The 144179-nt window shown below is 46.2% G+C and overlaps 1 protein-coding gene across 1 annotated transcript; it reads left to right on the top strand.

Moving 5' to 3' along the window:
- Nucleotides 1-62747: 62747 nt before the first annotated feature.
- On the top strand, nt 62748-132201 carry LOC143990279 (serotriflin-like). The gene is made up of 7 exons (XM_077490340.1): nt 62748-62819; nt 66059-66175; nt 76648-76738; nt 116414-116559; nt 118688-118782; nt 130247-130338; nt 132005-132201. Exons 1-7 carry the CDS (start codon nt 62748-62750, stop codon nt 132148-132150), a joined length of 759 nt encoding a protein of 252 aa, XP_077346466.1. The 3' UTR covers nt 132151-132201.
- The last annotated feature ends 11978 nt before the right edge of the window (nt 132202-144179 follow it).

Genomic DNA, 144179 nt, shown 5'->3' with positions numbered 1-144179 from the left:
GAGCAGGAGCTGTGGCCTTAAATAGTCTATTGGGCACCAGGATTGGTCGTACGGCCCGTTTGCGTACCCCCGCAGGTGGCCGTGGTTACGCTCGTGACCCCGCGCACGTCCGTACGGTGCGAACGCCCGCTTGTGTCGACGCGCACCTGCGAACGTCTGTTGGGACCTGCGTGCACCCGCGCGTGTTCGTTCGCGTCAACCCGCGTCCGAGGGCGTCGGAGATCCCGTCGTACAGGAACCCTGCAGGTACGTCTCTTCTGTACGATCGGGGTAGTGGAACGACCGTGACATTGCCCCCCCCCAAAGGGCAACCTCCGGATGCCCAACTGCATCATCCTATCAGGATGGGACCTCTTAAAGGCTTGGACTAGTTTTGCAGCATGCAGGTTGGACTCTGGTTCCCACGAGTTCTCCTCAGGGCCGTAGCCCTTCCACTTAACCAAGAACTGGATCTGGTTCCGTCTCTTCCTGCAGTCCAGGATGGACTCGACCTCGTACTCCAGTTCCCCATCAATTGTCACGGGCTCAGGAGGATTGGTATTCCGGTCAACAAAGGGATCAGGAACTGCAGGCTTCAGTAGCGAGACATGAAAGACCGGGTGTATCCTAAATGACTCCGGGAGTTTCAGCTCGACGGCCACGTCATTTAGTTTCCTTACGATGGGAAATGGACCCACAAACCTCGGGCCCAGCTTCTTGGATGGGCAGGCTAGCTTCAAATTTAGTGTAGACAACCAGACCTGGTCCCCGACCTGGAGGTCAAGTTCCCCTCTTCTCCTCTTGTCAAAGGCCTCTTTATAGCATTTCTGGGTCTTCGCCAGGGTCTCTTGAAGAAGCTTGTTATTGTTCAAAAAAAAATTAAGGTCCTCCAGGACTGCAGGTACAGAGCATTCGGGGAGACTACCGGACAAAAAGGACAGATGGAAACCAAAATTTGCAAAAAATGGTGACTGTTTAGTGGCAGAATGAGTAGAATTATTATAAGCAAACTCTGCAAGCGGTAAAAGTGATGCCCAATCATCCTGAGAGAAAGAGGAGAAACAACGCAGGTATTGCTCTAACGTCTGGTTGGTTTGCTCGGTCTGGCCATTGGTTTGAGGGTGATAGGCCGAGGAGAGACGAAGCTCAATCTTCAGGGCTTCACAGAGAGCTTTCCAGAACCTGGACGTAAATTGTACTCCTCTGTCAGAGGTAATGTCAGCAGGAACACCGTGGAGCCTTACTACTTCCTTAATAAGGGCCCTGGCCGTTTCTGTGGCCGACGGGGTCCCCCTCATCGGTACGAAGTGGGCCATCTTGGTAAACCTGTCTACCACTACCAGGATAGAGGAGAAGCCTTCAGAGAGGGGCAGATCCACTATAAAGTCCATAGATATCATCTTCCATGGTCTGTCCGGGATGGGTAAAGGTCTCAACAAGCCCCAAGCCCCTAATTTGCTACCTTTATTCCTGATGCAGGTGGTGCATGCCTCCACATATTCCCTGCAATGCTTCCTCATCTGGGGCCACCAGAACGTGCGCTGGAGCAAGTCCGTGGTCTTGAACACCCCAAAATGACCGGCCAATGGATGGTCGTGACAGGAACTGAGGACCGCCGTGCGGATCGCTTGGGGGACGAAGATTCGGTCCAGATGCCAGAGAAGTCCGTCCTTGGAGGTTAAGGAGATGTCCGGTGGGATGGCTGGATCGCTGGAAGCCTGTTTAATTTGGGATAGGAGGCCTTCCTGGAGCAGAAGGAAGTTTCCTGGAGGCAGGATGGTGTCGGGGGTATGAGGTTCCACAGCTTCGTTGTACATCCGGGAAAGAGCATCAGGCTTCACATTCTTTGACCCGGGCCGGTATGTGATGTGGAACACAAATCTGGAAAAGAAAAGTGCCCACCGGGCCTGCCGAGGTTTCAGTCGCTTGGCTGCTTTCAAATATTCGAGATTTTTATGGTCGGTATAGACCAGGACTGGATGAGAGGCGCCTTCAAGGAGATAGCGCCATTCCTCCAATGCTGCCTTGATCGCTAGGAGCTCCCGGTCACCGACATCGTAGTTGCGCTCGGCTTCTGAGAGTTTGCGGGAGAAGAAAGCCACCGGGTACAGAAGTGACTTAGGTCCCTGTCTCTGGGAAAGTACTGCCCCGACGGCCACTTCCGAAGCATCCACCTCCAGGATATAAGGCAGCGAGGCGTCGGGGTGTTTGAGAATTGAGGCAGAGATAAACAGGTTCTTCAGAGTTTCGAAGGCCTCCTGAGCCCTAGGGGTCCACTGAAATTTCTGGTTCTGTTTGGTCAGCTCAGTGATGGGGGAAATAATGGAAGAAAATCCCCTGATGAATTTCCTGTAAAAGTTCGCGAATCCCACGAAGCGTTGGACCCCTTTCTTGTCCGAGGGAGCGGGCCAGTTTACGATGGCTGAAATCTTCTGTGGGTCCATTTCTATGCCGTTTACGGAGATGATCAAGCCCAGGAATTGGATACTCTGCTGTTCAAAAACGCACTTCTCCGGTTTGGCGTAAAGGCCATGGAGGCGGAGACGGGCTAGGACACTCCTCACATGCTCCCGGTGTTCAGCTAAAGAGGAAGAGAAGATTAAGATGTCATCGAGATATATAACAACAAACAAATCAAGGTACTCTCTAAAGACATCGTTAACAAAGTGTTGAAATGTAGCGGGAGCGTTACAAAGTCCAAAGGGCATAACTCGGTACTCATAATGTCCGAAGCGGGTACGGAAGGCGGTCTTCCATTCGTCGCCTTTGCGAATGCGAATGAGGTTGTACGCGCCCCGTAAGTCCAACTTGGAGAACACCTTGGCCGACCCCAGTCTCTGAAATAATTCGGGCACTAATGGAATGGTCCTTCTTCTGAACAAAGAAAATCCCTGCGCCTGCTGGGGAAGTGGATGGTCGTATGAAACCCTTCTTCAGGTTGTCGTCCAGGTAGGTTTTTAAAGCACCCAGCTCGGTTTCAGATAAGGGGAAGATCCTCCCGAACGGGATCTCCGCTCCAGGGAGTAGGTCAATAGGGCAATCGTATTGCCTGTGGGGAGGTAAAGTCTCTGCGCCCTTTTTACTGAATACATCTAGAAACTGGTGGTAGGCTTCGGGCACAACCTGTCGGAGCTCGGTGTCTGTCTCCATGCAGAGCAGAGAAGAAGAGGCAGGGTCCGTGTTGGTGGCTGGGAAGCAGTTTTGATGACAATATGCAGACGGGAACTCTACTTCTCCAGTGAACCAGTTAATCAGAGGGTTGTGGGCCTTCAACCAGGGCATGCCCAGGATCACGGGAAACAGGGAGGATTTGATGATGTCCAGACTCAGGAATTCCTGGTGAGTTCCGGCTATGGTGACAAAAAGCGGGGACGTCTCCTGAGTAACGGGTCCGGATTTAAGGGAGGAGCCGTCGGCCAGAAAGATTGAAAGTCCCTTTACCCTAGGCCGAAGAGGGATGTTATTCTTCAGGGCAAAAGACAGGTCCATGAAGCCGCTGCAAGCTCCAGAGTCTATGATGGCGTCAACGCTGAGAGTCTCTCCGGAAAACTGTAGGAGAAGAGGTACAACCAGGTGAGAGGTGGTGTTGGTGCTGGGCAGAATGGCAGGAGAAGCAGAAGGTGCAAGAAGGCACTTACGTGACTTGGCGGGGCAGGTGCGAACGTAATGTCCAGATTCCCCACAATAAAGGCAAAGGTTGCCAGTTCTCCGGCGTTGGCGCTCCTCGGGCGTCAAGGAAGGGTGAAGTAGACCCAGTTGCATAGGCTCCGAAGAATCCAGAGCAGGTGGAGCAGGAAGGACCGGAGGGTTGGGACTTGGAACCCGCGGCATCATCCAGACTGGGCGAGAAGTGGAAGTTGAGCGCTCTAAACGACGTTCCCTCAAACGCCTGTCAATCTGAATCGAGAGATCGATGAGGGCTTCGAGGGTTTCAGGGGTTCCCACGCGAGCCAATTCATCCTTTAATGCCTCCGAAAGTCCCATGCGGAACTGGTAGCGAAGGGCTGAGTTATTCCACTCTGTGTCGGCACTCCAACGCCTGAACTCAGACACATAGTCCTCTACTGGCCTGCGACCCTGCTGGAGTACATGCAAAGCTGCTTCTGCAGTGGCGGCAAGTTGCGGGTCCTCGTACAGTCGGGACATGGCCAGGAAGAAATCGTTCAAAGAGTCCAAAGAGGGGTCCTTACGTTCGAGGAGACGATGTGCCCAGGTCTGAGGTTCGTCGGTTAATAGAGAAATGACGAACCCCACTTTTGTTGCCTCGAGAGAAAAAGTCCGGGGTTGGAGGGCGAAAAAGAGCTCGCAGGAGTTCCGGAAGGCCCTGAACTTATTCCGGTTACCGGAGAAGCGGTCTGGTGTAGGTACCCTTGGTTCTGGCGGCAACATGACCACTGACGGTGGGCCTGGAGACCCAGAGGCAGCCGGGGCTGCGGCAGATAGGGCCTGGACCTGTTCCTCCAAACGTCCGTAGCCTTCTTGTAGGCTCTTCACGGCCTGGGTGAGGCCGGCTAGATGATGGCAGAGTTCATCCATGGGAGACGCTCCCTGCGAGGGCTCAGACATCCTGGCTGTTCGGTACTGTCACGTACCTGGTTAGAGAGCCCCAACGTGCAGGGAGCGGCGCCTCGTAAACCACCGGCTCTCGAGCCCCTGGTGATGGAGACAGGGGTTCAGGAGCCCGGGGGACACAAGTGCCTAGCCGGATAGCAGATAGCGGGTACAGCTGGAACAGATGGTAACTGGAACGGCAGGTGCACCTGGCGCTGGATGTCGGTCAAGGACTGCTGGACGGCTGGCACAAGTGGACCGGCAAGGTGGCAGAGTCAACGGGTGCCGGACTTCGGGCAGACAGGCGTAGTCAATCAGGCTGGGTCGGTAACTATCTGGCAGCGGAGGTACAGAAGCGGGAGGCAGAGGCGTAGTCAGTCAGGCTGGGTCGGCAACTATCTGGCAGCGGAGGTACAAAGGCGGAAGGCAGAGGCGTAGTCAATCAGGCAAAAGGTCAAGGGCAGGCAGAATACAGGCAGAGTCCAGGAACAGGTCGGGTATAATATCAGGAACACAATCACAAACAAACAGCAGAAGTCTCAGGAACGCTGTAGACCGAACAGCGCCGAGGAGCAGGAGCTGTGGCCTTAAATAGTCTATTGGGCACCAGGATTGGTCGTACGGCCCGTTTGCGTACCCCCGCAGGTGGCCGTGGTTACGCTCGTGACCCCGCGCACGTCCGTACGGTGCGAACGCCCGCTTGTGTCGACGCGCACCTGCGAACGTCTGTTGGGACCTGCGTGCACCCGCGCGTGTTCGTTCGCGTCAACCCGCGTCCGAGGGCGTCGGAGATCCCGTCGTACAGGAACCCTGCAGGTACGTCTCTTCTGTACGATCGGGGTAGTGGAACGACCGTGACAAACACCCACAAACTCCTACAGCTGACTGAAAGCTGAATTACAGAAGAGCAATAAAGCTAGCTATATAGGTGGATAACGGTGTATATTGTGGTCAGGGCATGCAGACAACACCCACAAACTCCTACAGCTGACTGAAAGCTGAATTACAGAAGAGTAATATAGCTAGCTATATAGGTGGATAATGGTGTATACTGCGGTCAGGGCACACAGACAACACCCACAAACTCCTACAGCTGACTGAAAGCTCAATTACAGAAGAGCAAGAACGCTAAATCGGTGGATAATGGTGTATACTGCGCTCAGGGCACACAGACAACACCCACAAACTCCTGCAGATTGCTAAAAGCTCAATTACAGAAGAGCAAGAACGCTAAATCGGTCGATAACGAACGGTGTATACTGTGTTGAAGGTACACAGAGAACACCCACTAACTCCTACAGACACAACACACTACACAAGGCCGCCATGCTGGCAGCCTTATATAGTGTGGGGTGTGTACTACACAGCCTGAGCTATGATTGGCCACAGGCAACCTGCCTGTGGCCAATCATGGCTCTCCTCGCTGCCGGGGCTGTGATTGGCCAAGCATGCGGGGTCACAGTGCATGCTTGGCCAATCATAAACCAGCAATGCACTGCGATGGCGCAGTGCATTGTGGGCGGTGAGCACCACGTGAATTTGGCGTGAAAGGCCCATAACGTTCGTTATTCGCCGAACGTGCGAACAGCCGATGTTCGAGATAAACGTATGTTTGACTCGAACACCAAGCTCATCCCTAGTGACAAGGCTGCAAATGACTGACATTGATGGGCATTTAAATGTAAGTTTCTTGATCATACATCACGGGACACAGGAGCTCATTACATAGTGGGTTATATAGTCACCTCTGGTGATTGGACACTGGTTAACCCCAATTAAGGAGAACTCCTCCCCTATATAACCCCTCCCATATGGGAGGCACCTCAGTTTTTTCGCCAGTGTCTATGGTGGTTGGTCACGTAAAAAATGTGTGCTATGAAGAAAGCTCTGTGCAGGTCCCTGCGGGGGCCTAAGGGCTACAACAAACCAGATCCATATCTTGGGCCGATGTTTGACTCCCAAGATGGTATGGTACCCGGGCCTCGTCAGCCGAAGAAAGGAGGTTTGGCCTGTAAGTCCTCTCCTGGAAGACTGGGCTCTGGGAAAACCAGACTTGGTGTACTGTTTACACAGAGCGCACAAAAGTTTCTGGCAGAGTCTTTTACAAAGTCCAGGTAGAATGCTCTTCTGAGAAAGAGCCCCAGATAAACCTGAAGGTCGGCTAACACTGCCCACCATGATGGGTGAAGGCTGTAATCTGTCTGTTTCAGCAATTCCTGCAGCGAGGACAGGTAAGGGAAGTTAATCCTATATATAATTATATGATGGATTTCTTCATTTTGAGTAGTTGTATGTCTTACCTGGTTTCCACCACTAGAGGGAGTGAGAGCAGCCTGATGCATACTTACATGCCTTTCAGTACACACGCTCAGTGAAGCCTGGTTCTCCAGAGGTCTCACGTCTCCACTGCAGTCCCTGCCACAACAAGGTAATACAGGGGTCCCTCGTAGTCTGGGGGTCCCACGCAGCTCTGATGAGACTCCTTCCCCCCCCTGGATTCCGGCGGTCCTCGTGCATGCGCGCCGCGTGTGCTCCCGGGCTAATGGAGGAGGGGGGGTGTGGTTGTGAGCCGTGCACGTTGGTGTTCACAGCGCTGTACTGCACAGGCGCCAGGCGGCAGTTTTAAAAGCCCAGAGCGTCAGGGGACTGTAAGTGAGAGACACAGGAGCTGTGGGCAGTAAGCATCCCAGGGGATTGGATCCAGGCAAAGCTTAGACACCTACTCAGCATCAGGTTGTGCCGTATTAACCACTTGCTTACTGGGCACTTAAACACCCTTCCTGACCAGACCGATTTTCAGCTTTTGGTGCTCTCACACTTTGAATGACAATTACTCAGTCATGCAACACTGTACCCAAATGAATTTTGTGTCCTTTTTTTCCCACAAATAGAGATTTCTTTTGGTGGTATTTGATCACCTCTGGGGTTTTTATTTTTTGCGCTATAAATGAAAAAAGACCAAAAATTTTGAAAAAAAACGCATATTTCTTTGTTTCTGTGATAAAATTTTGCAAATTATATTTTTTTTTCATAAATTTTGGTTACAATTTATACTGCTACATATCTTTGGTAAAAATAACCCAAATTAGTGGATATTATTTGGTCTTTGTGAAAGTTAGAGAGTCTACAAGCTGTGGTGCGAATCGCACAAAATTGATCACACCTGATGTACTGGTGGCCTATCTCATTTCTTGCGACCCGAACAAGTCAGGAAAGTACAAATACCCCCCAAATTACCCCTTTTTTGAAAGTAGACATTCCAAGGTATTTACTAAGATGCATGGTGAGGTTTTTGATGTTCTTTGCAAAATGAAGATTTTTTTTTTTTTTTCTCACAAAATTTTCAATGTAATAGGTTATTTCTCTCACATGGCATGTGTATACCACAAATGACACCCCAAAATACGTTCTGCTACTCCTTCTGAGTATTACGGTACCAAATGTGTGAGACTTTTACACAGCCTGGCCAAATACAGAGGCCCAATATTGAAATAGCACCATCAGGCGTTCTAGGAGCATAAATTACACATTTCATTTCTTAACCACCTATTACATTTTTGAAGGCCCTGGAGCACCAGAACAATGGAAATGCCCACAAAGTGACCCCATTTTGGAAAGCTAACACCCCAACATATAATCTAAGAGGCATAATGAGTCGTTTGAATGGTTCATTTTTTTTCCAGAAGTTTTGGGAAAATGTGGAAAAAAAATGAAAACGCATTTTTTTTTTACGCAAAGTTGTCCATTTATAAGATATTTCCAACACATAGCATGTACATAGCAAAAATGACACCCCAAAATACGTTCTACTACTCCTCCTGAGTATAACGATACCAAATGTGTGAGACTTTTACACAGCCTGACCACATACAGAGGCCCAATATTGAAATAGCACCATCAGGCGTTCTAGGAGCATAAATTACACATCTTATTTCTCAACCACCTATTACAGTTTTGAAGGCCCTGGAGCACCAGGACAATGGAAATGCCCACAAAGTGACCCCACGTGGCACTGACGACACGTGGCACTGACAGATGGCACTGGAGACAGATGGCACTGGAGGTAGATGGGGCTGACAGATGGGGCTGACAGATGGGGCTGGCAGATGGGGCTGGCAGATGGGGCTGACAGATGGGGCTGACAGATGGGGCTGGCAGATGGGGCTGACAGATGGGGCTGGCAGATGGGGCTTGCAGATGGGGCTGGCAGATGGGGCTGGCAGATGTCGCTGGCAGATGGGGCTGGGGCTAGCACTGGGGCTGGCACTGGCAGATGGCACTGGCAGATGGTGCTGGCTATTTGCTCTGGCTAATTGCTCTGGAAAATGGGGCTGGCAGATGGCACTGCGGCTGGCAGATGGCACTGGCGCTGGCAGGTGGCGCTGGCAGGTGGCACTGTCAGGTGGCACTGGCACTGGCGGCACTGGGGCTGACGGCACTGGGGCTGACAGCACTGGGGCTGACGGATGGCACTGACGCTGGCAGGTGGCACTGGCGCTGGCAGGTGGCACTGGCGCTGGCAGGTGGCACTGGCACGTGGCACTGGCACGTGGAACTGGGGCTGGCGGCACTGGGGCTGGCGGCACTGGGGCTGACGGATGGCACTGGCGCTGGCAGGTGGCACTGGCAGGTGGCACTGGCGCTGGCAGGTGGCACTGGCAGGTGGCACTGGCGCTGGCAGGTGGCACTGGCAGGTGGCACTGGCAGGTGGCACTGGCACTGGCGGCACTGATGGCACTGGGGCTGACGGCACTGGGGCTGACGGCACTGGCACTGGCGGCACTGATGGCACTGGGGCTGACGGCACTGGGGCTGACGGCACTGGGGCTGACGGCACTGGGGCTGATGGATGGCACTGGCGCTGGCAGGTGGCACTGGTAGGTGGCACTGGTGCTGGCAGGTGGCACTGGCAGGTGGCACTGGCAGGTGGCACTGGGGCTGACGGCACTGGCGGCACTGGGGCTGACGGCACTGATGGCACTGAGGCTGACGGACGGCACTGGGGCTGACGGGCGGCACTGGGGCTGACGGGTGGCACTGGGGCTGGCAGGTGGCACTGGCGCTGGCAGGTGGCACTGGCGCTGGTGGCACTGGGGCTGACGGCACTGGGGCTGACGGCAGGCACTGGCAGGTGGCACTGGCGGCACTGGCACTACTGGCAGATGGCACTAGGCTGACAGATGGCACTGGGCTGACAGATGGCACTGGCACTGGGGCTGACAGATGGCACTGGGCTGACAGATGGCACTGGCACTGGGGCTGACACTGGCACTGGGGCTGACACTGGCACTGGGGCTGACACTGGCACTGGGGCTGACTCACAGATCGCTCTCCCTCCTCACACGCTGTCTCTGTGTGAGGAGGGAGAGACACTGCAATGGGAGATGATCTCATATGTTTACATATGAGATCATCTCCCATTGGCAGCTGCGATCTCGCTGTGAACGGCCGCTTTGATTGGCTGTTCACGGCGATCTGTATTTGCCTGTCTCCGGGAGACACGGCGAATACAATACTTCCGCGATGCGCGCCCCCGGCGGCGCGCATTGCGGAAGTAAACACCAGGCCGTCCAGGGACGGCCAGGCGAAGGAACCCGCCCGCTCTAAGGCTGTCATTCGGCTATAGGGCGGGTGGGAGGAGGTTAAGCATATATATGTTATTGTGAGACTTTTAGCACAACAGTGATTGCACTTTGTACTGGTACCTCTACTTTGTAGCTTAGGACTATGTCTCCTCGTAAGAGGGTCTCAGGGGGAGGTAACAAGGGCACTGGTAAATCACTGCCTAGGTCCAGGGGTTCTAAAAATGCCTGTAAGTTATATTCCCCCCTGCAAGACTGGAGCCAGCCTCACAGGACGAGTCAGTGCCCCTGCCAGGTTTTGAAGCCTCTCCTAATGTCCCAGCCCCGGTATATGTCACTGAGGACTCCCTTAGGGCTACATTGGAGGGTTTTGAAGGGAGAATCATGAATTTTATTTCTGCTTCCCTGAAAGGTAGCAGGAAAAGGGGTAGATCCCCTCCCTCTGCTGAGATTACTCTCTCAGACGATTCTTCTGACAATGAGGAGAGATCCCTATCTTGGGACAGGGACCTTGAGCAGTCGGAGGAATCAGAGGAAGAGGAGAGAGTCCCCTCCTCCCAGGCGCTCAGAAAGCAGGTGCAGTATTATACTGAATTGGTGCGTACTACATTTAGAATGCCTGCTGCTGAAGTGGCTACATCCTCTGTTTCTTCCCTAGGAGTCAGGAAAATCCCACAGACTGCTTTTTCCTTCCCAATTCATCCCTTAATGGATAAATTGATGTATGAGGATTGGGGACATCCCGATAAACTGTTTACTCCTCCTAAAAGGTTTTCTATGCTTTATCCTCTGGAGGAAAGTTTCACCAAGAAATGGGGGGTCCCATCTGTCGATGCGGCTGTTCCTTGTGTGAATAGAAACCTGACCTGTCTGTTGGATAATGCTCAGGTATTTAAGATCCAACTGATAAGAGGTTGGAAACACTATTAAAAGCCTCCTTTTCCATGACTGGCGCTGTAGTGCAACCTACAGTCGCAGCCGTGTGGTTGTGTCAGTTCCTCAAGGAACAGGTTAAGCAGATGCTTGGCCTCCTTCCCAGTGAGGAAGTGGAGAATTATGCAGAAATACCTCAAATTCTGTGTTTCATGATTGATGCGATTTTGGATTCTGTCCAACAAGCATCTCATCTATCTCTCCTGTTGGTACACATGCGAAGGGCCCTATGGCTAAAGAATTGGGCAGCTGAGCTATCGTGCAAGAAGCTTTTGATTGGGTTCCCGTTTAAAGGGGAACGTCTGTTTGGAGAAGAATTAGACAAATTCGTCCAAAAAATTTCAGGGGGTAAATCTACTCTCCTTCCAGTCAAAAAGAGCAAACGTCCATCATTTAGGCGTTCTCTCTCTCCCGGAGCATCAAGTTCTAAGCAGTGGCGACGGCCTTCTCAACCCTCCTCTACAGGAAAGGCTCAGGGCCGGGCCCAAGGGCAGAAAAAGACTTAGGGGCGGAAGCCTGCCAAGCAGAGCCCGAAAGCTTCCTTGTGAAGGGGCGCCCCCCTCGGCCGAGTGGGGGGAAGGCTTCGGCAGTTTGCGGAAGCCTGGCAGGAAGAGATCCGGGACAAGTGGGTGATCTCTTCGGTATCTCTGGGCTACAAGCTAGAGTTTCAGGAGATTCCACCTTCTCGCTTTCTAAGGTCAAGGATCCCCAGGGATCCAGTAAAGCAAAAACCGCTATTTCTGGCCTTGGATCACTTACTATCCCAAGGGGTTATAGTAGAAGTGGACCCAAAAGAACAGGGTTCAGGGTTTTACTTGAATCTCTTCACCGTTCCGAAGCCAAATGGAAGTGTCAGACCTATCCTGGATCTGAAGGATCTGAACCGTTTTTTACGCATCCGGTCCTTCCGAATGCAGTCAATTCGCACTGTGGTCTCCTCCCTGCAAGGGGGAGAGTTTATGGCATCAATAGACATCAAGGATGCATATCTCCATGTGCCAATTTTTCCCGCACACCAAAGGTATCTAAGGTTCGCGGTAGAACGGCACCATTTTCAATTTGTGGCCTTGCCGTTCGGGCTCGCTACGGCCCCTCGAGTCTTCACAAAGATTCTGGACCCTCTCTTGGCAAACCTAAGAACTCAGGGTATAGCCGTCATGGCTTATCTAGACGACTTGCTTCTCATGGAGAAAACAGTAGCGTTCCTGAACCACAGTGTTTCCAGAACACTAGAACACCTGGAACGCCTAGGTTGGATTATAAACCTAGAAAAGTCGTCCCTACAGCCTGCTACCAGGTTGGAATACCTGGGTATGTTTATCGACAAGGCTCAGGGCAAGGTGTTTCTTCCAAGGCCAAAAGCCTTGGCCATCGGGGATCTGGTGCGCCTAATTCTGGGCAGGAGATCTTCCCTCATTCGGTTATACATGAGACTGTTAGGGAAAATGGTCGCCTCCTTCGAGGCCGTTCCATTTGCCCAGTTCCACTCAAGGCCTCTGCAAAGATGCATCCTTGCGGCCTGGAACAGGAAGCCCCAATCCTTGGATCTTCCTATGTGTTTATCCCCAGGGACACGCAGGAGTCTCGTCTGGTGGTTACAAACCGAGAATTTGCTGAAAGGCAAAACCTTTCTTCCTCTTCCATGGAAGGTTATTATGACAGATGCCAGCCTGACAGGCTGGGGAGCAGTGTTAGAGGAGACATGCTCACAGGGGAAATGGTCTGCGATCGAGAGGCTATTGCCCATAAATGTCTTGGAGATCTGGGCAGTTTATATGGCTCTCATAAGGTGGTCTTCCAGACTACGGGGTCTCCCTGTTCGGGTTCAGTCCGACAATGCCACATCAGAGGCCTATAACAATCACCAGGGCGGTACCAGGAGTCTGGTAGCACAAAAAGAGGTGAATCGCATACTTGTCTGGGCAGGAAAGCATGTTCCATGCCTTTCTGCAGTCTTCATTCCAGGAGTGGAAAATTGGCCGGCGGTTTTTCTGAGACGCCAGCAGTTGTGCCCAGGAGAATGGGCTCTGCACCCCGACGTGTTTTTGGACATATGTCGCAGGTGGGGTACTCCAGACATAGATCTGTTTGCGTCCAGGTTCAACAGAAAACTGGACAAATTCGTGTCAAGAACAAGAGATACACTTGCTCAGGGGTCAGATGCTCTGACATTTCATCAGTACAATCCGATTTATGCCCTCCCCCCCGTGCCTGCTTCTGTCGTGTTCCTGGGAAGAGTCAAGAGGCAAACAAAGTCGGTCCTTTTGGTAGCCCCGGCTTGGCCCAGGCGACCGTGGTACGCAGAGATCATGAAGTTGGCCGTAGGCAGGCCATGGATCCTTCCTCTCCAGCCAGATCTGCTCTCACACGGTCCAATCTACCATCCTGCTTTACACAGTCTAAATTTGATGGTTTGGCTGCCGAGACTCACATTCTGAGAGACCGTGGGCTTTCGGGGCCAGTCATTTCTACTCTGGTTAATGCCAGAAAGCCAGCCTCCAGGCTTATTTACTACAAAGAACGGCATCCTAGAATGTATGTCATTAGCAGGATCTTGGCCTTTCTCCAGTCAGGCCTAGAAATGAATTTGGCCATAAGCACTATCAAGGTGAAGATTTCGACCTTGTCAGTATTTTTTCAGAAGCCACTTGCATCGCATTCCCTGGTACGGGCTTTCATCCAGGGGGCTATGCGGATAAGGCCGCCAGTCAAACCTCCGGTATGCCCATGGGATCTAAATTTGGTTCTCTCGGCTTTGCAGGGGCAACCTTTTGAACCTTTGCATCTGGCTTCATTAGTTCTTTTGACCAAAAAATTGGTTTTCTTGGTAGCCATTTCAATGGCTAGAAGAGTGTCAGAACTAGCAACTCTCTCCAGCAAAGAGCCATATCTAATTGTTCATAAGGGCCGGGTGGTCATGCGCCCCAACAGGTCCTTTCTACCTAAGGTGGTTTCGGGATTCCATTTGAATCAAGATGTAATCCTACCATCCTTTTTTCCGGACCCACAGTCCGCAGAAGAAGAATCCTTGCACACTTTGGATGTGGTTAGGGCAATCAGTATCTATCTTCAAGCAACTGCTCAGATAAGGAAAACTGATTGCTTCTTTATTTTGCCGGAGGGCCCTAGGAAGGGCCAGGCGGCATCAAAATCCACTCTCTCAAGGTGGATCAGATTATTTCTCAGGCCTATAGTGTTAGAGGGAAAATCCCTCCTTTTCAAGTGAAAGCGCACTCTACTAGGGCTGTAAGTGCTTCTTGGGCAGTGCATCACCAGGCCTCCCTGACTCAGATCTGCAAGGTTGCAACTTGGTCATCAGTCCACACATTCACCAGATTCTATCAGTTGGATGTCAGAGGGCAAGAGGATATCGCCTTTTGGCGCAGTGTACTGCAGGCTGCAGTTTAGGTCCTCCGGCCCATGGCGGTCTATAATTATGATCTGTGTCTCCCTCCCCTCAAACTGAGCATTGCTCTGGGACATCCCACTATGTAATGAAGCTCCTGTGTCCCGTGATGTATGATCAAGAAAATAGGATTTTTATATACAGCTTACCTGTAAAATCCTTTTCTTGAGAGTACATCACGGGTCACAGGGCTCCCGCCCCTCTTGGGTTTTACGTGGTTTCCTATTGCTTTGCTACAAAACTGAGGTGCCTCCCATATGGGAGGGGTTTTATAGGGGAGGAATTCTCCTTAATTGGGGTTAACCAGTGTCCAATCACCAGAGGTGACTATATAGCCCACTATGTAATGAGCTCCTGTGTCCCGTGATGTACTCTCAAGAAAAGGATTTTACAGGTAAGCTGTATATAAAAATCCTATTTTTTTTTCCTTAAACTTCCCTCTTAAAAGTTTTCTTCTTTTACATTTCCTCCTAAACTTGGGGTGCCTGTTATACGCCGGCGCGTGTTATATGCCGATAAATACGGTACGTATCTGTAATGGGGTAATTTTTCCCAATGACCACAAGTGTAAAGACCATTCTTCCCACTGACCATCACTCTAATGTATCACGAGTTGTAGATATAGGCATTTTTAGCAGGGGTTCTCTGAGACCGGAAAACTATTTCAAAGGTTCCTCTGTGTTGAAAGGACTGAGAAAGTCTACTCTAACTGAAATATTAGCTATGTTGACCCATCCATTTAGAAGGAAATTCTTATTGATGACACTTAATTCACATCCTCTCTGAAAAAGGGCACCTAAGACTTTGCGTAGCTGTGTTTGTTCCTTAAAAGAGTATAGATAAGTATTTTTTAATATTACTAGTCCAGAATTTTGCAGACAATTTAGATGAATTCATTAGTCATTATAAAGTAACTCTGAAGTGGTGAAATACTTAGGGGCTCAGCAGAGTTGTTGTTTTTTTAATAAATATTTTATTGGTGTTATAAAACGTATACAACATATAACAAACAAGGTTATAAAGGCGGCCCACACATGGGACAAATATGGTCATGGCAGTATAAAATCAACTTTGATAAAGTGTGTATCACCTTTGAGTAGAGAAGGTGCGGAACCCTTGTCCAAATAACCTAAATTTTAGTGGAGGTGTTGTCATTGCTGCTCTCACATGAACCCAGACCCCTGGTACCTCCAAATAGATGAGAGACTATTGTGATGAGGGGTGTATTATAGGAATGACTATCTTACAATCCCCTGTGGAGGTTTATATTATGCTGTGGACAGTTCTGTTAACCATTTAGACCACACTTTTTGGTATTTTTTGGGACATCCTCTGTTGAAGTATGTGTCTTTATATAGTGGTAGGATCTTACTATCTCTGGGTGGGAAATCCAGTGGGGCCCCAGTCTCCACAGAGTCGAAGTGTGGGAGCATGGCGAGCAAATAGTAAGTATCAGGGGGTTGTGGTTGGATAGGCCACTGGACAGGTAGGTGGCATCTAGTACATCCGACATTAAGAATGGATTGGCAAAGGCCAAATTTAGGCTGTTTTGTGGGTTGTGGAGAAGCAGGAGAATGATCTGTCTGTGGGATGTTTCCATATCCATACCTCCTCCATCCCCATCGCCAGAGCCCATGTCTTCAGCTCCATGGAGAAGTATTTGGGAGGACTGGGCCTGTCTAGATCTGGGGCCAGATTAGCATTAAAGTCGCCCATAAGGATTAATTTGGCGGAACAGTATGGGGCTATCTCCTCCATGATAATGTACAGTATTGCAGAAGAGAAGGGAGGATGTATGTATACATTTGTCACAATATAACGTTGTCCCCAAAATTTTAAAACAACTACCACATATTTGCCCTGGGGGTCCATGTGGACATGTTTTGCCTAAGGGATCCGACTCTGACACCAAAATATTGCATAAGTAGGAAAATAAAACATAAAGACCAACATAGAACTAAACTTTAAAACCAAAAACAAAACCCCAAAGGGCACTGAGGTGCCTACCCTACCCAGGACTGTGGCCATCTTTCAAACTAGACAAAGCACAGAGCGGGCCTATTCCCTGAAACCAAAACTTGTACTAGGCAAAAAGCAATATTTTGTCTAACAACTTGAGAAAATCCCCTGCAAATCTAGAAAATCTGCAGGGTAAAGGTCCAGTCTCGGGACTGAAGTGGGGAGGGGGGTCTGCCATAATCGGCAGAGGTTCCCACTGATACCAGAGAAAGGGATCAACTGGGGGAGGGAGGGGTAGTTCTCAGGCCAGAATCCAAAGAGAAAATTTGTGGTGGTTGCTGGAGCTCCTCAGGCAGGAGGAGTAGGTGGCAGACTAGCCAGCAATGGGCACAAGATAAAAAGTTGGATTATGGCTGGGTGCATCAATGAAGAGCGGAATGAGGGTACAAGGTGGGTAATACTGGGAGTCATCACGAGGCAAAGGGTAAGTGCGATACTTAGCTGATCCTAGCGTATTGTGATCAACAATGGTTCTTCAGTACCATGTAGTTAGCGAGTATCCAGCCATGCCGCAGCAGCTTTCAACATGTTAAAGAAGCGAGTCTTGTCGCCATCTGTAATTCTCAGTCTGCTGGGATATAGGAGGACAAAATGTATTCTCTTTTCTTGGAGTCAGCGTCTCACATTGGTAAAGGATTTGTGGCTTGGCTGTACTTCCTGGGAGAAATCTGGGAAAAAAGATGCGGTCTCGGTTGTGGTAATTTAATAATCGCAACAGGAAGGGATGTGCAGTGGCCCCAGTTCTTGGAGAGAGAGGTGGGACCCTGTGGGCTCTTTCCACTACAAATGTGGGAGGAAGGTTATCCAGATTAAACAGGGTGGACAATAACTGTTCAGTAAATTCAGCTGGTCTAGGGCCCTCTGCTCTCTCAGGTAATCCCAATATGCAAATGTTATTGCGCCTAAGGTGATTCTCAGTGTCTATAGCATGCTGTGGAAGTTCTTTCAGCTGGAGCTGCAGGGGCCTTACCTCCCTGGAATCCGATCGGACCATGACCTCCACCGTGGAGACTCTGTCCTCCATCTCTGTGACCCTGGACTGGAATTTATCCATGTCCTGACAGATGAGGCCAATATCAATGGTCAGGAATTCAATCTTGGGGGCTTCTTTACATGCTGTTATGACTGCTATAATCTCCCCTCCTGTGGGGGACCCAGCAGCTCCTGCCTCCGTGACTGTCTGTGTGCTCGCAGCCATCACAGCAGCAGGCTGCCTTGTGGGCAAGATGGTCGCCCGTGGAAAGGGACAGGGAGCCTTCAGTCCAGATTGTGTGCAACGGGTCTTAGGGGGACTCATCCGAAGTGGACCCTAATGTAGAGGAGGGTCTTGTAGGTCAATACCTGTGTCCAGGATTCAAAAATAAGTTGCTGACGAGGGTGAAGGTATAGCAAGATAGTCACCACACGTGGCTCTAGGTCAGGGCCACTGCTATCACAAATAGGAATGAGGACCCGCTGTTCTCCAAGTCAGGGCAGTGATCCGGCAGTCTAGGGTGCTCTGGTGGGTGGGCATGACCCAAACAGGCACAGGTATGATGTCTAGTGTCAGGGAGGCCTCAGGTGAATGATGGGTGTAGCAAGATGGCTGCTTCTAGCTCAGCAAAGTTCTGTGACTACCCCCGCCATCTGCTTACTGGAGTATAGGTTTTAGTGATGTAGGGGGCGACCGACAGGCTGGTTTCCTCCATTGATCCCGTAAGCAATGGTCCGGGTGTAGAAGAGGCAGGGAGGCCAGGAATTGGAGATAGCACCACTGCCAGGAGGAGCAAGATGGCTGCCACTGGAGCCGGAGCCCGAGCCGGTCCCTCGAGCAGCCACAGCACAGAGCGATGCCACAATATCAGCCCCAGGCAGCACGCTGACAAGCAGGAGAGATTCAAAGTTCAAGGTGGAGAGGACAAGATCTTTCAGTCAGGGAAAGGAAACCAAGGATGCAGGTCAGGATGTCAGGAGCTTTGCCAGCACACGTTTGCTCAGATTACCATCCGGAACCACCCCCTGACTCAGCTGAGTTTAATATAAAAATGTTGAAGCTATTCTTACTAAAATATTTGGCTTACTTGGATGTAATAAATGTTCTAAGATTGCATTTTAAAAAATATACTAATGTAAACACTTTTTAAAATGCAAATGCCAACGTCAATGGTGATGATTACAAAATTCAAGTTATATGGGGGGGGGGGGGGGGGGGGTGCTGGCCTTGCACCCAGATCAGTGGAAATTTTCATATACTGAACTAAAATTGTCTTCTATATTCCCTTAACCACCTCAGTAGGAGTGTCATACGTCATCTACAAAGACCAAGCAGATGTTGAAATGCCAGCGGTATTTGTTTTGCGTGTATTATTTCCAGTGTGCCCTGATCCATGAATCGGAAAGCTGTGTTGTCAGTAGGGATGTTCTGTTCATGATCTGCATTTTTCTCTAGTAATCTCAGGGTAAATATAGACAGAATTTATTTATTTTTCTATGGACAGTGACACTTTTGTATTGGTTACTATGTTAAGAATTTCATGCTTGTTTATGTAATTGTACTTAGATGAAGTAATATGAATAATAATAATACTGCAGTTATTACCTTTTGTACCACCACCCCCTCCCTTTAGAATGCAAGCTCTATGATCAGGGCCCTCCTGTACCTTTTGTATTGTACTGTAATTGTGTTGTCCCCCCTATACATTGTAAAGCGATGCGTAAACTGTTGGCGCTATATATAAATTGTGAATAATAATATAAAACCAACTGAATACAAGTTTATGAATTACTCATTTATAGTAGTATAGGAGGCTATTTGTTGATATTTTCACCCACAATTCGCTGAAAATTCACCCAAGATTTACCCATTTTTGTGTAAGAGCTAATTAGAAAATGTGTGCATTTTGAGTGATTATTGTGTAACTAGTTGGTGAAAATATTGATAATTAGAACCCTTGATGCTTTGGCATTCAAAAATGTAACTGATAACTTATGCTATGTACAGCTTTTAAGTAGACAACAACGTATCTATTGCATCATTGCCTTTTCATTTACTCTTTTGGCCTTGAAGAGTCTCAGCTGAAAAGTGAAATTCAGCCATTTGCTTCCTCTCCTCCTTCACACAATTGCAATTTTTTTCCCAAACCCATGCTTTTAAGAAAGAAGTCACCACTTTTACCTTTCTTAACCACTTCAGTCCCAGAAGATTTCCCCCCTTAATGACCAGGCCATTTTTTTGCGATATGGCACTGCGTCGCTTTAACTGACAATTGCGTGGTCGTGCGATACTGTACCCAAATAAATTTGATGCCCTTTTTTTCCCACAAATAGAGCTTTCTTTTGGTGGTATTTGATCACAAAACATAAAAGAAGACCGACAATTCTTAAACTTTTAAATTAAATATGGTGTCTGTCCCTTTAAAAACCCATATAACCAACAAAGTATAAGTCATATACATAATATATCAGCATGTAAATGTGCAAACATTATATCAAAAGTGCTAAAAAAAAAAAAAAAAAAACAATTTATCAATTCATATAATTGTGAAAGAAAGGAGGCCAATCCACAGTGCAGATCTCCAACAATGAAGCTCACACTGTGCTTTCTGTGCATAAAAAAAAATTTACCAGGTCATACATATACAACTTAGTCCACTTGTGCAAATAATAAAAAAAGTCCAGCGTAAATCCACAACAATGAAGATCAGTACACAGCTGTGATGCTTTTCTTGCCTAGGTAAAATTACATTGTAGGAGGTCAAGATCTAGGTGGGTGCCAAGGTAGACTGTGCTCCCCCAGATTTTAGTTGTGCCCCTCCAGGCCTCTGAGAGTGCATCCATTGAACCATGGGCCAACCTGGTGAAGGCAATTGATGTAAGGGGGAATTTTAATAGGGGCAATTTATGTAAAGGGGGAACGTTGATGGGGACTATTGATATAAGGGTAGACTTGGATAGACTTGGATGGACTTGGATGATAAAGACAATTCAATTATGGGGGTACTTTGATGAAGATAGTTGATGTATGGGGACACTTTGATGATAACATCTGAAGACAAATTTGAATGCGCAAGGTGTGTCATCAGGGTTGCAGCTGCAAGAGCCAGTCCCATGATGATGTAAGAGAGGAATATGTGATGTGGGGTGGCAGCCGTAAGAGGAGAGCGTAGTGGAAGAAATTAACAATGCTGGATCTGCCAGACTTGTAAGTATGTTTATGCAGCATAGAAAGAGGTAGGAGCCACATAAATTAATGGCAAATTTGTTTTAATTTATTTTTCTGAAGTACATTTTAACCGCTTCAGCCTCGGAAGATTTTACCCCCTTCCTGACCAGAGCACTTTTTGCGATTTGGCACTGAATTGTTTTAACTGACAATTGCGCGACATGGCTCCCAAACAAAATTGGCATCCTTTTTCCCACAAATGGAGCTTTCTTTTGGTGGTATTTGATCACCCCTGCGTTTTTTATTTTTTGTGCTATAAAAAAAGCGACAATTTTGAAAAAAACTATTTTTTTTTTACATTTTGCTATAATAAATATCCCCCAAAAATATATACAATTTTTTTCCCTCAGTTTAGGCTGATATGCATTATTCTACATATTTTTGGTTAAAAAAATCACATTTAGCGTTTATTGATTGGTTTACGCAAAAGTTATAGAGTTTACAAAATAGGGGATAGTTTTATGGCATTTTTATTAATAATTTTGTTTTACTAGTAATGACAGTGATCTACAATTTTTATTGTGACTGTGACATTATGGAGGACATGTCAGACATTTTTGACATGATTTTGGGACCATTGTCATTTATACAGCAATCAGTGCTATACAAATGCACTGATTCCTGTGTAAATGACACTGGCAGTTAAGAGGTTAACCACTAGGGGGCAGGGTAAGAGTTAAGTGTGTCCTAGGGCATGTGTCTAACTGTGGGGGGGGCATGGCTACATGTGACATGTCACTGATCTCTGCTCCCAATCACAGGGAGCAGAGATCAGTGACACTGTCACTAGGCAGAATGGGGAGATGCTTGTTTACATTAGCATCTTCCCGTTCTTCCTCCCCATGAGACAATTTCAGGTATCCCCACAGTGATCAAGTCCGCGGGACCCATGACCTGAATCACGGAGCTCCCGGCTGGCGTGCAAATTTAAAGGGACGTGCCTGTCCATGCCATTCTGCAGACGTACATTGACGTGCCCCGGTCGGTTGTGACCGTGTTTATGTAAGACAATATCCTTCGAAAACAAATCCATGGTTTTGTTGTCGGAAAATCAGATCGTTTGTAAGCGGCATTAAGCCGCGTACACGTGATCGGATTGTTGGCTAGGGATGAGCTTTCTGTTCGGGTCGTATTTGAGTTTGACTCGAACATTAGCTGTTCGCCCATTCGTTGAAAACCAAACATTATGGACCACTCGCACAAAATTTGAGCGGTGTGTAACGGCCCATAATGCACTGCGGGAGCACAGTACATTGTTGTATGGTGATTGGCCAGAGCATGAACCATGACCTGCAAGCTTTGGCCAATCACAGCGCCCTCAGCTAAGAGAGCCATAATTGTCCAAAGGCAGGGTGCCCAGTCTCTATAGACTATATAAGGCTGACTGCACATGGGCCTTGTGTAGTGTGTCATTGCTGGCGTGGATGGAGAGAGAGTGTCATTTAGATTGAGCAGGCAGGCAGGCAGATTATTCAGTTAGGTGCAGTGTATTTCCGAGGTAGATGTCCCAAGAACTGCAAAGACTGACACCAGATTCACTTAAGGGATTTTTATTTGCAAAGAAGAGTAAATGAAACACAGTCTCTCAAAGTACGGTTAGAGGGTTTAGGTAGGATGTCCAGGTACTCTTGGAACTAGGTCAAGTAGAAAAGAGTCTCTTACATTACGAAAATCCAGAGAATAGCCATTCACAACTGGATCCTCACCCTTATCGGATAGTCCTTCTCTCACCGGGCCTAGCAGCCGATAGATTGCTCAAACAAAGCAAAGTCTCTGCCACAGACTTGCTATAGGACACTTGAATAAATTCTCTGCCACAGATTTGTTGTAGAACACTTGAATAACTGAAAGATGTAGACAACTTAGAGAACTCTTGTACGGTACCAGTATCTTTCAGCCGGTCCGTCGATACCATACGAGATCAGATTCGCTTGAGGTCTTTCAACTAAGCCTCCAGGCTCCTTCTAAGAAACCAACCTTTGTGTGGCCTTCTCCCAAAGAGTCTTCCCCTGGATGCTTTTACAGTTGCTGGACCTCTCCACAAACCGAGATGGCACCGGACCACCTCCAAATCCTTCCTTCAGTTACTTTTGCCTTGGGTCAGCCAGCCCCGAGACTTGGAATCGGGTGGATCCGCACCCCAGGCCATGAGAGCCCTGGGTGCTGGTCAGGAGGACCAGGACTAAACAGACAGTAAGCACTTCTGGACCGGAACCCCGAAGCACGTGATGTCAGCACCTTGAGTACCCCCTCCCTGAATGCACAGCAAGAGTGACACTCCCACTGGGCTGGTTCTGAGAGAGAACTGGCACTCAATGCACCTAACTGGACTGCGTTCTAGCACTTGCCAGAGATTACAGCATCGTGTCAACATCGGAAGAAGAAAGAAGAGAGAAGAGGTAAGAAGGATGGAGTAGACCGGGCTCCTCCTCTAGTAAAAGAGCTGGAAAAAGATAGCATAGGAGCCTGTAAGAAGACACCAGAGAGCGGGAAAAAATGCCGGAGAGCAGGAGAAGATGCCGGAGAGCGGGAGAAGAGGACAGAGAGTGCAGAGAAGAACCGGAGAGTGCAAAGGAGTCAGAAGAAGTCCCCCAGTCGGCAACGATGAGGAAGAAGAAAGCCGGGCTCCTAGCAAAAGAGCGGCAAAAGAGCAGAAGATAGCGGAGGAGCCCGGCGAGAAGACCCCCGGAGCTGCCTAATGAATTACTTTGAAAACCTGTGTTGTGTGTTTTTTTTATTAACACTTTTTTCCCCAGGTGAATGGGTAGGGGTATGATGTACCCCATACTCATTCACATAGGGGGGGGCGGGATCTGGGGGCCCCCTTATTAATATTCACATAGGGTGGGGGACTGGAATCTGGGGGCCCCCTTATTAGCTGCAGTGTATTTCATATATATATATATGAGGAGATATAGCTAAACTGTATGCAGTGGATATATATATATATATATATATATATATATATATATATATATATATATATATATATATATATATATATATATATATATAGTATATATATATATAGTATATATATATATATATATATATATATATATATATACATATATCCACTGCATACAGTTTAGCTATATCTCCTCACTGCGGTCTCGTGTGTGTGTGTGTGTATATATATATATATATATATATATATATATATATATATATATATATATATATATATATATATATATATCACTGCAGGCCGTTCCTGGTACCGTGCACCCATAGTGCAGTTGCTACTACTTTTCTGGTGGTGTACACAACACAGTGTAGTGTGTTGTTGCAAAACAAAATGCCCATCATTTTCATAAGGCCACCAAGTAGAGGCAGATGCTCACAGGCCACTAAAAGAGGGCAAGAAGGCTCTGATCTACAGTCCACAGTGCTGGTCATGGACATGTTGTATCTTCTGCAGGTGGCCGTGGGGCACGCTTGTCCTTTTTTTCTGCTTATGGGACAGGGGCAGGGGCAGAAAAATTGGGCCTTTGGTGGTGCCACAACACTGTAACCCCTCACAGATACTCTTTTTGGGTGCAGGAACTGACCCTGCTGAGAAATATTAGATCAGAAATTGTAAATTACATGCCCCTGTTAAAAAGGGACAAAAAATTTGGCCTTAGGCAGTGGTGGTGGTGCCCTAAACTTAAAATATTGTTGGAAGCTAGCGTCATCAAGATTGAGGAGGAATAGGATAGTCACTCAGCATAGGCAGTCTTCAAGGTATCCCACATCCATAGAAAAATCAATCAGTTACATCAGCATCGGGTGCTTGATAGCTGCTGCTGATCCAAGAATGATTCATTTTTATGAATGTGAGCCTATCAAGGGAGTCTGTGAACAGGCGCACTCTATGATCCGTTACAAACCCTCCAGCAGCACTGAATGTGCATTCAAAAAGAACGCTGGATGCAGGACAGGCCAGTAGATCAATTGTATACTGCGCTAGTTCTGGCCAGTGGTCCATCCTCAAGACCCAGTGGATGCTCTGTTGGAAAGGTCTCCAAGTCTGCTCTTGCCCCTAGATTTTCCTGAACCATGTAATGCAGACGCTGGTGATAGTTGCTTGAACTGATCAGACCCTGGCGCAGAGGACTGAAAAATTGTCTAAAGGCATCGGTCAGCCGGCCACCTTCTCCACTGCTCTTCCTCTGACTGAACGAAGCTGTCATGGTTATGCAGTAATCTTTGTCTGCCAGCTTACCTCTCCTCCATGTGTTCATCTTTAGAGGCCAGCCACTCTCACCTGGCTACTTAAATAATCTCTCCTCAAAGCATGGCTCCACCCCAGCCCCTATCAGGGAACTCTCTCTCTCTCTCTCTCTCTCTCTCTCTCTCTCTCTCTCTCTATATATATATATATATATATATATATATATATATATATATATATATATATAAAACCTGTGCACTGCAAGCCTGCCTTGCTGATCAAACTTTGCGTGTTTAGCTTCTGTGTGCATCTTTCTGTGTCTTCTACATCTGATTCCAGTTACCGATCTTGGCTTGTTCTCGACTATCCCTGCCTGCTTGTGGCCCTGACCTTTGGCGTGTTCTATGTTTATCCTTGTCTGCTACTGATAGTCCCCCCAACCTATGGCTTATTCCCTTAATATCTCTGTCCTCCTGTAGCCTACAGTGGGCGTGAGCTGGGAGACCCTGGGGGGGGGGGGGGGGGGGGCGAAACCTGGAGCCAGTTGCAGCCCAGTCCATCCTCACCACTAGAGGCTCTGGTGAACACCTGCTGGCTATTAGACTACGTGCCCTGGGGAATCTTACACTCTAGCCCTTGTGGGATCCGTATTGGTTTTCCAGTGGACCTGCCTTCCTTAACCACCTAGACTCCCATCAGAGGCAGTCAGCCATAGGGTCCACTACTTTAGCGGTGCACTCCTGACCCCAAGGGTGTGCATCTGTCATCTGGCCTCAGGTGACCTGACAGAAGCCTCAGCAACACATTGTCCAGCACTAGGAAATTGTAAGCTCTTTTAGTGGCCTGTGAGCATCTGCCTCTTCTTGGTGGCCTTCTGGAAATGATGGGCATTTTGTTTTGCAACAACACACTATACTGTATTGTGTTCTGTGTACACCACCAGAAAAGTAGTAGCAAGTGCACTATGGGTTCACGGTATTTTGTACACCACCAAAAGTCTAATAGCTACTATGTGTGCACTGTATGTATTGTGTACTGTAAACCTTTCTTCAAGGCCTCCTGAAGATGTTTCATCCTCTACTCCCTCTGCAAAAGCAGGATGTGTTCTGAAACTTTACCCTTGTAACATGGATCAAGAAGGGTTGCCAGCCAGTAAGGATTCCTTCTCTTTGATGCCATGAATCCTAGGGTCCTTACGCTGCATGGCCTCTCTGTTTCTGCAAAATTTTCCAGAGGCATTCGATTCTAAGGCCGCGTACACACGCGGGGACTGTTCGCCCAACTTTGTCCGTCAAACAGTTTCGGCAAACAGTCCGCTCAAAATTAGCATGGACGGACATGGCCACACACGACGAACGAACAGTTTGCTGAAACCGTGCGCGATGACGTGAACGGCACGTACGACGGGATGAAAAATACGATGTCCTATACACTGCATTATAACTTTCGGCGTGTAAATCCTTTCTGAGCATGCACGGAACTTAGTTTGACGAACAAGCCTACACACGAGGGGACTGTTCGCTGAAACTTTGTTTCAGCGGAAAGTTTTTCGGAATTTCCGAAAAACCTTGTTCAGCGGACTGTTCGCTGAAACTGTCCGCTGAAAGCCCACACACGAGCGGACTGTTTGCCGAAACACTGTTCAGCGGACAAAGTTGGGCGAACAGTCCCCGCGTGTGTACGCGGCCTAAGGATCACATGATCCTTTAAAATCTTCTCCCAGCCACATACAACTCCTTAGGTTTCTGGGGATTGAAAACCATCTCTTGAAGACTGCTGCATAGTGCTATCCTCCACGTCCATGCTGATACAATCCTCCTTCTCTTCCTGTGTGTTTGGCGGGCCTGCAGGAATAATATCTGAATAAAGGGGGCCTTGAGAGGTAAGGAAGTCCTCCTCTTCCTCACACTGTTCTGCCTCAAGTGCCCTGCCCATTATTCCATGAAGCATGTTCTCCAAAAGTAAAATAAGAGGGACCATATCACTGATGCATGCATTGTCGCTGCTCAGTGTGCTCACCATCCTCGTGGCCTCATCAAATGGTAACAGGACAGTGCATGCATCCTTGATCAGTAGCCAGTGGCGTGGCAAAAAGAAGCCAAGCTCCCATGACCCTGTCCAGGTGCCATACTCACACAGGTACTCATTGATGGCCCTCTGCTGCATCTACAGCTGCTGCAGCATTGCCAACATTGACTTCCACCTGGTGGACATGTCACAAATGAGGTGGTTGGTGGGCAAGTTGCATTCCCTTTCAATGTCAGCCAGCCGAGCACTGGTATTGTATGACTGTTGGAAATGACCACAGACTTCTGTCCTGCCTCAGGAGATCTTGTAAGCCTGGGTACCTGCTCGAGAACTGCTGCACCACCAAATTCAGGATGTGTGCCAAACATGGAACATGGGTCAAGTGTCCCTGTCGGAGGGCAGAGAGAAAGTTGGTGCCATTGTCGCATACAACCATTCCTAGCTGAAGCTGGCATGGCGTCAACCACCTCTGAGCCTGCCCCTGCAGAGCTGACAGAATCTCTGCCCCAGTGTGGCTCCTGTCCCCTAAGCAGTGGTTTAACCATAACTACGTAGAGGGTTGCATTCCCTTATTCCCAGTCCTCAGGAAGGATGTACTGGAAATGAAGCGAGTACAAAGAAGGGCAACAAAGCTGATAGGGTCTGGAGGATATTAGTTATGAGGAAAGGTTGCAAGCACTGAACTTATTCTCTCTGGAGAAGAGACACTTGAAAGGGGAGATGATTTCAATATACAAATACCATACTGGTGACCCCACAATAGGGATAAAACTTTTTCGCAAAAGGGAGTTTAACAAGACTCGTGGCCACTCATTAAAATTGGAAGAAAAGAGGTTTAACCTTAAACTACTTAGAGGGTTCTTTACTATAAGAGCGGCAAGGATGTGGAATTCCATTCCACAGGTGGTGGTCTCAGCAATGGGCATTGATAGTTTCAAGAAACTATTAGATAAGCACCTGAACGACAGCAACATTCCGGGATATACAATGTAATACTGACATATAATCACACACATAGGTTGGACGTGACAGACTTGTGTTTTTATTCAAGCTCACCTACTATGTAACTATGTAAGGTTCTTTACTGTAAGAGTGGCAAGTATGTGGAATTCTCTTCCACAGGCGGTGGTCACTCTCAGCGGGGGGGGGGGGGGGCATTGATAGTTTCAAGAAAATAATAGATAAGCACCTGAACAACCACAACATATATATGTTTTGTTATTTGTTTTATTGTTTACCCATTCTAATGATCCATTTATACCTGTATATCAATCCAACTTATACTATGTGTTTGGAGCGTTGGCTTCTGATGTGTGGGACTGGCTGCCGTGGTGTTGTGTCTCTCTCCTCATCCGGGGGCCGTGACGCGCACTGCGGACCTCCGCCGATCCCCCGCCCTGTGCGTGTGTGGGGGTCGGGGGTGCCGCACTGCGCGTCGACGTCACGCATCCAACGCTGCACGTGCGGCGTTCGCCGCGCTGTCACGTGTTTGCGGTTGGGCTTTCCAAACTCGTTGGCAACGGAGGTGCTCAGGTGTTGGCTGGTGGGATATTGTTATCCTGACCGGCATCACCCCTCCCCCATACCTGCCATACGGCGTGACGTTGGTGGGCGGTCCTGCGGGGGCGTTTATATGGCGGCATGTCTCCGGGGCAGTCTTGACACTCGAGGCTCTCATCACACCAAAATACACAACTCGGAATTCCTCCTCCTTTTGGTCTTTTTGTTACTATAGGTATACCTACACTTTTGCATTATTTTTAACTGGTACTTTAGCTTCTGTTTTATCTAATTGACCCACCTATGCTTCTGTTACTGTTTGTTTGGCAGCCTCTCTGGCTGCCTACTTTGTTTCCTAGCATCACAATTTTCATTCTTTCTTTCAACAACGGTGCTCTTTTCCCCTCCCATTTTTTCTTACTTCCCAGTCACCTTTGACTACTAGTCTAGTCTAATTTCCTTCACTTTCACACAGTTTTGCCTCGTAGTTTCATGCCCGCCCGGATCTGTGCCTGCGTGTACGCCTCTGGTGGGCTGTCTGCCAGGGCTCCCGGATGGGGGTGGTATTTGATGCCTCGGCACCCCGTTATCACACCATTAATTGACGGATCTCCATTAGTAAGTATACATTTTGGGGCTGTTCTGGTTTTTACCCCACTCCCCTGAACCATTTTAAATTTTGACTATGTCCTCATTATCATTTTTACTTTAGACTACCACGTGCATGCTCCTGATGAGTGGCATGTCAGCCACGAAACGCGTAGAGCTATTTAATGCCGTGTTTCCATCTACATACATCCAGATTTTCAAGTTATGACACTATTATTACCCCTAACAGGCTCAGTGAGGCCTTAGGTCCTGCAAATTTTATCTTGTAATTATTAATTTATCTAACCCTGCCTTGGTGGAACTACGGAATTTTATTAGAGTTTTACTCATGCCAATTGCTTATGACTGTATTTACTGCTTTGTTACCTTGTATAATTTTTGACTATTTGACACCAGTTGTCATATTCTGAGACAATTGTACTATCATGGATATTTTTGTCACTGTATTTACCATTTATTCTGATATGAACAGTATATGTATATTTACAAGCCATCGATGTGAATAAAAATTCCCTCGTTCAACCTCAATTATTCAATCGCTATCCTGTGCTTCATATAAAGTCCCAACTCTCGTGCTCCCCTCTTCTCGATATAAGGGATGGAAATGCATGACCTTACCGGGTCATGATTTCATTCAAAGTCCCATAGGGATGGACATACGTGACCTTACCAGGTCTAGGTCTCCTAAAAGTCCCTAAATGTCTCCTTTGTTCTTTTTCAACACAACATATATACAATGTAATACTGACATATAATAATCACACACATAGGTTGGACTTGATGGACTTTTTTCAACCTCACCTACTATGTAACTATGTAACTTATGCACCGCATGGTATATTTTTGCCTGAGTGCTTGCATAGCCCCTTGAACGCTTACAGAGTACCTCTGTTTCAGAGAACAATTCTGCAGAAGAGGCCATAGAGGAAGAAGAAGAGGATGGGGTGGAGGAGAGAGCTGTGGCAGAATCACTGCTAACATTTTAGGGGCGTGGCATTATAATAAGCTACAACAATACTGAACCCTGTCCTGCATCCTCCCAGCTGCCAGCAGTGTTACTCAGTGCACCATGAAGGAAAGGTAACATCCCTGCCCATGCCTGCTAGACCATGACTCTGCGGTAACATACACCTTACTGCTGACCGCTCTGTCCAACAAGACAAAAACATTGCCTTCCACATGCCAGTAGAGAGCTGGAATGGCCTTCCGTGAAAAGGAAGTGCTTTTTGGTACCTGCAACTGAGGTACAGCACATTCCACAAATTCATGAAAGGGGGCAGAGTCTATCACCTGAAAAGGCAATAGTTGCAGTGCTAGCAATTTCAAGAGGACTGGAGTAGGGTTGTAGGTTCCAGATGAGGAGCAAGGAGAAGTATGCATTTTTCTTTGATGTGTGACTTTTGAAGTGCTGTTGCCGTAGGATATTGTAATTATGAATATATTATATATTATTATTAGTTATTATATATAATAACTGTGAGGGTTTACAGTGTTCTGGTATCAGCAACACCTAAGGCCCAATTTTATGCAGAGTGTATAGGGCAGGCTGTATAGTATATACAGGCAGTCCTCTATTTTCAAACATCCAATTTACAAACAACTCCTACTTACAAACAAAGGGAGACAACAGGAAGTCTACCCCTAGGAATGGAAATTCTCTTCTGTAAGAGTTAATGTGGGAAAAAAGATGTCTCCACTGATGCTTTATCACCAATCCTTCTTTCCCTAATAACCCCAAATTTTCAAAATCCAATTAGCATTGGGACAGAAAGTGAGGTGAAATCTTCTGAACAAGAACACAGACAGAAAAAAAATGTTACAGGGTTTATAACCCTGCCCTATATTATCCAAAAAGCTTAAACATAGATTTTGGGGCTGGAGCTACCCTTAAAAAAGTACCTGTTACAAATTACAAACAGATTCAACTTAACAACAAACCTACAGCCCCTATCTTGTTTGTAACCCGGGTTCCACCTGTATACTGCTGTTCAGAGTATATAGAGCCTGGGGGCTCCAAGCCTTTTTTTTTTTTGATTTGGGCACAGGGTTCCCCTTAATATCCATACCAGACCCAAAAGGCCCGTTAATGGGCTGGTTGGGGCAACAGGGGCAACATTACATTACAGCCGCAAGCAGTTTTAAATGACTTTTTGCCTTTAGAAATTTCATTGTGTGCAAAGATTGTTCTAAACACTGGGATCATGCACCACTTTACAGGCATACTATAGACACCCCGTAGGGACAATATTTAAAGGAATATTTCACTTTTATTTTTTACATTGATACATGTCCCCTGGGGCCCTGCTATCCAGCATTTGTCCGGAAAATCTGACAACAATTGTCCGATGGAGCATACACACGGTCGGATTTTCCGCCAACAGCCTGTCATCACACATTTCCCATCGGAAAATCCGATAGTGTGTATGAGGCTTTAGAGTGTGATATTGATTTTAAGGTGTTTCCCTTTGCAAAAAACAAAGGTAAGAATCTTTGTAAGGGGGGAGAAGAGTGTGCACCCCCATCCCCATCTTAAACCATACCAGGCCACATGCTCTCCCCCACCCCCATGTGAATGAGTAAGTAGAACAAAGTACACACTCCTACTCATTCCCCCCCAAAAAATGAAAATGGTAAAAGACACACATAATATAGCTGCTAAATATTTCACTTTCCGCTGCAGCTGGAGGTTCAGCTTGGTGGAAGGTCGCACATCCAAGTTAATGATTCTACCTTACTCGAATTTAAGGTAATTTGATGCGGGGTTCCCCTTAATATCCATACCAGACCTGAAGGGTCTGGTGTGAATATTTAGGGGGAACCCAAAGTCAATTTTTTTTTAAATTTGACATAGGGTTCCCCTTAATATCCATACCAGACCTGAAGGGCCTGGTAATTGAATTTGGGGGAACCCCACGCTTTTTTTTTATCAATGACTTTCAATGAGTGTTCTCTGTATTATGGGAGCCGACAATTCATTATAGCCGCAAGTAATTTTTAATGACTTTTTTTCCTGCAGAAATTACACTTTGTGCAGGGACAGTTCTAAGCACAGGAAACATGCACCCCTTCACAGGCATACTATAGACACTCCCCAGGTATGAAATTTAAAGGAATATTACACTTTTATTGTTTCACTTTAATCATTATTAAAATCACTGCTCCCGAAAAAACGGCCATTTTTAAAGCTTTTTTTTTGCATTGATACATGTCCCCTGGGGCAGGACCCAGGTCCCCAAACACTTTTTAGGACAGTAACTTGCATATTAGCCTTTAAAATTAGCACTTTCGATTTTGAACGTTGGAGTCCCATAGACTTTAATAGGGTTCTAAAGTTCACACTAAGTATGCTATATAGAGTTTAGCAGCTATGTCGAATCTTCTTTATACATTCGACAGACACCATAAGCCTTCAAAGACAGATTCGACCATAATTCATGTGGATTTTTGGACGAATGTAATTTTTGAATGAAAAACAAAATAAAGAAAAAACGAATTTCGGGAGTAACTAAATACCTTTATTTTTCAGACAAAAACGATTCCGAAACAAAATATTTCACTCTGCACATGTCTAGTCCACACTCCCTTACATCCTTTTTTTTTTTTCGAAATTATTTTTATTAATTTGCAAGTAAACAATAAAACAACCTACAGCCTATTGGGCATACCCAGGCTGATTATTACAAAAACCCCCCTGAGTCAACCCATCAGGGAACAACCAAATAACCCTCCCCCTCCCCCCACCCGATACACCGCCACCGGCGTGTGCATCCAAACAGAAAAAAAGAAAACCCCCCCTCCCCCTGTACGCTCCAGCACCATTGCACATTACTCAGGACAGTTACTTAATTCGCCCATGCTCCACCGCAGTCCACACTCAGACCCAGGATAAAATATGCAAGCATCACCCTTCACCTACCAATCCCCTATTGCCCACGTAAATAATGACCCAGGGTTACATGAATATCACACAACCTAGAACTCTTCCACTAATCACTAATGAAACTCCATCAGTCCGGATTCAAGTCAGCGTTGGTGTCACGCGACTCCGTCCAAATGCCCCATACTTTATGAAATTTAGTGCCACAGCTTCGCGAGAGGTAGGTGGCCCTGTAAAGAGGGAGAGCCGTATTCACTAAGTGCTTCCAAAAATTAATAGAGGGGGCTACCGGGGCCTTCCATTTGAGAACAATCGACTTACGGGCATAGTACAGCAATAAGCCCAGGAGTGTTCTGAGCGCTCGGCGTGGAGCCAGCGGCTCGACCAGTCCTAAGAGGCATATCTCGACCGATAAAGGTATGTTAACGGTGGTAACCGCCAGAATAAAATTAGTCACCTCCACCCAAAACCTAGCTATCTGAGGACAGCTCCAGAACATGTGTATGAAATCCACCGAAAGTGAGTTGCATCTCCAACAAAAATCAGGGACAGATGGATAGATTCTGTGAAGACGTTGCGGAGTGTAATATACCCTATGTACTATTTTGAATTGCACCAATCTATCTCTGGCTGACACTAACTGTAGGAAAGGATACTCCCATACATCTTCCCAGTCCTCCGTATCCAAGGAGGGAAAATCAGCTTCCCACCTTGCCCTTTGGAGTTCCAAACCGGTATGAACACCTGGGAGTAACACCTTGTAGATAGCAGACAACGGTTTGGACAGATCAACATCTCTGAGCAGAGATTCCAACCTTGAGGTGTAAAATGCGACGGGGGCATTTCCAAACTGTGTTCGAAAGGCATGATTAAGTTGTAAGTATCTGAATAAGTGTGAGTTGGGCAGTGTATACTGTTGTTTCAGCCTATCAAAGGTCTGTATTTTGCCCTCAACACAGAGTTGATCAATATATTTGATACCCCTGCTTGCCCATACACTAGGGTCGGGAATAGAGCCAAATTCCGGTAAATTCGGGTTGAACCAAAGAGGACTATGCGGGGAGATGTGTCCCGAGGGTACGGGGCGCATCAGATTGGCAGCATTCCATGCCCTTATAACCGCCCCCATTGCAGCAGTAAGAGGAAAAGGGGCTCGTAGACCGCGATACACCAAGTGTCTTAGTGCCTCATACGACCCCAACCACGCCGCTTCCAGGACCACCGCCGCATTGGACTCGTCTGAAACCAGCCAATTATGAGCATGGGACAGAAGAGCCGCCACATAGTAGGAGTGCAAATCCGGGCACGCTAAACCACCCTCCCCCCAAGGCCTCTGCAATACCGTGAGCTTAAACCGTGGCTGACCAGCGCCCCAGAGAAAGGACACCAAAAGAGAATTTATCGTGCGAAATATTTTTTTAGGAATCCAGATTGGAGCATGTCTGAGAACATAGAGAAAAGCAGGCAAAAGCTTCATCTTAAATAAATTAATCCTCCCAATCAAAGTGAGAGGGAGATGCGACCATGCCTTCAGTCTAGTCCTCATCCTCCGCACCAGTGGATCCAGATTGAGGGCACAAAAATCAGAGGTAGAGGGGGAAATGTAAATCCCCAAATATTTCAATGTATCTGTCCACATGAGTGGCAGGTTGGGATCCGCAGCTGCCCTGGCTTCCCTATCTATTGACATAATTTGAGATTTATCCCAGTTTACCTTAAGCCCTGAACAGTCAGTGAAGTGAGAAAGAATAAGTAGCGTCTCCCTGAGAGACTGGGCCGGGTCACTTAAAAAGAGTATGAGGTCATCTGCATATAAGGCTACCTTCTCCTGTATGGAGCCCACCTGTATCCCTCTAACTCCCTCCGCCTTCCTGAGGGCCGACGCGAGTGGCTCCATTGCCAGGGCAAACAGAGCCGGTGACAATGGACAACCCTGCCGCGTTCCTCTCCTAACAGCGAAAGGCTCTGACAAGGCGCCACCTATCTTAATCTGCGCCAAGGGCTCCTTATATAAAATATGTATCCAATTACAAAATCCCACTCCAAAACCCATGGCCTCCAAAACTAAGGACATAAACTGCCAGGCCACAGAGTCAAAAGCTTTTTCAATATCTAGTGTAACTATGACCCTCGTAGAAGACTCAGTGGCCGGCAACTGCAAATGTGTAAACACCCGTCGTAGATTTATATCTGTGGACTTCCCTGGCATAAATCCAGTTTGGTCCATATCAATCAGAGATGACAGGACCGTCCGTAACCTGGTGGCCAGAATTTTCGTCAGGACTTTCAGGTCATAATTTAGCAGGGAGATCGGTCTATAGGAAGCACACAGGGAGATATCCTTGCCAGGCTTAGGGATAAGCACTATATGTGCTTGATACATGGATGGGGGAAGCCCCATCTGAAGTTTGCTATCGGAGAACACTTTTAACAACTTGGGAGCAATCAGTGGGGCATACATCCTGTACCAGTCGCCAGGTAGACCATCAGGTCCAGGAGTCTTCCCACCAGGGAGTGAGCGAATTGCCTCCTCCACTTCCTCCAAAGTAAAGTCCTTATCTAGAAATTCCCGGTCCTCCTGTGATAGAGTGGGCAAATTTAAGGAGGAAAGAAATTCCCTCTGCGCTTCCACCGACCCCCCGGGAACCTCAGCATACAGTTGTTCATAGAAGGCCCTGAACTCAGAAAGTATCACGTCAGGCGCGGACACCAACTGACCATCCGACCCACAGATCTCCGAGACAACTGTCTGCATTTTAGAGTCAGCTACTAAATTTGCCAGAAGCTTACCATTTTTGTCCCCGGATTCGAAGATTTTTCCTGCCATAGACTTCAGATCTAAGTGTGTGGCCTCTGCAAGATGAAGGGATAAGGCCCGTCTTGAATCAGCCAGCCGAGTAAAGCGCTCTGGGGTCGGCGAGGCGGAAAAAGCCTCAGCCGCCTCGGCCTCGCTCCCCTCAAGCTGCCGCATCCGAGATGACATCTCAGAGCGGACCGCCTTGATAGCCGAAATATATTCCCCCCTGGTATTGGCCTTAAAAGCATCCCAGACCATCTGTACCGAGGCAGAGCCCTCATTCAGATCCCAATATTGTTTCAGCTTAGGAGTGACCTCCTCCCCCACCCGCAAGTCCTGCACCCATTTGGACGCCAGACGCCAACAACCTGTACCCCTGGTGTCCGACAACTGCAAGGTGACCTCCAAAGGTGCGTGGTCAGAGAGACCTGCAGGCAAGTACAGGGCCCCCCTCACCGACGTCAGGGCCCCAGAGTTGCCGAAGACCAAATCAATCCGAGAGCCCGATTTATGTGTGGAGGAGTGGAAAGAATAGGCCCGAACGCCCACATTCCTCCATCTCCAAATCTCAGTGTAGTTAAACGTTTGGGCCCACTGCAGTAGATCTGACGAATAAGCCCTGTTCGGGTTGGACGAGTCCAGGGATGGGTCTAAAATAGAGTTAAAATCCCCAGCTATGTACAATCTGGAGAACTGTAGGGGAGCCAGCAGTTCAGCTATCTTATACAAAATCTGTGGATTGAAAGGGGGGGGGCACATATACGTTGACCAAAGCATAAACCACCTGGCCAATCTCTAACAGTAGGACAATAAATCTACCCCCTTGGTCAGTATGCAGGTGAACAACTTTGTAAGCTAGAGATTTGTTTAGCAAGATGGCCACTCCCCTCGCATAACTAGAGTATGTGGCATGAAATGCCTGTCTCACCCAGGGCCTGCGCAGGGCAAGGATTTTATTCCCCAGGAGATGAGTCTCCTGAAGAAAAAGTACATGGGGTCTGTGATTATTCAGGTACTTAACCACTTCAATACAGGGCACTTTCACCCCCTTCCTTCCCAGCCCAATTTTCAGCTTTCAGCGCTCTAGCGCTTTCAGTGACAATTGCGCGGTCATGCTACACTGTACCCAAATGAAATTGTTATCATTTTGTTCGCACAAATAGAGCTTTATTTTGGTGTTATTTATTCACGACTCCGTTTTTTTTTTTTTGCGATATAAGCGCAAAAAAAGCGGAAATTTGGGAAAAAAACAATATTTTCTTTTTTCTATTTGAAAAGAAATCCAATAAAATCAAATTTTGTCATAAATTTAAGCCAAAATGTATTCTGCTACATGTTTTTGGTAAAAAAAATTCCGTTAAGTGTATAATAATTGGTTTGTGTGATCACGGACATATGTACGCAAATGATCATGTACATATGTGTGCAGGTGATCACGTACATATGTGTGCAGATAATCATTGGGACATGTGATTTTAGTGGGACATATGTGGGGGACATGTTTTTATTATTAGGGACATGTGTTTTTATTATTTGGGGACATGTATGTTTTGGGGACATGTGTGTTTTGGGGACATATGTGGGGACTGTGTTTTCACTGTGTGGTGTGTTGTGTGTTTACACTACACTGATGATCAGTGAGTAAAAAGCTGTGAAAAGCAGCCCATACTCACTGATCATCAGCCGGCTGCAGCGTTCTGCTCTCCTCTTCTCAGCGGTGACTTCCGTGTGAGGAGAGGAGAGCCGATTGCCTAGCAACCGGCTGTTTGTTTACATCACATGACGGCCGTGATTGGACACGGCCGTCATGTGATCAGGAGGGCCAATCACAGAGCCCTCCTGCCGATCTGAGATGTGCCGTGTCCGGGTGACACGAGCACATCGGGATCGCGCCGCTGCGCGGGCGCGCGCGCGCGCGATCCCGCTGCTCCTGAATGACGTTCCTGAACGTCCTATCAGGAGCAGGCGGCTCCCACCCGCCGTATATATACATTGGCCGGGTGGGAAGTGGTTAAACATCAACACCCTTTTTACCTTATCATTAAGGCCCCGCACGTTCCAAGACACTAGTCTCAACGCCATGGAAGCAATTAATAATTATGATAGTACAGTAATACACATACAATATCCCAGTATCCTGCCAGTGAGCATGGTACAGGTCAGCACAACATTCAAAACAGGTGCATTTATCAGTGGATTCAGAGCGTACAGTGAAAAAAAGAAAAAAGAACAAGAAAACAGCAACATAATTAAAACAACAAAAAAGAAGAAAAAAAGAAAACCCACAACTCCCTACCAGCCAAGAGTGCCCCAATTGGGGAAAAACAAAAACCAATCGGGCACTAAAAAACATGACCAGTTTGATACCCAAAACCTAACCAAAACTTAAACCTCCAGACAAAAAAAAAGTTCCGAAGCAGCGGCCGCTCTAAGCCGCTTATTCTTGTCAGGTCAAAAACCCTGTAATGAGGGGAAAAACTAATAAGTCCTTAAGTGTCCCACGTCCGGGGAGCTTCGAGCTAAAAGGAGGTAGCTAAAGGACCTATAACAAAAAAACCAAAAAGCAAAGCAGAGTCAGGCAGGATCAACTTGAGAGATGGCAAGGCACCGCAGCAGCCCTAGGAGAGGCGGAGATCAGTACGCCATCCGCTGGCAGGAAGGATGAAACAAAGGCGTCCACCCATCCATTGGGAAGTAGCATCCCGTGAGTTCCGCAGCTGCCGTGTCAACAACCCGCCAGGAAAAAAACAAAAAAACAAAAACAAAACAAAAAACAAAAAAGGCCAGGAACCCACAGCAGGATAACAATGCAGGCAAGTAGTAGTACCCCCCATCAACGTAGGGAAAGCTGTAGAAGATTAACGTAGAGTGATCAGCCAGTCATTTGCTTCCTCCGGGGTGTCAAAGAACTTCACTGATCCGTTATAAGGCACCCGAAGGCGGCTGGGGTATAACATGCTGTATTTAATATCCTTGTCCCGTAGGCGCCTGCGGATATCATTAAAGGACCTTCTCTTGCGCTGAAAATCTGCCGAAAAGTCCGGGAACAGTAAGATTGAGGAGTTGCCGTATGGTAGAGAAGGGAGCTTACGGGCTGCGGAGAGGATCCTATCCCGGTCCCTAAAATTCAGAAAGCGGACCAGGAAGGGTCGGGGAGTCGCCCCTGGGATGTAACGTCCTGTAGGAACCCGATGAGCACGCTCAACAACATATGTCGGGGAGACTTCCGGGAGGCTCAACAGCTTCTTGAAAAAATCTTCAGCAAACTCCGCTGGCCGATCACCCTCCTCCCCCTCCGGCAGACCTAAGACACGGATATTGTTGCGTCTTGCTCTATTCTCCGCATCCTCCCTTACATCCTTAGTGCTTAAAGAGCCCACCTTATATAAGTACCAGTGTCTGATGGTGCTTACACAGATGGATGATATCGATCTAACTCTATATATTGAGGCTTAAGCAGCCAATCACACTGTCATATGGGGGAGGTCACATGCTCTTCCATACATGGACTCAGGTAAGTTCAGGAGGGGTAGAAGAAGAATGGATGGGTATGTATACTCTGCTGGGTGAAGGGAGGGTACAATATCAGCTTGTTAGGATTTCCAATAAGCTCAAATAGGTGTAATGGTCAGGTGCACACAAGAGCCACGTTCTAGAGTCCTGCAAGGTTTAAGCATTTGTCCCTGTCTTCTGGTGGGGTAGCCCTCCACTAACTCGTACACCACAAATACTCAAACAGCAAGGTAGATCTGGGCACGACCCCTCCTCATCCACTCAAATGAATATACTTATGAACCAATCAGGTGTCCACAAACTTTGGCCATGCAGTGTAAAAGAACATAATTAGGAAAAGATTCACCTGCAGAGTCACCCCTTTTCTTCTAATACGTGTAAAAACCTGAAAAGGATTCTATGTAAAATAAAAAAATAAAAAATTGGTTGAAGTTCTACTATTTTCAGATGTTTTGTTCAACACACAATGTAAAAGGTAGTAAAATTGGAGGGGTATTCAAATATTATGGAAATCAAAAAAAATAAATGGTTTACCAATTTGTTCATCCGTTAAACAAAGTCTGTGTAGGTTTACCATTACAAATCCCTACACAAAGATTTTGCTACAACCAGATAAATTTATAATCTGTGTGTTTTAGTAATGATTTAGCACTAATCTTTTGTGTTAACGTGTATGTCACTAAACATTCATGATATTTCATTCAGTTTATTTTTACAGTACTTACTATGAATAGGGTCATTGCCCACACCCATTATTGTATCTAGATCCTCGTTGTAGTATATAAACCATTCCATTTCAAGAAATTCTTGTTTGGCACTCGGCAACAAATTACCAAGGAGGCTTTCTACTAAAGGTACATTTTCTCCTATAGTAAATGTATTGATTTCACAATATGGCTACATTAATTAATAGAAAGTTTGCAATGAGACATGATATATTGTCAGTGGCTAGTAAAATTGAATCAGCATTTGCACTTTTGTTAAGGTTGTTATGAAAACAAAAGTCTTTCTTACAATTTTTCATGTTATGAAGACAGCGTTGAACAGTTCACAAATTTTTTTATGGGATATTTTATCAGTAATCACTATTAGTGGTTCTTTTTAACATATCTAGCGCATATAGTATGTCATTTTAAAATTATTATTTACTGTATTTATTGGCGTATAACACTCACTTTTTCACCATGAAAATTGGGTGCAAATAGAGTGTGGGTGTTATACGCCAATAGAAATCTTTTTGTTTTTTCCTGAAACTTCCCTCTTAAAATGAATGTGCGTGTTATACGCTGATAAATACGGTATATATTGTGTGTGTGTGTGTATATATATATTTATATATATATATATATATATATATATATAAGAGAGAGAGAGAGAGAGAGAGAGAGAGAGAGAGAGAGAGAGAGAGAGAGAGAGAGAATGCCAGCAATCAAAGTTCTGCTAATTTAACACCAGCTTACTTATCAAATCTTATTGATACTTGAGTGGAGATATTTGCCCCAAAAACACCATAACAAACATGTCACTCTCTTTAGATGCCACCTCTTTTACCACCACTCTAAAGTTTAGCTAGTTCCATTCTGAGCAATTCCTCTCACTTGAACCTATTGGCCTACCCATGAACCATGTTTTCTTGTTTCATAATCTAACCCAGCGGGCTGAACTAAAAAAATAAATAAAAAAGTACTGCTGTACTAACTATCCGATGTTAATACAGCAATATCCCCCACTGAACTATTGTGTTCTGACCGAGGGACTTTCCCTCCGCCTGAACACACTGGTCGATTGATCGTGATCCGATCAGTGCTCTCAGCCAATGACTTTTTTGGTCATGTCCCTTCGACAGAAGTCTGTCAAACCTGCTTCCGTACACATGCGCCAAATATCAAACAGTTTTTATTGAACCTGCTGATATTGCCTGATTTTTGGCCCATTTGTACAGGGCTTAAAACCGGAGCACTTAGAATCTGGTGGAACTGTGCATGGTAGCAAATCAGCTTCTAACTTCAGCTTGTTCCATTAACCTGGAAGCTAATTAGTTTCTATGCAGAGCTATAGCAGATTTTGCATTCTCTGGTTTTATTTATTTATTTCAGGTACTTATATAGCGCTGTCAATTTACGCAGCGCTTTACATATACATTGTACATTCACACTAGTCCCTACCCTCAAGGAGCTTACAATCTAAGGTCACTGAGTCACATTAATACGTACACATAGTAGGGCCAATTTAGACAGGATTCAATTAACCTACCAGCATGTCTTTGGAGTGTGGGAGGAAACCCACCCAGGCACAAGGAGAACATGCAAACTCCAAGCAGGTAGCGTCATGGTTGGGCTTCGAACCAGTGACACTTTTTGCTGCTAGGCAAAAATGCTAACCACTACACCACTGTGGTTTTAGTAAATGGCCCCCAAAGTCTGTCCTGTAGTGAAAGTTCCGTGTCTCACAAAAATTTGTAATTAAATAATACGATGCTTCCCTATATACTTTGATGTGGTTCAAAGCAAAGATGAAAATCAAAGAATTGTGTGAATATTAATTGCATTTATTTATTTATATAAAGTAAATTGATGTTCACTCTTAAATTTCCAATCACGTACTGATGTTTTTCACATAACTGGAAAAATTAAGTGAATATTCACACATTATTTTTAGTAAGAATTCTCAACTCCTTTGGTAATAAGCCACCATATCTTACTCAAAACCAACAGCAGTTGAAGTACCTTTTTGGATCTTAAGTGTGTTTGTAAATGGTAATTTTGCTAGCAATGCTGTCTTTATTAAACAATGTCTCTCTGGGGGAAGAATTGCTATAGTTCTTTAGTGTTAGGCACCTTTCACACTGGGGCGTCGGTGCCGTTGGTGGTATAGCGCTACTATTTTTTAGCTATTACTGCAAGGGTTTTCGGCCACTAGCGGAGCACCTTTAACCCCCGCCAGTGGACGAAAAAGTGTTAAAATGACCCGCAAAGTGCCGCTGCAGTGGCGCTTTGCTGGCGGTTCAGCAGTGGTGCCCATTCAGTTCATTGGGCAGGAGCGGTGAAGGAGTGGTGTATACATCACTCCTTCACCGCTCCAAAGATGCTGCTTGCAGGAGTTTTTTTAATGTCCTGCCAGCTCATCGCCTCAGTGTGAAAGCACTCAGACTTTTACACTGAGACTGCAGGGGAGCCGTTTTTCAGGCACTTTACAGGCGCTATTTCTAGCCCAATAGCGCCTGAAATACATCTCAGTGTGAAAGGGGTCTAACTCATACTCTGATGTGCCATTAGGGGACAATTGATCACAGTATGGACTAGACGTAGCTGTGTAATGGTCATGTTTGGAGAGGGTTTATCATAGTCCAGGTGCTTCTTGGGAAGGGGTGGGGTGTGTGCAACTGATGTAATTATTAAGAGATACAAAACTATTGACAGAAGACAAGTTTTAACACATACACAACTTACATTTTTTTTTTTTTTTTTTTTTGCATTGCGCCTTTTTTTTAAAACACAAAAAAAACACAGAAAACATTACATTATTTTATAACTTAAACAAATCACCATAACAACACTGCAACAAGTGGAATTTTAAAGTACTGCAGAGCACAAATATTTGTATGAATAGTGGCTGACAAGAGGCTGAGGCACTCTATTACATAGTTAGTAAGGTTGAATAAAGACACCAGTCTATCCAGTTCAACTTGAGTGAGTGTGCATTGTCTACAATTGTCTCTATCCCTGTACGTTGTGTCTCATTAAGATGTTCATCTATTATATTATTATTTATTTAAGGTACCCATACACGCTGTCAATTTATGCAGTGCTCCACGCATACATCACACACTCACATCAGTCCCTACCCTCAAGGAGCCCACAATACAAGGTCCCCATTTCACATTCATATACTAGGGCTAAGTTTGGACAGAAACCAATTAACCTACCAGCATGTTTTTGGAGTGTGGGAGGAAACTGGATTACCCAGAGGAAACCCACGCAGGCACAGGGAGAACATGCAAACTCCAGGCAGGTAGTGTCCCTTGGTTGGGATTTGAACCAGTGACATTTTTAACTGCGAGGTGAGAGTGCTATCCACTATACCACTGTGCCACCCCAATAAGATAGAGGAATATTTAAGAAAGAGGTTGATTTACTAAAGACAAATAGACTTATTTGCATTCTGAAAGAGCAGTTGCTCCGGAGCTTAGTAAATGAGAAGAAGCTCTGCTGACTTCCATCATCTATCCACGTGCAAGCACAAATGCTGTTTTTTTTTTTAGTTTTCCTTGCATGTGATTGGATATTCTTTGTAAAGTGAAGTTTTACCTCATTTACTAAGCTCTTGAGCAATTTCACTTGCAGATTGCAACTGCACTTAGCAAAGTGCACAGTCTATTTGTCTTTAGTAAATCAACCCCTAAGTGTCTAAGATTGGTAGAAGATGAAATGAAAAGCATGTAATAAGACAATGAGTAACATGAAGTTTTGAAGAAGGGTAAGAAGACCATTGATGGTTTTGGAGATGGCTTGAAGAAGGGTGTGAAATGATGAGTGACCATTTGGTGAAAAGTAAATGATTGACTATTGATGGTTCTGGAGGATGACCAAAGACAAGTAAGTAAGACAATTGGATTAGTGGAAGACTACTAACACTGAGTTTTTTAGGAACAAAGAGCTTTCCAAAGAGGATGATGGATGTATTACTGAGTTTTTGGTAAAGCTGCAACTAACTCAGATATTGGGCTACATCTTTACAGCTGTAAAAAAGAATGTGAGTGCAAAATTGGAGTTCTTTCCCATAGTGACAAGAAATATGAAAAAAATAGAATTTTGCTACCCATATGATTCTAAGCTAGAATCAAAAAATCACACATATGAACTACCCATGAATAAAATAATGTAAGAGGGTCCTGTATATAACGTGACAATAAGTGAGAAATACAATAAAAATCGAGAATGAATATACATCCACAACTAAATAACCAAAAAAGACATTATTGTGTCCATAAAAAAATGAATCAAGGAAATGGGCATCAATAGAAATACATATAAAGTCCATAAGTGCACAAAAGTGAAATGATCAAAAATCAACACATTGTGAACAAATAAATATACACCAGTGCACTGTGAAGTAAAAGTCCATGTAGTTGTGAATGAAGCCGTCCTCACACTCTAGAAACAGCAAGCTGTGTTGATTCCACCACCAGAACAGCAGGAATAAACTCTTACCTGATCAAAATGATCCCCTATAACAGAGGATCAAGGAAGGCATGTAATGGGTTACAACTTGGCTCCAGAAAACAGCCGGCATAATCACAAGCTCTGAACAGCCACCTCACGAGCAATCAGGCCATCCCATGGATAACGTGGTTCATAGAATAAAAAAATTCTCCATATAGTGTAAAACCTTATGAAAATTTATTATTAAAAAAAGTAATACACTTACAAAGTTGTTTTTATATATGAAATATATGGACTGTGCCGACCTTACAAGGACATTTAAAGTTGCAGTAATAAAAGAAGCCTAAAGTCTGATGCGCCGGCCGGAGCACGAACAGACAGCCCGTTCTTCTGGGTAAACGAATGGAGCACGAGGTGACGTCAGCGCGTCGCTCCACGCAGACAAGACAAGAAATATATTTAATATTTTCACAAAAAGAAAAGTGAAATCTATTTGGTTACTATCGGCTACAGGACTCTCTACAGTCAAAACCTAAAAAAGCATTTGTTTCAAATCCTGTGTCTTTAAAAAACAGAACATCTTTGAGACTCAACAGTTTAGCACAAATCCCAACGATACAGTTTTGGAGGAGGCATAAGGAAAACCTGAAGCCGACTTAAGTTCTGGTTGGGGTGGTTTAGAATATTTGAAAATTAAAAGCAAAAAACAAACTGGATTGACTTCAAGACACTCACATGATCACCTTCTGAGATTCAGAGGGAGAGTGGTGTTATAATGATGGACATTTGGGTCTGACTAAGAAGGAAAGTACAAGAACAGGCATACACGTCTATGGTAAGCTTGCACTGAGGTATTGCATGAAATGTAATGAGTATGTGTGCATACTTATCTAGAAAAGATGTCTAGATGGAAAAGAGTTTCACAATTTCTCCAATGAAATCTTCCAATGTCTTCTGATCTGTTGAAGGCACAAGTATTGATTAATTCAATAAAGGTTTCTAAGTTGTCCACCGCTCTGGTTGTGATTACTGGCCACTTGAATGAGCTGTTTTTGCCGGTCTCTCGCAAACAAAATCTCTTACAGAAGGGGGCATTAACCACTACTGGGCCGTGGCCTCTCTGCACCCGGGCTGCGGGTGCGGGTGGTAGGCATAAGACACCTGGGCGGCTGCCATAAGAGAGCCGGGTGGATGAGCAAAGATGACATAATCTCTTTCTGCCCCCCGCATCACCGCTCTTCCACCCTCACAGCCAGTTCTCTGTAAGCCTAAATGTTGGAGGTGCGGCAGGGAGCAGAGAGATGACATCATTTCTCATTGCCCACCCCACATCACCACTCTCCTGCCTTCACTCAGAACCCATCACTGCAAAGAGGCCTGCTAAATGGACCTGCATCTGGGGGCAGGCGACAGTGGCAATAATGTGCTTCGATCACCCTGACATCATATCAAGCATAGATGCATGATGATTGAAGCGCTAACATCAGCAAAAAATCACGTCTCATCCCCCGATCCTTGGCACAATGTTCTTCCACGCAGCCAGTCCCTGGTGCCAAAAAGGTTGGGGATGGATGTCTTACAATACAGCAATGTTTCTCAACTCCAGTCCTCAAGTATCCCTAACAGGTCATGTTTTCAGGATTTCCCTCAGGTGAAGCGGCTGTGGTAATTACTAAGGCGGGGAAACTGATCAAATCACTTGTGCAAAATAATGGAAAACTTGAAAACATGACCTGTTGTGGGTACTTGAGGACTGGAGTTTTGCAATACAGGACCAGGGGACAAGAAGTCAGGAAAAATGAATTTCTGTCAGTGTTAATGTAAGAAAATTACCTTTTATTTTCTGTCAAGTAAAACATTCTTAAAAGTAAAGTAAATTAAGGTATACAGTGCCTTTGCGAAAGTATTCGGCCCCCTTGAACTTTTCAACCTTTTGCCACATTTCAGGCTTCAAACATAAAGATATAAAAATTTAATTTTTTTGTGAAGAATCACCAACAAGTGGGACACAATTGTGAAGTGGAACGAAATCTATTGGATTTTTGAAACTTTTTTAACTAATAAAAAAATGAAAAGTGGGGCGTGCAAAATTATTCGGCCCCCTTGCGTTAATACTTTGTAGAGCCACCTTTTGCTGCGATTACAGCTGCAAGTCGCTTGGGGTATGTCTCTATCAGTTTTGCACATCGAGAGACTGAAATTCTTGCCCATTCTTCCTTGCAAAACAGCTCGAGCTCAGTGAGGTTGGATGGAGAGTGTTTGTGAACAGCAGTTTTCAGCTCTTTCCACAGATTCTCGATTGGATTCAGGTCTGGACTTTGACTTGGCCATTCTAACACCTGGATACGTTTATTTGTGAACCATTCCTTTGTAGATTTTGCTGTATGTTTGGGATCATTGTCTTGTTGGAAGATAAATCTCCGTCCCAGTTTCAGGTCTTTTGCAGACTCCAACAGGTTTTCATCCAAAATGGTCCTGTATTTGGCTGCATCCATCTTCCCCTCAATTTTAACCATCTTCCCTGTCCCTGCTGAAGAAAAGCAGGCCCAAACCATGATGCTTCCACCACCATGTTTGACAGTGGGGATGGTGTGTTGAGGGTGATGAGCTGTGTTGCTTTTACACCAAACATATCGTTTTGCATTGTGGGCAAAAAGTTTGATTTTGGTTTCATCTGACCAGAGCACCTTCTTCCACATGTTTGGTGTGTCTCCCAGGTGGCTTGTGGCAAACTTTAGACGAGGCTTTTTATGGATATCTTTGAGAAATGGCTTTCTTCTTGCCACTCTTCCATAAAGGCCAGATTTGTGCAGTGTACGACTGATTGTTGTCCTATAGACAGACTCTCCCACCTCAGCTGTAGTTCTCTGCAGTTCATCCAGAGTGATCATGGGCCTCTTGGGTGCATCTCTGATCAGTCTTCTCCTTGTCTGAGCTGAAAGTTTAGAGGGACGGCCAGGTCTTGGTAGATTTGCAGTGGTCTGATACTCCTTCCATTTCAAAATGATCGCTTGCACAGTGCTCCTTGGGATGTTTAAAACTTGGGAAATCTTTTTGTATCCAAATCCGGCTTTAAACTTCTCCACAACAGTATTATGGACCTGCCTGGTGTGTTTCTTGGTCTTCATGATGCTCTCTGCGCTTTCAAAAGAACCCTGAGACTATCACAGAGCAGGTGCATTTATACAGAGACTTGATTACACACAGGTGGATTCTATTTATCACCATCAGTCATTTAGGACAACATTGGATCATTCAGAGATCCTTGCTGAACTTCTGGAGTGAGTTTGCTGCACTGAAAGTAAAGGGGCCGAATAATTTTGCACGCACCATTTTTTAGTTTTTATTTGCTAAAAAAGTTTAAAATATCCAATAGATTTCGTTCCACTTCACAATTGTGTCCCACTTGTTGGTGATTCTTCACAAAGAATTAAAATTTTATATCTTTATGTTTGAAGCCTGAAATGTGGCAAAAGGTTGAAAAGTTCAAGGGGGGCCGAATACTTTCGCAAGGCACTGTATCTATCTAACAAAGCCTAGGGTTGCAGTAAAAACATGATAGGTGCCTCCCCATTCTATCCAACACTAAAATGGAAAGTTTGGCTATACAAATACTTCCTTCAAGGGCTTCTTCTGTGGACTTTGAGGATAAATTGCTCTACAGTGCCTGAAGCAGCATTGGCCAGCAAGGGCTTGCAAAAAATGCTTGTTTTGAATACTTTAATACCCCTAGCATAGCCACATGTTCATTTTAAAGTGCCCAGTTAGGGAGATTCACTCTCTCTATTGTTCATGTTTACCATTAAAGTGAAAGTGATAGAAAATCTAAAATTTTGAGTTGCCCCCAGAACAGTAAAAAAGCGTAAATCTTCCAATGGGGACACTAGCGCTGGTGACTCTGGTGACAATAAGGGATTTCCTATCACTTCTTGCTTTGGCTATGGGACAGGGAGTGAGGGGGAGATCTCAATAGAAAAAATATGGCAAAAATAAACCTTACAGGGGTCCTAAACCTACCTTACACTATCCAAAATAAAAATAAAAGTTTTGCCATTAGTTCTACTTTCAGCCCAACTTGGGCATTGTTCCATGTACAGTTTCTGAGCCGTTTCTGATCTCCTAGGGGACAATAATGAGCTTATCACTCAGAGAGGTTTCAGTAAATCTTCCCATCAAGTCAGTCCTTTCCATTCGTATGTAGAACAGTGAAGCTGATATTAATACAAACATTTAAAAGGTTCTAGTCCACTATCAACTCTATTAAATTTTTATTTTTTTTGCTGGCTTGGTCCTCATTGGAGAACATCCTCATGCATCCTGTCCCTGAGACAGTGCAGACCATAAATAGAACTATCCCCACTTAGTTAGTTTTGAACTTACTAGGTTGGACTGGGTTTAAGCGGTGGGAAAGCAGGGTTATTTGGAGCAAACCCCAAAAATAAAAAGCTCCATGCAGACAGAAAAGGAGTGGAAACTGAAACTAGCAACCAAACATACAGTAACTAGGCAAGAGTGTCAACCAGTAATTCACAAGACCACTTGGTAATTTTATGTTTGAACATTTTGTAAACATATTATACTCCATTTTGCTTTAAAACCAGTAGCACAAAGTTGAATTGTCATAATGTAAAGATTAATCAGATTTGGAACCTAAATATGTGACTTTAACTTCTGTGTCCATTGTGTAACAAAACAAATACAGTGAGCGCCTCCAGGATATGGACTCGTTATGCTCGAATCCTATAATTATTCTAGCTACATTAACTGTCATCAGCTAATCAGAGCATGCCTTTATTTGCCTTCACCTAACTTTTCTTCCAGAATATTGTTTGACTTAATAAAACAGATTCTACATTGACGTATACACAGTGGTGGTACTGTTTTTTCACCAAAGTTTCATGTCTGGGACTTTTCTTTTGTTCACATATTTGTTTGATTTTCATTGATTTTTATTTATTTAGCGCTGCACTATTTGTATGTAAAGGGAAAAAAAAACGCGCTTTAAAATAGTTAAATAAATGAATTGAAATAGGTCAAGAAAGAGCAGAAACTCTCATGTGTGATTTCACCAAAAAATACATAAACCTAAAAACAGAGTCGCGCATAACATTTAGAACAACTAATAATTAATTAGTGCAATGTTATAAGTCCTTCTTCAAAAAGGAAAGGTTTAAAAAAAAGCATGGACACCCTATTCTACACAGTCTTGTGTGGTAGGAGGAAGACAGGTGCAGGAGCAAGGTAGTGAAAAAAATAGAAGCGTCACACTCCTGAATTTTCAATCAGAGTTCATAGGTACACTCCAGACATTCCAGATCTCCTGTGCTGTTAACACCGCATATGACAACCACCAAAGAAAAATGCCTGCTTACCAGATTTGTTAGACCTGTAAATGGTCAATAATGCCTGTGGCTGATTGCCCTGCCTGGGCCTTTGGACTGCAGTCTGTTCAGCACACAATGGTCCTGTAGATACTCTCTCCTATCCCCTCTTTCAGTTGTCCATGTGTATCCCACGTGAACAAAATTAATAAAAGATACTCCACATAGTATGAAATCCAACACTTTTATTTCAAAGTTGTAGAAGAATAGATAAAATACTGTCCGGAACAGATAAAAAACTAACGCCCCCGCACTTCCGGGACTTCCTAAGTCGTGATGACATCAGCACGTTGTCTGCTGCACTATTTGTACTTATGTATAAATTGTATGTAGTATCAGCTTTTACATCAAAATGTCAGATTAGTGCTGTGTTCTGGTGGCAGTGCATGGACTTCCTGTCCTGTTCCCAGAACAAATCAATTCACAGGAAGCCTTGTATTTTTATCATTGAATACAAGGTGTCCTCTGATTGGCTGAGGTGAAGATATGTTAATAGGATATTATTAATATTATTAATCAGGGTTTACAGTATCTCACAAAAGTGAGTACACCCCTCACATTTTTGTAAATAATTTATTATATCTTTTCACTTGACACAACGCTGAAGAAACGTTGCTACAATGTAAAGTAGTGAGTGTACAGCTTTTATAACCGTGTAAATTTGCTGTCCCCTAAAAATAACTCAACACACACCCATTAATGTCTAAACCGCTGGCAACAAAAGTGAGTACACCCCAAGTGAAAATGTCTAAATTGGGCCAAAAGTGTCAATATTTTATGCGTCCACCATTATATTCTAGCACTGCCTTACCCTCTTGGGAATGTAGTTCACCAGAGCTTCACAGGTTGCCACCGGAGTCCTCTTCCACTTCTCCATGACGACATCACGGAGCTCCTCCACCTTCCGTTTGAGGATGCCCCATAGATGCTCAATAGAGTTTAGGTCTGGAGACATGCTTGGCCAGTCCACCACCTTTACCCTCATCTTCTTTAGCAAAGCAGTGGTCATCTTAGAGGTGTGTTTGGGTAGTTATCACGTTGGAATACTGCCCTGTGGCCCAGTCTCTGAAGGGAGGGGACCATGCTCTGCTTCAATATATCACAGTTAGGGATGGGCCGAACACCCCAAGGTTCAATTTGCCACAGAACATGCGAACAGGCAAAAAATTAGTTCGAACACGTGAACACCGTTAAAGTTTATGGGACACGAACATAAAGGCTTATATGCAAGTTATTGTCATAAAAAGTGTTTGGGGAGACGGGTCCTGCCCCAGGGGACATGTATAAATATACATGTGTATTTCGAATGAATTTTTCATTATTTGGAAATTCGTATGCATCTGTATTTCCGAATTACAAAAGTAACGAATTTAAACGAATCTGAAAAAAGCAAACGAATTTGAAAACAAACTCGAATTGAAAAAATAGAAATTGATTTTCTAAGAAATACAATGAAATAGAATATAAAATAATAAAGCAATATAATATATATATATATATATATATATATATATATATATATATATATATATATATATATATATATATATTTTTTTTTTTTTATTCTGTTCTATTGCTTTTCTATGCTTTTCTTTTCTATTATTTTCTATTCTACAGTGGGAGCAGAAAGTATTCAGACCCCCTTAAATTTTTCACTCTTTGTTATATTGCATTTGTTATAATGTACACAAAGCTCCCCATATTGACAGAAAAACACAGAATTGTTGAGATTTTTGCAGATTTATTAAAAAAGAAAAACTGAAATATCACATGGTCCTAAGTATTCAGACCCTTTGCTGTGACACTCATATATTTAACTCAGGTGCTGTCCATTTCTTCTGATCATCCTTGAGATGGTTCTACACCTTCATTTGAGTCCAGCTGTATTTGGTTGTACTGATTGGACTTGATTAGGAAAGCCACCCATCTGTCTGTATAAGACCTTACAGCTCACAGTGCATGACAGAGCAAATGAGAATCATGAGGTCAAATGAACTGCCTTAAGAGCTCAGAAACAGAATTGCGGCAAAGCACAGATCTGGCCAAGGTTACAAAAACATTTCTTCTGTACTTAAGGTTCCTTAGAGCACAGTGGCCTACATGATCCTTAAATGGAAGATGTTTGGGATGACCGAAACCCTTCCTAGAGCTGGCCATCAGGCCAAACTGAGCTATTGGGGGAGAAAACCCTTGGTGAGAGAGGTAAAGAAGAACCCAAAGATCACTGTGGCTGAGCTCCAGAGATACTGTCAGTAGATGGGTGAGAATTGTAAAGAGTTGTAAAAAGAAAAACACCTGAAGGTCTCCATGATGGTGAAAAATAAGATTCTCTGATCTGATGAGACCAAGATAGAACTTTTTGGCATTAATTCTAAGCGGTATATGTGGAGAAAACCAGGCACTGCTCATCACCTGTCCAATACAGTCCCAACAGTGAAGCATGGTGGTGGCAGCATCATGCTGTGGGGGTGTTTTTCAGCTGCAGAGACAGGACAACTGGTTGCAATCAAGGCAAATATGAATGCGTCCAAGTACAGGGATATCCTGGACGAAAACCTTCTCCAGGGTGCTCGGGACCTCAGACTGGGCCGAAGGTTTACCTTCCAACAAGACAATTACCCTAAGCACAAAGCTAAAATAACGAAGGAGTGGCTTCACAACAACTCTGTGACTTAATTTTATATGAAATTCAAATTTTGGAAGATGTTTATATATATATATATATATATATATATATATATATATAGGGCTGTGGAAATTAAAGATTAATTCGTCGATTAATCTTAAGCATTTAGATATTTTCTTTCTACCCATGACCTGGCGTCCTTCCTGAGATCTAAGGAGATGTGAGAGAAGTTTATGGTTCCTGTTAATCCTTTTGATACCCACTTGTATGACCACCTGCTTGCACAGGGCTCCATGCCATACGGTGAAAGTGATTAGTTAGACCAGAGGTGGAGGGATTGTCATGCTACTGTGGGGAAAAAAAATTATGTCAGTGCTACAGTTTGAATTTAAAACGTATTTGTGTGAACTGTGAAGTTAATTTGTGGATTGTGGAAACTAACTAGTGTTGGTTGCTTGTATATAGTGTATACCACATTTACCACTGACTAATGCAGAGTTGCAATGCAAGGAGATCAGCTTAAAGTAGTTGGACCTGTATGTGCGTTATAATTAACCTAAATTAGTTGATTAATCGATTAAAAAAAAATTGATTAATCAAACCCGAAAATTGTAATCAGTAACAGCCCTAATATATATATATATATATATATATATATATATATATAAAATTCTGTTCTGTTCTATTGTTTTTCTATGCTATTACTTTCCATTCTACTCTAATCTTTTCTATTCAAATTAATTGTATACAAAATTCCAACTTGTTCCAAGCTGTCTTGTCATTTGTACCATTTTGTCACTTTTTTTTGTGAAATGGTAGCGGTACATTTGTACCCCATTACAATTTCACACAAGGGAAGAAGCCGGGATCTTGTTAAAGGGGGCTTCTGGATTCTGATAAGCCCCCCGCCCACAGACCCCCACAACCACTGGGCAAGGGTTGTGGGGATGAGGCCCTTGTCCCCATCAACATGCGGACAAGGTTCTTTGGGGGGCTACCGCAAAGCACCCTCCCCATGTTGAGGGCATGTGGCCTGGTATGGTTCAGGAGGGGGGCGCTCTCTCGTCCCCGCCTCTTTTCCTGTGGCCTGTCAGGTTGCGTGCTTGGATAAGGGTCTGGTATGGATTTTGAGGGGGACCCCACACCATTGTTTTTATTTTGGCGAGGGGTTCCCCTCAATATCCATACCAGACCTGAAGGGCCTGGTATGGAATTTGGGGGGACACCCACGCAATTTTTTAAAACATTTTGGTTCGGGTTCACCTTAATATTCATACCAGACCCAAAGGGTCTGGTAATGGACTGGGGAGATCCCATGCCATTTTTTTCAATGTCCTATTTTATCTGTATTGGCAGGACAGACAATTCATTATAGCCGTGAGTACTTTTAAATGACTTTTATTTCTTTAGAAATTTCATTTTGTGCAGGGACTGTTTTATTGCAGGAATTAGCCCTGCTGCAAAGCATTGCATCAAAAATTGTACTTAAACGCCCCTGTTAAACAGGGGCAGAAAAATTGGGCCTTAGGCACTGGTGCTGGTGCCACCACACTGCAACCTCTGCCATATACTCTAGTTTTATTGCAGGAATTAGCCCTGCTGCAAAGCATTGCATCAAAAATTGTAATTAAACGCCCCTGTTAAACAGGGGCAGAAAAATTGGGCCTTAGGCACTGGTGCTGGTGCCATCACACTGCAACCTCTGCCATATACTCTAGTTTTATTGCAGGAATTAGCCCTGCTGCAAAGCATTGCATCAAAAATTGTACTTAAACGCCCCTGTTAAACAGGGGCAGAAAAATTGGGCCTTAGGCACTGGTGCGGGTGCCACCACACTCCAACCTCTGCCATATACTCTAGTTTTATTGCAGGAATTAGCCCTGCTGCAAAGCATTGCATCAAAAATTGTTTTAATTATTAAAGATGGACCACTAGCTATATAGGTGAGGTGAATATCACGGTGTATACTGATGCCTTTTTTATAGAACAGCAGAGATAAACGGGTATATACAGATGTATACTGTGCTGTGCTGGAAGCACACACAACTTCCAATAACTCCTGCAGATGGCAATTGGGCCCAAATAGAGAACAGCTATGTAGGTGGATTATAGCGGTATGTACTGGGTACAGAGCACGCAGACAGCACGCACTATCTCCTGACACTACTGACTGCAAGCTCTATTATTAAAGCTAGATCACTAGCTATATAGGTGAGGTGAATATCACGGTGTATACTGCGGTCAGGGCACGCAGACAATAAGCAGAAAACAGCAGAGATAAAGGGGTATATACAGATGTATACTGTGCTGTGCTGGAAGCACACACAACTTCCAATAACTCCTGCAGATGACAATTGGGCTCAAATAGAGAACAGCTATGTAGGTGGATTATAGCGGTATGTACTGGGTACAGAGCACGCAGACAGCACGCACTATCTCCTGACACTACTGACTGCAAGCTCTATTATTAAAGATGGACCACTAGCTATATAGGTGAGGTGAATATCACGGTGTATACTGCGGTCAGGGCACGCAGACAATAACCAGAAAACAGCAGAGATAAAGGGGTATATACAGATGTATACTGTGCTGTGCTGGAAGCACACACAACTTCCAATAACTCCTGCAGATGACAATTGGGCTCAAATAGAGAACAGCTATGTAGGTGGATTATAGCGGTATGTACTGGGTACAGAGCACGCAGACAGCACACACTATCTCCTAACACTACTGACTGCAAGCTCTATTATTAAAGCTAGATCACTAGCTATATAGGTGAGGTGAATATAGTGGTGTATACTGCGGTCAGGGCACAGACAATAACCACTACACAAGAGCAAGATAGGAAATCAGCCAAAAACGATTGGTGTGTAACTGTGTTGAAGGTACACAGAACACCCACTGCTTCAGATGCCAACACACTACACGAGGCCGCCTCAAAGGCGGCCTTAAATAGTGTGGGGCGTGCACTACACAGCCTGAGCTATGATTGGCCACAGGCATCCTGCCTGTGGCCAATCATGGCTCTCCTCGCTGCTGGCGCTGCGATTGGCCAAGCATGCGGGGTCACAGTGCATGCTTGGCCAATCACGAGCCAGCAATGCACTGCACCATCGCAGTGCATTGTGGGCCGTGCGCGCCACAAGAATTTTGACGCGAACGGACCAAGAGTTCGGATTTCGCCGAACGGACGAACAGCCAATGTTCGAGTCGAACGTACGTTCGACTCGAACACGAAGCTCATCCCTAGCTGTGAGTTATTTTGAGGGGACAGCAAATTTACACTATTATACAAGCTGTACACTCAGTGCTGCTCATTGTGCAAAGTGTCAATTCTTCAGTGTTGTCACATGAAAAGATAGAAAATATTTAAAAAAGTGTGAGGGGTGTACTCACTTTTGTGAGATACTGTATATAGCACCAACAGTTTGTGCAGTGCTTTACAACACAAAGGGAGAAAATACAGAAACAATAGAATTCAATACAATGGGGTTAGCAGGGCCCTGCTCCTGGGAACTTACAATATATTAGGGAAGGGCAAGTGGAAAAAAGATAACTGTGAGCAATGAACTGATGGGAGAAATAAAAAATTCAGTTGTTAGCTGAAGGAAGGATAGGCTTCCCTGAAAGGATGAATTTTCAGCGAAGGTGGACAGAATAGGACAGATCAAGGTAGGTAGCTCCAAAGTATGAGAGAGGCTCTGGAAAAATCCTGGCAATAAGCATGGAAAGAGGAGACAAGGGAGCTATAGAGCTGGAGGTCTTGGGAGGAGTGGAGTGGATGGTTTGGGTGAAATTTGCAGATAGGACTGGTGATGTAGCTCAGGGCAGAAGTGGAAATGGCGTTTTATGTTTTTTTAATAAATTGAATTTTATTAGTTGGGCAATGGAAAGCCAGCGGGGGGTTTGGCAGAGAAGGGTGGCGGACACAGAGCAGTTGGTAAGGTGGAAGAGTCTGGCAGCAGCATTCATGATAGACTAAAGAGGGCATAGCATACAAAGAAGTGGGTCTATGAGAAGGGACTTACAATAGTCAAGGCGAGAGATAACAAGGGAGTGAAAAAGTTGCTATGGGGTTTTAATCTTACAGAGATGAAGTCTACAAGATTTGGACAGTGATTGGATAAGGGGCTGAAAGGACAGGTCGGAGTCCAGGATTACACCTAGCACACTGGCATTAGGGAAAGGACTGATAGAGTTGAATTATTGATCTTAATGAAGATGTCTGGGGAGGGAACATGGGCAGGAGGAAATATTATGAGCTCAGTTTTAGAAAGATTGAGTTTATAGAAGTGGTGCGACATCAATACTTATATGTCAGTTAATAAGTTAGTAATGCGAGAGGAGACTAAATGGGTGAGGTGGGGAGTAGAGAGATAGATTTGAGTGTCATCAGCATAGACATGGTACTAGAAACCATAGGAGTTTAACAAGTGACCAAGGGTGGAGGCATATATGGAGAAGAGGAGGGGTTAAAGGCAGTGGCGGCTGGTGGTTTTTTGTTTGGGGCGGCAAACAAGCCAGGCATCTTGCAGCATCTTCCGTGTCCTCTTCCCTTCTGAGATCATGGCGGCTTCTGCCATGCATCTCCTCCCCTCCTCCTAGGCATCCAATAGGAAATGGGTAACAGACCCGTTCTTCCTGATTGGTGGAGAGGCGATTCAGTGTAAGAAAAGCAAATATTAATTTGCTTTTTTAACACATCTGGGTGGACTCCAAGTGCAATGCTTTGTGCACCGAGTCCACCATAATTTGAAGCCTATTAGAGCCTATGGCTGTAATCAGGTGCTTCAAAAATACACCGCCGCAGCTGTAATTCAGGTGCTCGGCGTCCAAAAAGGGGCTGGATGCCTGAATAGGCTTTGACAGCGATGGCTATGGATAGATGGCTAAGGATAGTTTCATGCTATGCATGGATCTATCCATTAGTCATAGAGGGGGGCCACCCCTGGTCAAAGGACAAAACCTTGGGGATTCCTACACTAAGTGGAGAGAAGAAGACAGAGTTGTAGGTAACAATGAACACTGTGATAGGTAGGAGGATAATCAGGAAAGAGCCGAGTCTTAAAGGCCAAGAGAGTGGATTTTTTTTGAGGAGGGTATGGTCAATGGTATCAAAGGCCATCAGCTACCCCTACAAGACCTTTACACAAGGAGTAATAAAAGCTGCTTCTTGCTACAAGGAACAAGGTAAAATTAATTAAAATTATGCCAGGAGAATGCCTTGAAAGGGTAGAGGGAGGTTTGGAAGAAACACAAGTCCTGCTGTCCCTGCAACACTGATTCTTGCTTGGTGTCCCTAAATCACCACATGTAAAGTAAAGGTCACCAGATTGCCTGGACCCTCTTGTTTTATGAGAGAGTTAAATGGTTGCCCATGACCAAGGGATATCCTCTCGCGGCTCTCTGGTGCGTTTATCTTGTGATATTTGAGTCCAATGTTTCAGTGGCAAGGTTTAAAGGTGGAAGAAAAAAAAGAGGAAAAAAGGCTTATATTTATTGTTAAAAACTCCAATTGTGGGTAGACATGCATAACATCCAAGCATAGGCATCCGCCCTGTGATAAGAAAGCAGGGAACTGTCAGACATCGGCGTGCGTTTCAAAATTACAACTTCAACAAACTCATCATGCCTCTTACTAAATACCTTGGAATGTCTTCCTTCCAAAAAGGGGTCATTTGGGGGGTATTTGTACTTTTCTGGCATGTTAGGGTCTCAAGAATTGAAATAGGCCATCAGTACTTCAGGTGTGATCAATTTTCAGATATTGGCACCATAGCTTGTGGACTCTATAACTTTCACAAAGACCAAATGATATCCACCAATTTGTACTTATTTTTACCAAAGATATGTAGTAGTATAAATTTTGGCCAAAATTTATGAATAAAAAATTACTAATCTGCTAAATTTTATAACAGAAACGAAGAAAAATTCATTTTTTCACAGAATTTTCGGTCTTTTTTCTTTTATAGCACAAAAAATAAAAAACTGAGAGGTGATCAAATACCACCAAAAGAAAGCTCTATTTGTGTGAAAAAAAGGACAAAAATTTCATATGGGTACAGTGTTGCATGACTGAGTAATTGTCATTCAAAATGTGAGAGCACCAAAAGCTGAAAATTGGTCTGGTTATTAAGGGTGTTTAACCACTTCAATACAGGGCACTTTCGCCCCCTTCCTTCCCAGCCCAATTTTCAGCTTTCAGCGCTCTAGCGCTTTCAGTGACAATTGCGCGGTCATGCTACACTGTACCCAAATGAAATTTTTATCATTTTGTTCGCACAAATAGAGCTTTATTTTGGTGGTATTTATTCACGACTCCGTTTTTTATTTTTTGCGATATAAGCGCAAAAAAGCGGAAATTTGGAAAAAAAAAACTATTTTCTTTTTTCTACTTCAATAAAAATCCAATAAAATCAAATTTTGTCATAAATTTAAGCCAAAATGTATTCTGCTACATGTTTTTGGTAAAAAAAAATCCGTTAAGTGTATAATAATTGGTTTGTGTGATCAGGGACATATGTACGCAAATGATCATGTACATATGTGTGTAGGTGATCACGTACATATGTGTGCAGATAATCATTGGGACATGTGATTTTAGTGGGACATATGTGGGGGACATGTTTTTATTATTAGGGACATGTGTTTTTATTATTTGGGGACATGTATGTTTTGGGGACATGTGTGGGGACATTGTGTTTATACTGTGTGATGTGTTTACTGTGTGGTGTGTTTACTGTGTACACTAGACTGGTGATCAGTGAGTAAAAAGCTGTAAAAAGCAGCCCATACTCACTGATCAGCAGCCGGCTGCAGCGATCTGCTCTCCTCTCCACAGCGATGACTTCTGTGTGAGGAGAGGAGGAGCCGATTGCCTAGCAACCGGCTGTTTGTTTACATCACATGACGGCCGTGATTGGACACGGCCGTCATGTGATCAGGAGGGCCAATCACAGAGCCCTCCTGCCGATCTGAGATGCGCCGTGTCCGGGTGACACGGGCGCATCGGGATCGCGCCGCTGCGCGGGCGCGCGAGTGCGCGATCCCGCTACTCCTGAATGACGTTCCTGAACGTCATATCAGGAGTAGGCGGCTCCCACCCGGCCGTATATGTGCATTGGCCGGGTGGGAAGTGGTTAAGTGCCCAGTGGTCAAGTGGTTAAAGTGAAACAATAAAAATTAAATATTTCTTTAAATATGTTGCCTGGGGGGTGTCTATAGTATGCCTGTAAAGTGGCACATTTTTCCAGTGTTTAGAACAGTGCCACAGAAAAATTAAAATTCTAAAGCAAAAATTGTGATTTAAAACTGATCACGGCTGTAATTAATTGTTGGGTCTCGGCAATATCGATAAAAACTCAAAGAACAGCCCCCCCCCCCCCCCCCCCAGTCCATTACCAGGCCCTTTGTGTCTGGTATGAATATTAAGGGTAACCCAGAACCAAAATACCAAAATTTAAAAAAAATTTGAAAAAAAAAATTGTGGGGGTCCCCCTAAAATCTATACCAGGCCCTTCAGGTCTTATAGGGAAATTAAGGGGAACCCTGTGCCAAATGTAAAAAAAATTACATGGGGTCCCTCCAAAATCCATACCAGACCCTTATCCGGCTGCAGAAAAAGAGGGGGGATGAGAGAGAGCCCCCCTCTTGAACCGTAACCAGGCCACGTGCCCTCAACATGGGGAGAGTGCTTTGGAGTAGCCCCACAAAGCACCTTGTCCCCGTGTTGATGCCTGGTGGTTGTGGGGGTATGCAGGCAGGGGGCTTATCAGAATCTGGAAGCCCCCTTTAACAAGGGGACCCCCAGATCCCAGCCTTCCCCCCATGTGAATTGGTAAAAGTGTCAAAAATGTTAAAAAAGACAAGAGACAGCTTGGGACAAGTCCTTTATTAAAAAAATAAGAAAATAAAATGTCCGGCGATGCCCGTTCATCTTCTAAAACGCTGCCCGATGGACCGGAAAAGAAAAAAAAAGCCACAATCTTTCCGCCTCAATGAGAGGCTGCCGCCGACAGACGCTTCTTCTCTGTGACAGTTCTTATATACCGTATATACTCGAGTATAGGCCGACCCGAATATAAGCCGAGGCCCCCAATTTACCCCCAAAAAAACTGGCAAACTTATTGACTCGTGTATAAGCCGAGGGTGAGACATGCCTGTCCATCCCTGTGTGTGTGTCCGTCCATCCCTGTGTGTCCGTCCATCCCTGTGTGTCCGTCCATCCCTGTGTGTCCGTCCATCCATCCCTGTGTGTGTGTGTGTCCATCCATCCATCCATCCCTGTGTGTGTGTGTCTCCATCCATCCATCCATCCATCCCTGTGTGTGTGTGTCTCCATCCATCCATCCCTGTGTGTGTGTGTGTCTCCATCCATCCATCCATCCCTGTGTGTGTGTGTATCCATCCAACCCTGTGTGTGTGTGTGTCTCCATCCGTGTGTGTGTGTGTGTGTGTGTGTGTGTGTGTGTGTGTGTGTGTGTGTCCAGCCTACCTGTGTCCCGAGCCTTTGTCCCGAGCCTCCGTCCCGTGCCTTGCCTCCTTGCCTCCGTCCCGTGCCGTGCCTTGCCTCCGTCCCGTGTCATGCCTTGCCTTGCCTTGCCTCCGTCCCGTCCCGTCCCGTGCCGTGCCTTGCCTTGCCTCCGTCCCGTGCCCTCTTCGTCGGCGCCTCGGCGGCCATTGTAAAATTCAAAAGCCGCGCCTCCGCCTTCGCCTGTGATAGGCGGAACACTGAATTTCCCAGCAGCCTGTGTTCCGCCTATCACGGACATCGTATCATCCTCGTCCGTAGTACGAGGATGATACGATGTCCGTGATAGGCGGAACACAGGCTGCTGGGAAATTCAGTGTTCCGCCTATCACAGGCGAAGGCGGAGCCGGAGGCGCGGCTTTTGAATTATAGAATGGCCGCTGTCTGTCTGCTCGACACGCTGATCGAGCGGGCAGACAGCGATGACTCGAGTATAAGCCGAGGGGGGCACTTTCAGCCTCAAAAAAGAGGCTGAAAATCTCGGCTTATACTCGAGTATATACGGTAGCTGAAGAGCGGGGCCACCCGGTGACATAAACGGGTCAGAGAGGGCAGGGCCTGGTAATGGACTGGGGGGGAACCCATGCTGTTTTTTGCAATGGGTTTATCTATATTGTCGAGATCTGACAATTCATTACAGCCGCGATCAGTTTTAAATTACAATTTTTCCTTTAGAAATATAATTTTCCGGGGATACTGTTCTAAACACGGGAAAAATGCACCAATTTAAAGGCATACTATAGACACCCCCCAGGCACCATATTTACAGTAAATTTTTCTTTTTTTTTTTTTTTACTTTAAGCATTAAAAAAATCACTGCTCCTGAAAAAACTGCCATTTTTAATAACATTTTGCATTGATACATGTATCCTGGGGCAGGACCTGGGTCACCAAACACTTTTTATGACAATAACTTGCATATACTGTAAGGCTGCTTTCACACTGGGGCGGTATTCAGGCGTTACAGCGCTAAAAATAGCGCCTGTGTAGCGCCTGAAAAAAACCGGCCCCTTTCCCTCCAGTGTGAATGCCGGAGGGCTTTCACACTGGAGCGATGCGCTGGCAGGACGGTGAAAAAAGTCCTGCTAGCCGCATCTTTGGAGCGGTGAAGGAGCGGTGTATTCACCGCTCCTATACCGCTCCTACCCATTGAAATCAATGGGACACCGCGGCAATACCGCCGGAAAAGCGCCGCTGCAGCGGCACTTTGCAGGCGGGTTTAACCCTTTTTTGGCCGCTAGCGGGGGTTAAAACCACTCCGCTAGCGCCCGCAGACCGCCGCTAAAACGACGGTAAAGCGCCGCTAAAAATAGCGGCACTTTACCGCCGACGCCGCTCCGCCCCAGTGTGAAAGCAGCCTTAGCCTTTTAAATGAGCACGTTTGATTTTTCATGTTAGTGTCCCATAGACTTTAACAGTGTCTCAGCGGCTTTCAAATTTGCTGTGAACACCTCATATTGTTCGCTGTTTGGCAAACACCCGATGTTCGAGTTGAACTTAGGTTTAAAGCCCAACCCAGGGATTGGGTTTTCCACCCAGAGACACCATTAACGCTCTCTCTACCCTTGCTTCCTCAATGTAAATGAGATTTCACAGCATTTTGGCCAGTGAGGGAGTGACACCATAGAAGTAAGGGAGTGTTCTATTTAAAAAATGTCTCTGCTGAGCTTCCATAAGCAAAGGGCATAGACCTTAGGTGACCGCTGGTGTCGTTTGTTGTCAAATTGCTGTAGTAAAAACTTAAAAATGGCATTTCATATGGGTGATAGGTGATGTTGAAGGAACCCTTCCACTATTTAGGGACAACATCTTATAATGACCTCTACATGCTATACTGTATATGATGTATCAATTATTATTTCGAAGCAATGATTTATTATATTTATTCTGCTTGCAGATGAACTTGCTGACATCCCTTTCGTGTTTCTCTTTGTTTTTGATCCTGTGCTTTCAAGAATTGGTTTGTCAGGTAAGTTAATATAGGTGAATCTCTTGCATATCCCAGCATTACCCTGTGCAGCCTTGTTTAAAGAAAGGAAAGGTAGGATTTATCAATAACTGACCATTTTGGTTTCACCCATGGTCCAGTGTCATTTCATCCTTCCTTGATATTCTTTAATATCATATTTCCATGGTCCTGCTATAGATATTCCCCACTATTCAGTGTATATATTCCTTCCATTCCATTCATGGTCTGGTATCCATCCATCCTCCATAGACATTCCTCATTCTTCAGAGTCCATGCCTCCTCAATTGATATTTCTTATATTCTAGTGTCCATGTCCCACCTGTAACCAGTTCTCATTCTTCAGTATCCACATTCTGTGTATACATTTCTCATGTTCTAGTGCCCATCCCTCCTCCATGGACATTTTTCCTTCTCAAGTGTCCATGCCACCTCAATGAACATTATTTACTGTATTTATCGGCGTATAACATGCACTTTTTCCCCCTTAAAAGCAGGGAAAAATTGTGGGTGCGTGTTATACGCCGATCCCCCGCAGTTCTGAGCCTCTGGGCGGCTTTTCCAGGTCCTTTTTTTTAAATGTATCATACTTCAATGTCAACATCCATTCTGTAGACATTTCTCATTCTTCTGTGTCCACATTTCCTTTGTAGACATTTCTCACTCTCAAGTGTCCATGCCTCCTCTATACTCATTCCTCATTCTCCAGTCCCCACTTAGCTTTCATGCAGCAGAGACTGTGCAGTGGTGTTGTGAAGTGTTTTTGTGCATTCTGTGTTGACATTTTTTTTTTACTTTTAAGATAATTAAGTGTGATATTAAAAAAAAAACACCTTACAAACTATACTATACTATTATAAAACTTACACACTATACTTTCAGACTGTTACTATATTATTCTAAAACATACAAACAATACTATCAAACTGTTTTGTCGCTGGCCAATTTTACCATATGACACCTTTCTAATATAGGGTGTACATTTACCCTATAGCCACGATATTGACCTGTTCTTTATAATGATCCTGGTTATTAGATGTTTTGGAAGCAGGTGTTAAATATGAAGCTAGAAAGAGTAGGACTCTAGCCAATCACCTTTTTGTAATGTTTCCACCTGATTGGACATGATAGGTATGTTTTGTGTGGATTTACCATGTGTTCCAACTGTACTTTCCTGGGTATCTTAGGAAAGTCAACTAATGCGGCATGGGTAATATTTTTGAATTGAAGACAAGTATAAGTTATAATAAGTAATGACACTCTTTACATATGTTATGACCTGTGATTTAAGTCAAATTCAATATTTGAGACATACAGCTCAGTTTACATCTATTTGGAAATCATCTTTTGAATATCTGGGCACATAAAATAACAAATGCTTTGTGGCTTTTTTTTAGATTTAGATAACTCATTATTATTCTACCTGTATCAATATAATGAGTTCTACCACTAAACAGATGTGTGTGTATTTTCTGGTCGCAACCCACATCCAGGTTAGGGATACTTATATGTCTTTATATGTGCTTGGAGTGACTTTTATTCAAACAGGTGTGCCAGAGGGGCTGAGATTGCTATTGGAGTCAAGGCATTAAAACTGAGAATCCAAAGCTGCCAAACCGCTCCTTCGGGGATAGCACTACAAATAATTTAATGTTTTGTACCCTTATTAATGTTTATATTTCCTTCCTTTTCAACCCTTCTTTGTTCTTTCCCTCTTCTTTCTCTTCTCCTGTTTTACCTTTCTGGACTTTCTGGCAGACCTTGTTGTCTGGTCGCATTCCAATAAAAGATAATCAAGCTGCACCAGTATGTAGTTGCCATGTTTGTTTATTAACATAATTTAAATGATTGTTTTTCCATTTTGTTCTCAAAGTTGCATTAAAAGAACCCTCTTCCAGCTTGACTTTTTATTTTTTTTTAATATTCTTTCAGTGGTACATTTCCCATAGGAGTCCCCCGTCCTCCATGTGCTTTTTAACAATAGTTTGCTAATTAGCCCTAAAAATTGCCAGAATTTGCCAGTTTGCCAATCAGGTTCTCAGAATTTCAAATAGTCAATAAACCCTTTTATTATTATGACTATTTGTTTGTTTATTAACATAATTTAAATGATTGTTTTTCCATTTTGTTCTCAAAGTTGCATTAAAAGAACCCTCTTCCAGCTTGACTTTTTATTTTTTTTTAATATTCTTTCAGTGGTACATTTCCCATAGGAGTCCCCCGTCCTCCATGTGCTTTTTAACAATAGTTTGCTAATTAGCCCTAAAAATTGCCAGAATTTGCCAGTTTGCCAATCAGGTTCTCAGAATTTCAAATAGTCAATAAACCCTTACAAATCAAACCTGGGCAGTTTTGCTTGAAACTCAAGAGGTACTCTGGGGGGCCTTGATCACGGCTGTCTGAGATTTAACACCATCCATTGTAGACATGGACCATCTTTCACTTATTTCTCATTACAAGCTGAGCCTTACCTCCTTTTCTGGAAGACCACTCCATTCTTACTCTATTGGCCACCAAACCTGAAAGGCATAATGTATCATAACATAGGGGGAGAAAAGTTTTTTCCATCTTCTGGTCAAGTTTCTGTTTCGCATTTGGTGAATAAGAAGGCTTTGAGATAGGAATGTCTTTTTAACCAAGAAAAACATTAAAAACATCATAACATGTACTGCTGAGTTATTAAAAAAAACTATGCTGGATACCACTTATGTGTCTTCTTGGTGAGTTCAAACTGCCTCTGGATCTTGTCCACTCAGCAATTGCACAGAGTAGTCCTTAGAAGGTGTGTCTTTCCCATAAGTTTATATTTGAGATAGAACATTCTGAGGGTTATTTACTAAGGGAAAATCCACTTTCCACTACAAGTGCACTTGGAAATGCAGTTGCATTAGTTCTGGGGGAAGATCTGAAATGAGGGGAAGCTCTTCTGATTTTATCACCCAATCATGTACAAGCAAAAATGCTGTTTTTTATTTTCCTTGCATGTCCCCCTCAGATCTAAAGTGACTGCACTACAAAGTGCACTTGTAGTGTATTTGTAGTGCAAAGTGGATTTGCCTTTAATAAATAAACCCCTATGTATTGATTTACAATGACAAACTGATAAAACATTTAACATGTGACTTGATAGAAAGTGATTCCGATTTAAATGTTCAAGGATTTTGACACTATATCAAAAAAGTAAAGCAAGTAAATATGCCAGATCATGAACAATTAAGCATTTCTTGTTATATGTTTTCCAGGAGGAATTCTATACAAAGTACTCATGTGACAATGTGGACATCAGGTCCTTTATTGTTGATAAACACAATGAACTGAGGAGCATGGTCCAACCACCCCCTGCAAATATGCTTAAGATGGTAATTTTTTTTGTTGTTGTTGAAGATTGTACATGACCATACGCTTAGAACCAAATTGTAGTGATGAGCTAAACATGTATGTACAAAATGTATAATGGCAAGATTACTGCTTCTATGAATCAATACATAATATAATACATAATGCAAGTAAGTAATGACCGGAGAAAAAAAAATTACATTGAATCCAATTTATAATTTAAAGTGGACCTATCATTAGAATTCAGACTTCATATGATTCATTATGTTCTCGGACTTCCTGTTCTAGGGTGGCTACAGTTTTTATTCATATAAAAGTGTTTGTTTTCTGACTGCCATTACTGCCTAAAAACATGTATGCAGCAAAGGAATAAGAATTCCTGATCTGCAGCTGTTTTTTGGGTAAATGACTCAGAACATATTTTAGTAAAAGATATGTCCATATGACAACCAGGCACCTAGCATATTTAGAAGGGAGTAATCACTGATATACAGTTTCTATCATGACAGATTCCCTTTAAAAAATCTCTACAGAGGAAGTATTGAAGACTGCCATCGCTGACCTCTGAAAATTCTAATTGACTAGCTGTCATTCTGCTGCTTCAGTGTCTTGAGAACTTTAGAATTATGTAACATGCTTAGAACAAGCAAGCAAATCACGCCTTGACATCATTCTGACATTCTTGAGCTGCTATACAGGACACAGTTTCCTCTTGCCACAAAGGAGCCTAGAGAGTGCACATTGCTGTCCAGACTGAGTCTACTTGCCAACTGCCTAACTGTAAATATAGATCATTACTTTGACGTTAAATATTGGGGTTATTGCAGCAGCTAGCTGCTTAACACCAATACCTTTATTTACAGTAGGCAGCCAGCTTTCCATATAAAAGTGGTCCCAGCGGCGGATTCATCATCAGTAAACACGGAAGTCAGGTGTGCCCAACCTTTTGAAGAGTGAACCCCAATTAAGCGATTGGTAACTGGTTGCAGGCCACAATGAGTGGAGCAGGCGGATGACAGGTCCATGCCCACTCTGCATGCCCACTCTGCCGGACACCGACACAGCCTGATTGTGTCAAAGGGACCTAAGGCTACTTTCACATTGATGCTGTCAGGGAGATGCTGGCCATAGTGCAGCAGATGGGCAGAGGCAGAGTCCAAGGTGTATGTGTGGGTACAATTCCAGGGATAACCCTCCTGGCAGGCATGATCGCACGGTCACCTATGCGCATGGAGCATGCCCCTTAGCATTACAGCCAAATGCCATATATAAGGATGACAGATGCAGTAGCTCCTTGCTGTCTGATCTGCAGCTTTCCCCTGTATCCTGCTTCCTTATTCGTCCTTGATCTGATTCTGACTCAGCTTACTGACCATCCTGATATTCACCAACCCTGACCCCGGCTTGCCTTGACCTCAATTTCATCTCTATCTGTATCCTGCTTCTGTATCTGTCCTTGATCTGATTCTGACTCGGCTTCCTGACCATCCTAATATTCTCCAACCCTGACCCCGGCTTGCCTTGACCTCAATTTCATCTATATCTGCTTAATTCTGTGTTACCAAACCTCTGAATGAACTTTGACCATTCTCTGCTTGATAGCTCTGATGTACCTGATCTTCATTGTATGACCTGGCTTGTCTGACTCTGCATCAATCTCTATGGCTTCCACAGCCTCCGCGCACCTGCATTTGTAGTACACCTGCATCCGCAAAATGCCTGCATTCGCAGCCAACCAGCAGCAACTGCCAGGAAGATTGTCCCTGGAATTGTGCCCATGCATGAATTGGGCCCTTGGCCTCTGCCCCAGCCCATATGCTGCACTATGGCTAGCATCTCCCTTACCGATGCACTGTGGTTTACCAACACTAAGGGTGCAGCGCAGTACTCCTGTGGGTTTCCTGTGGATTGACTGCATTCTGCCATAGATTTTTATTATATCGTTCACTTTCTGAAAGTGCACCAAACCCGCAGGTAATAACAGAAGTCTATGGCTCAGTGTAGGTAACCCACAGGTACGCTGCGCTGCACCTGCGGATCAGTTTGAAAGCAGCCCGGTAACCACTGCAGAACAGATATGTTCATATATACACTGTGATTTTAGTCCCAGAGCAGGAGGTTGCGGAACACAGCAGAGGGCTCTGTGGGCCACATGTGGCCCCGGGCCACTGGTTTGGTACCCCTGCCATAAGCTATCCAGTCCGAATGGTGGCTGGGCAGGAATAGAGCCATAGATGGCCCTCACTTGGCTCTATGCCTTTGGAGGACCGGCACGACCTCTGACATTACTTTCAGTTCTTGGCTATCAACTTTTTTTTCTTATAGTCAAAATTAATTTTTTTTTGCTTTTAAAGGTAAATGAGAGATCTCTCAATAAAGAGGACCTGTCATGTTGATTTCTATTACAAGGTTTACAGCCCTTGTCATCGGAATAGAAGTGATCAAACAACAAATGAATTAAATGGACAGTGTCAAAATAAAAAATAAAAAACAAAATAAATATGAAAAAAAAAGTTATAAAGCGCCCCATCCCTGCAAGCTTGTGTGCAGAAGCAAACGCACACATAAGTTGCACCCGCATATGTAAACAGTGTTCAAACCACACATGTGGGATATCGCTGTGATTGTTAGAGTGAGAGCAATAATTCTAGTTCAAGACCTCCTCTGTAACACTAAACAAGTAACCTGTAAAACATTTTAAAGCATTGCCCATGGAGATTTTTAAGTACTTTAGTATGTCGCCAATCCACAAGCGTGCACAATTTTAAAGCATGACATGTTAGGTATCTATTTACTCAGTGTAACATCATCTTTCACAATATACATAAAAACTGGGCTAAGTTTATTATTTTGGTTTATTTTTTTCCAAAATATTTGCGTTGTATACAGTGTGACATAAAATATTGCAACTGTCATTTTATTCTCTAGGGTCTCTGCTAAAAGTAATTTTCTAGCAAAAAATACAGATTTTTACTTGTAAACAAGAACTGACCATACAGCTTACTTGTAGTCTTATTGTGACCTGCAGTCTTGACTGGGACTAGTCTCATGTGCACCAAAGTACAACTGGGCCACAGCACTAGCCGGCTGAAGAGTTAGGATTAAAGTGGAAGTCCATGCAAAATCTAAAATCCCTGCATCTATAGACACCAGGGATCTAACACTAACCTCTCTATCCCTGTAAAGAAAAAAGGAGTATACATACTTTTTTGAAAGACATTCCGACCCGCTCCCACCAGAATCCCACACTGAGCTGTCAGCCGCCAGCTTCTTTGTGTAGGCGGGTGCAGATGAGACAGAGGACTATGTAAGCCCCACAATAACTCTATGGGTGAGATCACTTCCCATGCATTTCACAGCTGTTGTCGTCCGTATCCTATGCAGAGCTTTCGATGCTGGAGATCGCATTGGAGCGGGTCAGATCAGCTGCCTAAAAGGTATGTATACTCATCTTTTCTTTACAGGGATAGAAAGGTTGGTGTTAGATCCCTGGTGTCTATAGATGCAGGGATTTTAGATTTTGCATGGACTTCCCCTTAACCAATTCAGCCCCGGAAGATTTTACTCCCTTCCTGACCAGAGCACGTTTTACAATATGGCACTGCGCTGCTTTAACTGGTAATTGCGCGGTCATGCAATGCTGTACCCAAACAAAATTTCCCACAAATAGAGCTTTCTTTTGGTGGTATTTGATCACCTCTGTGTTTTGTTTAGTTTTTTGCGATATAAATGGAAAAAGACTGAAAACTTTGAAAAAAAAATTGTAATTTGTGGGGGTTTTGTGTTATCTTGACATTTCATTATCTCCAAAACTGTGATAGGTAGTGAGAAAGTGTAATCACCATTTTATGCCCTTTAGAAAGCCTGAAGGCTGATCAGATCAGATCAGAAGAATGTATTTTGGGATGTAATAAATCATTTAGTGACAACTTTGTGCAAAAAAAAAAAAAAAGTTTGTAATTTCCCCGATAAGAAAATAGCTTCAGAAAATAGCTTTGGGTGTCTACTTTCCAAAAATGGGTAATTTGGGTGGGGTTTGAACTGTCCTGGCATTTTATGCACAACATTAGAAGCTTATGTCACACATCACCCACTCTTCTAACCACTTGAAACCAAAGCCCTTTCTGAAACTTTTTGTTTGCTAGGAAATTATTTTGAACCCCCAAACATTATATATTTTTTTAAGCAAAGGCCCCACAGATTAAAATGGTGGGTGTTGCAATTTATTTTATTTTTTTTACAGTATTTGCACAACCATTTTTAAAATGCAATTTCTTTGGGAAAAAAATACTTTTTTTAAATGTAATGCACTAAAACACACTATATTGCCCAAATGTTTGACGAAATAAATAAAAAATGATCTTATGCCAAGTTCACGGATACCAGAAACGGCATGCTTTAAAATTGTGCACAAAATTGCAGTGGCGACAAACTACATACATTTTTAAAAGCCTTTAAAATCCTTTACAGGTTACCACTTCATATTTACAGAGGAGGTCTACTGCTAAAATCACTGCCCTCGTTCTGACCTTTGTGGTGATACCTCACATGCATGGTACAATTGCTGTTTACCCACTTTACGACCGGCGCACGACAATGTACGTCCATTTTTTGAAGAGGGATATCTCGGTAACGGCAGCAGCTGCTGCCACAACCGAGATATCCGTCACTTCAGGCGCCGGTCGTGTGTACGATAATGGTGGTTCGCCACGAGATCACCGGCGATCAGCGGAGGCGATCGGGTTCTGTCGGGTTCTGTCTGTGCCTGTGTATAGAGATGAGTGAGGCTAAGATGGCCCCCACTTGTCTCTATACCATAGGAGGTCGGAAGCTACGTCAAAACGTCACTTCCGCCCATACCTCTTAAAGGCATATTTTTTCAATTACATTTTTTTTTTATTGCATTTAAGTCCAAATATGAGATCTGAGGACTTTTTGACCCCAGATCTCATATTTAAGAGGACCTGTCATGCTTTTTTCTATTACAAGGGATGTTTAAACGGTGTGAAAAAAAGCATTACAATCACAGCCACTTTATTCTCTAGGGTGTTAGAAAAAAACAATATATAATGTTTGGGGATTCTAAGTAATTTTCTAGCGAAAAAAAAAATGTTTTAAACATGTAAACATCGAGTCTGAAAAAGAGGCCTGGTGCTTAAGTAGTTACATATGACACCAGACAGACGCCTTTGCACTTGAGCACGGGGCACAGGGTTGCTTTGTTTATTATTATTTATTTTGCTTTTCTATTTTGTTTTTAAACTGTTCCTTTTATCTTTTTTTTATTGTTATCTCAGGGAATGTAAATATCCCCAATGATAGCAATAGGTAGTGGCAGGTACTCTTTTTTGAAAAAAAGTGGGGTCTATTAGACCCTAGATCTCTCCTTTGACCTCAAAGAATCTGACCACATATATCCGGCGAAACCTGATGAAATGCTCATACCTTCCGGTTTCCTAGGCCATAGAGATGATTGGAGCCATTATGGTCCCCGATCTGCTCTATGTTCAGCTGGCGGAACTACCGGCTGCATTCTCGGGTTTTCTGTTGGGGTCCAATAAAACAATGAAAGACAGTTGGGTGGGAACGTTCCCTCCCACTGCTTGTAAAAGCAGTTTAGATGCTAATTAGCTGCTAGGATTGCTTTTACATGAAAGCCAACCGCTGGCTGAAACCAAGATGATACCTAAACCTGCAGGCATCATTCTGGTATAACCACTCAAAGTCCGGCAAAATACCAGTACGTTGTTGGGCATATATTGTAATGTTCTTTTTTTTATACAGCCTGTGGGCTGAATGAAAAAAAGAGATTGATCGGTGGGTATGCCCACCATTAGAATACGCCCTTCATCCATTCACTTCTAATAATGGGCATGCATGCACAAATTTTTTTTTTAACTGTGGTGGTGAAATCATCTTCTATAGCGCTGGAGTAGCTGATTTTCGTATCGTGAGAGCAAACGCTGTTAAGGTCAATAATGAATAAATCAGTGCTGCAGCTGAATGGCGTACCTGAAAATTAAACAATGGTAATGATAAAACATTAACTCAATAAAACAACTTGATTTTTTAAAGAAATCTGTGCCTAAAAAATATATTGCTGAAGCATGGGGGCAATTGGCCCCTAATGTTAGAAGCAAATTGTTCCTCCCCCGCCCCCATGCTCCGGCATATATGCTGTTTTTTTTAACTGTGGTGGTGAAATAACCTCCTACAGCGTTGGAGTCACTTCTTTATATATATCGTGGGAACAAACAATGTTGCTGTCAGAATAAATAAACCCATGCTGCAGCTGAATGGCGTACCTGCTAAGCAAATGATGGTTAACAATAAAACAAAGTAACATTACAATATAACAGTAAGACATACCATACCTGCAACACAAATACAATAAAACATAATAAAAATAAAACATTACAGTTCTAAAATACAATAACAATAGAGAGCGAACAATATAGTGTGAACATAAGAGAGAGAATAATAGAGAGAGAAGAAAAATAAGACAACAACTATTTTGGCTTTTTTATTTTTTTGTGTTTTTGTGTGTTTTTTTTTTTTTGCACTTTTATATAAACTGTAAACTGTAAACGTTACAGATTAGGGTCTCTCAAAATGTGACGGCCATCTCATCTTTCGAGACCCTGTGTAAGTGTGCCCTAGGACTGTGCCATGATGTACCCTATGCTAATACTCCACTAGTGTGTGGTAGAACTCGAAAACATTCACCAATCCAAAGGCCAGGTTGGGCAGGACAGGAGGTGTCACGCCTATATAAGAGCATGTGTCATGCTTATATCCGCACTTTCTGCAGACTCAACATCTTCTTTGGGGTGATAGTTGGGTAGGGGTACCAGGGAGGACATAAGGAAAATGCCTCCCATGCAGCCAGATCACTGCATTTGGATTGGGAAGGTGGGCCACAGCACCATCTGGAAACAGAAGGGCTGTAATGATCTCTTCCTGGAATTTAAGGAAAGATCCAGTTCGTCCTTAAGCTTTGTATAGCACATAAGCATTCAGGAGAGCCAATTGGAATAAATATACAGACACTTTTTTATACCAGCGTCTGGCCTTACGGACAATTAAGTACAGCGCCAACAACTGGTCATTGAGTTCCATCCCTCTCATATTAAGGTTATATTTGTGGACACAGAGGGGTTTCTCGACAACACCAGTCGCCGTTTGAATTTGGACCGTCATGTCTGTGTGAAGGGAGGAAAGAAAGAATACATTCTTATTATCCCTCCACTTCACGGAAAGCAAATTATTACATCTCAAGCAGGCTCTCTGATGAGAATCTACAAGCCACTGGGGTAAGCCCCAGCGATTAGATCGCACAGTGCCACATGTGCCAATTCCATGATCAAACAAGTGACTAAAAAGTCGCTTGTGTAATAATTGTCCACATACAAGTGGCACCCCTTCCGAATAAGAGTGACACCAAGTCCCACACAAAGTCCCTACAAAGTGTCACCTAAGCGTCATGTAGTCTGGGCAGTTTTCCGGCTCTACGTAATTATCTCTTCCCTTGTAAACCATAAAATTAGATGTACAGCCTGTTTCCCTGTCACAGAGCTTATAAATCTTAACCCCATAGCTGGCACACTTGCTGGGAAGATACTGTTTGAAAGACAAGCAGCCAGAAAATATAATCAGGGACTCACCCCAAGGACAATTGTCATTGAAATGCATGAACCGCAAGATTTGCTCGTATCGTGTCTTGGTCATGCAAGCAGAGAGCACGGGCATGTGGTGAATTGGGTCAGTGGACCAATATGACCGCAACTCACTTTTTTAAGTTATGTTATGCCCCATGAGGAGGGATAGGCCCACGAAGGTCTTAAATTCGGAGACCGCAATAGGTCTCCAATCTCTGGCAAGTGTCAACTGGGGATTAGTGGTGATGAATTGACCAGCATACAAATTGATTTGGTCCACAATAGATCTATAGAGATCTTCCTTAAAAAACAGGGAATAAAAATCAAGTGACGTAAAATCAACTGTTTCCATCTGAATTCCGGATTGGCCAGTGAATGGGGGAAGTATGAGTGCTGCAGAAGAGGTGGGCTCCCTATTTGGATTGGCAAATACAGCAGGAAGGGCACTATGGGCTCGACGGGCATGTCTTTGTCTTATTGGTGGCTGCGGGACACTAGTTGTGCTCACCAAATTGGACTGCACTTATGGGACTCACCACGTCACCAAGTGTTACTGCAGTGCTGGATGTACGACCAGGATGTACTAGGCCACTGGTGCTTGCAAGTTCACCAGAAGGATAAGCGGCACTAGTACTGGCTCTATGCTCCATACGAGAGCCTTGCGGTTCTTGCACCTCAACAACAGCAGAAGAACGGGGTCAGGTACACCTGACCTTGGCAGAGACCACAACTCGTCAGAGCTATCTGTCAGGGTTTCGCTGCTGTCTACAGGTTCATATTCTGAGCCTGAATCTGAAAGATGGGTTACTTCCTCTTCACTCTCATCTGTCATGCTCAGAAACATGTAGACCTCTTCACTAGTGTACCTATGATTGGACATTTTGGCCTCTAAATTTACTGGTACAACTGGTGAGACTCACAGGAAAAAAGAGCACCTGACTGTCAGCGACTGTTTCAAACGCTACCAAAAAACTGTTAGCGTTCGCAGGGATCAGGCCTGACTCTGCAAATTCTGCAGTTATGTGTTTAGTGTTTTGTAAGTGACAGTGATCGATTGATACTGCACTTAGGTGGGCTGGGCTGGGCAGAGGGACAAAACACAGGTGTTAGCAGGTATCTGGGCTGAATCCGTTGCATTTTTGGGAACCCTAAACTATTGGGGACGCTAATATAGTTGTGATCAGATCAAACATATTGATCTGTTCAGACACTATACTACTAAGGGAGGTGTATGGTGCGTGCGTGGGTGTTATCGCTACTGGCCCTTATCTGACACTGCCTGGGGCGACGCAGACCATAACTGACACTAAAACCTAACTGATATCACCCGCCAGGTGATCAGGGGGTTAAATCTTTATTAGGTAATGTTAAAAGGTGCGGGTGCCCTGACGTTATAAAAAAATAACTAACCAACCAGCATCACCCGTGACACTAATATGGTGATCACTGGTGACAGGGGTGATCAAGGGGTTAAACTTTCATTAGGGGGGCTCAGGGGGGTACTCTAGAGCTACCTGTGCCTACCACTAACTGCCCTAATGCTGATTAGTGTCATGAATGACACCAGTACAGTGATCAAACTAAAATATGAACTCTGCACTGGGTGACACAGTGACAGGGAGTGAAGGGGTTAACTGGGGGGTTGGGGGTGATCAGGGGTGAAATGTTGCCTATGTTTACTGTGACAGAGTAGTGTTGGTGCAACTCACGTGTGGATGTCCTCTATCTGGAATGGAAGAGAATTCCAGAGAGGGAGATGACATCACTTACAAACAGAGAAAGCATTTCATTCGTCAGGACCGATCAGCAGAAATCATTGGCCTGGGCCTGGAGACTGATAGGTTCTGAAACAAATCCGATCGTCGCGGGCGCCATACAGCTACGTCGTTTTGCCCACCCGTGCCATTCTGCCGCAGTAAAACTGCAGCAGCTGATCGGGAAGTGGTTAACGACTATCCCTTTACATCTGTTACCCAGAGACCTTCACCTATTGCATTCTGCTAGAGTTCACTCTAAACTAGTTATCATATTATTACTCACATTGCAGGTAATGCTTATATGCAGTGTTTATTGCTGATTCATGTGTTGATTCTAGTCGAGTGGTACAGAACTATATTCTAAGTTACTTTGGCATTATACTGTCTAGCACACTATGGGGGTTATTTACGAAAGGCAAATCCACTTTGCACTGCTCTAAATCATCCAATCATGTGCAAGCTAAAATGCTGTTTTTTATTTTCCTTTTATGTCCCACTCAGATCTACAGTGACTTTACTTCCAAGTGCACTTTAGTAAATAACCCCCCATGTCTGACCCTACCTTCTGTATGCCCATTTATGCTCTAACCACCATTTATTCTAACCCATATTAATGCATTGAGACAATTTACCACTAAATGATCTTGTGTCTATTTTCTGATACTAATTCACAGTAAAGGTATCCACGCTTGTATTCCTATAAGTGCTTGCATTAACTTTCCGCTCAACCAGGTGTGTCAGAGGGGCTGAGGTTGTTCTTGGAGAATATGACTCCTACCAGTCAAGATGTCTCTGGGCATTTGGCTGAGCTCTTTTTTTTTTAATGGGAAACAAAAGGAGCACAGTGACATTAAATTGCATTGCATCACACACCTAGGTAGAATTACCAATTGCAGTATAAAATATGAAAATGGTTGTTCCAACCGTGTCTGTATGAACAGCATTCTAACAATAATGTACCCTGTGCTGTAAAAACATAATGCAATGAGTCAGTAATTATATACATTTTTCAGGGCTGCATTTCAAGGTCTGACGCAGCAGGTCATAAATTAACCTTTAATATTGTCTTTGTTTTTTAAGAAATGGCATCCAAAAGCAGCAGAGAATGCAATGGGTTGGGCTAGAGCATGTCCTACTGGCCATAGCAAACAAGAGTTTCGGAGAACTATTGGTAAGTAACCATTGGAGATGAAGTTTGGGTTCAGAACCACCATGGTTTCAAAGTGAATCTCTCAGTTTTGCGGTTCAACAAAATTTCGAGTTGATTTAAATTTACACCCATACCCACAATGCAATGCGTTGCCTTTGTCTATAGTCAGATAATATTAAGGGATGGACAGACCAGCCCCTCACTATAAAAGAATGGGCTCCCATCAGTCACAGCAGAATAGTGGCTTAGTGATTAGCACTCTGCCTTGTAGCGCTAGGGCTCCAGCTTCAATTCTGAGTCAGTACACTATAAGCATGGAGTTTGCATGTTCTCCCTGTCCTTCTGTCGGTACCTTCAAGAAATGGTGGTAGATAAATTGGTCCTAGTACTGTATGTGTGCATGTGAGGTAAGCAACTTGAAAGCTAGGACTGATATGTATGTAAAGAATGTTTGTGCTCTATAAATGTCTATAATAAAGCAACATGCCCTTGCCTACCCTCTTTTGTTCATAGACCCGATTGTCCTTCCGTATGAACAGTTGGAGCTATCTTTTGTATACAGCTTGCCACTGCATTGCAGTACAGTAATTAGTGTGCACCAAATGCACTACACATTCACCCACCTCTAGCAATAGTTTCAGCATACCAAGCATATAATGAACTGGCATATAAAATCTTCCACACCAGTATCAATAAAAATATCCACTTTCTCCCTTACTCAAGCCTGGTACGCACAAGCCAAATATTGGCATCACCCGGGTCAACAGAACCCAGGTTACATTTAGCCCGTGTGTACTTCAGCTTGTCTGCCAGAAGCCGGCCAAACCCTCCGTCACCGTCAGAACACAATGGGTCAGTGGGGAGATTGCTCAACTAACATTATATTGTTAGTAAAGTGAGCTTCTCCTAAGCTCCTCAGTTTTTCTTTCATTCAGCCTGCTGGGTTGAACTAAAACAAAAACTTAAAGTATGTACCAGGCTCTACTTTATCTCTTTCTCTCCTCTTCATTCTGATGCTTTGGCTTAGGGGCAGTCCCTTTGCATCCAATGCAGGACTGTTGTATTTGAGGACTTGAGAAAAGGTCCTTCCCCAAGCAGCTACCACAAAGAATGGTACAATTAGAAAAAATGTCTTTGTTTGCTAATAAATTATTTGTCAAGAATATTATAAAACTGGAAGCCCCCTCTCAATTTAATAGTAATCGGATATTTAATTTTTTGATGAGTTTGGCCAATCTCAAATTTACAGCAAGCAGGGTTGATTTGCCCTAAGTAGATGTTCATTACAGATTCCTGACTGGCTCTGCAAAGAGAGTCGATACGCATTGGGAATTGTGTAAATCCTTTGGACCTCTTGGCACTCCATGAATGTGCAGAATATAATGAGATCCTGCTTTGTTTTTTTGTTGCAGAGGGCATTGGGCTTTGTGCAGAAGAGTATGGGCTCCTAAAATATGTAGTGGACTTCCGGTTTCCAGCGCCACATGAGGAGGAGGTAAGCGGACTCCGCTCCGACCGCTCACCCCCCTGAAACCGGCTACTAACCTGCCATCCACCTCGGGGAAACCCCTATCCTGTCTCAGAGAGACGAAGATCCGCTCATGGACCGCTTTGTAGAGCGATCCGCGCAACGATCGCTCTCAGCCGCGATCAACACCGAGACAGACGCAGCCGAGATAGCAGCCAAGATGGTGCCCGTACATTGCCTCACGGAGCCCCCCCTATGTCCGCCTGTCTCCAGTGCAGCCACGGCTCCTTCTGCGGACATTGCTCAGGCTGTAGTGGCGCTTCTGACTCCCACACTAACTTCTACAATTGATTCAGCTATTCAGAAAGCTATAGAGCAACTCCGCACTGAGCTTCATCTGCAGGCACAGCGTCTCAATCATGCTGAGGAACGCATCTCCATAATGGAGGATGACACCACCGCTCAGTCTGCAGCCATTGCACGCCTCACTCATTCTAATAGGGATTTGTGGAACAAAATGGACGATTTGGAAAAACGCGCTAGGAGGAACAACCTGAGGGTTGTGGGACTGCCTGAATTGATCACTAATGCGCAGCTAACGGACATCTGTGCGGTGCCCATCCCTGCGCAATTGGGCCTCACTACACCGTGTGTTGTTGAACGAGCTCATAACCAAGGCCAACATATTGACCAGCACTCTAAACCCAGGGCGGTCATTGTCAGATACCTTAACTATGCGGATAAACATGCCATCCTACAAAAATTCCGCTCCCAGCGATCCCTCGCCATTGACGGCGTAAACCTGCTTCTATTTGCGGATTATTCAATCGAAGTTATGAAGCTGCGTAAGGCCTTCTCACCGATCTGTGCTGCCCTCTTCAACAACCATGTTAAGTTCACCTTGGCATACCCGGCGGTTCTCCATGTCACTTCTCCTGACGGTACACGCCGCACTTTTACGTCTCCTGCTGAAGCGGAACACTTTCTCAATTACCCTGCAGATATGGACACTGCCCATGACCCCTCGGCAAGGAGCCCTTCATCTGGATCGACACTCGATCCTCACGCTTCTACCAATCAACGTATGAGCCCTGAAAAACCGCCTTACAAGCGCAGTCGCTCAACAAACCATTCCCACCGCGCAGAAATTTGCTGAATGTCTCCCCTCCTCACTCATCTTTACTGTTTTGTGCACTGGAAATTTCCACTCTCCCTGTGTATACAGCACAGACTGGGAGTCGCTGCTTTGTGTATTTGTAAGTTTTTATTGCAAGCCTCCACCGTACTGGTTTGAAACTGTTCATCTACTCTTTTGTTTTGTTTTTTCCTGACCTGTAAGTTTATTGGTTCTACCTTTGTATTATACTATGTACTCTGTGACTTGATTCCTCTGGTTCATTGTGCTGGCTAATTTACCGCCTTTTTTTTTAGCCACTCTCAGTGTTAGGACATCATCCTATAGTCTCTCCCCCCGCCCTTCCTTCCCAGCCTTGCCTCCCCTCCTCTCCTCCCCTCCTTCCCATCCACCCCCCCTTTGGACTCACCCAGGGCCCTCCCCCATTTTGCCCTGTCTTTCCCGTCCTACCCTTCCCTCTTCCCCGGGGTACAAGATCTGCCTCTCCCAGGGGGTGCGGTCACTCTCTGGGAGATGCACTCACATTGCGTTCCTCATGTGGAAAAAGGTGAAGTTGATGATAGCTCTCACATGGTTGATTTACCGTTCTATCTCCCCCCCCTTCTTTCCTTTCCTTTTTTTTTCTCCCTCTTTTCTTTCTCCTTCCCCCTCTTTTTCTTCTCCACCCGTCTTGTATACCTTTTGAAGCATACTCACCCATGCGTGTATAGCGATACCCTCACTTAAGAGGGCCGCAAGTTTGGTTTGGGTCCTGAGCACAGCTCCGCCAACCCCCCGGCAATCTGCACTACCCACTCTGGCACAGTTAGTATCTAGCAATACACATTAAATCACTTATACTCTAAATATGTGTGTGTGCGTGGGTGGATAACTCAAGCTCATAGACAATCTTTGAAAGTATATAACTGACTTTACTTGTTGTTTTTATAAAAGGAATAACATGAATCAAACATTTGGATTGCAACACATAAGCAGGTCCCTGCAGTAACCAGTAATAAAGATAAACAGAGTAATCAGCATAAGAAAGTATTGCTATGCAACTCTAACGCTGCCCTTTTTCAGCTACTTCCCCGCATGGGTAAACTAACACCCAGCACTATCTACCTATGCAGTCAGGCCTGACTGATCTAGATGGAAGTCCAGTGAGACAATATTCGCTAGCAATCTTTCGGTGGTGCACTTGAAGAACAACTTTGTAATCCAAACGAATAATAAAGATAAAGTATCTGTCTTTAAACAGCTCTCACCACCCGGACAAGTCCAAGTCTGTTTCCTCCGCTGTTTCGTCTAGGAACAGGAATCCACCGACCTCCGAGTCTTCAATCCTTCTGGTGTACTGCAGCAAGGATGAGAAGATGTCTCTCAGGTGCAGCTAGGCTGGCAGAGGGCTCTTTGGAAAAGAGCACAAGGCCCAGGCTTCAGGCCTTGTGCCTCCAGCAGTTCAGCACAGATCTCCTCTTGCTAGGAGAGGGGGGGGTGTCCAAAGAGGAAGAACTAGGCCTCTCCCCCTCCTTATATATCCTCCCCCATGAGTCTCTGAGGCATAACTCCAAACATCTTGGGAACCAGCGGGGTTCTGGGAACAGTAGTTTTATAGTCCTTAAAGAGACCCCGCTACACACTCCCCCCACTTAAACTCTTTGGTCCCCAAAGATAAACTTTTAACACATATCCTGTACCAATTTTGAAAGTGCTGGGTATGATGTTGGTACAGGGAATTTCCACCAGAACTCAGAGGTGGGATTCCCTGTCTCACAGGTCACACTGACATGAGTGGCCTGCCTAACTGTGCCAGAGAGTGAGCTGGGGTTGCCCTCCACCAAATGGTTAGTGGAAGGATTAGAGCGTTCAGCACTTCTTCTAGCAGTCACAACAGAGTCCTCAGAGCTCTCCCCCATTTGAGAGTAGGTTAGCTTCTTGGGGGGTCTCACAACTCGGCGAGCTCTCTGTTCTCTTGGGACTTCAGGCTCTGGTGCCACAGGCTCTACTTCAGGAACACATTCTGACAGCATCACTGGTTCTGGAACATCGGTCCTTTCCTCTTATGAGTAAATGCTAGGGATATCTTCCGAGCCTTCTGGCACACCACTAGATGGAATGAACTCTGTAGCTTCTGGGTTCAGTGTCCCATCCTGTGTATCCTCAGTAGGTGGGAGATCTATGGCAGAATTTCCTGGAGTTGATGAAGGCCACAGCCACTCAAGCTCTCCTCTTCCACCTTCACCTCGTTGGGAATCTTGTCCATCTCTAACCCGGGAGGTCTGAGACCGAGTGCTGGGTCCCGGGGTATCCAGAATGGAAACAGATTCAGGTGGATTTCTCACTGGAGGTATTCTGACTGCTTCAGTAAGCGGGAGCAAATGATTTCTGTGCCAAGTCTTCAAGGGCCCCACTTTCCCCTCTGGTTTTAGCTTATACACAGGCAATCCAGGTAGCTTTCTGCAAATGACATAGGGCTCCGATCTCCATCTATCAGCAAGCTTGTGCTTCCCAGGGATCCCCAGATTGCGTAGCAGTACACGGTCCCCAGGCTGCAGGTCTTGCACTTGAACCTTCAGATCGAAGTTCCTCTTGTTGCGGGCTCCCCTTTGGTCCGAGGCCGCCTGAGCTCATTCATGGGCCACTTTCAAATTGTGTCTAAGTCGGTCCACATATCCCTTGTGGGAGGTAACAGAGGCATGGTCTAGGGAAATGCCAAAGGCCAGATCCACCGGCAATCTTGCTTCTCTCCCAAACATGAGCCGGTAGGGGGAGTAGCCCGTCACATCACTTGTGGTGCAGTTGTAAGCGTGCACCAAAGCTGATATGTGTTGGCTCCAGTGTTGCTTCTTCTCTGTCTCTAGAGTTCCAAGCATGTTTAGTAAGGTCCGATTAAACCTCTCAGGTTGGGCATCTCCTTGTGGATGATAAGGTGTAGTCCTGGTCTTCTCTACTCCCAATGAGTCCAGTAGGTTCCGGATCAGACGACTCTCAAAGTCCGTTCCTTGGTCTGAGTGGATTCTCTGTGGTAATCCATAGTGGACAAAGTATTTTTCCATGAGCACCTTGGCCACAGTGGAGGCCTTTTGGTCTTTGGTGGGGAAAGCCTTGGCATAACGGGTGAAATGATCGGTTACCACCAGAACATTTCCCAATCCACTCAAATCGGGTTCGAGGCAGAGAAAGTCAATGCACACCAGATCCATTGGACCTTGACTCTGTAGGTGGCCCATTGGGGCAACTTGATGGGGTAGAGTCTTCCTCTGGATGCATCGTGCACAAGAACGGCAATATTCCTCCACTTCTGCCCTCATACAGGGCCAATAGAACCGGCTTCTGACAAGCTGGAAAGTTCTCTCCGCCCCTAGATGGCCATGCTGGTCATGTAAGGCAATTAGTATTGTCTCTCGGTGCTTCTCTGGGAGAAACAACTGCCGCTTATCTTCTGAGTAGGGATGAGCTTCGTGTTCGAGTCGAACGTACGTTCGACTCGAACATTGGCTGTTCGGGCGTTCAGCGAAATCCGAACTCTTGGTCCGTTCGCGTCAAAATTCGTATGGCGCGCGCGGACCACAATGCACTGCGATGGCGCAGTGCATTGCTGGCTCATGATTGGCCAAGCATGCACTGTGACCCCGCATGCTTGGCCAATCGCAGCGCCAGCAGCGAGGAGAGCCATGATTGGCCACAGGCATCCTGCCTGTGGCCAATCATAGCTCAGGCTGTGTAGTGCACGCCCCACACTATATAAGGCCGCCTTTGAGGCGGCCTCGTGTAGTGTGTTGGCATCTGAAGCAGTGGGTGTTCTGTGTACCTTCAACACAGTTACACACCAATCGTTTTTGGCTGATTTCCTATCTTGCTCTTGTGTAGTGGTTATTGTCTGTGCCCTGACCGCAGTATACACCACTATATTCACCTCACCTATATAGCTAGTGATCTAGCTTTAATAATATAGCTTGCAGTCAGTAGTGTTAGGAGATAGTGTGTGCTGTCTGCGTGCTCTGTACCCAGTACATACCGCTATAATCCACCTACATAGCTGTTCTCTATTTGGGCCCAATTGCCATCTGCAGGAGTTATTGGAAGTTGTGTGTGCTTCCAGCACAGCACAGTATACATCTGTATATACCCCTTTAACTCTGCTGTTTTCTGCTTATTGTCGGCGTGCCCTGACCGCAGTATACACCGTGATATTCACCTCACCTATATAGCTAGTGATCTAGCTTTAATAATAGAGCTTGCAGTCAGTAGTGTCAGGAGATAGTGCGTGCTGTCTGCGTGCTCTGTACCCAGTACATACCGCTATAATCCACCTACATAGCTGTTCTCTATTTGGGCCCAATTGTCATCTGTAGGAGTTATTGGAAGTTGTGTGTGCTTCCAGCACAGCACAGTATACATCTGTATATACCCCTTTAACTCTGCTGTTTTCTGGTTATTGTCTGCGTGCCCTGACCGCAGTATACACCGTGATATTCACCTCACCTATATAGCTAGTGATCTAGCTTTAATAATAGAGCTTGCAGTCAGTAGTGTCAGGAGATAGTGCGTGCTGTCTGCGTGCTCTGTACCCAGTACATACCGCTATAATCCACCTACATAGCTGTTCTCTATTTGGGCCCAATTGCCATCTGCAGGAGTTATTGGAAGTTGTGTGTGCTTCCAGCACAGCACAGTATACATCTGTATATACCCGTTTATCTCTGCTGTTCTATAAAAAAGGCATCTGCAGGAGTTAGTGGGTGTTGTGTGCCTCCAGCACAATATAAACTACCCAACTACTGTTTTACCCAACTCCCTTCAGGCCATTACCATGTCTGGAAGGCCAGCAAGTAGAGGCAGACAGGCGCGAGCCGATAAAAGAGGGCAAGCAGGCTCTGTGTCTAGAGACAACAGTGCTGGTCATGGACGCGGTGCATTGTCATCAGCACGTGGCCATGGGACATGCTTGTCCTTCTTTTCTGCAGCTGGACATGTTGAACCGCAACATGCCAACGACTTGGTAGAGTGGATGACCAAGCCCTCTTCATCCTCCTCATCCTCTCTCACCCAGTCTCAGGGTAGTAGCAAAGCAGCTGCCAACACATCGTCTTCCCTCCTCTCAATGTCATCATCAGTGACTCCTTCCCTAGACCCACCACGTCCTCCTGAGGAGTCTCCTGAACTCTTTGAGCACAGTGTTGGGTACATGCTCCAGGAGGATGCCCAGTGTTTGGTGGGCTCTGATGATGACACTCAGCTAGAGGAAGGCAGTAGCATGAGCGCAGAGAGAGGGGATGCTCAAGAAGGACAGCAATCTGGCAGTCATGTTCCACAAGCTGCAGCATACTGCCAGGTTTGCTACAGCGATGAAGAGGGAGGGGATGATGAGGGCACTGACTCCACGTGGGTGCCTGGAAGGAGGGAGGAGGAGGAGGAGGAGGAGGAGGAGGAGGCACATGTCCAACGAGGCAGGATGCCCTCCGGGGGCCAGCTTAGGGGCAGCACACCGACTGAATCACACCGCAGAGCTCCGCCTGCGCAGATCGCTTCCTCTGCGCGTTATTCTAAAAGTTCTTTGGTGTGGGCCTTTTTTGAGACGAGTGCATCAGATCGCACCGCTGCTATTTGCAACATATGTCTCAAGCGTATCTCACGTGGCCAAAACATCAGCTGCTTGGGCACCACATGCTTGACCAGACATATGTTGACCTGCCATGCAGCTCGTTGGCAAGCGTACCTCAAAGACCCACACCAAAGAACAAAGCGGACCTCTCCTTGCCCCTCATCAGCTGGCAACTCCAACCCCACTAGACCTTCAGTCCTCTCTGAAACCTGCTCTGAGAGGAATGAAGGTGTAGAATTAGGTGTGTCACAGCCAAGTGCTTCCGGGAACTCTGCTAGTGGTACATCCACATCCGATTATAGCAGGCAAATGTCCCTGCCCCAGCTGCTGGACCGGCGTAAGAAGTTTACTCCCAGCCATCCACATGCCCAGCGGTTGAATGCTAGCTTGGCTAAATTGCTAGCACTTCAACTGCTGCCTTTTCAGTTGGTAGACTCGGCCCCCTTCCGTGAGTTTGTACAATGTGCGGTTCCTCAGTGGCAGGTCCCCAAACGCCACTTTTTCTCACGGAAGGCGATTCCGGCTCTCTACCGGCATGTGGAAGGCAATGTCCTTGCCTCGCTGGACAGGGCGGTCAGCGGTAAGGTGCATATTACCGCTGACTCATGGTCCAGCAGGCATGGACAGGGACGTTACCTGTCTTTCACGGCCCATTGGGTCACTCTTCTGGCTGCTGGGAAGGATGCAGGACAAGGTGCAGTAGTGTTGGAGGTTGTTCCGCCACCACGCCTCCAAAATGCTACTATTGGTTGTGACACACCTCTCTCCTCCACCCCCTCCTCTTCTTCTTCCTCCATGGCCTCTTCCAGTGCTCTGTCCTCAGAACCAGCGGTGCTCCGTAGGCGTTGCAGGGGCTACGCAAGTACGCAGGCAAAACGATGCCATGCCGTGCTTGCGCTGGTTTGTTTGGGGGACAGGAGCCACACTGGGGCGGATGTTTTGTCAGCTCTGCAGGGGCAGGCCGAGAGGTGGTTGACGCCACGCCAGCTTAAGCCAGGAATGGTGGTTTGCGACAATGGCACCAACCTCCTCTCCGCCCTCCGACAGGGACAACTGACCCATGTGCCCTGTGTAGCTCACGTCCTTAACCTGGTGGTGCAGCGGTTCTTGGGCAGGTACCCCGGCTTACATGATGTCCTGAAGCAGGCCAGGAAAGTCTGTGTGCATTTCCGCCGATCATTTAATGCCTGTGCTCGGCTGGCTGAGCTCCAAAAGGAGTTGAACCTGCCCAAAAACCGCCTTATATGTGACATGCCCACCAGATGGAACTCAACATTGGCCATGCTGCAGCGGCTGCACATGAAGCAGAGGGCCATCAATGAGTACCTGTGCGACTACGGCACCAGGACAGGGTCAGGGGAGCTTGGTTTTTTCTCACCACACCAGTGGGGCATGATCAGGGATGCATGCACTGTCCTGTCACCGTTTGAGGAGGCCACAAGGATGGTGAGCAGTGACAGTGCATGCATCAGTGACACTGTACCTCTTGTCCACCTCTTGGAGCAAACGCTGCGTGGAATAATGGACAGGGCACTTGAGGCAGAACAGAGGCAGGAAGAGGAGGACTTCCTTGCCTCTCAAGGCCCCCTTTATCCAGACAGTGTTCCTGCTGTGCCACCCATCACACAGGAAGAGGGTGAGGAGGAGGAAGAGGAGGAGGAGGATGATTGTGTCAGCATGGAGGTGGAGGCTGGCACTCAGCATCAGCAGCAGCAGTCTTATAGGGATGATTTACAGTCCCAAGAAACACGTGGACTTGTACGTGGCTGGGAGGAGGTAGCTGCGGATCATGTTGTCCTTAGTGACCCAGAGGACTCCGGACCGAATGCCTCAGCTAACCTACGCTGCATGGCCTCCCTGATCCTGCAAAGCCTGCGGAAGGATCCTCGTATTCTTCGGATCAAGGAGAGGGACCATTACTGGCTGGCCACTCTCCTTGATCCACGGTACAAGGGTAAGGTTGCCGACCTTATCTTGCCATCGCAGAGGGAGCAGAGGATGAGACATCTCCGGGAGGCCTTGCAGAAAGCTCTGTGCAACGCGTTCCCAGAGGTTGGGAGGTCACAAACTCCTGGTCCTGGACAACGTGTTGCTGAGGCATCAGTCAGAAGGAGCGGTGGAGAAGGTGGCCGTCTGACTGATGCTTTCAGACAATTTTTTTAGTCCGCAGCCCCAAGGTATGATTGGTTCCAGCACCCATCGCCAGCGTCTAATTTACATGGTGCAGGAATACCTAGGGGCAAGGTCAGACTTGGACACCTTTCCCACCGAAAATCCTCTGGCTTACTGGGTCTTGAGGATGGATCACTGGCCAGAGCTTGCACAGTATGCAATTGAGCTACTGGCCTGTCCTGCATCCAGCGTTCTTTCGGAACGCACCTTCGGTGCTGCTGGTGGCTTTGTTACCGATCACAGGGTGCGCCTGTCCACCGAATCAGTTGATCGACTGACCTTCATCAAGATGAATCAGTCTTGGATCACCCACAGCTACCAAGCACCTGAAGCTGATGTAACCGAATAATTTTTTTGAAATATCACATCCCTTCAAGACTGCCTATGCTGATGCTGAGTGACTGTCCTGTTATGTTGATTGTCTATCCTCTTCCTCCTCCGCTGATATGTTGGAAGAACATTTTTGGTTCTGGGTGATGCCAGCAGCCCAATTTTTCTGCCCCTGTTTAACAGGGGCGTTTAAGCACAATTTTTGATGCAATGCTTTGCAGCAGGGCTAATTCCTGCAATAAAACTAGAGTATATGGCAGAGGTTGCAGTGTGATGGCACCAGCACCAGTGCCTAAGGCCCAATTTTTCTGCCCCTGTTTAACAGGGGCGTTTAAGTACAATTTTTGATGCAATGCTTTGCAGCAGGGCTAATTCCTGCAATAAAACTAGAGTATATGGCAGAGGTTGCAGTGTGATGGCACCAGCACCAGTGCCTAAGGCCCAATTTTTCTGCCCCTGTTTAACAGGGGCGTTTAAGTACAATTTCTGATGCAATGCTTTGCAGCAGGGCTAATTCCTGCAATAAAACTAGATTATATGGCAGAGGTTGCAGTGTGATGGCACCAGCACCAGTGCCTAAGGCCCAATTTTTCTGCCCCTGTTTAACAGGGGCGTTTAAGTACAATTTTTGATGCAATGCTTTGCAGCAGGGCTAATTCCTGCAATAAAACTAGAGTATATGGCAGAGGTTGCAGTGTGATGGCACCAGCACCAGTGCCTAAAGCCCAATTTTTCTGCCCCTGTTTAACAGGGGCGTTTAAGTACAATTTTTGATGCAATGCTTTGCAGCAGGGCTAATTCCTGCAATAAAACTAGAGTATATGGCAGAGGTTGCAGCGTGATGGCACCAGCACCAGTGCCTAAGGCCCAATTTTTCTGCCCCTGTTTAACAGGGGCGTTTAAGTACAATTTTTGATGCAATGCTTTGCAGCAGGGCTAATTCCTGCAATAAAACTAGAGTATATGGCAGAGGTTGCAGTGTGATGGCACCAGCACCAGTGCCTAAAGCCCAATTTTTCTGCCCCTGTTTAACAGGGGCGTTTAAGTACAATTTTTGATGCAATGCTTTGCAGCAGGGCTAATTCCTGCAATAAAACTAGAGTATATGGCAGAGGTTGCAGTGTGATGGCACCAGCACCAGTGCCTAAGGCCCAATTTTTCTGCCCCTGTTTAACAGGGGCGTTTAAGTACAATTTTTGATGCAATGCTTTGCAGCAGGGCTAATTCCTGCAATAAAACTAGAGTATATGGCAGAGGTTGCAGTGTGATTGCACCAGTGCCTAAGGCCCAATTTTTCTGCCCCTGTTTAACAGGGGCGTTTAAGTACAATTTTTGATGCAATGCTTTGCAGCAGGGCTAATTCCTGCAATAAAACTAGAGTATATGGCAGAGGTTGCAGTGTGATGGCACCAGTGCCTAAGGCCCAATTTTTCTGCCCCTGTTTAACAGGGACATGTAATTACAATTCTTTATATAATATTTCACAGGAGGGCCCCTTCCTGTGCCCACCCAGAGTAACAGTAACAGACTTATAGTGTTGTGGCACCAGCACCACAACCACCAAAGGTCAATTTTTCTACCACTGTTCAACAATGGCATGTAATTACAATTCTTGATATAATCGTTCACAGCACGGCGCTCCAGCGCCCACCAAGAGTCACTTTGAGGGCTTACAATGTTGTGGCAAAACCAACACCTTGTTCCGCCATTTCTGCAGAGCATATAGCCCCTACTTTCAAACATCCAACTTACAAACATCTCCTACTTGCAAACGCAAGGAGACAGCAGAAAGTGAGATGAAAAAAGATGGACGACAAAACAAATTATACAGGGGTGATAACCCTTCCCTATGTTTTCCAAAAAGCTTAAAAATAGTTTTTTTGACTGGAGCTACACTTTAAAAATGTACCAGTTGAAAATTACAAACAGATTCAACTTAACACAACAAACCTACACAGTCCCTGTCTTGTTTGCACCGCCTGTATACTGCTGTTCTGAGTATATAGGGCCTGGGGGCCACACGCATTTCCTTTTTTTAATATAGGTACAGGGTTCCCCTTAATATGCGTACAAGACCCAAATAGGCTGGTAATGGGCAGGGAGGGCTACCCATGCCATTTTTCTCAATGATTTTCAACCATATTGCAGGAACCAGATATAACATTAAAACCGCAAGCAGTTTTAAATGGTGTTATTTCCGTTTAATGTCATTTTGTGCAGGGACTGTTCTAAACACGGGAAACACGTGGCACTTCACAGGCATACTACAGACACCCCCCAGGCACCATATTTAAAGGAATATTTCACTTTTTTTTCACTTTAATCGTCATTAAAATCAGTGCTCCCGCCAAAACGGCCATTTTTAAAACTTTATTTTGCATTGACCCATGTCCCCTGAGGCAGGAGTCAGGTCCCCAAACCCTTTTTAGGACAATATCTTGCATATTAGCCGTTAAAATTAGCACTTTCCATTTCGAACGTTCGAGTCCCATAGACTTCAATGGGGCTCTAACGTTCGTAACGAACGTGGGGTCCGTTCGAAAGTTCTGGTGCGAACTGAACCGGGGGGTGTTCGGCTCATCCCTACTTCTGAGTTATCAGAGGGGCCCCTTCGGTAGACCACTCCCTGATGTACTTGTAGCTTATCCAACTCTTTCCTCAGCAGGCGAGCCTCCTTGGAAGGGTGATGTCGAAGTCCCTCTGGATTCTCGTTCTCCAAAGCTTCAAGGACCAATCTCCCCATGGGGTCTTCCAATTGGTCATAGCTTAGATCCTTTCTGGACAGCTTTGGCAGGAGTTCCTCTGCTAGTTGAGTTACCCCACAGTAGGGTTGAGGGACTCCCACTGCGGTGACTCTTATCTCCTCTGCTCTGGGGCCCCCTCTTGCTTGAAACTCAGCACCCTGACAGAGTGCTCGCACTCCTTCCGGTGCTACCTGGGTCCAGTCTTCCCAGTCATTGACCATGACATGAGATCTTCGGGATAGGGCATCTGCATCCCTATTTCCAGCCCCTGGTCTGTACTTTAGACTGAAGTTGAATCCGGATAATGCAGCCAACCATCTATGTCCGGTTGCATCTAACTTTGCAGTAGTGAAGAGGTAGGTCAGAGGATTGTTATCTGTCTTTACGGTAAACTCCGCCCCATAGAGATAGTCCTTCAGTTTGTCTACTACTGCCCATTTGAGGGCCAAGAACTCCAATTTATGAGTGGGGTAGTTCTTCTCCGAGGGAGTCAGGCTCCGGCTCACATAGGCCACTGGTCGTAGCTGCTCTTCATACTCTTGATAGAGCACTCCGCCTAGGCCCTCATGACTGGCATCGACATGTAGCTCATATGGTCTGGTGGGGTCGGCATAGGCCAGGACTGGGGCCGTGGTAAGGCTCCTCTTCAAGGTTTGGAAAGCCTCTTCACACCTTGGGTTCCACTGATCTTGAACCGACTCACCGGCCCTCCTAGGTCCCAAGCCATCCTCTTCTCCTTCAGTCTTGAGCAATTCGTTTAGTGGCTTGGCAATCCGGGCAAACCCATCCACAAATCTTCTATAATAGGAGCAGAACCCCAAGAAAGATCTGAGCTCTGTGACTGTTGTCGGTCTTGGCCAAGAGGTAACTGCCTCCAACTTCTCAGGGTCTGTAGCCACTCCCTTTTCAGACACTATGTGTCCCAGATAGTTCACAGAGGATTGGTAAAACCGGCACTTCTCGGGAGAAAGCTTGAGTCCCTCTTCGCTGAGTCTTCTCAACACCTTCTCCAACCTGGCCTCATGTTCTTCCAAAGTCTTCCCGAAGACAATGACATCGTCCAAGTACACAAGGACTTCTATGAGGTTCATGTCTCCAACGGTCTTCTCCATGAGGCGTTGAAAGGTAGCAGGGGCTCCAGACAGGCCCTGAGGCATTCTGTTGAATTCGAAGAATCCCACTGGGGTTATGAAAGCTGTCTTCTCTCGGTCTTCCTGGTGCATGGGGATTTGGTAGTACCCACTCTTGAGGTCCATTACACTGAACCACTTGGCACCAGCCAAACTCTGTAGGGCATCCTCTATTCTCGGTGTGGTATACTGGTCAGGGATGGTCCTCCTGTTGACAGTCCTGTAGTCAATACAAAGCCTCAACGACCCATTCTTTTTCCTGACCACCACTATGGGGGAGGCATAGGGACTTCTAGACTCCCGAATCACACCAGTCTTCTTCAACTCCGCAAGCTGCTCCCTCAGATCCTCCAGGTCAGCTAGAGGGACCCGCCTAACCCTTTCCCTGAAGGGTTTGTCTTCTTGGAGGCGGATTCGGTGGGTGGCACTCCTGGCACATCCCACATCAAACTCATCCTTTGAGAAAATCCTCTCCCATCTAGTCAGCTGGGCCCTGGCTCTCTCCTTCCAGGCTCCAGGTAGGTCCGGGTTCTCCATGGAAAGTTTCTCCCAAACATCTCCTCCTTCACCCGTTCCTTTTACTTCTGACCAGCTGACTGGGGCCACAGGACTCACCTTCCCCAACAGCATCCTGGCAGGGATCTCTATGGGTCTCTCCATAGGGTTTCTCACACTCGCTGGGACTCTTCCTCGAGCCTTCTTCAGGGCCTTGATTGAAATCACTTCCGGTATCACTTCCAGGCCTGAGTGGTCCTCCCTTGGATCGGATTCCAGCATGACAAAGGGGCCAGGCTGCTCCCAGGTAAGCTTCACCGTGGCCCTGAGGCAGGCTACCTCTCCGGGCTGCAGCACCACTCCCTCTCTCCCAAGTCTCCACACCTTCCCTATCCCCTCTCCTGGGGTCTTCTGCTCTAGGACCAACCGTTGGTAGGCTGTCTTCAGCATGGGATGGATATTGGGATCTTGATGGTTTCTCGTCTCCACTAGAGGGGTCAGAAGTCTTCGCACCAGATCCATATTGGTCCCTATGATGAGGGACATCTTGCTGGCCCCGGGCGGTCTAGGACACACAACTGCCAGGGTGTCAAACACCTCTGTTTTCCCCGCCACAGAGGGATCGAAGGTCAGCTTTATGGGCAGGTAACCATCGTAGGGGAAACTCTGAGCTCCCAGGCCCCATATCTCCAGCTCTTCTATCTTCTGTATAGGCAAATGGCTCAAGTGCCTATCATAGAAGTCTCTGTACAACAAAGTCACTTGAGCTCCAGTGTCCAGGAGGGCCTTCGTGTAGACTCCTTCCACCTGGATGGAGACAGTGGGGGACGGGCCGACCAATTCTTCTGGGTAGGGCCGGGTTGAGGCCACCCTCTTCTGGGGACCCGTCTTCATCCAGTTGGTTTTAGACTTTATTCTTTTTCGAGCCTGGTATGCATTGACCCTCCCCACAGTAATGGGAGTACAAACCCGCTGAGGGATGTTATTGTCTCTTATTTGTAAACATTCCTTCTGAGGGGTCTGGTTTTCTCTCTCTCTCTTCCTTCTATTCAGTTTGGAGTTCACTGAAAGGCATGGGCACCCGGTTGACTCCCTCACCGGGGCCCTCTGAAGTTTCCCGCCGGCTGGCGGTTATCTATCTTCTTCTTCTTGGGACTGGAACATATACTGGCGAAGTGGCCACTGCCCCCGCAGTTGTAGCATAGCATCTCTTCTCGGTCTCGAGTGGGGCTTGGTGTTGGTGTATCTGGAAACAACTCCCTCCTAGGACTTGATTTCTCGGCTCCCCCTTGACCTTTCGCCATCATAGCAGTCAACATCTCCATCACCTGGGACATCTGTAACTTCAAAGTGTCCACCTCCTTATCTCTAGCGGGAGTCATGGCCGGTGTAACTATTGCTACCGGTTGTTCGACGGGCTCGGTGAGATGTTCTTCCCTTTTTTCTTCCAGTAGGGCCTCTTCCTCTCTGATCATTCGGATGAGGTGTCAGTGTACTCCAGATTCTTCCCATCCAGTCGGGCACGCAGTGTCCATGCAATAGGATCCATGGGTTGAGCTCCCCTCAGTATCTGTTGAGCACGGGCCTCATCTACTTTTCCTGGGCTGATCCCCTTCTTTAGGATCATCCTATGCAGGATTTTATCTAAACGTCCCATGTAGTCTGATAGTTTTTCACCTTTCTTCTGGTAGCAATGCTCTAACTGATAAGCAAGCTCAGAGATTTTCTCTGTCCCACCAAACACATTCTGTAATACATCTAGGTACTCCTGCGCATTACAGTCTGTCCTGCTCATCTTCAGGTTGCGTACGGCCTCTAGAGCAGGCCCCTTTAGACTTTCCACAATCCTCTGCTTCTTTCTGCACTCTGGAACTTCCCATTCCTCTAGTGCCTGTGTTGCGCTATCTAACCACTCTTCAAATCCCTCTTCTTCCGAAGGTACAGGTTTCCTCCCTGAAAACATCCGGAGTTTTCTGTACCCCGACATCGGGTAATCTGTGGGATCCTTCTTGCACTGGGCCACAACCTCCCCCAGGACAGCACACAGTTCTGCGCTAAGGGTGGCCGGTGCTGATCTGAGACTCTCGGGTGAGGTACGGGCCGCAGCCTGCGGTGATCCCGTTGGCGATGGCTCCTCCTTTATTGCGTGTGCCAACCTAAAGGATCTGTTGTCTTGTGTCCGTACACGGTTGCGCTTGCAAGCCTCCGGCATCCCATCCCAGTATTCCACTAGCGCGTACTGATATGAGATGTCTGGGTCTGATTTTATCTCCATCACCCATGCTTCATGGTCTGGGGACACTGACTTCATTAACTCCTCTATGGTCTCAGTCGACCATTTCTCCCCTGGGAGGCTAATGACCACTGACTGACTTGGGTCGGCCTTAGCCGCTTCACACCATGCTCTGACTCCCTGTGGGTCCATGCCGGTACCTCTGGCGTGTTCACCGCTGTCTCAGAAATCCCGGATTTACGAGCCCCCACGTATAGCGATACCCTCACTTAAGAGGGCCGCAAGTTTGGTTTGGGTCCTGAGCACAGCTCCGCCAACCCCCCGGCAATCTGCACTACCCACTCTGGCACAGTTAGTATCTAGCAATACACATTAAATCACTTATACTCTAAATATGTGTGTGTACGTAGGTGGATAACTCAAGCTCATAGACAATCTTTGAAAGTATATAACTGACTTTACTTGTTGTTTTTATAAAAGGAATAACATGAATCAAACATTTGGATTGCAACACATAAGCAGGTCCCTGCAGTAACCAGTAATAAAGATAAACAGAGTAATCAGCATAAGAAAGTATTGCTATGCAACTCTAACGCTGCCCTTTTTTCAGCTACTTCCCCGCATGGGTAAACTAACACCCAGCACTATCTACCTATGCAGTCAGGCCTGACTGATCTAGATGGAAGTCCAGTGAGACAATATTTGCTAGCAATCTTTCGGTGGTGCACTTGAAGAACAACTTTGTAATCCAAACGAATAATAAAGATAAAGTATCTGTCTTTAAACAGCTCTCACCACCCGGACAAGTCCAAGTCTGTTTCCTCCGCTGTTTCGTCTAGGAACAGGAATCCACCGACCTCCGAGTCTTCAATCCTTCTGGTGTACTGCAGCAAGGATGAGAAGATGTCTCTCAGGTGCAGCTAGTCTGGCAGAGGGCTCTTTGGAAAAGAGCACAAGGCCCAGGCTTCAGGCCTTGTGCCTCCAGCAGTTCAGCACAGATCTCCTCTTGCTAGGAGGGGGGGGGGGTGTCCAAAGAGGAAGAACTAGGCCTCTCCCCCTCCTGAGGCATAACTCCAAACATCCTGGGAACCAGCGGGGTTCTGGGAACAGTAGTTTTATAGTCCTTAAAGAGACCCCGCTACACGTGCTTCCAAGTACATTGCGAACCCCCCCGTGCTTCCCTTAGACATATTGGCGGTGCTTTCACCTACTCCCACCACATCTAATGGCTGACACAAGCGGAGACCAACTGACCGTGGTCACGTGGAATGTCAAAGGCCTTCGATCACCTGCGAAGCGTATGAAAATACTTCGACACCTTAAGCGTCTGCGGGCAGATGTCGCGCTCCTACAGGAGACCCATCTCTCAGCCGCCGATCTTTTACGTCTCCGCAAGCTCTGGGTCGGAGAGGTTTATGGCTCACCGGCTGATGGCCGCAAGGCGGGTGTGGCTATTCTGTCACACAAACACCTCCGCTATACGACGCGTGATGTCCGTTCCGATTCGGGTGGTCGTATGCTTACCCTGCGTCTCTCTCTTGCTACTAGGGACATTGCTATCACCAACATTTATGCCCCCAACTCTCCCGACACAATGTTCTTCCAGGACATGAATAGAATAAAAAGGGTGTTGCGCGTCCTAAAATAAAACTCAGCAGCTACTAAATACTCAATCTATATCTTAAAAGTGATGTGGGATGTGAAGTTACTGTGTGACGTAACGCCTAGGAAACCGGAAGTGACGCCTACACCCAAGCGACACGCTCGTCGGTCTGTTTTGCTGTGCGCTCTGTCCCTCTCTATCTTTGTGAGTAGTTTGCTATTTGTTTAATAAAATCAATATTATTTTAATCTACTACACTATGGTGCACTCTATCTATTCCTTGAGTGTATATGCTGATAGTATCTACGGAGGAATTTGATGGTTGACGGTGACGCTAGAGAAGTGTGAAGTTCCCCACCTGTCCATCTCCCGAATTCAAGTGTTCCTTATAAAAGGCTATTTTTGCTGTATACCTTACAGCAGTAAGGTAATTACCTGGTGTGACCAGCACTAACACGTGAAAACCACCTGAACGGAGAGAGTTGGCTTGGCACTGTGAACACACAACTGCACTATTTTATTTGGTTGTGATATTTCACCTTAATATTCACGATTGGACTATGTATGGGTCACTCTAATTAAACCCAATTGGTTTTTGGATTTTTTATATTTTTTTCGCTGTATGCACTTTATTACTCTATATTATATGTTTTATCACAGCACCACTGTTGTTGATATTTGAATTACTTGCATATTATTTTGAAGTTTTTTAATATTTTTGATATGCTATGCACAGATGCACTTTGTTCTATTTTCTCCCTTCGTCTTTCAGGACAGCACCTGGAGAGAGAGCGCAGCTCCACCCACTTTCCCAGGAAACACTGCAGATCACTTTAAAAGACCGGACACTTCCACCATGGCCTCAGTTGTAGTGTTTCCTCCGGCCATGGTGGAAGCGCTGCAGGGAACCAAGGGGTGCTGCGCTCTCTCCAGGTGGGGAGGGTTTGAGGCATGCCATTGTTGCACGGTTGGTACAGACCTGGCCAAGCTTCCTCCCTTCACGCGCGGGGGTCGCTTCGGTGCCCGCTCTCCTTCATACCCAGGGGGGTCAGGCTGTGGAGGTTCCTCCTTCCTTAGACCGGCGGCTGGGTTTGGTACGCGGCCGAGATTCATATCTTGCGCCGTTCGTCAGGCTCATGCCTTCCGGGTCCGGATGGCGAGTGCGTCATTTCCGGCCGGGGGCGGAACTTTCGACGGCGCGACGCGGCTTCCGGTTCCGGCTGCTGGAACGCAGGGAGAGGGGGCCGGTCTCCTCGGCTGACATCACTTCCGGGAGGCGCGGAATTCAAACAGATAAAGCGCCCAGACGCCATTCGATCCTCACTGACGATGGAGGAGGATCAATCGGCGGTGGCAGGAGCAGGAGCCACAATTGTCAGCCAGGCTCAGGTAAGCAGAGGCAGCGGTCTCTGTCATTACTGTTGGAGCTTGTTTGTTTTTTCTCCCTTCCTGACTTGGGGAAGCCTGCAGCATTGTTTTCCTAGAAATGTTATGTAGGAATAATGCTTTCAATGTTTGTTTAGTGAGTCTGTGGGGGGATTCACTGGCTGAAGAGCAAATAGAATGTGAAATCAGTTAAAATCTGTTCTATTTGGCAGCATATCTTCCTGTGTCTACTTTGTGTTTTGTAACTCAGGTTTGGCATCTTTTTTCTTGGTATATTTCAGAAAGCAAAAGAAAAGACCAAGCATGTGTCCCCTCCTAGCAAGAGGAGGTGCCCATCATGTAGAAATGTTCTAAAAGATTCTTGGACTAAGGTGCTATGCAGGTCCTGCATAAGCGACTTAGTCAACGAAGAAGCAGCCTCCAGTACCCCTGCGTCTCAGCAGGGAGAGCTACTAAGTTCTTTCAGGAAAGAATTATCAGACACTTTTGAATCTTTCCGGTCTTATTTAGACAGACGCCCAGCTGCGGGCGGTAGCTCAGCGCCCCGTTCTCACTCATCAGCACCTGCACCCAGGGGGGGCAGTGACTCGGAGGAGGAGGAGGAGGAACAAGCTATGTCCTCTGTTTAGGAGGAGGCAGAGGAAGCAAAGGAGGCTTCCGCTTCTTCATCCCGGTATAAGTTATCCTTGGAGGAGGTGGATGACTTACTGAAAAATATCCACACGACTCTAAATATCACAGAGGATAAGGCCCAACTGTCACTACATGACAAGATGTTTCAGGGTTTGGGCGAGGTGAAACGCAGAGTTTTTCCTGTGCATAAATTTCTATCCAAAACTGTCAAGAAGAAATGGAGAGACCCTGAGAGGCCTCCTTTCTTTTCTAGGTCTCTCAAACGCAGGTTCCCCTTTGAGGAGGATAGCTCACAGGTGTGGAACAAGAAACCTAAGCTCGACGCAGCCTTTTCCCAGGTCTCAAGGAATACGGATCTTGCGTTCGAGGACATGGGTATCCTCAAGGATCCCATGGACAAAAGAGCTGATTCCCTGCTAAGGAAGGCCTGGGACTCAACATTAGCAAACCTCAAGCCAGCAATGGCTTCAACTGTAGTAGCCAGAAATTTAGAGCACTGGCTAGAACAGCTAAAAGATCATATTGAGGCAGGAACACCTAGAAAGGACCTGCTCGATACTTTGCCTGTTCTCTTAAAGGCAGTAGGGTATATGGCGGATGCCTCGGCAGAGTCAATTAAAATGTCAGCCAGGTCCTCAGCCCTTATAATCTCAGCCCGTAGGGCCTTATGGGTTAAGACATGGGCAGGAGATACTGCTTCAAAAGCCAAGTTATGTGGTCTTCCGTTCGAGGGAGACTTGGTATTCGGCCCTGACCTCGAAGCCATTCTGGATAGAACGGCTGACAAAAAGAAGGGTTTTCCTCCTAAAAAGAAGGTGATTCCCCAGAGCACAAAGAATTTTCGTGCTTTTCGAAAAACCTCTGAGACCAAAGAGACAGGATATAGGAGGCCCTGGAAGCCTCAGAGGGGAAGGGGCAAGTCGGGAGTGTTATTCCGTCCCCCTACCCCGAACCCAAAAAAACAGTGACAGTCTTCCAGCTGTGGGAGGGAGGTTACAGGCCTTCCTTCCACAGTGGAAGTCAGTGACGGACAGTCTGTTTATCCTCAGTATAATAGAAAGGGGTTACAGACTGGAATTCGATCACTCCCCTCCCGCACGGTTTTACGTAACCCAGGCTCCTCAGGACCCAGAGAAGTCCGTAGCCATGATCTCTATTCTGGGGGAACTGATGCAGCAAAAAGTGATCATGGATGTTCCCCCCGAGGAGAGGGTATTGGGCTGTTACTCACACATTTTTCTTGTAAAAAAACCATCGGACAAATTCAGACTGATCCTGAATCTGAAGGTTTTAAACAAATCAATCAAATACAAAAGATTCAGGATGGACACAATCTTCTCGGTAAAGAGTCTTTTGATGCCAAACTGTTTTATGGCGTCCATAGACTTAAGAGATGCATATCTCCATGTGCCCATGGCCATAGCTTCACAGAAGTATCTGAGGTTTGCACTCAGGACGGGAGGCTCGGTGATACATCTCCAGTTCAGAGCTCTCCCGTTCGGTCTGTCCTCATCCCCAAGGATATTTACCAAGATCGTAGCAGAGGCTCTAGCCCCCCTCAGGGTAGAAGGTATATCAATCGTTCCATACTTGGACGACCTTCTAATCTTTGCCAATACAAAACAGCTATTGGAGAGGGACCTGGGGAGAACAGTAAGACACTTAGAGGGCCTCGGATGGCTAATAAACAGGGAAAAATCAAGCATGATTGCATCCCAGTCGATAAAATTCCTGGGGTACACCATTGACTTCAGGCAGGAAAGGATTTTTCTACCAGTAGAGAAGATAGAAAAGGTCAAGAGTGCTGTGAAGAGGACCCAGACAAACCTGCCTATCTCTGTCAGGGCAGCCATGTCTGTATTGGGCCTCCTCACATCATCCATTCCCGCGGTACAGTGGGCACGCTTGCATGCAAGGGAGCTCCAACAGGCAATTCTGACAAATTGGTCCTACGGGGACTCCCTGGAGAAACAATTCAAGATGCCCCCTCAGGTCCAGAGAAAGCTCTGGTGGTGGAGGGATCACTCAAATCTGGACAAAGGTCTACTTTGGTGTTTTCCGGTAGACCTGAGGCTGACTACAGATGCAAGCTCCTGGGGGTGGGGTGCCCACCTAGTAGGGCAGATGGCCCAGGGGAACTGGACAGTCAGGGAGTCCAGGAGGTCCTCCAACTGGAGGGAACTCAGGGCCATTCTGCTCGGGCTATGGGCCTTCAAGAGAGTGGTTCAGGGACTCCATGTCCAGATCCTTTCCGACAACGCCACAGCTGTATCATATATAACAAGGCAGGGGGGCACAAGGAGCAAGGTGCTGCTATCCTTGGCCAGCCAGATTCTGTCATGGGCAGAGGGCAACCTGAGGTCCATATCAGCAGTGCACCTCAAAGGGGACCTGAATGTGGTAGCAGATTTTCTGAGCAGGGAAAAAGTTCGGGAATCAGAATGGAGTCTGAACCACGAAGTTTTTCAAGAGCTGACTGTGAGATGGGGCCTACCTCAGATAGACCTATTTGCGTCACGAAGCAACAACAAGGTGAGGGCCTTCTTCTCTTTAAACAGACAAGATCAGGCAAGCAGACTCGATGCCCTAGCACACCCGTGGGATTTCCACCTGTGCTACGCTTTTCCCCCCTTTCAATTGATCCCTCTGGTTCTAAAGAAATTGCAGGGGGAATCCACGAGTCTAATCCTAGTGGCCCCCTTCTGGCCCAAAAGGTCATGGTTTGCTACCATACAGAGGATGGCGGTGGGACCCCACTGGGTTCTTCCGCTTCGAAAGGATCTACTAACCCAGGGACCTCTTCAGCATCCGAACATCGGGCAACTCAATTTTACCGGGTGGTTACTGAGGAGCAAATTTTGAAGAGAAAAGGGTTATCTGATAAGTTAGTCACAACCCTCCTAGGAAGTAGAAAAGATACTACTAGGGCAATTTATTTTAAAACATGGAAACGGTTTAACTCCTGGTGCCTATCAAAGGAATTTCCTCCCCAGGAGATTTTTTCAGTTCTTGAATTTCTTCATGAGGGCATGGAACTAGGGTTGGCAGCCAGTACCCTAAAGACACAGGTGGCTGCTTTATCGGTTTTCCTTGAGAGACGATTATCTCAGGAACAGCTTATTATTAGATTTTTTAAAGCTCTGGCCAGAGCTAGGCCCGTGCCATTTAAGTTCTTCCCTAAGTGGGACCTGTCCTTGGTTCTACGGGCATTGACAAAGGAACCTTTTGAACCCCCAGCAGCAGCGACTCTCAGGTTGTGGTCGCTTAAGTTGGTCCTTTTAGTGGCCATTACATCTGCTAGAAGAGTAAGCAAACTACAGGCCTTATCAATAGTGGAGCCTTTCTGTTGCATATTCCCGGACCGGGTTGTTCTTAAAACTGACCCGGGCTTCCTTCCAAAGGTCTCAACAGCCTTCCACAGGACGCAGGAAATAGTTCTACCCACCTTTTGTCCTTCACCTGCAAACGCTACAGAGAAATCTTTCCATACCCTAGATGTTAGAAGGTGTCTATTACACTATCTAGAGATCACAAGTGAGTTTAGGAAGTCAAACTCCCTTTTCATAGCGTTCTCAGGACCACGGAAGGGCTATAGTGCGTCCAAAAATACTATAGCTAGGTGGCTACGAATGGCTATTAGGGAGACCTATAGTGCATCCGGGGTTGAACCCCCCGCAGGGGTTGTCGCTCATTCTACTCGGGCAGTAGCAACTTCCTGGGCGGAAAGAGCAGGAGCCTCTCCGAATCGAATCTGTAAAGCGGCTACGTGGACAAGCTTCACCACCTTCACACGCCACTACAGGTTGGACCTGCTCTCAGCTTCAGACCAGGCATTTGGCAGAAAGGTTCTGCAGGCGGTGGTCCCTCCCTAGAGTAAGTACTCTCTTATCATCTCCAGGTGCTGTCCTGAAAGACAAAGGGAGAAAAACCCTAGTTAGACTTACCAGTAACGGTATTTCTACGAGTCTTTCAGGACAGCGCCGATGACCCACCCTATATTGTGTTTGATAAATGTGGTGTTATTGCTATGTTTTCTGCTTATTTAATTTCAGCATGGCGGAGGTACTCTATGAACAACTGAGGCCATGGTGGAAGTGTCCGGTCTTTTAAAGTGATCTGCAGTGTTTCCTGGGAAAGTGGGTGGAGCTGCGCTCTCTCTCCAGGTGCTGTCCTGAAAGACTCGTAGAAATACCGTTACCGGTAAGTCTAACTAGGGTTTTTTTCCTGATATTATTATTTTTGATTTATTAAGCACGTTTGCACTTTGTTTTTAAGCATAATTCACACTATCGTATCTTTGACACTTTTAAGATATAGATTGAGTATTTAGTAGCTGCTGAGTTTTATTTTAGGACGTGCAACACCCTTTTTATTATATTCATATTTAATGAGAGCCAACTCATAAAGTGTTTGCTGCACCTATTGGAATAGAACTGTGCCTTTCAATTTTTTTACATATAGCGCAGGAGCCCTCACATACACGTTCTTCCAGGACATGTTAGCCTGGATCTCGCACCTACCCGAAGCTCTACACCTAGTTGGTGGTGACTTCAACTCGGTTATGAACCCACTTGAAGATAGGCAATACCAGGACTCCCCCTCCCTTCCAACTCCCATTCCTCACACCTCAACCGCAACTCCCCTTGACCGAACATTTTCCTCTTTAAAATTTGCTGACGTATGGCACCTAACCCATCCTACTGATCGGGAATTCACTTTTTTCTCGCCCCCCCACAAATCTTTTTCACGACTTGATTATTTTTTTGCATCTCCACCTCTATTGTCGTCCGTAAGGGACCCAGAAATCAAAGACATGGTGGTCACAGATCATAGCCCAGTAGTGGTCCGTATATTACATGCTAAGCCCTCCTCGCCGTCACCCACATGGCGCTTCCCCTCCCACCTGGCCGAAAGCGGAGATTTCAGACAGCTGCTTCTCTCTAGCTGGACGGAATATACAGAAACTAATAGCGCACACTTGTCCGACCCTAACCTCTTTTAAGAAGCGGGTAAGGCTTACCTCAGGGGTAAAATCATATCCTACGTATCCCAATACAAGAAACATTCTAATCAGCAATGTTTGCTAGCTAGTAACAAATTACGCTCCATGCACCTAAACCTCTTACGCAGTCGCACTCCTGATAACATTGCTGCCTGGCAACTGGCCAAGCATGATTTTGATCTGTGGGCTGACACACAAGAACGGATAGCCCTCCTTCTATAACTTGCGCCTACATAAATATGGTAACAAGGTGGGCAAACTCCTATCACGCCTATGCTCGGGTTTTCACCGCCCCATCTATATTCATACCCTAAAACACACTGATGGGTCTTTAGCTTCTACCCCTAAAGAAATTAGTAAAATACTTACAGAATACTACACATCTCTGTACGCTGAGGACCCCATTGACCAATCTGTAGCGGATCATCTGTTATCCAGGATCCGCCTGCCGAAGCTAGCTATCACACACTTAGATGCCATTAATGCCCCCATCACATTAGAAGATGTTAGGTCGACGATAAAATCCCTACCCTCCTCCAAAGCTCCGGGACCAGACGGCTATACTGCGGAATTTTATAAACTCACTCAAGACTTTCTCCCTGACACCTTATGCAAAGTATTCTCTACTCTCTGGAACGGGGGTTCATATCTCCCGACGGGTTCCCAAGCATATATTAAATTGATCGCAAAAAAAGGGAAAGACCCCTCCCACCCTGGTTCTTACAGACCTATATGCCTAATAAATGTTTATGTGAAGATCCTATCCAAAATTATTGCCTCCCGCCTAGCCACAATCCTTCCCACCCTTCTTCACCCAGCCCAATCTGGCTTCACCACTGGTAGATCAGCAACTCTTAACATCCGCAAAGTACTGCTGGCGTTGGAATGTGCCAAACAAAATCCGGACTGTGACATGGCCATTATATCCATCGATGCCGAAAAGGCCTTTGATAATATCAACTTTGTCTGGCTATTCAAAGTTCTCCATGCTTTTGGCTTCTCGGGTCCAGTCATGCATTTTCTACGCCAGATGTACGCTGCCCCGACTGCTAGATTGGTGACTCCAGACCTCGTCTCTCAAACCATTCCTCTTACTAAAGGTACGAGGCAAGGTTGTCCCCTCTCCCCCCTACTCTTCAATTTGGCCATTGAACCCCTGTCTAGAATCCTAAATTCCCCTGCCGGTGTAAGTGGAATCCCCATTAAAAATCAAACGCTACAATCCGCTCTCTTTGCGGACGATATCCTCCTTTTTTCGTCTAAACCTCCAGCTGATTTTGACACCTAACGTGACCTATTTGCGACCTTCCGGCTCTGCTCTGGGTTTCGAGTCAACTACGATAAGAGCGAAGTCCTTGCCCTAAACCCCCGTAAAGCCAGACTCTGGCAATCCTCTTCGCCCTTCACACTGGCACGCCATCACATCACATACTTGGGAGTATGCATAGGTAGAGAACCCTCATCGCTGTATTCCCTTAATTACTCACCGCTGATCGCTAAGCTTGTGCAGGAATTGGAACCTTGGGCAGGCCTGCCGCTTTCACTTTTTGGGAGATGTCATCTTTTCAAGATGGTCTCCTTTGCGAGACTCTTGTATCCGATGCAAACTATCCCACTTTTATTAAAACACTCAGATATAAAAAAAATACACAAGGCCTTCAATGCTTTCATTTGGGCTAACAAAAAACCTTGCATTGCCCTTCAGAAATTGTGCCTCCCGAAGCCCGAGGGAGGGGCTGGCTTGCCCAATATTCGCTTCTACAATCTCTCCTGCCTAGTGATGGCCGAACGGTTCGCCCGGCGGTCGTTTCGCGGCGAATTTCCGACTTTCGCCGTCCGCGGGTTCGAACGCCTTTTTCCGTCGTTCGCCCCGGCGGACTTACGTGTTTAATGTATACAAGAACTTTAACCTTTCGTGACACGTTTATCATGTGTTACAGGACAACCAATTGAGACATGACAGCTCATGGACACTTGGACATTCCCCCTAACCTATAAATACACCCGATCCGGTGGCCATTTTACATTCTTTCTTCTGTCACTGTAGGGAAAGGATCCTGTGTGGAGTAGGGACAGAGAAAACGCTAGCTATTTGGTACACAAAAGTTCTTTTCAGGACTGGTATAGGTGTTAGGTCAGCAGCCTGAGTTTCTTTTGTCAGTTTAGATAAAGGGACAGAGCGCTGTATGCTGCTATTTTAGGGACAGCTCAGCCAGATTAGTCTTTCTTCATCATCATCATCATCATCATCATTAGCTGTTACTATCAGGTCCACAAAAGAGCTGTTCCAGCTAATCGTTCCAGCCTACTCTTTTTTGCCAATTTGTATAGGGACAGGCAGGAAGCAGTGTGTCAGGCAGTGAGGATAATTTTAAAGACTTGCTGTTACTATTAGTTCCACAAAGGTTCTTTTCAGGACTGGTATCAGTGGTACGGTAATAGGCTTGTACACGTATAATATTCTTTCTTCCAAATATAGAAAGAATATTATACTTGACTGCTGCCCTTCTGCTGCAGTCTGCTAATCATTCACAACTCACTTGTTCCACAAAGCTCTTTATCAGGACTGGTAACTTGGTCTGTCTAGGGTGCTACGGTACATAGGCTTGGGTGCGGTACAGTCTGCTGTTCTGTAAGGACCGCTATCGGTCCACAATACATAGGGTTGCCGTGCACTACTGCTGACCGCTGCCCTATACTGCAGCAGTCCTTCAGCGGTATAGGGACTGACGTACAGTCTGCTAATCACTAACACACAACCTGCTTGGTCCACAAAAGTTCTTATAAGGACTGGTAACTTGGTATAGGGTGCTACGGTACATAGGCCTGAGTGCGTTACAGTCTGCTGTTCTGTAAGGACCGCTATCGGTCCACAATACATAGGGTTGCCGTGCACTACTGCTGACCGCTGCCCTATACTGCAGCAGTCCTTCAGCGGTATAGGGACTGACGCACAGTCTGCTAAACACTAACACACAACCTGCTTGGTCCACAAAAGTTTTTATAAGGACTGGTAACTTGGTATAGGGTGCTACGGTACATAGGCCTGAGTGCAGTACAGTCTGCTGTTCTGTAAGGACCGCTATCGGTCCACAATACATAGGGTTGCCGTGCACTACTGCTGACCGCTGCCCTATACTGCAGCAGTCCTTCATTGGTATAGGGACTGACGTACAGTCTGCTAATCACTAACACACAACCTGCTTGGTCCACAAAAGTTCTTATAAGGACTGGTAACTTGGTATAGGGTGCTACGGTACATAGGCCTGAGTGCGTTACAGTCTGCTGTTCTGTAAGGACCGCTATCGGTCCACAATACATAGGGTTGCCGTGCACTACTGCTGACCGCTGCCCTATACTGCAGCAGTCCTTCATTGGTATAGGGACTGACGTACAGTCTGCTAATCACTAACACACAACCTGCTTGTTCCACAAAAGTTCTTATAAGGACTGGTAACTTGGTATAGGGTGCTACGGTACATAGGCCTGAGTGCGTTACAGTCTGCTGTTCTGTAAGGACCGCTATCGGTCCACAATACATAGGGTTGCCGTGCACTACTGCTGACCGCTGCCCTATACTGCAGCAGTCCTTCATTGGTATAGGGACTGACGTACAGTCTGCTAATCACTAACACACAACCTGCTTGGTCCACAAAAGTTCTTATAAGGACTGGTAACTTGGTATAGGGTGCTACGGTACATAGGCCTGAGTGCGTTACAGTCTGCTGTTCTGTAAGGACCGCTATCGGTCCACAATACATAGGGTTGCCGTGCACTACTGCTGACCGCTGCCCTATACTGCAGCAGTCCTTCAGCGGTATAGGGACTGACGCACAGTCTGCTAAACACTAACACACAACCTGCTTGGTCCACAAAAGTTTTTATAAGGACTGGTAACTTGGTATAGGGTGCTACGGTACATAGGCCTGAGTGCGTTACAGTCTGCTGTTCTGTAAGGACCGCTATCGGTCCACAATACATAGGGTTGCCGTGCACTACTGCTGACCGCTGCCCTATACTGCAGCAGTCCTTCATTGGTATAGGGACTGACGTACAGTCTGCTAATCACTAACACACAACCTGCTTGGTCCACAAAAGTTCTTATAAGGACTGGTAACTTGGTATAGGGTGCTACGGTACATAGGCCTGAGTGCGTTACAGTCTGCTGTTCTGTAAGGACCGCTATCGGTCCACAATACATAGGGTTGCCGTGCACTACTGCTGACCGCTGCCCTATACTGCAGCAGTCCTTCAGCGGTATAGGGACTGACGCACAGTCTGCTAAACACTAACACACAACCTGCTTGGTCCACAAAAGTTTTTATAAGGACTGGTAACTTGGTATAGGGTGCTACGGTACATAGGCCTGAGTGCGTTACAGTCTGCTGTTCTGTAAGGACCGCTATCGGTCCACAATACATAGGGTTGCCGTGCACTACTGCTGACCGCTGCCCTATACTGCAGCAGTCCTTCATTGGTATAGGGACTGACGTACAGTCTGCTAATCACTAACACACAACCTGCTTGGTCCACAAAAGTTCTTATAAGGACTGGTAACTTGGTATAGGGTGCTACGGTACATAGGCCTGAGTGCGTTACAGTCTGCTGTTCTGTAAGGACCGCTATCGGTCCACAATACATAGGGTTGCCGTGCACTACTGCTGACCGCTGCCCTATACTGCAGCAGTCCTTCAGCGGTATAGGGACTGACGCACAGTCTGCTAAACACTAACACACAACCTGCTTGGTCCACAAAAGTTCTTATAAGGACTGGTAACTTGGTATAGGGTGCTACGGTACATAGGCCTGAGTGCAGTACAGTCTGCTGTTCTGTAAGGACCGCTATCGGTCCACAATACATAGGGTTGCCGTGCACTACTGCTGACCGCTGCCCTATACTGCAGCAGTCCTTCATTGGTATAGGGACTGACGTACAGTCTGCTAATCACTAACACACAACCTGCTTGGTCCACAAAAGTTCTTATAAGGACTGGTAACTTGGTATAGGGTGCTACGGTACATAGGCCTGAGTGCGTTACAGTCTGCTGTTCTGTAAGGACCGCTATCGGTCCACAATACATAGGGTTGCCGTGCACTACTGCTGACCGCTGCCCTATACTGCAGCAGTCCTTCATTGGTATAGGGACTGACGTACAGTCTGCTAATCACTAACACACAACCTGCTTGTTCCACAAAAGTTCTTATAAGGACTGGTAACTTGGTATAGGGTGCTACGGTACATAGGCTTGAGTGCGGTACAGTCTGCTGTTCTGTAAGGACCGCTATCGGTCCACAATAGATAGGGTTGACGTGCACCACTGCTGACCGCTGCCCTATACTGCAGCAGTCCTTCAGCGGTATAGGGACTGACGTACAGTCTGCTAAACACTAATACACAACCTGCTTGGTCCACAAAAGTTCTTATAAGGACTGGTAACTTGGTATAGGGTGCTACGGTACATAGGCTTGAGTGCGGTACAGTCTGCTGTTCTGTAAGGACCGCTATCGGTCCACAATAGATAGGGTTGACGTGCACCACTGCTGACCGCTGCCCTATACTGCAGCAGTCCTTCAGCGGTATAGGGACTGACGCACAGTCTGCTAAACACTAACACACAACCTGCTTGGTCCACAAAAGTTTTTATAAGGACTGGTAACTTGGTATAGGGTGCTACGGTACATAGGCCTGAGTGCGTTACAGTCTGCTGTTCTGTAAGGACCGCTATCGGTCCACAATACATAGGGTTGCCGTGCACTACTGCTGACCGCTGCCCTATACTGCAGCAGTCCTTCATTGGTATAGGGACTGACGTACAGTCTGCTAATCACTAACACACAACCTGCTTGGTCCACAAAAGTTCTTATAAGGACTGGTAACTTGGTATAGGGTGCTACGGTACATAGGCCTGAGTGCGTTACAGTCTGCTGTTCTGTAAGGACCGCTATCGGTCCACAATACATAGGGTTGCCGTGCACTACTGCTGACCGCTGCCCTATACTGCAGCAGTCCTTCAGCGGTATAGGGACTGACGCACAGTCTGCTAAACACTAACACACAACCTGCTTGGTCCACAAAAGTTTTTATAAGGACTGGTAACTTGGTATAGGGTGCTACGGTACATAGGCCTGAGTGCAGTACAGTCTGCTGTTCTGTAAGGACCGCTATCGGTCCACAATACATAGGGTTGCCGTGCACTACTGCTGACCGCTGCCCTATACTGCAGCAGTCCTTCATTGGTATAGGGACTGACGTACAGTCTGCTAATCACTAACACACAACCTGCTTGTTCCACAAAAGTTCTTATAAGGACTGGTAACTTGGTATAGGGTGCTACGGTACATAGGCCTGAGTGCGTTACAGTCTGCTGTTCTGTAAGGACCGCTATCGGTCCACAATACATAGGGTTGCCGTGCACTACTGCTGACCGCTGCCCTATACTGCAGCAGTCCTTCAGCGGTATAGGGACTGACGCACAGTCTGCTAAACACTAACACACAACCTGCTTGGTCCACAAAAGTTCTTATAAGGACTGGTAACTTGGTATAGGGTGCTACGGTACATAGGCTTGAGTGCGGTACAGTCTGCTGTTCTGTAAGGACCGCTATCGGTCCACAATAGATAGGGTTGACGTGCACCACTGCTGACCGCTGCCCTATACTGCAGCAGTCCTTCAGCGGTATAGGGACTGACGTACAGTCTGCTAAACACTAATACACAACCTGCTTGGTCCACAAAAGTTCTTATAAGGACTGGTAACTTGGTATAGGGTGCTACGGTACATAGGCTTGAGTGCGGTACAGTCTGCTGTTCTGTAAGGACCGCTATAGGTCCACAATAGATAGGGTTGACGTGCACCACTGCTGACCGCTCACCTATACTGCAGCAGTCCTTCAGCGGTATAGGGACTAAGAGTTTTGTCACAGGGTCATTTAAAAAATGACATGCAGAGGAAGAGGCAGGCCCTTCCGCAGGGGTGGTAGGGGTAGGGCAGGAGCAACAGGCTTGAGCCAAAGTGGGAAGTTGCAGAAGGTGCGTTCAATTACTTTAAAGGATGCACCAGACTTGGTTGAGTGGCTCGCTCAGCCTTACTCTTCTGCACCCTCCTCATCCTCTCGATCTGCACCCTCTTCTTCACTCTCTGCTATGTGCACCCCCAAAGACACTACCACCAACAACACGACCACCACCACCACCACCACATACCTTCCGCTTGAGTCACTGGAATTATTTTCCGATCCATATCAAGAGGACATTTCTGATGCGCAGCCACTCTTGGTATTGGATCAGGAAGAGGAGGTAGCAACAAGCGCTACTCAGCAGTCTGACGCCAGTACCCAGATCAGCCCAAGGAGGAGGTTGGTCCCCGGTGTTGCTGCCTACTCTACTTATAGCGGTGGGGAAGGTGACGTTGATGATGACGTGTCTAGTGATGTCACGTGGGTGCCCACAAGAGAGGAAGAGGAGGGGAGTTCAGAGGGAGATATGGACCAGCAGATAGGGAGGAGAAGCAGCAATGACTTACATTGCACAGCAGGGACAAAGCAGACTGCAAATGTATCAGGAGCGAGTCATCGACCATGTACGGTCACATCTGGCGCTCCCAGGACACCGGCACATGGCTCCGCAGTGTGGGCTTTTTTTAACGTGTCCGCTGCTGACAATAGCGTTGCCATCTGCAATCTTTGCAGTCAACGCGTTAGTCGCGGTAAGCCCAATACTCACCTAGGGACGACCGCCTTAAGAAGGCACATGAGCAGCCATCACCGAGCCCAGTGGGAGCAACGGAACACACAAAGCCACACTGCAGGCTCTCACCGTCCAGCCTCGTCTTCTACTTCTCCTTCTCCTCTCTCCTCACAATTGTCCTCCACTCCACCTTCCATCACGCCAAGCTCACATTTTTCTGCAAAAAGGCAGGCTTCCGTGGGCCTAATGTTTGAGCGTAAAAAAATGATGACGCCGGATAACCCTCTTGCCCAACGGTTGGCGGCTGGCTTGTCAGAACTCATAGCCCGCCAACTACTGCCATATAAACTGGTGGACTCGGAGGCCTTTCGCAAATTTGTGGCCATTGGAACACCACAATGGAAGGTCCCAGGAAGGAAGTATTTCTCAGAGAAGGGCATCCCAGAGCTATATGGCCATGTTCAGCGGCAAGTGAATGTATCTCTGGCACACAGTGTCGGTGCCAAGATACATCTGACCACAGACACGTGGTCTAGCAAACACGGGCAGGGAAGGTATATCAGTTTTACTGCCCACTGGGTGAACCTTCTGACGGCCGTCAAGCATGTAACCCGTGGCACCCGTGTAGATTTGGTTTTACCGCCACGGATTGCATGCAGGCCTGACTCTTCTTCTCCTCCTCCTACTCCATCCTCCTCCCTCTCCTCCTCAGCTGCCTCCTCCTTTTCCGCTGCTAGCGTCTCTTCCACTGCACCGCCCAAGCTCCCCAGAACCTATTCCACATGCCAGGTGAGACGTTGCCATGCCGTGCTGCGTCTGTTGTGCCTGGAAGCAAAGAGCCACACTGGCCCGGCACTCCTTTCAGCTTTGCGTTCACAGGCAGATGAGTGGCTAACACCGCTCAATTTGACAGTTGGTAAAGTGGTGTGTGACAACGGTGCCAATCTGCTTAGCGCATTGAAACAGGGCAAAATCACGCACGTGCCGTGCATGGCACACGTCTTAAACTTGGTCGTGCAGCGATTCCTTGTCAAATACCCTGGGGTCCAGGACATCTTGCGGCAGGCAAGGAAAATCTCGGCCCATTTCAGAAGATCTTACACGGCCATGGCTCGCCTTGCTGACATTCAGCGGCGACACCATCTGCCGGTCAGACGTCTTATTTGCGATTGCCCGACGCGATGGAACTCAACCTTCTATATGCTTGATAGGCTGCTCCAGCAGAAACGTGCAGTTAACGTCTACCTGTATGAACTCTGCGAAAGAAACGGTTCTGGGGAGCTGGGTTTTTTTTCACCGCGCCAGTGGCTGCTCATGCGCGACACATGCAGACTTCTGCGGCCATTTGAGGAGATCACCAAACTGGTCAGTCGCAGCCATGGCGCCATCAGTGACATGGTACCTTATGCCTTCTTTCTGGAGCGTGCATTGCGTCGTGTCATTGATCAGGCTGTGGAGGAGCAGGAGCGGGAAGATGAGGAAGTCGCAATGCTGGATGAATTCCCAGGGGGGGCTACTCTATCTGAGACAAGTCAACAACAGGAGTCTGATGAGGAGTCAGAGGAGGATGGTGCCGGGGCGGATGAGCAGGAGCAAGAAGAGCATGCTTTAAACCTTTCTGGGATCCCTGTTGTGCGAGGATGGGGAGAGGAGAATGAAGAGGACGACATTATCCTGGATGATGAGCAGGAGCCAGGCCACCACACCGCTTCCACTTTAGTGCAAATGGGGGCCTTCATGCTCCAGTGTTTTAATAGGGACCCCCGTATAAAAAGCATGAGGGTCAAGGACCAGTACTGGGTGGCAACGTACTTAGACCCCCGGTACAAACACAAAATGGCGGAAATGTTACCGCCGTCGCAGAGGGCTGTCAGAATGCAGCACTTCCAGGCCTTGCTTCGAGAAATGCTGCATTCTGCTTTTGCGTGCGCTGGCAGAGGAGCAATTCCCACTCCCAGAGAAGGATTTGCGGGTACCAATCCAACAGCGCCTGCAAGAAGAGGCCGGTTTGAAGATGTGTTGGTGACTTCGGATATGAGGTCATTCTTTCAGCCGACCCATCGACAGGTGTCATCCGGATCCAGCATCAGGGAACGCCTAGACCGTCAGGTGTCCGACTACATTGGGTTAACGGCCGATGTGGACGCTCTGAGGAGTGATGAACCCCTAGACTACTGGGTGGGCAGGCTTGACCTCTGGCCAGAGCTTGCCCAATTTGCAATCGAACTGTTGGCTTGCCCCTCATCCAGTGTCCTGTCCGAAAGGACGTTCAGCGCAGCAGGGGGGATTGTGACCGATAAGCGTACTCGCCTAGCTCACCACAGTGTTAACTACCTCACATTTCTAAAAATGAATGAGGCATGGATCTCGGAGGAATTCAACACATGTGATCAGTAGACCATGTATATGTCTATAAACAATTTTTGGAATCAAGCACACAGACCTTCTTAATTCATTTGGCTCACTTCCCTGACCCAAAAAAGCACACCGTACTATATGCCCCTACCCTCCTCTTTGAAGAGGTTGAGCGGTGTCATATTTCTACTGGGGCTGCTTATTATGAGGGGTTCCCACCATCCCTGTGCTGTGCTGACTTCCTCCTGGGTGTTCTTATTATGAGGGGCTCCCACCATCCCTGTGCTGTGCTGACTTCCTCCTGGGGGTTCTTATTATGAGGGGATCACACCATCCCTGTGCTGTGCTGACTTCCTCCTGGGGCTGCTTACGGTGCTGCTGTCAGCGCTGTATGTCACGGAGCTGCTGTCAGCGCTGTATGTCACGGAGCTGCTGTCAGCGCTGTATGTCACGGAGCTGCTGTCAGCGCTGTATGTCACGGAGCTGCTGTCAGCGCTGTATGTCACGGAGCTGCTGTCAGCGCTGTATGTCACGGAGCTGCTGTCAGCGCTGTATGTCACGGAGCTGCTGTCAGCGCTGTATGTCACGGAGCTGCTGTCAGCGCTGTATGTCACGGAGCTGCTGTCAGCGCTGTATGTCACGGTGCTGCTGTCAGCGCTGTATGTCACGGAGCTGCTGTCAGCGCTGTATGTCACGGAGCTGCTGTCAGTGCTGTATGTCACGGAGCTGCTGTCAGCGCTGTATGTCACGGAGCTGCTGTCAGCGCTGTATGTCACGGAGCTGCTGTCAGCGCTGTATGTCACGGTGCTGCTGTCAGCGCTGTATGTCACGGAGCTGCTGTCAGCGCTGTATGTCACGGAGCTGCTGTCAGCGCTGTATGTCACGGAGCTGCTGTCAGCGCTGTATGTCACGGAGCTGCTGTCAGCGCTGTATGTCACGGAGCTGCTGTCAGCGCTGTATGTCACGGTGCTGATGTCAGTGCTCTGTATTACGGTGCTGCTGTCAGTGCTCTGTATCTCCTGCACCCTCTTGTTTGCCTACCCTGGTCCCTGACCTTCCCTCTCCTCCATTGCCTTCATTAGCTCCATAGTCCTGAATTGTCAGAACAATTTCCCAAATAAAAAAAAAATGCTTGTAGTTATCGATCCCAAATTCACCTCATACATGTATTATGCTATTGTCCAGGTGGTGGGACTACGTGCTACCCCCTAATAATTACCCCGTGGCCGCAAATTCGACCTAAAGGTTTGCGAAATTCGCCTCCCATTGAAGTCAATGGAGCCCGCGGCGAACGGTCGTTTTCGCGAACGTTTGTGTCCGTTCGCGTTTCGCGTTCGCGAAACGTCCCGTCGGAAGTTCGTCCATCACTACTCCTGCCTTCTACGTCAAGGTCTCGATTGGATAGTAGGCAAATCTAGGTATTCGAACCATGATCTTGAGAAAGCATTGGTACACCCCTATACACTCCCAGCTGTTCTCCATTCCAATCTGCATGCTCTTCCAGGTCACCTCAAAATGAATGTACTCGTCCGAGATACGGTGATAGCTTGGAGGGAAGTTCGGAAACTCATGGGATTACCCACGAACATATCCAAACACCTGACCATCCAGGGTAACCCAATGTTTCCCCCTTCTACGGCCCATCCAGCTTTTACATTTTGGGGCGCACAAGGCCTTACCACAATTGCCTCCCTCTATGACCGTGCTCGAGGAAGACTCAAACCGTACCAAGCCTTGGCTCAGGAATACTCCCTCCCTCCATCTCAGGTGTTCCACTATTACCAACTGATCCACTATCTACAAACGATAGGAGGGTCTCGGCCAGACTCTTGCTCTACATCCTCCTTGGATTCTATGCTTCAACAAGACAAATACTCCATCTCCAATCTTTATGCTTAACTCATCACCCGTCAAGCTGATAAATATCACCTTGCTCCCTTTAAAAATTGGGCTTCCATCTTCGGTGACACGAGCCTCCCGGAAAACATTCTACGGGGATACAGACTTATCCATAAACTCATAATTTCGGAAACCTGGCGGGAAACCCAATTTAAGCTTACCCATAGGGCCTACTATCCCTTTCACACTAGTAACGTGGATCCCTCCCAAGCTCAGTGCCCATGGTGCTCACTTGATCGCCCTACCCTGCTCCATCGCCTGTGGGACTGTGCTTCAATTTCCACCTTCTGGGATTCAGTGCTGGACTACATATTCACCATTACCGATTTGCATCTGCCTAAGGATCCACTCACCTGCTTATTCAGCTGTGAACCCTCAATCCCTTTGGGGGCACAACCAGGATCTCTTGCTCTTACCCATTGGACACACGTTTGTCTTCTGGCAGCTCGAAGAACCATTATGAAACACTGGACCAACTCATCTCCTCCAGGCCTCCAAGGCGTGAAACAAGCTCTCCTTTCCCTGTTCTACATGGAAAGACTTGATACTATGTCCTCGCATTTTCAGTCTACTGTTCACTTTTTCTCAAGGTGGAAAGATTACATTGAACACTCGTTCTGTTCGGCAGACATTCCATCTCTCATATACCCCTTCAGGTATACCGACTGGTACCTCAAACGTGACCTTACGAACTCGCTGGGGAAACTTAAGTTACCGGCCTCCCACCTTCCCACGCATCCCCTCAACATCCTGCACTATCCACCATGAGCCTAATGGCCTAATCTGGACCGAACTGGACCTTCTTTGGATTTATATGCTTTTGGTCTTTCCTGAACAGCCCATCTACCTGCTTCCACTTCCAGGACTCCTACAGGTCTACCATGGGTACTTTTCACGCTTAAGAGACATACAAATTGGGTTAGAGACACCAATTGTTATCTTCCTCTTCAGGTGTGGTCTACTATACTGTTCTGAAAATAAGATGGTATACAACCCCCCCCCCCTCTTTTTTTTCTTTTTCTCTTTTCTTTTCTTCTCTCCCTCCCCTCCCTTTCTTTTCCTCATGCTAACGTTTGGATTTTGTTCCAATACTTGCCTACTCAATTACTTCATAGTTGTATATTTCACGAACTGTCAATTGACTTGCTGTTTGTATTATGCAAAACTTTAATAAAATTTTGTTAAAAAATAAATAAATAAAAAATATGTAGTAAGGGGTTTGATCGACCCCTTTACTAGCTCATTTTATTTCAGATTATAAATATCCTCCCAGCTGAGCGAATCCCTCTACAGCCTACACCAGCCTTTCTCAACTAGGGTTTCATGAAACCCTAGGCTTCCTCCAGAGTTTGCTACTTGTTCCTTGAACAATGAGCAATCTCTGCCTCATAGATAACTAACCACTGACAGCATCGATCTCTCTGTAAGGGGGATTATTCCGAATGACCGCAAATATAAGAAGCATCCTTCCCAGTGACCATGGCATGAATGTGCTGTAAGCTCTAGATAGAGTAACTATTAGCAAGGAATCCCTGAGACCGGAAAGTTATTTCAAGAGTTCCTCCATATTAAAAAGGTTGAGAAAGGTTGTGTGTACACACACTATCAAACCTTCAGTGGGTTGGATTCCCTAAAATCAGCTCATCACTGTGTATAATAAAGAAAATGTTCAGACACATATACCTGAAGAATACCTGCTAGAAGGAATCTGCTGGGGGCCATGTAGAAAGTATCTGAGAATGACGGACCCCTTAGCTCCTGGGGTGTGGTGGATACTAATGTAATAAACAAAATATATATGAATAATTTTATATCCATGTTAAACTTTTTCTTTCAGATTGGGGATGCGGAGAGAACCTTTACTTTTCTAGCAAACTGGTCAGCTGGCTTAAGGTTTTGCTAGGCTGGTGGGATGAAAAGAATGACTTTGAATATGGAAAAGGAGCAGTAGCAGAAGGCAAAGTTATTGGCCATTATACCCAGGTATATATAGTATTTTCTACAATTTATTTCACTTTATTTTGTTATAAACACACTTTTGATTGCCGAACTGCTTCATGTTATCATTGATCCATTATTCACTTGCATACAACCTGCTGTTACAGCACAAAACTTCAATGCAACTACTTTAAGACTCCGTTCACACTGGTGCAGTATTGAAATGGCACTACTTCGGTGAGAGTTCAAAGCCACGTATCAGTGCGATTTGCACTGCCAATTTCACAGTGCCTTGCGACTTCATTTAAGTCAATGCAAGTCGCAGTAAAATTGAAAAAAAAGTCCTGCAGGAACCTTTTTCAATGTCGCAGCAACATGAGTCATGGCTATTTGAATGGTTCTATTGCTAGCAATAAGCTACGACTTCTAATGCGATTTTGAACTGTCAAATTTCATGACAAATTGCACCAGTGTGAATGGTGGCTTAAGGATAATGCCTCACTTATCAGTAAGTCAGTGGGTAACCAATGTACTCTAAAAAAATGAAAATATATGTGTACATATTTGGAGTTTATATCCCACTTCCAAATGCTGATTCAAATAGGTGTGATGCATTGTCAACATCAGCCCAGGGGCCGGATGCGGCCCTTTGCTTTCCTTTATCTGGCCCTTGAGGCACTATTTCTCCTTCTGACAGCAACAATCAGGGTCATAGTTTTTGCCACTGACACCAACAATGAAGCACTATTTCTCCCACTGATACCAATGATGGTCACACTACTGCCCACTGACACCAATGATGGGGCATTATTTCTCCCACTCATATGTACCAATGATGGAACGCTATTTCTCCCACTGATACCAATGATGGAACACTATTCACCCCACCTATACTAATGATGGGGGCGCCCTTTTGCCCATTGACACCAATGATGAGGCATTATTCCTCCCACTAAAGATATGGCATTGTTTATTCCCACTGACACTGGGACCTTTTCTACTCTCACTGGACTTTTTTCTCCATGTCTCCATTGGCTAACTTTTTAAATCTGTTGGGGACTCCAGTAAGATTGTTCTGCCATAGATCCCAGTTGAAAGTATGCAAATAAAGAGCTCCAACTTTGACTGGTTTTCCTGATCTACACGCTTGTTTCAGTTTAGGGACTCAATGAATATTAAAGCGGTAGTAGACTCTACAAAAAAGAAACAAATTGATTAAAATGCACTACTTACTAGCACAATATCACAGACTTATCATTCAGATGGAGCCCTCTAGTGCTGAACTGTCACTGCTCCCAGCACTTACATCATCCCATGGTCTTTCCTCCAGGTACATGTTCTCCAAGGGTTTGAATGGCCAGCCTGTGATGATGTCACTCCCATACATGCGCACAGGAGTCACCATCGCAACACAATGATCTCTGCATTAACAGCACACTCAGTATTGAATGCAGAGAGTACTGCACATGTGCCAGTGACATCAGAAACTGGAGCCAATAGCAGTACCTGCTAAACAGCATAAGTTCAGGCCATTTCAAAAGCACCTACAGGTAATGCCCTGTACACGCGGACGGAAAAGGTCTGATCGGATTATGTTGTCGGAAAATCCGATCGTGTGTGGGCTCTATCTGACTTTTTCTGTTGGAAATTATGACAGAATATATTTGAGAGCTGGATCTAAAATTTCCAACAGAAAAATCCGATCGGACTTTTTACCGATCGTTTGTAGAGAATTCCTACTGACAAAGTGCCACGCATGCTCAGATTAAATTACGAGACCAAAGCTATTGGCTTCTACCTGCTATGTAATCCCGTCGTATGCAACAAACGTCACCTCGTTACGAACGATCCTTTTTTTTTCAGACAACTTTTTAAAAGCTTACCTCTAGGGCAAAAGTTAAACTTTTGACTTCAATACCACTTTAAAGCCAGTGGGTTAGCAAAATACCCTAACAATTAAGATTTTCATAAGGAGTTCAGCAAAGAGGGAAAGTAGGACCACCGAGTAATGGAGAAGGTTCTGGAAACTCAGGCCTAGATGTATCACCCCCATGAGTCCCTGACATATGTAAGAAACATTTTATATTAAACTGATAGGTATCAATTGACTCTTTAGAGTGAGAGTGATGTAATCTACTTGATCATGATGTTTTTTTTTTTCTATCCATTGCAGTTTGTCTGGCACAAATCTTGGCAATTAGGTTGCGCTTTACATTTTTGTCCCCAGAATACTTTAAGCTATGTCTACGTGTGCCACTACTGCCCTTCGTAAGTGCAACACATTTTTTCTTTTACCTGAATGACATTAACATAATATTTTATACCAACAGGTCTGAGTTTATTTTTTTTAATTTTTTTTTATAACCTGTCACCAGATACTTAAAAGGAGAAGTAGATTGGCTATTATGGGAAATTATATGTCCAAGACGATAGATAGATAAAACCCTTGTTGGAAATCACAGAGGTCAGACGTTTCTTGTAGCACACATCTCAGGAAGGATTTTGTCCCTCTTCTCTTTGCAGATCCTCTCCAAGTCATTAAAGGGGTTGTAAAGGTAAATGTATTTTCACCTTAATGCATTCTACTGACGTGGAGCGCCGGGGGGCGGGGCCGTGTGATACAGCGAGCGGCTATAGCCGCCGGCTGTATCACGGGAGCGCGCCTCCAGATGCTTCTCACCATGAGAGGGAGCTCGCATGAATGTGAGAAGCACCTGCGGGAGGAAGCAGAGACAGCCGCCGAGGGACCCCAGAAGAGCAGGTTCGGGGCTACTCTGTGCAAAACGAGCTGCACAGTGGAGGTAAGTATAACGTTTGTTATTTAAAAAAAAAATAATTCACTTTACAATCCCTTTAAGGTTTCAAGGCTGATGTTTAGTAACTCAAACCTTCAGCTCCCTCCACATATTTCCTATGGGATTAAGGTCTGGAGACTGGCTAGGCCACTCCAGGACCTTAGTAGGTAGATAGATAGATATGGACACCTGACAATTACACCTACTATATGATGAAAAGTATGTGGGCACCACTCCAAATTATTGTGTTCAAGTGAAGGGGAATGATAATGTTACAGAGTACAAAGACAGTTTGTTTTCAAACTTGTGGCACCAGTTTGGGGAGAGCCTTTTTCTGTTACAAAAATGACTGTGTCACTGTGCACAAAGCCAGCTCCATAAAGACTTTGTATGACCAGCTTAGCCAGGAAGAACACGAGTTGCCTATATAGAGCCCTGACCTCACATCTACTGAACACCATAGGGAGCACCGATTGTGAATCAGATCTTCTTATTCCACATTAGTACATGACCTCACAAATGTTCTTTCGGCTTGAAAAGTATTACTAAACCCTCATTTGTTTTTTACATTACAATAACAAACATGTCATAATTACCTGCTCAGTGCAGTGGTTTTGCACAGAGCAGCACGGATTCTGCTCTTCTCGGGTTCCACATGCTCTTGGCCCCTCCCTCCTGCTGGTTACCTCCACAGCCAGCAGCTTGCTGTGGGGGCACCCAAATAGGTTCACTCCCGAGCCACAGCTCCATGTGTCCACCCCCACATGGAGCCGTGGCTCGACCCCGGCCCCTCTGTCTCCTGATTGGCTCACTGGCTGTGATTGACAGTAGTGGGAGCCAATTAGGAGCGCGAGTTCCCAGAGAACCAAGGTTCTTGTGGACATCGCTGAATCAAGAGGGGGCTCAGGTAAGTATTAGGGGGGCTGGATGGGCTTCTGCACACAAAAGGTTTTTCACCTTCATGCATAGGATGCATGAAGGTAAAAAGCCTTGTGCCTTTCCAACCACTTTAATGGGCACATATTTCCACAGACATTTTCAAGAATCTGATGGACAGCCTTCCCAGAAGAGAAGAGGCCAACTTCATATTAATGCCAATGGTTTTGGAATGGGACATGCAAAAAGTTCATATACGTGTGATGGTTTGATGTCCACTAGTTTTGAAGCTCTCCTGTTTCATCTTTTTGCCATGTATTTGTACAATAATTGATTTGGACTAGCATGCACTCTCTCCTTTACACTGTATTCTGTATGATTACTTGAGCTTGTTTTCTGTGTCACAGTCATAGTTTAGACTACATTGAATATATAACTTTAATGTATGTAAAAGTGATTGTAAAAGCTTTTGTTATTTTTTAATAACAAATATGTTATGCTTACCTGCACCCCCGATTCTCCCTTTCTGGGGTGCCCCATTGGCGTTCCTGGCTCCTCCTCCTCATTGGGTGCCTCCAAGGAGGGCCGATTTTCACGGGTGCATCCGCTCATGAGTCACACTGCTCCAATGAGGACACCGAGACAGTGACTGGAGCCTCTGGGATCATGCTCATCGCTGGAACGATCAAGTTCAGGTAAGAAAATGCATAGAATGCATTAAGGTGAAAAAACATGAGACTTTACAACACCTTTAAGGTTTTGGGTTTGCATCCTTAATAATGTTCTCTATGATATATTAAGTGATGTATTTGTAATTTTGACCTAGATCTTGTCCACACCAATAAACATTTATATTTGCTGGGTGGTGTTATTGTTTCCGGTAATTTTTTTAAAAATGCCCTTGTGGATATGTTATGGGTTGTTTAAAGTGGTTGTAAAGCCTTAGGATTTTTCACCTTAATGCATTCTATGCATTAATGTGGGTGTAAACTCCCATCTATGACTTTTACCTATAATAAAGCTTGCCTATAGATGGTGTAACTATCTCCTAAACGTGCACCATATAGGAGATATTTACTGTACATGCAGCCAGTGACATCACCAGCACATGCACTCTGAAGGAACAGCCACCTGGGCCGTTCCTTCAGAGTCCTGTGTCATAGAACGTGGGAGTGACGTCATTGCGGCTCCGGCCAGTCACACAGCTGCTGCAGGGGAGAGGATGAAAGCGCCAACAACAGTTGAGACATGGAGCTTATGGGTGATGTCACGGTTCCTGTAATTCTTAGCTGTTTTTGAGTGTTCAATAAAACAGTGGAGCCAGATCACATGGCCAGACGGAACTAAAAAAAAAAAAAAAAAAAAAGTAGGTAAGTATGCAGATCTTTCTTACACAAGGTAGGAGGGATAGGAAGGAATAGGGGGTGTATGTAGAGGAAAAACTTTTTAAATACATTTTGGCTAGAACGGGAAAAAGTTGGATCCTTTTTTTGCTTTTTGTTTTCCTGCTGGAGAGGTTCACCTCTCTATTTTTTCTGGTGAGACAGAAAGTGAAGGTAAATCCAAAACTTCAATTGTCACCAGAACAAGTGGTAAGGGGAAATCTTCCAATGGATGTAAATGCTCTGGTCACAACTGTCTCGGATGGAAAATCCTCATACTCTGGGTAGATATCCTTTCTTATCTTGTTGCTTTTCCAGGACAGGAAGCAAAGAGCGATCTCCTCAGTAGGTCACATACCATAAACTATAACCTATTGAGAGTTTTGTGTATGGTTTTCAAAGTATACTTGAGGGTAACCAATCAGGAAACTGCTAGTGAGCCAAAAAGGCATAAGCAGTTTGATTTGGATAGAAGTGTCAGTCAAAGTATGGTAAAAGAAATCTGGTGAAAAATAGCAATTAACTGTTCTCCAAACGGAGAAGTGGTCCATCACATAAGGACACTTACAAAAAACTGAAGCTTCATGTTGTGGGAGGGGTTTTAATGGATACACTACGGGGAAGACCCAGCAAAAGCTTTTACTAGTGTCTAGTCACTGGAAGGTAGTGCCTATAACCTGTGGTCTAGAAACTGATTACTGTGTCCTGTACTCTATGATAAGGACAAATTGTTTTAGGTTTTACATACAGTATGAGACAGAAAATTTCCTGACACTCAAACCTGCACAAAGCTGCCTGGACAAGCTGCAATATGCACTACACCTTCAACATTACAGAGCAAGTCCATTTAAGTTAAACCATCTATTACTAGATATTGTATACCATCACCTGGTTAAGTGAGAACCTTCACAGACCAAGATCAATCAAGAAACAATGAGTAGAGATGGACAAAAGTTTGCAAACCGCGAAGTTCGCGGCGGGCCCCATTGACTTCAATGGCAGGCGAACTTTAAAAACCTACAGGTCATATTTCCAGCCACAAAATAATTACTAGCTGTGCACACATAGTTCCACCACATGGCCACTGACATAACACATGTATGAAGTGAATCTGGGATCGACAACTACAAGCATTCTTTTTTTATATGTGAAATCTTGACAATTTAGGACTCAGGAGCGCATGAAGGCAATGGAGGAGAGGAAAGGTCAGGGTAGGCTATGACGAGGGTGCAGGAGATGATCACCAGCACCGTGATATAGAGCACTGACACCAGCACCGTGATATAGAGCACTGACACCAGCACCGTGATAGAGTGCACTGAAACCAGCACCGTGATATAGAGCACTGACACCAGCACCGTGATATAGAGCACTGACACCAGCACCGTGATAGAGTGCACTGACACCAGCACCATGATATAGAGCACTGACACCAGCACCGTGATATAGAGCACTGACACCAGCACCGTGATAGAGTGAACTGACACCAGCACCGTGATATAGAGCACTGACACCAGCACTGTGATATAGCGCACTGACACCAGCACCGTGATATAGAGCACTGACACCAGCACCGTGATATAGAGCACTGACACCAGCACCGTGATAGACTGCACTGACACCACACCAGCACCGTGATAGAGAGCATTGACACCAGCACCGTGATATAGAGCACTGACACCAGCACCGTGATATAGAGCACTGACACCAGCGCCGTGATAGAGTGCACTGACACCAGCAATGTGATATAGAGCACTGACACCAGCACTGTGATATAGAGCACTGACACCAGCACCGTGATAGAGTGCACTGACACCACACCAGCACAGTGATAGAGTGCACTGACACCACACCAGCACAGTGATAGAGTGCACTGACATCAGCACCGTGATATAGAGCACTGACACCAGCACCGAGATAGAAAGCACTGACAGCAGCACTGATACCAGCAACTCGCTGCTGGGCCCCAAAAATATGACACCGCTCAACCTCTTCAAACAGGAGGGTACGAGCATATAGTACGGTGTGCTTTTTTTGTACAAGCTAGTGAGCCAAATGTAGAAAAAAGGTCTGTGTGCTCGATTAAATAAATTGTTTATAGAGATATACATGGTCTACTGGTCACATGTGTTGAAATCCTCCGAGATCCATGCCTCATTCATTTTCAGAAATGTGAGGTAGTCAACACTGTCGTGAGCTAGGCGATTGTGCTTATCTGTCACGATCCCCCCTGCTGCGTTGAACGTCCTTTCGGACAGGACACTGGACAATGGGCAAGCCAACAGTTCCATTGCAATTTGGGCAAGCTCTGGCCAGAGGTCAAGCCTGCCCACCCAGTAGTCTAGGGGTTCATCACTCCTCAGAGCGTCCACATCGGCCGTTAACCCAGACACCTGTCGGTCTAGGCGATCCCTGATGCTGGATCCGGATGACACCTGTCGATGGGTCAGCTGAAAGAATGACCTCATATCAGAAGTCACCAACACATCTTCAAACTGCCCTCTTCTTGCAGGCGCTGTTGGATTGGTACCCGCAACTCTTTCTCTGGGAGTGGGAATTGCTCCTCTGCCAGCGCATGCAAAAGCATGACCTCTGTATTGTCTGACCCCTTTTGCATAATAATTTCACCATAACAATACCTCCCCACTCTCCAAACTCAACTCCCCCATTAACCAGACCAGACTAAGTTTGGAGTAAATGGCCGACAGGCCTTGATTTATTTATCCAATATATATATATATATAAATAACAAATATAACTTTCAATAAATAACCATAATAACTTGTAAACTTTTCATTAACCACTTTCAGACCGGACCATTTTGCTGGTAAATGACCAGAGGTCTTTTTACACTTTGGCACTGCGCTGCTTTAACTGGTAATTGCGCGGTCATGCAATGTTGTACCCAAACAAAATTTGCGTCCTTTTCTTCCCACAAATAGAGCTTTCTTTTGATGGTATTTGATTGCCTCTGCGATTTTTATTTTTTGCGATATAAACGTAAAAAGACCGCAAATTTTGAAAAAAAATGATATTTTCTACTTTTTGTTATTAGAAAAATCCAATAAACTCAATTTTAGTCATACATTTAGGCCAAAATGTATTCAGCCACATGTCTTTGGTAAAAAAAAAGTCAATAATTGTATATTTATTGGTTTGCGCAAAAGTTGTCACATCTACAAACTAAGGTACGTTTTCTGGAATTTACGCAGCTTTTAGTTTACGACTGTCTATCTCATTTCTTGAGGTGCTAAAATGACAGGGCAGTACAAAACCCCCCCAAATGACCCCATTTTGGAAAGTAGACCCCCTAAGGAAATTGATAAGAGGCATGTTGAGCCCATTGAATATTTTATTTTTTTGCCTCAAGCGATTGAATAATGACAAAAAAAAATTTTTTTTTTTTTTTTTACACAAAGTTGTCACTAAATGATATATTGCTCACACATGCTATGGGCGTATGTGAAATGACACCCCAAAATAAATTCTGCTGCTTCTCCTGAGTACGGGGATACCACATATGTGGGACTTTTTGGGAGCCTAGCCGCGTACAGGGCCCCGAAAACCAAGCACCGCCTTCAGGCTTTCTAAGGGCGTAAATTTTTGATTTCACGCCTCACTACCTATTACAGTTTTGAAGGCCATAAAATGCCAAGATGGCACAAAACCCCCACAAATGACCCCATTTTAGAAAGTAGACACCCCAAGCTATTTGCTGAGAGGCATGTTGAGTCCATGGAATATTTTATATTTTGCCACAAGTTGCGGGAAAATTACAAACTTTTTTTTTTTTTTTTTTTTTTTCACAAAGTTGTCACTAAATGATATATTGCTCATGCATGCCATGGGCATATGTGAAATGACACCCCAAAATAAATTCTGCTGCTTCTCCTGAGTACGGGGATACCACATATGTGGGACTTTTTGGGAGCCTAGCCGCGTACGGGGCCCCGAAAACCAAGCACCGCCTTCAGGCTTTCTAAGGGCGTAATTTTTTGAGTTCACTTCTCACTACCTATTACAGTTTTGAAGGCCATAAAATGCCAAGATGGCACAAAACCCCCACAAATGACCCCATTTTAGAAAGTAGACACCCCAAGCTATTTGCTGAGAGGCATGTTGAGTCCATGGAATATTTTATATTTTGCCACAAGTTGCGGGAAAATTACAAACTTTTTTTTTTTTTCACAAAGTTGTCACTAAATGATATATTGCTCACGCATGCCATGGGCATATGTGAAATGACACCCCAAAATAAATTCTGCTGCTTCTCCTGAGTACGGGGATACCACATATGTGGGACTTTTTGGGAGCCTAGCCGCGTACGGGGCCCCAAAAACCAAGCACCGCCTTCAGGCTTTCTAAGGGCGTTACAGTTTTGAAGGCCATAAAATGCCAAGATGGCACAAACCCCCCCCCCCAAATGACCCCATTTTAGAAAGTAGACACCCCTAAATTTAGGGGTACACTAGTGAGACTAGGTAATAAATGGCGGGTGCCCTGAAACTATAAAAAAATAACTAACCAACCAGCGTCACCTGTAACAGTTATATGGTGATCACTGGTGAAAGGGTTAACTAGGGGGCAATCAGGGGGCTTTATGCGGTAGTATATGGGGGTCCCTGGCGCTATAAAAAGCTGCGGCGAACCTAAATACCTACCTGCCTAACTAGCGTCACCTGTGACACTAATACAGCGATCAGAAAAACGATCGCTTATTAGGCTGGGTTCACACTGGAGCGATGCGGGAACGCCACGAATGCGCGGCGGGTTCCCGCATCGCATGCCTCCCGGCGGCAGTTCACACTGCCCTATGCGAACTGCTGGGAGTGTCAGTGAAATGTTAATGACACCCCCAGATCAGTTCGCATATCGCAGTGCGATCTGCAAACTTGGATCGCATGGTGTGAACACCCATGCGATCCGATTCTGCTGCGGACCAAAAAAAGGGTCCCGTGCGAGTTTGCGGCGGGTGCGGCGGGTGCGACACGAATTCAGCCATACTATCTGTATAGCTGAACTCGAATCGCACAGAGATCGGATGTGATTTGCACTGCAGTGCGGTGCGAATCACATCCGTTCTCATAAACCGCTGCAATGTGAACCCAGCCTTAGTGACACTGGCGACGGGGGGTGATCACGGGGTTAAACCTTTATTGGGGGGGTTAGGGGGGTACCTTAGAACTAAAGGGGGCTAACCCTAACTGCCCTAACAGTTATTAGTCACAAATGACACCTGCCGGGTGATCAGGGGGTTAAACCTTTATTAGGTAATAAATGGCGGGTGCCCTGAAACTATAAAAAAATAACTAACCAACCAGCGTCACCTGTAACAGTTATATGGTGATCACTGGTGAAAGGGTTAACTAGGGGGCAATCAGGGGGCTTTATGCGGTAGTATATGGGGGTCCCTAGCGCTATAAAAAGCTGCGGCGAACCTAAATACCTACCTGCCTAACTAGCGTCACCTGTGACACTAATACGGCGATCAGAAAAATGATCGCTTATTAGGCTGGGTTCACACTGGAGCGATGCGGAAACGCCGCGAATCCGCGGCGGGTTCCCGCATCGCATGCCTCCCGGCGGCAGTTCACACTGCCCTATGCGAACTGCTGGGAGTGTCAGTGAAATGTTACTGACACCCCCAGATCAGTTCGCATATCGCAGTGCGATCTGCAAACTCGGATCGCATGGTGTGAACACCCATGCGATCCGATTCTGCTGCGGGCCAAAAAAAGGGTCCCGTGCGAATTTGCGGCGGGTGCGGCGGGTGTGGCGGGTGCGGCGGGTGCGGCGAATGGCTGAACTCGAATCGCACAGAGATCGGATGTGATTTGCACTGCAGTGCGGTGCGAATCACATTCGTTCTCATAAACCGCTGCAATGTGAACCCAGCCTTAGTGACACTGGCGACGGGGGGTGATCACGGGGTTAAACCTTTATTGGGGGGGTTAGGGGGGTACATTAGAACTAAAGGGGGCTAACCCTAACTGCCCTAACAGTTATTACAGTCACAAATGACACCAATGCAAAAAAAAAAAAAAAAATGACATTGGTGTCACTGTGACTGGGGGGCAGGGGTAATTGGGGGGGTGATCGGGGGGTAAAGGGGGGGTGTGAGTGTGCCTGGCATGTTCTACTGTGTGTGGGATGTGTTGGTGCAACTCACTGATCCGCTCTCCTCCGTGTCGGAACGAAAAATACCGACACGGAGGAGAGAATACATCACTTCCTCTCCTGTGTTTACATTACAGGAGAGGAAGTGATGTCACCGGGGATTTCCATTCGTCGGGAGCGATCGCGAGGGGGTGGCCATGAATGAATGGCCGTCCCCTCGTCCGGGATCGCTCCCGAACGAAAACCGACCGCCGCAGGCACCGGGCGGGGGCCCGATCGGGCCCCCGACCCGCGGGAGGCAAAGCACGTACATGTACGTGCTTATGCCTGCCCGTGCCATTCTGCCGACGTACATCGGCGTGAGGCGGTCGGCAAGTGGTTAAAACTGTATCCTGGGACATAGCATATACTCGACCCTACTGGTCACTGCACATTACCTTTAACTTCTTGACCTCCAGACAGAATCCCCTGTCTCGGAGGCTATCCCAACCAATGCAGCGACCTACCCCTTTTACTCTTCTGGTTAACCCCATGTAACCGTGAAGTACAAATCCAACCACCCCATCACCATGGATGGGTACCACCTATTCTCCACCTGCACCACTTGACCTTCTCCACTACCCCAGAACACTGCCAATCCAAAAACTAACCCTAACGCAAAAAACCCCGCAACAAAAATGGGAGTATGTGTGTTAATCACTTCCTCCTCCACTCTCCAACTGTCCCTGGCTTCCTCTCAGCCTCGTGATTCCTATTTTGGCTCTGCCCACCACCCTGCCTGCCGCACTCTTAAAGTGGCGGCACCTTTTTCTCCTAAAAACGGCGACAGTGCATCCAAAGCATCTGTCATGCCATCCTATGCTCACAGCCTGCGGCTGCAGCTCCGTGACGCTCTGAATGCAGCATTTCTCAAAGCAAGGCCTGGAAGTACTCCATTCTGACATCCCTCTGTGACAGTGGTAACATTTCTGCCATTTTGTGTTTGTACGGGGGGGGGGGGGGGGTCTAAGTACATTGCCACCCAGTACTGGTCCTTTTGCAGAATAGGGCAGTAATCTGCAGCAGTGCACAACCCTCCAAATAGTACACATATACCAGTCCTTACAAGGACCTTTGTGGACCAAGTAGCTAGTGATTTGCAGACTGTACCTCAGTCCCTACACTGATAAAGGACTGCTGCAGAATAGGGCAGTAATCTGCAGCAGTGCACCACAACCCTATATATTGTTTACCTATGCCAGTCCTTACAAGGACCTTTGTGGACCAAGTAGCTAGTGATTTGCTGACTGTACCCCAGTCCCTACACTGATAAAGGACTGCTGCAGAATAGGGCAGTAATCTGCAGCAGTGCACCACAACCCTCCAAATAGTACACCTATATCAGTCCTTACAAGGACCTTTGTGGACCAAGTAGCTAGTGATTTGCTTACTGTACCTCAGTCCCTACACTGATAAAGGACTGCTGCAGAATAGGCCAGCAATCTGCAGCAGTGCACCACAATCCTCCAAATAGTACACCTATACCAGTCCTTACAATGACCTCTGTGGACCAAGTAGCTAGTGATTTGCAGACTGTACCTCAGTCCCTACACTGATAAAGGACTGCTGCAGAATAGGGCAGCAGTCAAGTATAATATTCTTTCTATATTTGGAAGAAAGTATATTATACGTGTACAACCCTATATACTGTACACCTATACCAGTCCTTAAAAGGACCTTTGTGGACCTAATAGTAATAGCTAGCTAGTGATTAAACTGACTGTCCCTGCTGCACACAGCGTCCTGTCCCTCCCTGCACTGCCAAAAGACAGGCTGCTGCAATCACCAACACAGCAGTGCACTGAACCTTATATACTGTACACCTATACCAGTCCTTAAAAGGACCTTTGTGGACCCAATAGTAATAGCTAGTGATTAAACTGACTGTCCCTGCTGCACACAGTGTCCTGTCCCTCCCTGCACTGACAAAAGACAGGCTGCTGCAATCACCAGCACAGCAGTGCAACCCTATATGCTATACTACACCTACACCATACTAGTCCTTAAAAGGACTTTTGTGGACCTAATAACTAGCGATTTGTGTCACTAAAGTCTCTCCCTGCTCCACACAGTGTCCTGTCCCTACACTGAAATAAGACAGAATGTAAAATGGCCACCAGATCAGGTCTATTTATAAGGTAGGGGGAATGTCCAATTGTCCATGTGCTGAAATGTCTCAATTGGCTGTCCTGTACCCCATGATGGATGTGTCATCATGGGACAAATTTCTTTCGCACTGCAAACACATATGTCCGCCGGGCGAACAGCGGCAATAGTCCACCGATCGGGCAAATCGCATACACACAAAATTTGCCACGAAACGACTGCCGGGCGAACAGTTCGGCCATCCCTAACAATGAGATTTGATTATAGCAGTGAAGCTATGTGTGGGACACTTTTTGTCTTGTGTTGAGTAATTATTATTTAGCCCTAGTTGGCATGCTTGGGGTGATGTGGTCTTATTTCTATTAATCTGTGTGTTTGCGTGCGTGCTTTTGTCACATTTTTATTCTTTTATTGCAGAGGAAATGAACAGAAACGTATCAATATCCCTTATACTCCAGGACAACGATGTGCCAACTGTACAGGTGCCTGTACAGAGGAAGGTTTATGCAGTAAGTCCTTTTTCTTTACTAGAAATAATGGAGGCAATTCCATATAACATTTGCAGCACATTTCTGTCTGACTGAGTATTGCATCTGGCTGCCTTCTCCCTTTGTTGGCTTTTTGGGGTGAAAGGTAGAGGTACTCACACTGGCCCTTTAACTCCTGCTGTTTTGGCTAAGACTTCTGAGCAGGCCTCCTGCTCTACAGGTCCTCCCATGCAAGACAGGGTGTCTTCCGGATAAGACTGAAGGGTGGTCAAGATCCCCCTAATCAGCTTCTTCTGCTTCCTTTCTCAGTTCCAGCCTGGACGCAGAACCCACACATCCCCCCACCCAGCCCCAAAGTCCCCTCCCAGGCCTCACGATCCTCAGCTCAGCACTCTATCCTCCAACCAGTGAAAACCCCCCACTGGCCAGGCTCTTCAATATTTAAGGGCCACCCCCCACCTTCTGAGCCTTCCTTGCCCAGGGATTGGCAGAGATCCCTTGAATATTCAGACTCTCCAGTCTACACACCCTCTCACTAAGTTCTAGAACTTTCCAGAAGCTTCCAGAAGCTGGGGTAGGTACGAGATTCTCAGCCTGCAAAGTCTGCCAATGGTCCTAAATCTGAATCTACAGCAATTGCACAGACTCACTTAAGCTACTGTGAGTATACTAAATTTTCCTACCAACTATGTACACTAGAGGGTGCTACAGGTAATTAAAGCAGAGTTCCACCCATATAAATGTCAGCAGCTACACTTTTTGTAGCTGCTGACTTTTATTAATCATACACTCACCTTCTCCGACAAGCCCGGCTCCTAGCGCCCTCCTCAGCCTTGTCACTGTGGGCGCCAGGCTGTGGCTTCACAGCCGGGCACACACTGCATTTGCGTGAGCCACATTGTGCACTGTGACTGGCTGGGCAATCATCTGGGACCTGTGATGTGTCCCAGATGATTTCCGAGAGGGAGGGGGGAGAGGTGAACTTGCTCCCGCACCACAGTGCCAGGGAGGAAGTGGGAGCTGAAGCCCTCTAAAAAGAGGATATCCGCCCCCCCTCCCCAAAAATAATTACATGCCAAATGTGGCATGTCAAGGGGGTCACCTGTACTTAAAGCGGAAGTTCCATTTTTGGCAGACCTTCACCATAGTGAATATTCATATTGCTCTGCCTCCTCCCTCATGCCTGGATATCAATTTATGTGTGTATTTTTATCTGGGAAAGTTATTTGTGCCTAAGCAAAAATGACATTTGCGGGACCTCAGTGAGCCCTGTGGCTCACCTGTGCATGGGTTTTACCCACGCATGCACAAAAATGAGGCATTATGGAGTTTCAAAGCTTCCTGGCATTTATTTCCTGCTCATAATTCAGGTATGCAGGCAAGAGGGTGTGTTTAGTTTAGAAAGTCCCTCCTCCTCCCCCCTCCAAATGAAAGACAAAAATGCCCATGAAGACTCCGAAGGTGTATGACATAATCTTGGCCCAGGCCAGAAAACAGGAAGAAAGTGAAGAAATCTAAAAGAAAAAAGGTTAAAGCAAGTAAATATAATACTTATCTTATTTATTAATGCTAGCCGCATAAGGATTACAAATAGTTAATGTTGAGTAGTTAGTTGGTAGTTGATTGAGAGAATTTAGTTCTGTGTCAAGTGTACAGCATAAATAAAACTGTGCTTTAATGATTTCAGCTAATTACTGCCCATACGAGGATGATTATGATCAGTGTGAAGAATTAGAGTATATGTGTGATGATTCAGAAGAAAGCATGGAAGAGGATCTCAGAGTGGTGAATATATGTAAAGAAACGTGTCACTGCAATAGGAAAACATATTAGATGTATCTTATCTTTATCTTGTATACCAAAAGCAATTAAAATTGCAAAGCAGAAGGCAATAAAATATTCATGGGAAATAAAAAAAAATAAAGTTGGATGTCAGATTCAATTTGTGTGATTGTTTTGCCTTTAGTATTCAATTAAAGTATATGTAACACTAAATGCTAGAATCTCATTTAATCATTATCATGTTAATGTAATTTCAAAATATATTTTTCAATATTTTTAAATCTGCAGCTTTCAATAAAATAATACTCAGTAATCCTGCCATAAATGTCCTTGTTTAGGCACTTCCTTTTGTGGGGCGACAATGCTCTGTTCCTGTTTTCAAATTGTGCTCCTGCGTTGTCACAGCACTGGCTTCCAATGGAGACTGGCCATTTCAATACAACTTACACACCTATAGCCCATTGTTTTCTTATATGGAGTGCATATAGACAGGAAGCCTCTGCTAAGAAGCTGCACAAGATTAGCAGCACTGAGATGCAACAAAGTATTTAAAAAAGGTGAAAATGGTATATTATTTAACCACTAGAGATGAGCCAAACACCCCCCAGTTCAGTTCGCACCAGAACCTGCGAACGGACCGACAATTCGCACAAACTTTAGAACCCCGTTAAAGTCAATGGGACTCGAACATTCGAAATCAGTTAATGAGTTAATTTTAATGAGTTAATTTTAAAGGCTAATATGCAAGTTATTGTCCTAAAAAGGGTTTGGGGACGCTGGTCCTGCCCCAGGGGACATGTATCAATGCAAAAAAAGTTTTAAAAACTGAAATTTTTTCGGGAGCACTGATATTTTAATGACACTTAAAGTGAAAAAAATGTGAAATATTCCTTTAAATATTGTGCCTGGGGGGGTTCTATAGTATGCCTGTGAAGTGGCATGTGTTTCCCGTGTTTAGAACAGTCCCTGCACAAAATGATATTTCTAATGTAAAAAAGTCATTTAAAACTGCTTGCGGTTTTAATGTATTGTCTGTTCTCGGCAATATGGATGAAAATCATTGAGAAAAATTGCATTACCCGCCCATTACCAGCCCCTTTGGGTCTTGTATGGATATTAAGGGGAACCCCTTACCCAAATTTAAAAAAAGGAAAGGCCCCTAGGCCCTATATACTCAGAGCAGTAGTATACAGGCGGTGCAAACAAGACAGGGACTGTGTAGGTTTGTTGTTAAAGGGGTTGTAAAGGTAAATGTTTTTTCACCTTAATGCATTCTATGCATTAAGGTGAAAAAACATCTGACAGTCCCGGCACCCCCAGCCCCCCCCCCCCCGTTTTACTTACCTCACCCCTCAAAAGTCCCGCGCTCGTCCCCCGACGTCCTTTCCACCGTTCAGCCTGGCCACTGATTGGCTGGAGTGGATGGATGGAAAGCAGCGCAGCCATTGGCTCGCGCTGCTGTCAATCACATCAACTGACGCGGAGCGCCGGGGGGCGGGGCCGTGTGATACAGCCAGCCGCTATAGCCGCTGGCTGTATCACGGGAGCGCGCCCGCAGATGCTTCTCATCATGCGAGGGAGATCGCATGAACGTGAGAAGCATCTGAGGGAGGAAGCAGAGACAGCCGCCGAGGGACCCCAGAAGAGCAGGTTCGGGGCCACTCTGTGCCAAACGAGCTGCACAGTGGAGGTAAGTATAATATGTTTGTTATTTTTAAAAAATAAAAATTTTATCTTTACAATCCCTTTAAGTAGAATCTGTTTGTAATTTTGAACTGGTATATTTTTAAAGTGTAGTTCCAGTCAAAAAATCTATTTTTAAGCTTTTTGGAAAACATAGGGAAGGGTTATCCCCCATGTAACATTTATTTTGCTGTCTGTGCACCTCTTCAGAAGATTTTACCTCACTTTCTGTCCCAATGACAAATGCTTTTTGAAAATTTGGGTTTTTTAGTAAAACAAGGCTAGGGATAAAGCATCAGTGGAGAGGAGACACGTTTTTCCCATATCAACTCTAAGCCCTTGTACACACAGTCAGAGATTCCGACAACCAAATCCGTCGGATTTTGTCCGTCGGATTTTGTCCGAAACTGTTGCATACACACGGTCGGACAAAGTTGTCGAAAAATCTGACGTGATGGCGTTATTTTGTTACGACGGGACTACGTTCACGCTAGTAGCCAATAGCTTTGGTGCAGGAATTTGATCTGAGCATGCATGGCACTTTGTCCGATCGGAATTCTCTACACATGATCGGAGTATATCCGATCGGAGCATTTTGTCGGAAAATTTTACCAACAAGTTGGATACCTTGGTCCGTCGGATACTCCGACGGAAACAGTCCGATGTAGACCACACACAGTCGGAATATCCGACAAAACAGTCCGATCGGACACATTCCATCGGAATCTCTGACCGTGTGTACAAGGGCTTACAGGAGAGAATTTCCCTTCTTAAGGGTAGATTTCAACTCACTTCCTGTTGTCTACTTCCCTTTGCAAGTAGGAGATGTTTGTAAGTTGGATGTTTGAAAGTAGGGGCCTGCCCTATATGCTCTGCAGAAATTTGGGCCTAAGGTGTTGGTGTTGCCACAACACTGTAAGCCATCAAATTAACGCTTGGTGGGCGCTGGTACGCCCTGCTGTGAACTATTATATCAAGAATTGTAATTACATGCCATTGTTGAACAGTGGTAGAAAAACTGGGCCTTTGGTGGTGGTGCTGGTGCTTGTGCCATAACACTGTAAGTCCTAACAGTTACTCTTGGTGGGCGCTGGAACGGGCCCTGCTGTGAAATATTATATCAAGAATTGTAATTACATGCACCTGTTGAACAAAAATTAGGCCTTAGGCACTGCTGCCACAACACTGCAACACCTCACAGAAACTCTAGTTGGAGAGCAAGAATGATCCCTGATGCAAAGTATTGGATCAAAAATTGTAATTACACGCCCCTGTTAAACAAGGGCTGAAAAGTTGGACTTAGGCACTGGTGCTGGTGCCACAACACTGCAACCACTCACAAATATTGTAGTTGAGCGCAGCAACGAACCCTCCTGCAAAATATTGCATTAAAAATTGTAATTACACACCCCTGTTAAACAGGGGCTGAAAAATTGGGCCTTAGCCACTGGTGGTGGTGCCCAGAACCAAAAATGTTCTTACAAGCTGTCAGCATGATCAGGGGGGAATATGATAGTCACTCTGCATAACAGGATAGTCACTCAGCATCAGCATAGGCAATCTTGAAGGGATCTGACATCTGACATTTAAAAAAACAAAATTCATTTTTATGAAGGTCAGTCGATCAACCGAATCGGTGGACAGGCGCACCCTGTGATAGGTTACAAAGCCTCCAGCAGCACTAAATGTGCGTTCCAAAAGAACACTGGATGCAGGACAGGCCAGTAGCTAAATTGCATACTGTGCAAGGTCTGGCCAGTGATCCATCCTCAAGACCCTGTAACCCAGAGGAATTTCGGTGGGAAAGGTGTCCAAGTCTGATCTTGCCCCTAGGTATTCCTGCACCATGTAAATCAGACACTGGTGATGGTTGCTGGAACCGATCATACCTTTGGGCTGCAGACTAAAAAATTGTCTGAACGCATCGGTCAGACGGAAGCCTCAGAAACACGTTGTCCAGGACCAGGAATTTGTAACCTCCCAGTCTCTGGGAACGCATTGCACAGACCTTTCTGCAAGGCCTCCCGAAGATGTTTCATCCTCTGCTCCCTCTGTGATGGCAAGATAAGGTCCGCAACCTTACCCTTGTAACGTGGATCAAGGAGGGTAGCCAGCCAGTAATGGGCTCTCTCCTTGATCTGTCCAATACGAGCATCCTTCCGCAGGCTTTGCAGGATCAGGGAGGCCATGCAGCATAGGTTAGCTGAGGCATTTGGTCCGGAGTCCTCTGGGTCACTAAGGGCGACATGATCCGCAGCCACCTCCTCCCAGCCACGTACAAGTCCACGGGTTTCTTGGGACTGTAAATGATCCCTAAAAGACTGCTGCTGCTGATGCTGAGTGCCATGCTCCACCTCCATGCTGACACAATCCTCCTCCTTCTCCTCCTCGTCCTCTTCCTGTGTGATTGGCAGGCCAGCAGGAACACTGTCTGGATAAAGGGGGCCTTGAGAGGTAAGGAAGTCCTCCTCTTCCTGCCTCTGTTCTGTCTGAAGTGCCCTGTCCATTATTCCATGCAACGTGTGCTCCAACAGGTGGACAAGAGGGACAGTGTCACTGATGCATGCACTGTCACTGCTCACCATCCTCGTGGCCTCCTCAAATGGTGACAGGACAGTGCATACATCTCTGATCATGGATGGCCCACTGGCGTGGGGAAAAAAACAACTCCCCTGACCCTGTCTTGGTGCCATAATCGCACAGGTACTCATTGATGGCCCTCTGCTGCGTGTGCAGATGCTGCAGCATGGCCAACGTTGAGTTTCACCTGGTGGGCATGTCACAGATTAGGCGGTTCATGGACAGGTTAAATTCCTTTTGTAGGTCAGCCAGCCGAGCACTGGCGTTATATGACCGACGGAAATGCACACAGACTTACCTGGCCTGCCTCAGGACATCCTGTAAGACCAGGTACCTGCCCAAGAACCGCTGCACCACCAAGTTAAGAATGTGAGCCAGACAGGGCACATGGGTCAGTTGTCCCTATCGGAGGGCGGAGAAGAGGTTGGTGCCATTGTCGTAAACCACCATTCCTGGCTTAAGCTGGCATGGCGTCAACCACCTCTCAGCCTACCCCTGCAGAGCTGACAGAATATCTGCCCCAGTGTTGCTCCTGTCCCCCAAGTACACCAGCGCGAACACGGCATGGCATATTTTTGCCTGCATACTTGCGTAGCCCCTTGAACACCTACGGAGCACCGCTGGTTCCGAGGACAAAGCACGGGAAGAGGTCATGGAGGAAGAAGAAGAGGAGGGGTGGAAGAGAGAGGTGTGTCACAACCAGTAGTAGCATTTTGGAGGCGTGGTGGCGGAACAACCTCCAACACTGCTGCACCTTGTCCTGCATCCTTCCCAGCTGCCATAAGAGTCACCCAATGTGCCGTGAAAGATAGGTAACGTCCCTGTCCATGCCTGCTGGACCATGAGTCAGCGGTAATATGCACCTTACCGCTGAACGCCCTGTCCGGCGAGGCCAAAACATTGCCTTCCACATGCCGGTAGAGAGCCGGAATCGCCTTCCGTGAGAAAAAGTGGCGTTTGGTAACCTGCCACTGAGGAACCGCACATTGCACAAACTCACGGAAGGGGGCCGAATCTACCAACTGAAAAGGCAGCGGTTGATGTGCTAGCAATTTAGCCAAGTTAGAATTCAACCGCTGAGCATGGGGATGGCTGGGAGTGAACTTCTTTCGACGGTGCAGCAGCTGGGGCAGGGACATTTGCCTGGTACAATCGAACGTCGGTGTACCGATAGCAGATTGCCCGCAAGTACTTGGCTGTGACACACCTAATTCTACACCTTCATTCCTCTCAGAGCAGGTTTCAGAGAGGACTGAAGGTCTAGTGGGGTTGGAGATCCCAGCTGATGAGGAGCAAGGAGAGGTCCGCTTTGTTCCTTGGTGTGGGTCTTTGAGGTACGCTTGTCAATGAACTGCATGGCAGGTCGACATATGTCTGGTCAAGCATGTGGTGCCCAAGCGGCTGATGTTTTGGCCACACGAGATATACGCTTGAGACATATGTTGCAAATAGCAGTGGTGCGATCTAATGCACTTATCTCAAAAAAGACCCACACCAAAGAACTTTTGGAATAAAGCGCAGAGGCAGCACCCTGTACAGGCGGAGCTCTGCGGTGTGATGCAGTCGGTGTGCTGCCCTTAAGCTGTCCCCTGGAGGGCATAGCTGCCTTGTTGGAGATGTGCCTCCTCCTCCTCTCTACTATCAGGCACCCACGTGGAGCCAGTGACCTCATCATCCCCTCCCTCCTCATCACTGGAACAAACCTGGCAGTATACTGCAGCTGGGGGAACCTGACTGCCAGATTACTGTCCTTCTTGGGCTTCCCCTCTCTCTGGGCTCATGTTACTGCCTTCCTCTAGCTGGGTATCATCATCAGAGCCTTTAAAACGCTGGACATCCTCAGGGAGCATGTACCCAACACTGTGCTCAAACAGTGCGGGGGACTCCTCAGGAGGACATGGTGGGGCTAGAGAAGGAGTGACTGATTCTACTGAGCTGAGGGAAGAGGCCGCGTTGGCAGCTGCTTTGCCGGTACCCTGAGCCTGGGTGAGAGAGGATGAGGAGGATGAGGATGGCTTGGTCATCCACTCTACCAAGTCTTCGGCATGTTGTGGCTCAACACGTCCAGCTGCCGAAAATAAGGACAAGTGTGTCCCATTGCCTCTAGACACAGAGTCTTCTTGCCCTCTTTTATTGAATGAATGAAATACTTGTATAGCGCACAATGCGAACTGAATCGCCTCTAGGCGCTGTGGCGAGCTTTGATCGTCTGCTAAAAGAGGAAGGTCTTGAGTTTTTTCCTAAAAGCCAGGTGATTTTCTTCCAGGCGGATGTTGATTGGTAGAGCATTCCATAGCCGAGGCCCTTGGACAGCGAATCTCCGATCACCCTTGAATTTATACCGGGCTTTGGGCACGAGGAGGAGGTTTTTGTTGGCTGATCGAAGACTGCGGTTTGGTGTGTAATGATTTATTTTCTCCATTAGGTATTGCGGAGCTTCTCTATGCACGCATTTGTGGGTGAGGCAAAGGGTCTTGAACGTGATCCGATTTTTTACGGTTAGCCAATGTAAGCTCCTCAGGGAAGGAGAGATGGATTCCCAGGGTTTTTTTTCCTGTTATCAGCCTTGCCGCCGTGTTTTGGATCAGTTGTAATCGCGCAAGTTGATATTGTGGTAATCCTATGTAAAGCGAGTTTGCGTAGTCCAGTCGTGAATTAATGATTGTTCCAACTACCACTGCTTTGTCATTCTTTGGGATAAAAGGGATGAGTCTGCGAAGCATGCGCAGCAGATGGTAAGATCGATTATTGGCTTGTGACTGTCTGCCTCTCTTTGTTGGCCTTCCAGACATACTAATGGCCTGCAGGCAGATGTAGCTGCAAAAAGCTGGGATGTATATACTGATAAACTGCAGCTAGCAGAATCAACTGCCTGCCTGTAGTATTATTAGTATGAGAACACCAGCAATTGGGGTAGATTTATGTGCACACTGTGCAGAGGACACAGAACACCAACTTTAATTACCACAGCTGCCTGCGGTATAGGATCAGCAGGACATCGGCAATTAGGGTAGCTTTAGGTGCACACTGTGCAGATGACACAATACACCGACTGTAATTACTGCAGCTGCCTGACTGTGGTATAGGATCAGAAGAACACCAGAAATTGTGGTATAGGATCAGAAGAACACCAGCTGCCTGCAGTATAGGATCAACAGAACACCAGCAATTGGGGTAGCTTTATGTGCACACTGTGCAGATGACACACTACACTGACTGTAATTACTGCAGCTGCCTGCAGTATAGGATCAGCATAACACCAGCAATTGGGGTAGCTTTAGGTGCACACTGTGCAGATGGCACAATACACCAACTGTAATTGCTACAGCTGCCTGCGGTATAGGATCAGCAGAACACCAGCAATTGGGGTAGCTTTAGGTGCACACTGTGCAGGTGGCACAATACACCGACTGTAATTGCTACAGCTGCCTGCCGATAGGATCAGTAGAATACCAGCAATTGGGGTAGCTTTTGGTGCACACTGTGCAGATGGCACAATACACTGACTGTAATTGCTACAGCTGCCTGCGGATAGGATCAGCAGAACACCAGCAATTGGGGTAGCTTTATGTGCACACTGTGCAGATGACACAATACACTGACTGTAATTACTACAGCTGCCTGCAGTATAGGATCAGCAGAACACCAGCAATTGGGGTAGCTTTATGTGCACACTGTGCAATGGCAATACACCAACTGTAATTATTGCAGCTGCCTGCAGTATAGGATCAGCAGAACAGCAGCAATTGGGTAGCTTTAGGTGCACACTGTGCAGATGGCACAAAACACTGACTGTAATTACTGCAGCTGCCTGCAGTATAGGATCAGCAGAACACCAGCAATTGGGGTAGCTTTAGGTGCACACTGTGCAGATGGCACAATACACTGACTGTAATTGCTACAGCTGCCTGCGGATAGGATCAGCAGAACACCAGCAATTGAGGTAGCTTTAGGTGCACACTTTGCAGAGGACACAGTACACCGACTTTAATTACCACAGCTGCCTGCAGTATAGGATCAGCAGAACATCGGCAATTGGGGTAGCTTTAGGTGCACACTGTGCAGATGACACAATACACCGACTGTAATTACTGCAGCTGCCTGACTGTGGTATAGGATCAACAGAACACCAGCAATTGGGGTAGCTTTATGTGCACACTGTACAGATGACACAATACACTGACTGTAATTACTGCAGCTGCCTGTAGTATAGGATCAGCATAACACCGGCAATTGGGGTAGCTTTAGGTGCACACTGTGCAGATGGCACAATACACCAACTGTAATTGCTACAGCTGCCTGCGGATAGGATCAGCAGAACACCAGCAATTGGGGTAGCTTTATGTGCACACTGTGCAGATGACACAATACACTGACTGTAATTACTGCAGCTGCCTGCAGTATAGGATCTGTAGAACACCAGCAATTGAGGTAGCTTTATGTGCACACTGTGCAATGACAATACACCAACTGTAATTACTGCAGCTGCCTGCGGTATAGGATCTGCAGAACACCAGCAATTGGGTAGCTTTAGGTGCACACTGTGCAGATGGCACAAAACGCCGACTGTAATTACTGCAGCTGCCTGCAGTATAGGATCAGCAGAACACCAGCAATTGGGGTAGCTTTAGGTGCACACTGTGCAGGTGGCACAATACACTGACTGTAATTGCTACAGCTGCCTGCGGATAGGATCAGCAGAACACCAGCAATTGAGGTAGCTTTATGTGCACACTGTGCAGATGACACAATACACCGGCTGTAATCACTGCAGCTGCCTGCGGTATAGGATCAGCAGAACATGAGCAATTGGGGTAGCTTTAAGTGCACACTGTGCAGAGGACACAGTACACCGATTGTAATTACTGCAGCTGAGTGCAGCATAGGATTAGCAGAACACCAGCAATTTGGGTAGCTTTAGGTGCACACTGTGCAGATGGCACAATACACCGACTGTAATTGCTGCAGCTGCCTGCCTGTGGTATAGGAGCAGCAGAACACCAGCAACTGGGGTAGCTTTAGGTGTACACTGTGCAGGTGGCACAATACACCGACTGCATTTGCTGCAGCTGCCTGCCTGCTGTATAGGAGCAACAAGACACCAGCAGTTGGGGAAGCTTTAAGTGCACACTGTGCAGATGGCACAATACACCGACTGTAATTACTGTAGCTGCCTACCCGTGGTATAGGTGTAGCAGAACACCAGTAATTGGGGTAGCTTTAGGTGTACACTGTGCAGGCGGCACAATACACCGACTGTAATTGCTGCAGCTGCCTGCCTGTGGTATAGGAGCAGCAGAACACCAGTAATTGGGGTAGCTTTAGGTGTACACTGTGCAGGTGGCACAATACACCGACTGCATTTGCTGCAGCTGCCTGCCTGCTGTATAGGAGCAACAAGACACCAGCAATTGGGGTAGCTTTAGGTGTACACTTTGCAGGTGGCACAATATACAGACTAATTGCTGCAGCTGCCTGCAGTATAGGAGCAGCATAACACCAGCAATTGGGGTAGCTTTAGTTGTACACTAGGGATGGCCATGCGGTTCGCTTGGCGGTCTGTTTGCGGCAAATTTTGCTCGTTCGCCAAACCTGGTAATTGAATTTAGGGCAACCTTTTTTTTTAATCAATGAATGAATTGTCGGTTCCGGTAATACAGAATCTGTATTACGAGAGCTGACAATTCATATAGCCAAGTGATTTTAAAATACTTTTTTTCCTGCAAAAATGAAACTTTGCGCAGGGACAGTTCTAAGCACGGGAAACATGCGCCCCTTCACAGGCATATTATAGACACCCCCCGGTACGAAATTTAAAGGAATATTACACTTTTATTGTTTCACTTTAATCATTATTAAAATCACTGCTCCTGAAAAAACGGCAGTTTTTAAAACTTTTTTTTTGCATTGATCCATGTCCCCTGGGGCAGGACCCAGGTCCCCAAACCCTTTTTAGGACAGTAACTTGCATATTAGCCTTTAAAATTAGCACTTTAGATTTCTCCCATAGACTTGTACAGGGTATTCCGGCTTTTCGAATTTGCCGCAAACAGCCCAAATTGTTCACTGTTCGCTGAACTGGCGAACAGGCAATGTTCGAGTTGAACATGAGTTCGACTCAAACTCGAAGCTCATACCTATCCAGGATAATGTTATCCTCCTAGTTCTCCTATCCCCATCCACACACAACAACAGGGATCCCAGAAAGGTTTAAAGCATGCTCTTCTTGCTCCTCCTCATCTGCCCCGGCACCATCCTCCTCTGACTCCTCTTCAGACTCCTGTTGTTGAATTGTCTCAGATAGAGTAGCCCTCCCTGGGAATTCATCCAGCATTGCAACTTCCTCATCTTCCTGCTCCTGCTCCTCCAAGGCTTGATCAATGACACGACGCAATGCACGCTCCATAAAGAAGGCGTCAGGTACGATGTCACTGATGGTGCCATGGCTGCGACTGACCAGTTAGGTGATCTCATCAAATGGCCGCAGAAGTCTGCATGTGTCGCGCATGAGCAGCCACTGGCGTAGTGAAAAAAAAACAAGTTTCCCAGAACCTGTTCTGCCGCAGAGTTCGTACAGATAGTTGTTAACTGCACGTTTCTGCTGGAGCAACCTATCAAGCATATAGAAGGTTGAGTTCCATCGCGTCGGGCAATCGCAAATAAGACGTCTGACCGGCAGATTGTGTCGCCGCTGAATGTCAGCAAGGCGACCATGGCCGTGTAAGATCTTCTGAAATGGGCCGAGATTTTTCTTGCCAGCCACAAGATGTCCTGGACCCCAGGGTATTTGACAACGAATCACTGCACGACCAAGTTTTAGCCCTTGTACACACGGTCGGACATTCCAAAAACAAAATCCGTTGGATTTTGTCTGAAACTTGTGTTGCATACACACGGTAGGACAAAGTTGTCGGAAAATCTGATTATAGGTAACGTGATGACGTTATTTCGTTATGACAGGACTACGTTCAGGCTAGTAGCCAGTAGCTTTGGTCTAGGAATTTGAACTGAGCATGCGTAGCACTTTGTCTGATCGGAATTCTCTACAAACAATCGGACAAAGTCCGATCGGATCATGTTGTCGGAAAGATTTATAGCCCAGCTTTAAAACTTTGTCCGTCGGATATTCCGACGGAAACAGTCCGATGGAGCCCACACACAGTCGGATTATCCGACAACATGGTCTGAACGGACGTTTTCCGTCGGAATGTCCGACCGTGTGTACAAGGGCTAAGACGTGTGCCATGCATGGCACATGTGTAATTTTGCCCTGTTTCAATGCGCTAAGCAGATTGGCACCATTGTCACACACCACTTTACCAACTGTCAAATTGAACGGTGTTAGCCACTGATCTGCCTGTGAACGCAAAGCTGAAAGGAGTGCAGGGCCAGCGTGGTTCTTGGCTTCCAGGCACAACAGACGCAGCACAGCATGGCAACGTCTCACCTGGCATGTCGAATAGGTTCTGGGGATCTTGGGCGGCGCAGCGGAAGAGATGCTAGCAGCGGAAAAGAAGGAGCCAGCCGAGGAGGAGAGGGAGGAGGATGGAGTAGGAGGAGGAGAAGAAGACAAATCTACACGGGTGCCACTGGTTACATGCTTGACGGCCGTCAGAATGTTCACCCAGTGGGCAGTAAAAGTTATATACCTTCCCTGCCCATGTTTACTAGACCATGTGTCTGTGGTCACATGTATCTTGGCACCGACACTGTGGCCCAGAGATACATTCACTTGCCGCTGAACATGGCCATATAGCTCTGGGATGCCCTTTTGTGAGAAATACTTCCTTCCTGGGACCTTCCATTGGGGTGTTCCA

The sequence above is a fragment of the Lithobates pipiens genome, unplaced genomic scaffold (assembly GCF_037356315.1).
Source record: "Lithobates pipiens isolate NorthernLeopardFrog02 unplaced genomic scaffold, aLitPip1_a1.2 Scaffold_18, whole genome shotgun sequence".
NCBI lineage: Eukaryota > Metazoa > Chordata > Amphibia > Anura > Ranidae > Lithobates > Lithobates pipiens.
The sequence above is the reverse complement of the archived record's forward strand: the minus strand, read 5'-3'. Positions and strand labels throughout refer to the sequence as shown.

What these genes read in the sequence shown, in the direction of transcription:
- LOC143990279 (XM_077490340.1), top strand. Translation starts at nt 62,748, where the DNA reads ATGAACTTGCTGACATCCCTTTCGTGTTTCTCTTTGTTTTTGATCCTG. An exon ending in GTGTGCCACTACTGCCCTTC is followed by an intron (nt 118,783 to 130,246) that starts GTAAGTGCAACA and finishes CTTTTATTGCAG; the next exon opens with AGGAAATGAACAGAAACGTA. An exon ending in TACAGAGGAAGGTTTATGCA is followed by an intron (nt 130,339 to 132,004) that starts GTAAGTCCTTTT and finishes TAATGATTTCAG; the next exon opens with CTAATTACTGCCCATACGAG.